Source organism: Nothobranchius furzeri, chromosome 16, assembly GCF_043380555.1.
Source record: "Nothobranchius furzeri strain GRZ-AD chromosome 16, NfurGRZ-RIMD1, whole genome shotgun sequence".
Classification (NCBI taxonomy): domain Eukaryota; kingdom Metazoa; phylum Chordata; class Actinopteri; order Cyprinodontiformes; family Nothobranchiidae; genus Nothobranchius; species Nothobranchius furzeri.
Window position 1 is genome coordinate 57,458,841 of NC_091756.1, and position 117,500 is coordinate 57,576,340.

The window sequence follows — 117,500 nt, forward strand, 5'->3', positions numbered from 1 at the left end:
CACCAACTGCCTATTTTTGAAATGAACAGTTTGCCATTGCAGCAATAAACGAACTCTAGACTGAGAATGCTCACTAACAGACATTTTTCTGACTAAGATGTTTGTTATGCCAGAATTTAATTGCTGCTTCTCGAAGAAAATTCCTCAATTATTTGATCCCTTTCTTTAAAAAATATATCTTTTCTTGGCTAAACCCACAACAGCACTACATCACCTCCTCTTCTTACTATCTTTTGTCTCCTCTCTGTAGCTTCACTCTTCTGTCTGCTCTATTTGTGCCATTCCATCTCTCATTTTTCTTTTCTCCTATCTCGTCCTGTCCTCTGGCCTCTGGCAGCACCTCCTTATCTGCTTCTGCTGAATGAATATGCTACCGCCTCATTTGTGAACAATCAGTGTCGTCAAAACACAAAAGAATGCACAAAGCCGCTCTACTCCTTTGCAGAAAGATTCTGGGTGAGGCAATTACTGGAAAGAAGATTGGAATAAGGCCAACGTGTAAAGCTACAGTAAGAGAAGGCAATCTAGAGGTCATAGTGGAAGGTTGTGTTTAGTGGGTCACAAGATGTCAGAGAAGCTGAGCGTGAGGGGGTGAGATGGCCTTTTGAGGAAGTATTGGAGAAGAAAATCTGTTTTCAAAAAAGTGAAAGAAAACAAACTATATTTTTCTTTGCGTATCAAGTTTTTAACACAACCATAATGCAGCATTAATTGCATCTTTTTGGTTTGTTCTGGCATTATACTCCTCTCCATTAATGACTGCTGACCAAAATCAAAATCCATCCATTATTGTTTGCTTATCCGGAGTCGGGTTGTGGGGGCAGTAGCCTAAGCAGAGAGGCCCAGAATTCCTTCTCCACGTTTACTTGGGCTAGCTCTTCCGGGGAATTCCAAGAAGTTTTGAGGCTAGCCGAGAGACATAGTCCTGGGTCTTCCTTTGAGTCTCCTCCCAGTTGGACATGTACGGAAATCCTCACCAGGGGGGCATCCTAACTGGATGCCACAGCCACCTCAACTGGCTCCTCTTGATGTGGAGGAGCGGCGGGTCTACTCCGAGCCCCTCTCGGATGACCAAGCGTATCGCCCTATCTCTAAGGGAGAGTCCAGCCAGCCTGTGGAGAAAACTCATTTCGGCTGCTTGTATCCATGATCTCATTCCTTCAGTCACTACCCAAAGCTCGTGACCATAGGTGAGGGTAGGAATGTAGATCGACCGGTAAATCGAGAGCTTCGCCTTCCGTCTCAGCTCTCTCTTCACTATGACAGATCGGCACAAGGCCCCATCACTGCAGACGCAGCACCAATCCGCCTGTCGATCTCATGCTCTAATGGAGACGATTGCAGGTTCTTACAAACTCAGGAAAATCACCAATCTGTTTGAGCTCGTGGAGCAGCTCTTCCCGCTGGAGCAGGAGGATGTAAAGTTTATATTCCAGATGTGAGGAAGTTCAACGCACTCAGTCACTCACTTACACACACAAACCATATGTCTCCATATATATATATATATATATATATATATATATATATATATATATATATATATATATATATATATATATATATGGAGACATATAATATATTTTGAAAATGAAAAAATAAAGAATGGAAAAATAATGTTTTGATATCTTCAAATCTCATTTAAAAGTGCAAGAGAACATTAAAGATGGACAAAAATGGTCATTTGTTTTATATTGGTATATATATATCAATATCAACTGACATGAAAAATATTTTGATAAGTATTACTCTTCATGTCTCCAAGCCCCGGTGATAAGCCAAAAATAAGGTACGTGGAACAATAAAGGATTTTCCATTCTACTCTATTCTAATAGATTTTTATATGGTGCCAGTTCCCAACATGTCATCTCAGAGAGCTATACCAAAAAATGAAGTCATTTTACAATTAAGGTTAAGTTTCATGCCAAATGTATGCTTTAAATTCAATTCAGTTATGATAACATTTTATTCCGTAAATCATTAAATACCAAATATTCAGATATGCTCTACATAGGGAAAACAGCAGTTCACATACCTTCACTTCAACTCCTGAGAACAGGGCAAAGTTAGAAGGAAACACACACACACACACACACACACACACACACACACACACTTCTAAGAGAACAGGTAAGAGACATAAGCGATAACAGATTGTTGTTAGTTTTGTATAAATAATTCTCTTACTCCTCTTGTGGCTTTGCTGCCATGTAGTGTTATTTTCTTTGGTGATTCCAGTTGTTCACTGTTTTTCATAACTATTAAAACACTTTTTTAAACTGTCTACTTTTTAAAATTGTGAGCACCAAATTTCCATTGTTCAAACTATATGAAAGCAGTGATTACACTCTACCTCAACAATGGCAAACACGGTGTTCAGGGCAGGGAGTATTGCTCTTGAAGAAATATTTGATTATAGCAAAGTAAAAGCGTTTTTCATGGCCAAGCAAAAGAAAATCAAAACCAACTCAGGGTTCAGCATAAGGAAAATGTAGTGAAAAATAAACAAGATGGAAACAGAAAAGACAACTTTTATGAATGTAAGTTGAAAATATTATGGGAGCGCCATGACGGCTGTATGCCCACAGTTCAGACTTATTCTGTTTATGTGTTTTTTAATGTGCTGTGTGCCAAATATTGGCTGGGTTGTGCTGAAACGGAAATTCAGTTGTACTAGGATGTTGGCTCAAGGACAATAAAGTGATTCTGATTCTGAGTAAGAGTACATTACAGCGATCTTCAGCACATAAACGCAAACTACATCCAAAGAATATCCCAGACGGATTCATTTCTTGTGCTTTAAATGCAGAACACAGGCACTGATCATGGCAAAACCAAAATAGCTCTTCCATAGAGGAGCAACAGAGGCCACCACACCAGACGAGACCCAGCTGGAGGGTCAACAGGCAAAGCTTGAGAAACAGAGCTGATATCTTTGCCTAGGGTCAGCTTTAAGATGCAGCAATGTTTGTTTTACGGTGAATTTCATTAAAGGAATCATGAGTTGGACTGTCTTCCTTCTAGGAAAGAACACTTAGATCATCTAAGCCAGTGGTTCCCAAACTTATTTAGCTGCGCACCCCCTTCTATGTCCCGACCATGTCGACGCACCCCCCAGCCCCACATCAGGGCATGGATATGTATATATATATATATATATATATACTGAACGTGCAGTAGAAAGGGTAAGCTGGGCTTTTTAACCCTCTGGAGGCAGGCGTTGCAGATTTGCAACGTTAAAACATACCCGCCTGGTTACTCCACGTACGTATTTCACGAGCATTTTTTAACTCAGAAGTACCCCTGAAAGACTTAGTTGTTCGTCCTTTTATCAAAACTTATTTTGAGCCTGAGAGGGTTAATATTCAATGAAATTAGATGTTTTGTAACATGTTTGTTGTTAGGTGCAATAATACCAAAAATGTTAACGTGAAAAAGTGGAAGGTCAGAGGATGATGTATTAGGCAGCAGAATCTTGTCTGTATTTTTGGCCCGGACTGATTAGCACATCAAGGTTAAAATCTGCATCTCTCATTCTTTGTTTGCCTTTGTTTGTCTCCTTGTGGTGCAGCGTCAAATCTTCAATGGTCCCCTCCAGGATTACATAATCAATAAGTCATTAGCATCCTCACGTTTCATCTCGTTCACTTACGCACACTCATGCAGAAGCACACATGTATAAAATCATTTTGATGACGGCTATGAGAATGACTCCCATTCAGTTTGTAAATAAGTGGAAACTTTAGTAATTCCTGCTCGTCTATTTAACATATAAAATGTTCAAGGTTGATAACTGAAGAGTCGATAGGCGGAAAATTGTGTTTCGTTAAACGAAGTGACGAGTAAAATGTGATTAAATAAATACAAGTGTAGTTATGATGGAAACATACAGAAGTAGTCCATGCTCTAACTTTTTTCCCATCTGATTATAATAAGGGACACAGTGTGTGTCATGCTGTGGGTAAGAGCTTTCACCCAGGACATGAAGAATCACATGAGAGGGACGGTGAGTAAAAAGTAAAATGGTTTATTTACAATGAGAGAAATAACAGAAGAGGCAAAACTAAACTAAAGGCGCTGCTTCAGATCAGGATCAGGAGGAGGCCGGAATCTACGGGAACATAAGCAGAAGGTGAGCGAGACCAGAACCAGAGAACCAGGAGATAAGAGTCTGTGACTGAGAGAGTTCTTACGGTCAGGAATCGGAACCAGAGCGGAGGCGAACTGAGGAAGGTCGGACCAGATGAGGAGTTCAGAGCGTGAGGCAGGCGGGCAGACGTGGAGAGAGGAATCCAGAGGATCTTTAAGCGACGAGACGTGGGAACAACTCCAGGCAAGGTAGGTGGTGCAGGTAAAGGATACTGGAACGGAGTTCAAAGTTATAAACATGGAATCACGAAACAGAGCAGGCAGGTTCAGAGACTAGGGACTAGAGACTAGGGACTAGGGACTAGAGACTAGAGACTAGGGACTAGAGACTAGAGACTAGGGACTAGAGACTAGAGACTAGAGACTAGGGACTAGAGACTAGAGACTAGAGACTAGGGACTAGGGACTAGAGACTAGGGACTAGAGACTAGAGACTAGGGACTAGAGACTAGAGACTAGGGACTAGAGACTAGAGACTAGAGACTAGGGACTAGAGACTAGAGACTAGGGACTAGAGACTAGAGACTAGAGACTAGAGACTAGGGACTAGGGACTAGAGACTAGAGACTAGGGACTAGGGACTAGAGACTAGAGACTAGGGACTAGAGACTAGAGACTAGAGACTAGGGACTAGAGACTAGAGACTAGAGACTAGAGACTAGGGACTAGAGACTAGGGACTAGAGACTAGGGACTAGAGACTAGAGACTAGAGACTAGGGACTAGAGACTAGAGACTAGAGACTAGGGACTAGGGTCTAGAGACTAGAGACTAGGGACTAGAGACTAGAGACTAGGGACTAGAGACTAGAGACTAGGGACTAGAGACTAGAGACTAGAGACTAGGGACTAGAGACTAGAGACTAGAGACTAGGGACTAGGGACTAGAGACTAGGGACTAGAGACTAGAGACTAGGGACTAGAGACTAGAGACTAGAGACTAGGGACTAGAGACTAGGGACTAGAGACTAGAGACTAGAGACTAGGGACTAGAGACTAGAGACTAGGGACTAGAGACTAGAGACTAGGGACTAGGGACTAGAGACTAGAGACTAGGGACTAGGGACTAGAGACTAGAGACTAGGGACTAGGGACTAGAGACTAGGGACTAGAGACTAGAGACTAGAGACTAGAGACTAGGGACTAGAGACTAGGGACTAGGGACTAGGGACTAGGGACTAGAGACTAGGGACTAGAGACTAGGGACTAGAGACTAGAGACTAGAGACTAGGGACTAGAGACTAGGGACTAGAGACTAGAGACTAGAGACTAGAGACTAGGGACTAGGGACTAGAGACTAGAGACTAGAGACTAGGGACTAGAGACTAGGGACTAGAGACTAGAGACTAGAGACTAGGGACTAGAGACTAGGGACTAGAGACTAGAGACTAGAGACTAGGGACTAGAGACTAGAGACTAGGGACTAGGGTCTAGAGACTAAAGACTAGGGACTAGAGACTAGGGACTAGAGACTAGGGACTAGAGACTAGAGACTAGAGACTAGGGACTAGAGACTAGAGACTAGGGACTAGAGACTAGGGACTAGAGACTAGAGACTAGAGACTAGGGACTAGAGACTAGAGACTAGGGACTAGAGACTAGGGACTAGAGACTAGAGACTAGGGACTAGAGAATAGAGACTAGGGACTAGAGACTAGAGACTAGGGACTAGAGACTAGAGACTATGGACTAGAGACTAGAGACTAGAGACTAGAGACTAGGGACTAGAGACTAGAGACTAGGGACTAGAGACTAGGGACTAGAGACTAGGGACTAGAGACTAGGGACTAGAGACTAGAGACTAGGGACTAGAGACTAGGGACTAGAGACTAGAGACTAGAGACTAGGGACTAGGGACTAGAGACTAGGGACTTGAGACTAGGGACTAGAGACTAGGGACTAAAGACTAGAGACTAGAGACTAGGGACTAGGGACTAGAGACTAGAGACTACCCATGTGAGAGTATCATCCGGCGCTGGAGTTGAGTCACACCGCTCCTTAAATCCTCTGCCCCCTCGATTAGTAAAACTCCAAACAGGTGTGCCGTCTGCCGCGCCTACCTGCTACACAAAACGGAGAAAATCCACCAGTAGGTGGAGGCAAACCGTGACAGTGTGTGGGGTTTTTCTTGTTTTAATTGGGGTTTTTCTTACGCCCATTTCTGTGACATGGCTATTAAAATCTTCCAATCCATTAAAGGATTGAGACTAAGGCCCTGTCCACACGTAGCCGGGGATCTGCCAAAACGTAGGTATTTTTCTACATTTTGGCCTGTCATCCACACGAAAACGGATCTTTTTAAAAACTCCGGCCAAAGTGAAGATCTGCGTTTTCTCCGTTTTGGGTGTCTGCGTGTGGACAGACAAAACCGGAGTTTTAAGGTCCGCAACGTCACTTTCCGCGACAAAAAATGCTGACATCACGTGCACGACCTGTGTTTACACTAGCCGACAGCATGGATGCCTTCAGAGCTGCGCTCGCTTTTTGCTTTTCATGTGAAAAAACTCAGTTTTTGTGTGGATGACAGGCCAAAACGTAGAAAAATATCTACGTTTTGGCAGATCCCCGGCTCCGTGTGGACAGGGCCTCAGTCTTAGCTGTGCAGATTGGCATCAACACCAAAGATTGCTGCAGCTCACCTGCAACCGCATTTAAAGTTCACACATGATAAGATCACAGCAAAATGTGGCGATAATCTTTTGTGACAGAACTCAGTGGAAACCATGAAAAATAATCCAGATGTGTCCACACTGAATATTCCCATTAGTGTCTAATTAAGACCTGGTCTTACATGCCTGTGTTGCTTCATTAGTTCTGCAGCTTCTTAATGTTCATGTGGTAATTCTGACACAAGAGATGAATAAATTCTGACTTTAACCTAAAATCTGTTGCTATGAGAGACGTGTGAATGATTGCATCATCATCATTGTCGCCATCCAAATGTGTCACTGGTGGATTGCGCATATCTATACCATCATTCACTCTGGAGAACCTTATCAAGGGAGAAGAATGCATTACAAAATATCACAGCATCTAATGTGAGGTGAATGACAACACATTCTTAAAAGCCTGTTTTTATGGTTCTTTGAGGCAAACAGTCTGAGAACACAATGAAAGTATCAAGTAGCTAGCTCAAAAAAATTGCTAAGTCCACATCAAACAGAAATTTTGCTTAGATCTTTGCTATTTTCTTACCCTCCTTACAGATCCTATCACTCAGTAGTCTGGAGATGAGATTTATGTGACTTTTCAAAACCTGTAGCACCAGTTTTCAAAGAATGTGAAAAGTCACTGTGAGGTATTTAATCTCTGATGAGATGAACCTTTATAAGAAGTAAGTCAGTTCTCATTATAGGTCAAATTAAGAACTGAACCTATAATCAGACCTCGGCTCTCTGTGTTTATCCATGTTGCAACACATTCTCACTCCCAGCGCGTCAAAAACAAACGCTTGGTCAGCCACCCTCCACGTCAGACCCCAGATGCCAAAAGTGCCCTTTTTCGTTACTTATGTGCGAAAAGGGGTTTTCCCTTTGACTGCAGATCTCAATGCAGCGTTACACTGACGTGATGGGATGTCCGGAGCCAGGGCACCAAACAAGCTCATTGTACCTCACCTTAACCTTATCCTCTTATTTAACCTTCCCCTCACCCCTATCCTAACCTTAACCATCTTGCTAGCAAACACGTTAGTGATGCCGATCGCTCTAAAAGCCGGCTCTATGAAGTGAACGGCGGGAGCCGCCTCGTCATTGGTCGAGTTTGGACCGAGCCAACGCGAGGGGGAGGTTTCAACTACCACGGTGGAGGTTAAAAGTAGAGGGTATGTGTAATCTCCCCCTCGCCAGATGGTATGTTCTAACGTTCCCCTTGGGCGGCAAATACGAAAATTGACATTCAGACTGACTGTCAGAGTCAGAATGCATGGGAAACAAACGCTTGATCACAGTGAGAGTAACGTTTTAGGTAGCAAGAGGGTTAAGGTTAGGATGAGGGTGAGGGGAAGGTTATAAATAGTGAAACGTTAAGGTTTAGGTGCGGTTAAATGAGCTGGTTCGGTGCCGCATCAGCGGATGTCTAATCACGTCAGTTTTACGCTGCATTGGGATCTGCAGTTACAAAAGGGAAAAACCCCTTTTCGCACATAAGTAACGAAAAAGGGCGCTTTTGGCGTCTGGGGTGTGACGTGGAGGGTGGCTGACCAAGCGTTTGTTTCCGACGCTTAGGGTGTGAGAATGTGTTGGTTTGTCATAGTAGAGACATAATGCTGGGATCCTGAGGTTGATCTAATCCACATCATGAGTCAGAAGGTGTGTGTGTGTGCTGGAGGGTGGGGTGTAAGGCCTCCCTCATGTGTGCTGAATGTGTCTCTATGCTGCTAAATTACTTTACCGTAAAACAGAAAAATGCAGCTCAACAACTGCTCTCATTAGGAAGATCAGCTGAGCTAGGAACATTTTAACCCCCAAATAAAAAATAAACTCACGTGGTTAAATTAACTGAAAACACTAAACGTGATTTTATCTGTCAGCAGTACCAAAGGGTTCATCCCAACTTCAATGAAAACAAACACTCCATTCATGAAAAAGTACCCAGTATTCCTAAAAAATGTCATTTAAGTTTCAGTATTGATTTCATAGAACATGTATTTAGTAATTTCTCACTACTCGGTTACTGAGTGCTGCCTGGCAAGTTTGAAACTTTGCTCTAGATCTCTATCATGATGCATGATGATTTTAACCAAAAGGTGTCCTTAATGCAGTACAAATAACTCGTCCCTTGTCTTGTATCTGAGTCCAGGAGGGGCCAGCCCGGCCACTTCTTCCAGCTTCTCCAGTGGGACTCTCAAAAATATAATCAGTCATCCCCAGGACCCCTAATGGAAGTACATATATGAAACATCTTCCCAGTGAGACGACCTGGACACAACATAATGCTGGCCAGCACAACCTCACCTGGTTCTTTTTTATGTAGAAGAGCAGAAGCTCTACTTCAAGTCAAGTGTGTGTCCCTCAGGCAGTATCTGGCCACCCTGCAGAGGAAACTCATTTTCACTGCCTGCAGTTGGGATCTTATTCTTCCAGTCATGACCCAAACCTCGTGACCCCATGAGAGGACTGGAGTATAGATCCACCTGTAAATGTCATGTTGAAAGGATGGTTTGGACCCAAAAATGCAGTAACCCAGGATGACACGAAGGCAGGAGTTGATATAAAGTAAATTACTTTTATTTGTAGGGGTAAAACAAAAAATAAATCCAAGAGGGCAGGGAGCCAAAATCCAAAATCCCAGAAAGCTGAAAAAACAAAACTCACTTGGATATCAAACTGGGGACAGGAACGGAAGCTCACACAGAGCACTAAACAACGCTGACAAACAAACAACAATGAACCGACACCAGACACAGACAAGACAGGGCTTATATACGCAGGGAGAAGTGATTAGGGAAAATGGCGGCAGGTGTGTGAAGTGAGAGCTGGGGGGAAGACAGGTGAATCTAACGATCAACATGGGCAAACAGAAACAGAGGAGGGCCAAATAAACCCAAAAAACTCTAAAACACAAAACTAAACCTAAAGGCTGCGGGAAGGGCTAACACACACACACCATCACACACACAAATGCACTAATATAAACAGGAATGGGGAATGGACAAGCACACACACACACACAGAACCGGAGCAGGACACTATACACACACACACACTAGTGTTGTCAAAAAATCGATACCTAGATATAAATCGATACTAAAAGTGGTATCTAAATTAGATATTCCATCCCTGTGGTATCGATATTATGGACTATTATACACAGCCTTCCTCAAGTACACCGACACGCACGACAGCCAGATCCTGTAAAGCAACCTCCGCCTCCCAGACAAACAGAAGAAGAAGACGCCACATGGCTACATTGCAATTTCCCACGCGAGTTGTCTCCGATCCAAGTTTTGTCTGCCAAATAAATAAACAAAAACATAAACAGCGAATTTGGGAGGCGCTTCACAGTCCAACTTAATCAGCATACCAAGTCCGACACGTAGTTGTATATTCACGCTTATGTGCTTAAAGGAAACTCCCGTTTATTGCAACCCAGACTTAATTTCTAGCATGCAGTACGTTTGTTTACTCACGCTGACAACTTTGGTGCTACTTGGATTCCCCGGGGTATTTAGATCCATCGGCGAATCGCCGTCAGTGTATATCCATATAACGGGTGCGGACGGGCACCCATGGTGCAGCCTCGAAATAAGACATTATCTGCACCAAAACATCTCAATGTCGAAAGGTTTTGTTAGGAATCATTAACGTGATTCCCCTGTTCGTTTGGAGCGGGTCTGGGATTTCTAGGCGTGAACAGACTAGCCGCGGCTAATCTAACCGGCGCTTTTAATGACATCACTGCCGTGCGCCAATCTGTTTTTATTAAGATTACCGGTAGATGTACCTTTGTCCTACTGTGGAGAAATTCGTTTTCTCCCTTTATTGACCAACAGAGTTGTTTAAAAGTACAGAACAAAACATATGGCATTACATCTTATGACAAAAATGCACCTTAAACAGAGTTTAAGCAGCAAAACATCACTCTGCAAATAGTGTATATATAGTGGGACAATTCATGATTTAAAGTGTTAACTTTCGCCAGTTTTTGTATGCACGTTTTAAAAAATGCTGATACTTGAAAGGTTTAAGCACTTGATACACTTAATTCTTAACATTTAATTTTTGCAATATAAATAGAGGAATGTTATTTTTTGAATAAACTTGTTCGATAAATGGGTGTTTTTAAATAGTATCGAAATCGAGTATCAAGTTTTTTTCAAGTATCGAATCGAGTTTGAAATTTTAGTATCGTGACAACCCTAACACACACACACAGGGGACTGACACACACGCACGTCGAGCTGGGGACTACAAGGACACAGAATGTAAATGAGACCTGGAGGGGCTGGGGATGAAAGAGATGACACAAGATCTGGGAGGAATTGACTTAAAGGACTACCAACATAAGACACATAATGGACGCAGACAACGGACACATGAGGGCGCTATGAGACACAAAAGGGGAATCTAAAGAGGGATGGAGGACATAAGGAGACACATGGGGAAGACACAGACGCAGACCATGACAGTGAATCGAAATCTTTGCTTTCCAGCTCAGCTCCCTCGTCACCACAGCACAGTGGTTTGGTGTTTGCATCACTCCAACACCAGTCTGTCTGCCAGTCTCCAGCTGGCTTGTGGACAAAACCCAGAGATACTTGAAGGTTCTCCAGCGGAGGCAAGAGCTCTCCTTGGACTTGGAGTATTCTTACTGAATAGCTAGCAATGCGTGTATAAAGATAAATGGTTAATCTGGTTTAAGTGAGAATATAAATTAACACAATCAATATCCAATAATCATCCTAAAAACCACCTAAAACATCTGGGACTTCACCAACCTGCAGGTGATTAAACTACATGTGTTAAACTAGAAGCTATACCAGAAATGCACAACTGAGATCATTGTTAAAAACATGACTAGACAAAAATATCAGGAACATTTCTGTGGTGCCTGATGCATGTGACTGTTCTCCACAGTCAAACTGTGCATTTCCTGTTTGCCTAACAAGTTGCTGGGTTTTGAGCATCTAGAGCTACAATACTTCGGATGAACAAAGGTCAGAACAAACGTTTTTTTTGGTAATCAATTTAGCCTTTTTTGCGTTAAAGTCAAAAGCAGAACCTGAACAGAAGTTATGTCAGGTTTTGCATTTTCCTCCCAAGCACCAAGCTGATTCTGAGTCTCCTAATAATAATCAAAGCATTCACTTGTTTTACATGGTAAACGATGTAAATACCAAGACCTTCTCTTAGCCTTTCATGTTCTTTGTGGAGAACAAACAGCTCTGCTGCTAAAGCGTTCTAAGAAGTATGACCCGAGCACAGGACACAGATGGCAGGTCGAAGAGCAGAACAAACTTTTCTTGCAGCGAATGCATGTGAAAATAAAAAAAAAATCAATAGAAAAATGGACAGAGCCCTAGGGGAAGAAAACCTTCCCACAAACCCAAACAAAAAGAAAGGAAGTGAAGGGCAAGACCAATGAAATGTGGAGAAATAAAAGTAGAAGACAGTCAAGCTAACCAGCAGCCTTCGCCAGCTGTGCTGACTGGATATGCAGGTGATAAAAAGCAGAGTTGAGAACACAAGATGGCTTTTAGGATTCAGTCATCAGGATCTTGATTCATAGACAATAAACAAAAATATCCATCTGTTTGCTAATGGGGATCCTCGGGAATGCAGCCGTTTAGAGTTGGAGTCGAATTTGTTTATTTATACTTTGCATGAGAAATTTAATTTGTCATAGAAGACTGAACTATCCAAACAGAGCTCTTCAAACAGGCATCTTGTATAAATATCATCTCATGAGTTACAATCAGAATCAAACTCAGTAGGTTTGGAGCATTCCATTTCTTTCCTTATTGGATGTCAGCACCTCAGCCTGATAGAAATTAACAGCAAAGCGACATACGGGTAATAAGATGGATAAAAAGCTACCTGGAGTACCTTGAGCATACAGGAAAACAAACATTTCTCCCTCTCTCACATTTTAAAACACCAGAGATGGATGTTTTTTCTGGATTGTATATTTATAACATCTGAGCAGCATTTGTGACACAGAGGACGGGTGGAGTTTCTACAACAGGCACAAATTTTGTGTTACCCGGTGAAAAATAATCAGAAAAAAAAATGGATTTTTGATTAGAGCTCTGGGGTCTCATTTATCAAACATTGCGTAGAATCCTTATTAAAACCGTACTTAAGCTCAGCAAAAAAAAATTACTTATGCCAAGTAGGTTTGTGACCTATAAAACATGGAGTACACACAGCTTCACGCTATCTCCGCTTTATAAATCAGAAACTTCCTAGAAGGGTTCTCAGCTGTTTTTTTGATCACATCCCGCCCTCACCACGCCCACTTTCTGCCATAAATGGTCAATGCAAAGTGCCTTGTGGATCTCATGCATATACATAAGCCGGCTGTTGTAGCATTTCACCACGGTGTGTAAGGGTTATGCACACTCCATTCACTAAGTGGGTGACTGTTTACCCTCACATTCGAAACTGCTTGATGAAAAAGGTTGATTGAAAAAGCTAGAGGTGTCTGTGCTGTACTGGACCAATGAAACAAGCTGCATTTGAAATTGTGCATGATTTGAATGTTTTCTGTTGTTTTTGAAAGGCTTTAAAATGTCTTTTCATGTTCATCAGCTGAATCAGTCTTCTAGGTCTAATAGATCTAACCTGAGCCACAGCAACCCTCTCATCCATCAAATCACCAGTAAAATTGGATTTGAACAACTTGACATATGGAGTCAACACAATGAATAGACATGTAATGGCCCTAACATTTGTCAATAGCAAAAATACTGTTGTGCTTTCTGGACTCAGGAGGAAACAATCACGTTCACAGGTAATTTCTTTTTCAAGAAAATACATTTCCTGGTAGAAAAAGCAACACTTTAGGCCATGGATTAATAAAAATGTTACTAAACATGAAAGCCTCTCTCAGATCAGACCTCCTTTGCCGGAACAGGTGACACATGACTTTCACAGAAAACCTTCAGATTTTGAACTAATCTCCTATTTATTTAGTTAGTTTGTAATCCATTTATGGGGGAACCATATTTCTGACGTATCCATTGAGCATGAGGCCGAGTCGATTAAAGCATTTAGGTAAATTATGCATTACAGTTGCTCTTACCTGGGCTGAATCTTTTTGGATTGATGATTGTTGCTTGAATTTAGCACCCCTTCATCCTTCTTAAAGCCAGTCTCTCCTTTTGTCCCCACCCCCACCCCCCACCAACACCACCCCCGAACAGAAGCACTTTGAAGTGAAGGCAAAGGCAAATATAAAAAGAGTGTGTCCTCTGTGAAGAGGTCCCTTTTGGTTCTGACTATTCCCCTATCTCTCCTGGCCTCGGGCCTGCAGGGCAGCCTACCTCCAGTGGCTGGCAGCCTGGCACGTCCATATTTCCAAGAGACATAGATTACCTTAATGCTTTGAAGACAAGGCATGTAAAGAGGACAAAGCAGAAATCAACCCCCAATTTGATGGTATAAAATACTAATGTGGTTAAAATAAAGGCCCTTTATTCAGGACACACCTTACCTCGGTGTGAGGCAGCTGGGCCCGTCTAGGGCAGCTAATGTGATTAGAGCGAAGCTAAAGGCATGCAGCAACACTCAACCAGGTGTGTAAACTCAAAACATTTCTTAATTCCAGCTTTTAGTTGCGACTACATTCAGAAAGTCGCTCACTTTTAAGATTCACTGACAGAGGAACGTTGAACCAATGTGAAAAATAATCTGTGATAAAAATCTTAATTATTTTTTGTTGTTTTTTTGATACTGCATCTGTAAAGACCAGAGAAACAATGAAGCAAATCTTTAATTGAACACAAATTCCAGTAAACAGGTTAGCACAGGGTTCGTACACCTTTAAAAAAACGGTTTTCCATAACTTTTGCATAACCTTTCATTGAATTTCCAAGACCAAAAATGAACACATTTCAGTTGGACCATTGCAGTTGGTGCCTGTAAATCAAACCCAGATGCATCATGATACTGGGATTAATAAAGTATCTTTTGATTGATTTGATTTGATACACCGTGTAATGTTTCATTGCCACAATAACATGGTTATCATTAAGGTTTTAGCAGATGAACTGCCTGACTAACATCATATACACGTACAAAGCCACTTTGAATATGGTTACTGGGTTGGACCCCCTTCCTCATCAAAACCACTTTAATTCTTCATGTTATAAAAATGTGCGCAAAATTGTTGGTACCCATCGGTCAATGAATGAAAAACCCGCAATGGTCACAGAAACAACTTGAAATCTGACAAAAGGAATAATAGATAAAAAGTTTTATGAAATTGAATCAATGAAAGTCAGATGTTGCTTTTCAACCATATTTCTATGGAATTATTAAAGAAAAAACTCATGGAGCAGGCCTGATGTTAATTCAAGCTGTGCGCACTAATTCACATCACAGGTGTCTACAATTATGTGATCGGTCAGTGGAGCTATACAGGTCCTTCTCAAAAAATTAGCCAATTGTGATAAAGTACATTGTTTTCTGTAATGTACTGATAAACAGACTTTCATATATATTAGATTCATTACACACAACTGAAGTAGTTCAAGCCTTTTATTGTTTCCAACATTGATTTTGGCATACAGCTCATGAAAACCCAAAAATCCTATCTAAAAAAATTAGCAAATTTCATCCGACCAATAAAAGAAAAGTGTTTTAATACAAAAAAGGTCAACCTTCAAATAATTATGTTCAGTTATGCACTCAATACTTGGTCGGGAATCCTTTTGCAGAAATGACTGCTTCAATGCGGTGTGGCATGGAGGCAATCCACCTGTGGCACTGCTGAGGTGTTATGGAGGCCCAGGATGCTTCGATAGCAGCCTTAAGCTCATCCAGAGTGTTGGGTCTTGCGTCTCTCAACTTTCTCTTCACAATATCCCACAGATTCTCTGCGGGGTTCAGGTCAGGAGAGTTGGCAGGCCAACTGAGCACAGTAATACCATGGTCAGTAAACCATTTACCAGTGGTGTTGGCACTGTGAGCAGGTGCCAGGTCGTGCTGAAAAATGAAATCTTTATCTCCATAAAGCTTTTCAGCAGATGGAAGCATGAAGTGCTCCAAAATCTCCTGATAGCTAGCTGCATTGACCCTGCCCTTGATAAAACACAGTGGACCAACACCAGCAGCTGACATGGCACCCCAGACCATCACTGACTGTGGGTACTTGACACTGGACTTCAGGCATTTTGGCATTCCCCTCTGCCCAGTCTTCCTCCAGACTCTGGCACCTTAATTTCCGAATGACATGCAAAATTTGCTTTCATCCGAAAAAAGTACTTTGGACCACTGAGCAACAGTCCAGTGCTGCTTCTCTGCAGCCCAGGTCAGGTGTTTCTGCTGCTGTTTCTGGTTAAAAAGTGGATTGACCTGGGCAATGCAGCACCTGTAGCCCATTTCCTGCACACGCCTGTACACGGTGGCTCTGGATGTTTCTACTCCAGGCTCAGTCCACTGCTTCCGCAGGTCCCCCAAGGTCTGGAATCGGCCCTTCTCCACAATCTTCCTCAGGGTCCGGTCACCTCTTCTCGTTGTGCAGCGTTTTCTGCCACACTTTTTCCTTCCCACAGACTTCCTACTGAGGTGCCTTGAAACAGCACTCTGGGAACAGCCTATTTGTTCAGAAATTCCTGTGTCTTACCGTCTTGCTTGAGGGTGTCAATGATGGCCTTCTGGACAGCAGTCAGGTCAGCAGTCTTAACCATGATTGCGGTTTTGAGTAATGAACCAAGCTGAGAGCTTTTAAAAGCCTCAGGAATCTTTTGCAGGTGTTCAGAGTTAATTAGTTGATTCAGATGATTAGGTTAATAGCTAATTTAGAGAACATTTTCATGACATGCAAATTTTTTGAGATAAGAATTTTGGGTTTTCGTGAGCTGTATGCCTTAATCATCAATATTGGAAACAATAAAACGCTTGAACTACTTCAGTTGTGTGTAATGAATCTAATATATATGAAAGTCTAATGTTTATCAGTACATTACAGACAATAATTAGCTATCACAATATGCAATTTTTTTTGAAGGACCTGTATATAGGGCTCCTGGTAGTCAGTAGCTACATTTACAAGTGCCAAATTTCCCCAATCAGATTTAATCTTGGTTGATCAGAAATTCCAAATCTCCATTTATATGGACATTATCCGATCATGCTGTGAGTATACAAGCACCAAGAATTCAATCAGGTTAAATATGTTGAGCATGTGCAGAGTTGTCTTTCCTGGAAAAATATAGTAAACAAACACCATGTTGTCAGCACATCTTTCGCCTCACATTTTATTTTCTTATTCTCTAGCTTTGTCTGTGGACTTCCATTTTTTTCCCCATAATGGACCTTCTTAAAATTTTTACCATTATACTTTTGTTTTTATTGATCACTTTTACACACAGAAGAGGGCTGGATAACTTCGGTTCCTCACACCATGTTTCAGACTTGTCCTGAGCATCTGCAAAGGCGGAATGAGCATCGTTTTACTCCTAGAATCCGAATGAGTGTGTATATGGATGTTAATCGGAATGATGACTGGACAAAACCACCTCTCTCAATCAGAATGGAATTTCATTCTGATCGGATCTGAATATTCTGGTTGACATGTTTCCATGTAGAATTTTTGGGACTGTGGACAACCTCCCTGGATGTGGCTGCAGGAGGAAAATTGTTGACATATCAAAGAGATGTATAATCTGAATGCTAACAAAAGATCCCAAAAATACTTCTAAAGTAATCCAAGGTGAGCCACAAGCTCAAGGAACAATGTCCAACTTTCATTGGTAAATTTCATAGAATTTGTATTATTACTTTTGTCAGATTCAAGTATTTCTGTGAGCAGTGTGGGGTTTTCTTTCATTGACCGGAGGGTACCAACAAATTTTTCCTCATCTGTAAATTTATCAAGGTGTTGAAAGTATTCCTCAAAAGGTTCTGGTCCATATTGATATACCATCAAGACATTTTTATCCACACAACTGCTCAATTGATAATTTCTCTAGCAGACATTTATTGTTACCACATAGTTGCGAGTTCAAATCCAAGTAGGTCTGCAGTTTCTGAAATTATTTCTTGTCCAATCTGATGCTCAAATAAAACTTCAGAAAGTCGTCTTCACGATGTCTAGATAGAGCTGCTGCCATATGGTTGGCTGAGTGGACATTGGTAAAGAAGCGGCGTTTGAGGTATTAGGTATACTTACCCAATAGCTTTTTAGCACAAGACACCTGGGAGACCTTCAGGAATCTTAATATCTTTGTTGTTCCAATAAATCCATTATTCTAGAGATATCCAAGGCTTTTCCTAGAATCTGATTGTGCCATTGTCCCTGAAAACTGGTTTGTGGGTGGAATGATTTTGTCACCTGATTGTATGAAATGTTGGTTGGAATCGAAGAACTTAAAAAATGATGCCATGGTGGTTCCCCTCTTATCTTTCTGAGCGCTCCTTTTCTGTGGCCGTCTCCAAGTTTAGGTCCTCCACCACCTCTCTTACCCATGGTGTCCCACAAGGTTCTGTGCGGGGGCCTCTGCTTTTCCTCCTCTATCTGCTTCCTCTTCAACACTTCATGAGCTCCTTCAAGGGAATCTCCTACCATCTTTACGCAGATGACATCCAACTGTTCATCTCCTTTAAGCCCCATGAGATGTCTAAGCTGCAGCTGTTACACATCTGCTTAGACTCTATCAAAGCCTGGATGGCTGGGAGCTTTCTTCAGCTGAATGAAGATAAGACTGAGATCCTCATCTGTGCCCCAGACAAGCTGGTTCCCAAAGTCAGAGACTCTCTTGGTCAGCTTGCTTCCCACACCAAATCTTCCGTCAGGAATCTTGGCGTAACCTTTGACCCAGCTCTCACCCTGGATTCTCATGTCAGTTCTCTTGTTCGCTCTTCCTTCTTCCATCTCAGGGACATTGCTAAGCTGAGTCCCATTCTGTCCCGCTCTGAACTTGAGAGTTCTCCACACCTTCATCTCCTCACGCTTAGACTACTGTAACTCTCTTTTCACGTGTCTGAGCAGAACCTCCCTGAACAGTCTACAGGTGGTTCAGAATGCCTGTGCTCGGCGTCTGACCAAGTCCTCCAAATATACCCACATCGACCCGCTTCTCCTCCAGCTTCACTGGCTGCCTGTCAACTCCAGGGTTCATTTCAAGATCCTGGTTCTGGTCTATAGGGCCCTACATGGACAAGCACCATCTTACATTGGTGATCTTCATTGTCCCTACACCCCCAGCAGGTCCCTGAGGTCCAGTGATCAAAGCCTACTGGTTGTGCAGCACCAGGCTAAAGACCAAAGGTGACAGATCATCTGCTGCTGTGGCCCCGAGACTTTGGAACTCTATTCCCCTGAGCCTGAGATCAGTGGACTCAGTGGTCTCCTTCAAAAAGCAGCTGAAGACTCAATTGTTCAAGCTGGCTTTTGGATGACCTTCTTCACCACTCTCTTTATTCTGCTCTCCCCACCTATTCCACCTTCCTCAGGATCCACTGATTTCCCTCTTTCCTATTCACTCTCTCTCTTTCTTAACATTTTTTATTTTAAATCGCAACAGCTTATTCTTGCGCATTTTAAATATATTTTAAACATTTTCGAAATGCTTTTTATATTTTTACAATTTTTATATTTTTTGTTTTTGTGAAGCGCCTCGTGATTTTGATCTTGAGAGGCGCTATAGAAATGATATTTTCTTCTTCTTCAGATGCTGACAGAATTAACAGGACAATCAGATGAGAAAGTGTTGCTGAGAGAAGATGCCTATGAATGAGGTAAGAGAACTAGAGACTGTTGGGACACTACTTAGACCCAATCCTAGTACTCAAACTGCACCCTGTGGTCTTCAGCAAAGTGCACTTGGAGAATGTGCACAGTAAGGCTTCGAGTGTGCAAATAATTGCCGAACTGAGACAGGGAGCATTGCATAATTGACGGCAATGCATGCCGGGATGCTAGTCACTGTGATATAAAAAAAATTATATATATATATATATATATATATATTAACAACTTTCAAACAACCAAACAATTATTTGAAAGAAATTTATTCATTGCTGTTATGTCTAAAAGTTTCAGAGCATCAATTAATCATCCTCTAATGAACTACTTTCATTAGAAAATACATATTTTCCAGAAAAGGCAGTTTAGCCTTTTCTCCCGCTGCAATGAATTCTGGGTAATACCCTTCGTCTGCATGAATGCGGACTTGGGTGAAGTGCGGATCATGAGTGCAAAAGGGACGTGATCAACTTCCGCACTTGAGAATCGAGACACCCTATGCACTCACACCGCTGGTCGGGATCGCGCAATTGAATGGTGCAAGTGTGGAAGTCTAAAAGCTAATGTAGAGGGGGGATAAACCAGGATAGATCGGAATGACTGCTGAGGAATTGTCACAGCTTTATGTGAAAATCCTCAAGTTTGAACATTATTCAGACTTCCCTGAAGAGGGAATGCTTGAGACTTCCCTTTGCATGGATCAAAAAGTATCTGAGCCATTGCATTTCTTTGCGACATCAGGCTGCATTTTAAACATTTATCAAGATCTTCCCTGCTGGTCTCAGATTTGTCAGGATTTTGCTACTAGACTGACTTCCTTTAAAAGGCTGATTATGCTGGTTAAATAGATGTTTCTTGGAGGGGGACTAGGGTAAGGGGAGTAGGTTTTATTTTTGTTGCCTAAAGGGAATCTAGAAACTTCTGATTAAACTTCAGCATCAACCGAGTAGAAGAGGAGCACTGGGGACCATTCGTGAGCTCCCTTCAAAGCAGTATGTAAATCACAAACGGGGCCTTCAGACTCTAGAAGCTCTAAGAATACTTTGAGAATCTAACATTACGAGCCTTGAAGATTTATTTACTGATTTTAGGATCGAGTGCCTCCAAAACCTTTTAAACCCGAAGTAACTTCTGTTTTAAAAATACCTCAGTAAATTTCCCAAATACAAAGTTTAGATACTAATTTCGAATTTTAACTCAAAGGAAATATTAGATTCCTTCTAATGACAAAAGACAGACATAGTAAATAATGGTTATGATCATTTAATAGAAATAAAATAACCAGTGACAAAAATTTTTAAAGAAATGACAGAAAAGTGGAATCACCATAAATAGCACTAAAAAGCAGGACTTTGTGTATCCATAAAGAATAAATATGAACAGATAGATCCGCCCTCCAAAATAAAAAACAAAAAAAACAAACTGGGACGAGCGCACATGGAGGAAGAGCAAGATGTGCTTTAATTCTTCAGTCCTCAAAATGTTAAAATAGCTTTATAAAAGCTGGAAACCATCAGAGGTTTACCTGAAGATAGCACATAGAATTATAACAGGTGATATCAACCTACTCTACTCAAACAAAGCAGGATCAAATGTCAGCTTGTAAAAAGATTTCACTCAAAGGTAGTAAATGAAAAACAATAAAAAGAGCTCAACAAGAATCAGTTAAATGGAAAAATCTCAACCGCACAAAGATTAGAAAAGGAAACACGATGTTAACTTGTGCTATGGCTAGTGCCAACTCACAAGTCAATCATCCAGCAGAGTCCGAGCTAACAGATGTGACCACAAAACCAAACCGCAGGTTAACAGATGTCAGTTATAACAAAACAAGCCAATAATAGAACGCAACAGAGAATCCTTCACTTATTTTAAATGTAAGGCGACCCATTCAGCAGAGGAACAGCACCATTCCAGTTAGTGTCTGGTAATAAAGGCTTGTTAAACCAGTGCGCGTTAGGAAAGATACACCAGACTACTTTATTAGTTTCAAATCTAACGGAAGGACGTTTATATAGATGCATTGTGACAAACTTCAGCGTTACGCACAATCGTGTATCGTTTCAATTGAAATCTGACTCAACTCAACATTTCTGACACCGCTGATCATCAATTTGCCCATACCAGCCTCTCGTTCTTCTAAATACTGTTCAACGTTTCCTCTGAATAAGGAAACTTTGTTTAGAGCTTCACACACAAGCAGATACAGGTCTGCTATGCGTCACTGACTCAACTATACACAGCACTTTCTGATCAAATCTTTATAATACAAGGTTGATGTTGCTGGCGCCATCATGCACCGATGCTCTAGAAGAGGTGGGTGGTCGACCGACTAAATGTGTGATATTTTTTCTCGAACATAGATGGCAGATGAACCATCGAGGGGGAGTGGTGTGCCTGTAAAACAAAAGAAAAAATAATACTATAAATAGAAATACAAAAAAAGGTATCAACCCTTAAAACATTTAATGTTAATTGCTTGGAAAGATGGCTTGTTAGAAAGTTCTGGCTGCAATCAGACCGAGTGGCAAAGAATGTTAAGTTATTTAAAACAACTTTAAAATATTTTTAATAGAGGTGGAATCTCAGCAGAGTCTTAAATAATATTAGTTCAGTTAGTTGCAGAACGCCTAATAAAGGGATGTAGACTGCTAAGCTAAAGCCGGGTGTACTGTGTGGTTTTTAGCCTACTTTGAGCTGCTTTTCCTCTTGTGCAAGAATCTTTGAGGCGAGTTTGCATTGAGCGTCTTGTAGTATACAGGGTGCCATTAACACCTTACGACCAGTTACAGCAACTGTGCAGTCAAATGAATATCAAACATTTGAGACTTTGCTCGCCCCTCGTAAGAGTGTCGCACTGTTGAAGCAGCGCTACGAACCAAACGTACCAGAACCGCTCACACAGCACACACTTCGACACGGCTGCCCGGTATTTCAGCGTCCACACACGTCACCTCCTTATTTTTACACCTTTCTCCACAGACAACAGAAAGGATCGTTAAGAAAGCATGTGTGCCATGCCTATGTCAACACAGATTCTAAACACTGAGACCCTGTCCACACGTAGCCGGGGATCTGCCAAAACGTAGATATTTTTCTACGTTTTGGCCTGTCATCCACACGAAAACGGAGTTTTTTCCACACGAAAACGAATCTTTTTAAAAACTCCGGCCAAAGTGAAGATCTGCGTTTTCTCCGTTTTGGGTGTCTGCGTGTGGACAGACAAAACCGGAGTTTTAAGGTCCGCAACGTCACTTTCCGCGACAAAAAATGCTGACATCACGTGTGCGACCTGTGTTTACACTAGCCGACAGCAAGGATGCCCTCAGAGCTGTGCTCGCTTTATCAATTGTCCAAGCGCTTTTTGCTTGTTTGTTTTTGCAAGCGGAATTACTGCCCCTTGCGGAAGACCACAGACGAAGGACGAGGTTAAGAATGGGGGAAGTACTGCCACCTACAGGTCTGGCATGTCCTTAACAACGTATTTATCCAGGTACGTGTGGACAGAGTTTGTTTTTTAACGAGGTAGTGTGGATGCAAGTTTTTGGAGGGGCGGATATTCGTTTTTTTAAAAACCCGGCTACGTGTGGACTAGGCCTAAGTTACTTCCTTTCCTTTGTCTTCCTCCTCCAACCCCTCAAACCCCTGTGTCCTCCTAAAACTACGGCAAGCCTGAAGGACAACAGACATCAGCTACAAAGCAACAGTCTCCAGGTTTTCGGACTCAAAGGAATGAGTTTAGGTATATTTTTAGGTCCGATGTTTTGCTACCACACAAATAGATTGAGCAGTCTGACGAGCAGTCCGTGTGAGCACTAAGTCATACAGTGTGAGTTGGAACTAAATGCTAACATTCAAAAAGTCACTGTGTACGCCCAGCTTATGTTATTTACCCAACTTAATGCATGCTGAACTAGAGAAATCCTGCTTTTTCAAGCTTTTACTGCTAAACATCAGTTTAACAAGACATTAAAAGTGGCTTGGCATCTGTTTGACTAGTTTAGTTTAAAAAGGACAGAAAAGCAGAAAGTACAAACACAGGTCAGCCACACCGCTCCACTGGACAAGTCAACATTTAGGAGCATAACATGTAAAGCCGGGCGTACACTGTGCGACCTTTTCACTTTTTTGAGCCGATTTTCCACTCGTGCGAGAATCCACGAGATCGGGGCGAGTTTTGCGCCGAGCGTGGTGTAGTGTACAGGGGGTTACGAGAGGCGATTAACACCACGTGACCAGCTACCGATCAGCAATCGTGAGCTCGCACGGACTTCTGCCGTGTTTAATATTTCGCTCGTCCCTCGTGAGGGTATCGCACTGCTGAAGCGGCACTGCGACCCAAAAAGTATCAGAACCGCTCACGGCGCATGCGCAATCCTGCATCAACACCGCTCGCCCGCTATTTCCCTAATAACACACGTTGTTCGTTTTAATTTCTAAACGTTTTTTTTACTCACAAAGATTGTCAAGAAAGTGTGTTTGTCGTGTTCGTGTCAAATTAAACTGATCACAAAACACAGATTTACTTTCTTTATTTCGTTTTCCTCATCCAACCCCCATAAATCCCTGCGTGTCCTCCTGCAGCACTCCCGAAGGACAACAGGCAAAACAAGACAAAAAAGTCTGACGTGTTGAGTAAAAACTGCTATTTTTAGCATATTTTTAGGGCCGACGTGTTGCTACCAGACGTACAGTGTGAGCAGTCAGGTCGCATCCGAGAACTGGGTCGTGCAGTGTGAGCACATGACTCGTGAGATCTGCCCTGCGAGGAAGTCGTACAGTTTGAGCTGAAGCTGAGTGCTACGAGTGAAAAAGTCACACAGTGTACGTCCAGCTTAAGACTAGTACCATAATCAAGGAATGTGCTTCCTAGGAACGCGTTTCCTCAGAGATATCTCAATAGGTAAATCGAACCAGAGACCCTGCAAAACATCATCTCCAACAACGGCACCCTTCATCATCATCGTTAGTGAATATTATTTGCATATGTGATGTGGCTCTAATGTCAGCTCAGCATTGCACAATATGGGTGATCTGCAGGTGATGATTTCCATAATCGCTCCATAGTGGGACAAATACTTCTAATAACATTCATAGTCTTCTCACTATTTGGTTCAGTAGTACCTGGATATAAAAAGTACTGGCTCCAAAATCTAAATCTCTAAAGGGAAAAACATCATCACTTAACAGAACAAGTTTTCCTTTTAGAAAGCAAAAACTTTCTAGTGTGAGGCCTTCAAATCAAGCCCGTCTTTAACATTTAGCGTCCAAACTGAGGCTATCAGAGGTGAATATTTGTTTTTTCGAGCGGTAATTTCTCTGTACTTTTAATTCGGAACTTGCAGTGAACTCACTGAACGATTAACTTTTAGCACAACTGGAAGCCGTCCTAAATGTTTTCTACGACTCATCCCCTTCTAAAATACTGTACTCCAAACGATTCGACAGTGGCCCCATGACCCATAATTGATTGATTGGCAGAAACTGCTTTTGTAAGATCAATAGCATTTCTTCCTTGGCACAGTTAAACAGTATTCCAGATAAGCATAGTGTCACAGACTTCTGTTTTAATAAGAAACACAAATGGGCCATTCCCATCTGTACCGGGTCGGCCCGGGCCGGGTAGCCCCAGTCGGCCCCAGCCTGGCCCGGTTGATTCCACACATCCTTGCCTTAAGCCCATGTGGGCTGATTCTACCCACCAATCAGAGGCTTGCTCTAATGGAAGGTGTGAGTTTGCTGTCAGCAGTGGGTGTGTTGGCCCTGGTCGGCCTGAAGCAGACCCCCTCGAGAAGAGGGCTGAGAATGAGCCTTGGTTGGCCCGGAAAAATACCAGGCCACCCAGATATGTAAACAACCTACGCTACCCGGCCCGGGCCGACCCGGTACAGATGGGAATGGCCCAAAAATACCTGGTTCCATTTGACCCTGTGATTTATTTTGAAAAGCCAAACAAGTGGAACTCATTTTTTACACTGTGCTTAATTTAAATATCATGACCAAAATTAAAATAGGTTCTCAGAGCAGCCCTGCTTTATCAATATTAGCTTAACTAATAAAGACAAACCACCTTTACCAATACAGAGATTTACCAACTCTCTAGCTTGACTTCAAGAAGGAACATGTGCACTGCATAATCCCTACAGGTGTTTTATTAAAGGTGCGGTTTACCTCGGTCCTTTGTGTTAAAGCGCAAATCATAGAAATGTGCTTTTTTTTTACTGCCAGTGTCACACTGAAGTGGTTTTACAACAAACTGAGAAACCCAAATGTGTTAGGAAGACAAAAGTCATTATTAAAGATTACGGTTGGTCAGATTAAACTTTATTTCTTTAGCACTAGCACTCACCTAGTGAATGTGTCCAGCTGATGGCCTCAACTCCCACCACCAATTAGTAGCCCAGGTACATTAAACTGAACCACTACTCCAAATCAACCCTTAAAATCTCTGCCCTTTCTAGATTGGAGCCAAATGCCAGTAGTCAAAAAGTTATCAGTCCCTTTAAATCCAGCGAAGCTCTAATTTGGAGCTGAGGATATCTTTGTTTGATCCATCTTTGTTGTAGGGTCTTAGCTTCTAAGGAGTTGATTTGGGACTAGAAATGCACCAGTGGTGTTGGGACGTTACAAAACAAACAGCTCAAGGTGAGGTTTACTTTTAGATTAGAAACATCAGTGCACCCTCGACTAGGACAACAAAACAGTTATATTTGCTCACATGAGACTTCAGGACTGAACTCAGCGATGGTTTATATCAAAGTCTCTCTGCGAGGACTGGTTAGGACAGCCTGGCGTGGGTCCAAAGGTACTGTAGGATTCCTGTATGACTCAGAAAATGTTCTGATCTTTACATCAACAGGCTGAAGGCCTGGGGGTCTTGACTGGTGAGCACCAGAGGGCAGAGGTCTGAACACATCATGACTAGACTTTGACTTGGAAATCTGGAGCTGGATGGAACTTTGGACTACACGATCAGATGTGGATGTGGGCCACGTCACAGAGGTGGGTTTCTGAGGACTGGGAGGGTTTACATTAGGCTGGATCGCAATTGGCACGTGAGTGTTGGAATTGGGTGGTTGAACAGTCGAGCAATGATTCAAGTTGAGGAATTTGCTGGATTCTGAGTCAGTCTGGAAGGGGGGGCTGTGGGCGGGGCTTGTGGCTGGTGTACAGGGAGTACATATACACACAGGGACCATGGTTCTGACAGGGGTTTGGTCCAGAGAGTTCGAACGCTGCACCACAGCACTGGATATGGCACAACCGTTCAAAGTGAATGTGGAGGCAGAACGAGACATCTGAAGTACAAGACAGGAGGCAGACACATGGAGCAGATGTGTAAAGATCATTAATAAGACCGGCACAAGGTTGGTAAAAATATCAGTCAGACTTTTGGCTTGCATAGACAAATCACAATTAATTGTACCGTTGACTCTTAATATGTTCATTGTATGTCTAAACACAAGCGTTATAGCTTTCTCAAAACATTTACAGAATATTAAGAAAATAATATTGTGTGTACAATACTATGTACAATATCTAAAATGACACGATCCTGGTAAGCCAGATATTTTTGTGAAGGGAATGAAAAAACTGGTACAAAGTGAGCTGTGGAACTGAAAAACCAGAGCTAACCCAGCACAAACCAGCTGGGCCAGTTGGACGCATGCTGAAAATAATATATATAAATTATCAGTTGCCCGACATTTCTCCGTTTAAAAAAAAAAATCTTTAATTTGATATAATATTCAAATTTTCTGAGATTTTGAAGGTGGGGCCTTCCCAAGTCTAAACGGTCTAAAAGAAGATGCCAAAGCCGTTTCAAATGAGCGGTAGCCATCTTTGTTGTTTCGCCCCGCCACTTCATCCCGCCCACCAGACCAATAGAGAACTGTGATTGGCCCACCACACAAATAGAGCTCTGATATTATTACGCAGAGAACCTCTTACACCAGTGGTGTTGTGTTGTTAAATACATGAGCTTAATTTATGGAGGACCCAGGGAAGTGCGGCAGTTTGTCGAGACGGACAACGGATGGACCAACAGTTGCTTTCAGTCTGAAACGTGTTATTGGTGGAATTTTTAGACAAATGCAGAAAAACCACTTTAATATTTTTTTAAATCTCCACAATATATTTATAGCTATGCTACGTTAGAACGTTGTTAAGATGCATGAAAAATGTTTTAAGCTAACTTGTTTTTCTAATTGTAGCTTTAACGACGGTGTGAATTTTACTCCAGATGTGACGAGACACACACACTCCAAAACGTTCTGCTTTCGTCAGCCCACAGGATGGTTTTAATTTGGTAAACAGCCAACGAGCCTGTGTGTTGCCATTAGTTAGCAGAGATTTGGGCTTTGGAACTCTCCCATGATGCCATTTTTGGACCAAGTCGAGCTGAACTCAGCTGACCAAACCATGTGGTTTATCACAGTTAACAGCGTTGGGCAAGTTACTTCAAAACTGTAATGCATTATTTATTACTTGTTACCTTCATTTTAAAGTAATTCATTACATTACAATAGTACTAATTTTAAAATGTAAGGCATTACACGACTTTTGCATTACTTTAAGTTACTTTCACCAAAACAACTTCAATATGATTCTGGTAATCTGACGCTCAGTGAGCTCATGACATATATGTGGAAGGTGATGTGGTGTCTGAGCTAGGATTGCTGTTAAAAACAGTCAGATATAATAACAGTGCTTTAAAATGATTGTTTATTAAATAAAAGCAACAACAATCTGTACTCTCAGCATGCTGCCATCTTATATTAACTGAGCAGGGAGTGAGGTGGTGGGGGCTCCAAGCATATATTTGCCTTGGTCCCCAAATGCCTTGATACGGCCCTGGATGTGGGACTGACTTCTGGGGTGATCTGATTCTATCACATGTATAAATATTAAATGCTTATATATTATTGCTTTTCACTGGTAAAAATGTGTATTGGGGATAAATCTGCCTACTTTTTTTCTTTTCAAGCACTTTGTTTTGTTTTCTTGATTTTATTTGAATAATTTCCGGCCCTTTCTCTCTCTAACCTTCCTGCATGCTGCATGTTTTCTCCGTCTTCCAGAAAAACTGTTTCCTAGATTTCCTACTTTCTAACTAATCAGCCAAAGGGATCTACCGAACGTAAAAAAATAAATATATTAAAAAAGCTTAACATGCGCTGCGCTCCAGCAGCAATGAGTTGAAATCACCGGGGCACAGATTATGAACTCAGCTGAAAAGTACATGAAGTACCAGAGAATATGGGCTGATATGAACGATCGCAAACTATTTAATTTGTTTTGGTGGAGCGATTTTGTGAATATAACAGCGGCCGCGCGCAGGACGCAGCTGGAGTATTTGAGCCGTTACCGCTGCGTCCTCTCTGCTCATAGAATGCCCGCAAAGCTGAGTCCATAAATGATGTCATATATGTGGATACTGGATCTTTTTTTCCAGGCTTCCCGCAATTTGAATTTTTAGGAAACCCACGTCTTGATTCTGGGTTTAAAAATGCATTGTAATTACCGCGTTACTGACAATTGTACCGAGTAAATATTACCATTTTCTTTCCCTGTAATGCCTTACATTACCACATTACAGCAAAAAGCAGTGCATTACAGTAATTAATTACTTTTGTACCACGTTACTCCCAACATTGACAGTTAATCATAGTATAATAAAGGGACAATTACATTTTTTTATTACATAGGACTTTCTTGTTAGGATAATATTTTCTCTTTAGTAAATAAAACCATCATTTGATAAGTGATTTTAGGATTTACTCGGGTTATCGTTGCCTGACGTTGAGATTTGTTTGCCAATTTGAAACTTCTGTGGCAAGAAGATAAAGCATCAGAAATCTGAAGGGATTATTTTTACAGCTCTGCACAAAAACACAAAAATTCTGCTAAAACCCCGAGAAAAATTATTTAAAAAATTTTCTGCGACAAGCTGATGATTAAGAGCTGGGAAGGATCATTACGTAACTTAAGGTACCAACAAATATAGTTTAATGTGTGTGTGTGTGTGTGGGGGGGGGGGGGGGGGGGTTGTCTCCTAGATGAAAATCCAACCAAAGTAAAATTGGAGCTGAAGATATTTTGTTCTGATTTTTCTATTTTCTCAGGATATGTAAACATCAAACCACAACTGCATCTTTATATGGCCGAGTGACACGATGAGGCACACAAAATTAAAACCAATATGCAGCCATTTAAATAGCAGCACTACATTATACATAACTATTCCACTTAGAGGCTGATTATTTCCTCTAACTTGTAAAAACTTACGGCCAGCGTGGAGCTGCTGCAGGCACGGTTTTCACAGCTCAGCCTTTTGCTTTTCTCATCTGGAGTGCTGTTGGCCAAAAAGGCTCTCTGGATGACCCGTTTGGGGGTTTTGGAAAAAGAAAATGCCCTGGTCACCTAAAACACACAAGGGAAAAATTAAATACTATTACACATTTGAGTCAGACAAAGCAAATTCTCCATGGAAAGAGTTTGACTTTCATTCACTTCATTTTAAGCCACACTCAGAAACGGCCCGTCGTTGCAGCATCCACACAACCTTTAGTTAATTCATTACCGTTCTACATTATTATAACACCGCAAAATTCATGAGCTGCCGAAGTCAAACACGGCAGTCTAATTTAGAAATACAATGAAGTTAATTATGATTACAAAAGACAAAGAAATACAAACAAAAACATCTGATAATTTATGATTTCATCATTCTATAATGATAATCACTACGTTTACATGCAGCCAATATCCGGGTTATGATGGGGTTAAGGTCGATATTCGGGTTTCTGAGTTGATCAGAATAACCCGTTTACAAGCATAAATAGAAAGAGTTACCTCTAACTTGCATAACCCGATTTAAATGCAGACGTTGGGGTAGCGTCAGGACGTGTGGACTACGTCCAGACGCAATATGCCTCATTTCCGGTTCTTGTTCTGGTATCCGTGAAAACAACAACATGTTTCCCAGTTCGGAAGAGATAGCGACCGTGTTTGTTTGTGCTTTAGTTTCCTCGTCACTCCGAAAGTGTGGTGCTGTGCCGCGACTCGCCATGTTGCTCCCAACTTGTTGTTTACTTCCGGTGTTCTGGCGCATACAAGACGTCTCGCTACTCAAAAGACCAAGATTCCTTGCGAACAGAGCATGCGCAGAACACACGCTTTGATGGGGATATCCCGATATGCGTTTACACGACCAAACATTCGGGTTAGAAAAGGGTTACCCCAGGTGTAGTAACCGGGTTTTAAAAAACCCGGTTATGAGCATATCCGGGTTTTTGGCGGTGTTTACAAGGACCTGCGGAACCGGGTTATTGTGAATATTCGGGTTTTAAAAGGGTTACTGGCCGCATGTAAACGCACTCAATGTTTGCAATGTAACGTGAGGAAATATGAGTTTTCTGTCACAATGGTGGTGTTGGACTCAGCTGGGTCATAGCTGGGTCGCTGAGAACTTTCACCCACAGATTAAGACCTGAACGCCAGCGAGTCTGGGAGGAAACCATAACATCAGCCACCTGCAGTCTACCAGAAGATGTGTTTACATGAGTTGTACCCAGACCAAGTCAAAACATAAAGTTTAAACTTCTTTTTCTTGATTTTAATGTTAAAGTAACCATTATCATTTTGCTCATTATAAATGTGTTTAATCAAATGAATGACTAGTATGCTTTGGGGTAATTATAATGGATTAATGAATCCACACTTAAGTAGATAATGTTGAATGTGTGGTACTGACCTTCACACTCAAGCACACACACCCACACACATCTTGCCCACAGTAAACTCCAGACACATTTGATGACGCACATGTTTTGCTTTGAGAAGAGAAAGGTTTTTGGTAAGTTTTCAGTCTTTTGATTCAGTTCGGGTTGGACAACGAGAGAGAACAGACCTGAAAACCAAAGGGGGGGCAGAGCCTGTTGGCTCGTTCTTCCCCCCTTTCACGCTGTTTCTGCCAAGCCAGGCAGAATAGCTGAATCGCGACTTCTAACGAAGACTCATTACCGAGTCTTTTGATTTCTGAGTGAATTAACTTAAGAAAGCGCATCGATAAAACGCTCTACCATCCACGTGTACCGAGGGCAACTCTGGACCGGTTCCGTTCGACACCTATGTCTCCTGTCAGCCGCCGGTGTCATCTGGATGAACCACAACATCCTCCACGGCCCGGATCCGAAAGAGGGTCCACAAGAGTTCGGTGAGACAGAGCACGGTTTTAGCGTTTGATGCAGTTCTCTGATAAGACCTAAGTTTATCCAAACCATCACTTCACTCAGACACCTGTTTCTTCTTGAAGCAAAATCAGACTCACACACGCATTCATGTCACAACATTCTCAATCTTCATAAATTCACCAGAAGGTCTATTTGAGCAAGAACAGCATATAAACTGTTAAAAGATTGTCCCACAAAGTTGCCAATGTGATTGTTATTTCCTGTTTGTCAATTTTCAAAATCATTAGTTTAATTTGAAGAATTAAAACTTTTAATCCTTCAAACTTGTTTCCTCATTGAACTGAAACACAGACACTCAGATATTATCGGCAGTTTATGGATGAAAACAACCTTTGAGTCTTCTGAACAATATAAAATTTGGTTATTGATTTATTAAAATTAATATTCCGAATTAATACGTAGCATGGTTTCTCTTTCATAAAAGAGCATAAATCCATAACGCTACAGCAATCATCAGTGTGCATACATAATCCCATGATTCTGACAGTTTTGTTTAAACATTAACAAGAGCCTCCTAACAAAGAATATAGATGCATGGATTTGTGTCATATCTATGTTACAGTGGGATGCAAACATTTGAGTAGCCTGGTTCATCTTCATGATTTTCCTGTATAAATAGTTGGCTGCTACGATAAAAAATTTTCTGTTAAATATATCAGAGGAGACAAACACAGTAATGTTTGAGAAGTGAAACAACATCTATAGGATTTACAGAATGTGTGCAATTATTGTTTACACAAAATTAGGCAGGCGCATTCATTTAGGCACTGTTGTCGTTTTATTGATTCCAAAAACTTTTGAACTAATTATTGGAACTAAAATTTGGTGTGGTAAGCCGAGTGATCATGACCATACACAGGTGAATCCAATTATGAGAAAGAGTATTTAAATAGCAAGTCACCTCAAATCAACTTTTATTTGCTGATAAACTGTATAAATGAGTGTCTAATCGTGCTGTAGACATGTTTAGTCACTAAATTGGCACTTTAGTGCATCTTAGTTCAAATTTAAATGTTCTGCCCAAAACTGTCAGTGTTGCACCTTTTTTAGGTAAAACCTCTGCACCACATCTGTATTTAAATCTGCCATTTCTATTGGCCTGATGACATTAGCGAATACCATATGATGTCACAATGCTGCTGTCAGACTGCGCGTGTTTTCTATGGAAAATGGAGGACAGTTACTGTGCCAGCCAATCTCACCATCAATGATGATGATGAACAGGAGGACGATGACATTGAGGCAGATATTCAAATATAAAATATTCTAATGATGTAGATTTGATCAGAAATAGTATCTATTGTTCAATAACCTTTTAAAATATTCAACAGTGATCCGTTTTATAAAAATTAACCATTGTTTAATAATTGTGATATATTCTGTATTATTGAACAGTGATATGTTCTAAAATTATCTAGATTATTCTAAAGCGTCTTATAATTATCTATACTATTAAAAAACAATGTTTATTTAACTTGTTCATTTGTTTTATTTTGGGATTTCTTTTACCATATTTGACCACTTAATTTTCTGATTTTCTGCATGAAAATAAATTAATTTAAAACTAGTCTAAAATGCAGCCAAGTTATCACAATAATCCCAGTAAGACCAGTCAAACCTTTTACTGATAACATGTCGTACTATGTTTGAGCAAAGTTTTTGAGCAGTCATTACCTTGTAATAGATGAGTTTAGTGAGCTTCAGCAGTAACCAAATGCAAACTTTAACAAATAAATTATAAGAGATGCTAATTCACCAATCTACTTAATGAATCAAAACAACACAGATCAAAAGAATCCTGAAATCAACCTAATGAAATTAAGGAAACACCAGCAAAAGCTGGAATACATTTGTATTTATTTATTTTTCTACCTCATTGTGGGTCTAAAAGAAAAAAAATTGGAATTGCAGAGGTCTGTGTATCTATTCCCCACTCTCACAGCCTTAAAACAGAAGATTTTATGTAGTTTGTGTGTGTGTGTGTGTGTGTGTGTGTGTGTGTGGGGGGGGGGGGTGCTTTCCAATAGTGCATTTACTGACAGGTTTAAAGAAAATCTCATCTGTTAATTATTAGTTGAGCCAAAAGATGTTTCATCCCAGCCATCTGCAAGGTAAGCGATCCCTAAGGAAAGCTTGTCAACCTAAAACACAACAGAGTATTGCTGCTGACATAGAGCAGGGACACGCTTTCTGGATAAAGGTGAAATGTTTTCACGACCCCAGAAAAAAGGCCTGTGAGCTAGTAAAAGATGTGGGATTTACGTGGTCTGGGGTACCAAGGGTCCACGAGAACAAATAAAACATGCGAGGTGTGCATGTGGCTTTAAAAGTTTGCAATGCCACATATTTAAGGTTCTGTGCAGATTGAAAAAATAAATAAATAAATTAAGGAGTATCTAAAGGTCTTGTGTTGAAGAGTGTGATTTGAGCAGGGGCGGCGTTAGGCCCGGCTACTTGGGCTGAAGCCCCGGATGTTTCCTGGAAAGCCCCGGATCTAAATCGTGGAAGTAACATGCAGTACCAAAGTCCAACAGAGAGGGCGCAGCTGGCAGTAGTTTGTATACAGCCTGCCTGAGCCTCCACCACTGAAGAAGAAGCCCTTCAGCAGCCGGCTTCTTCTACACTCTCTGCCTGAAACGCATGAGTGAAGATGGACATAAGGACGTTTTTTAGACCAAAAGTCCAACGACAGAACCCCAGCTCTGATGAGACTGGTGCTGACTCAGGTTTGTGAGTCTTATTTGAAAATATTTGTTGTGCTGCTGGTTTGCCTAAAGTTAGCTTACTATCAGGTAAAGTTGTTGGAGAAAGAACGGGAATATTTACTATCATCTCACACTAAACACTAACAGGAACAATACTCTGCCCTGAAAATGCTTAATATGTAGCTTCAGATTAAAAATTATGTGGTAATTATGTGGTACAAGACATATATGATATTTGTAATGAAATTGAAAGAGACCTCAGGAAGAATAGCTCCACACTATGGTGTGAGCTAATGAGGTTCTCAATAAATAAATAACAATAAATAAAATATGATGTTGACTAGTGCGTGTCACGTGTGTGTGTGTGCGCGCGTGCGCGTGTTAAGCCCCGGATGTTCTTCAGTCCTTAATCCGCCCCTGGATTTGAGTAATTGCAACTCTAAATGTTGAGGAGATAATTCAGTCTAGTCTGACAACCTAGCGTCAGATCATCTTGTTTAGGATCAAATTTACAATCAAGTTTCAAAAACTGTGGTCCTGGATTTTGTCCCATCTGATGTCCCCTGAATGAGTGGTTGATTGGACAACATTTTCCCTGCAAACACCTCTTAGACCAGGACCCCACTGAACTCTATCTCTTGGGAGTCATTTTCTGACAGCTCTCATTGATTTTTGCCTTCAGTTCCCTCTGAAAAGTTTTCTGTTTGACCTTCAAATATTTTCTCTCTTAGGGAATCCCAAACTCTACGGTACGCTGGATAGCACTCATGGATGCAGGAACTACATCCTCCAAACGTGAGACGAGACGCTGCTCCATTTTGCTGCGATTTGAAGTCATTATCAGGAAACAAACAGCAACATCGTTTCAGACTCAATCATAAATTTGAGCCCAAGCTCAAAGGGTGAAGAGCTGAACATTTCAGGAAATGGTTAGAATGTGTGTGTGCTCTTAAAACAGGAGAGGAGTTTTGGAACTAGCTGGTGTTACATTCGGCCCAGTGTCTGGTCCACCCAATAGATGATGCAATTACATTTGCACAGACCTATTACCTTTTTAGAGGTCTTCTTGATCACTCTGGATGCTTTGCTCAGCGTGCTGTCCATATCCTTCGTGCTGACCTGCAGTGAGTCTGGGTCTGTGCACTGAATGAGATCCTCCTGGTTACAAGGATCACAAAAAGTAACACACTTCCAAAGTTAATACAACACATCTAAAGCTGAAGGGTGGGATTGGTGCAGATAAAGACGAAGCTCTTTTTGAGGAAAAAAAAAATGCTACTATTTGAAGCATGTAAGAAAATTCAGATACAGTTTTAAATTCGTCTCTGCCCCTCGTCTAGTGGAGGGTTTTTAGCAAGCACGGCTCCATCTCGTTGGTATTCACACCGCAGCACCGCCTCGGTGAAAACGAATTAGACATGCAGCTGTGCAGCAGCAGGCAGACTAGAGAACAGCATCGCCCCCTGCTGCTTCTTCTGATAACTACAGCTGCCTTTGCATTACATGTAATGCATGTGATCGACACAGCACCAATGTGTTATCCCCAAGCACATGTGGCTAATATTTACACCTCCTGTTTATCAACAGCAAAAAAAAAACTTGCTATTCTTCATTTTTGTAAACCACAGGGTATCTGCAGGTTTAAAGTAGCCAAATTTAAGACTTTTTAAGACATTTTTTAAGGCCACTTTGACCAAATTTAAGCAATTTTTTTAAATTAAATTTAAGCTATAATTTCCAGCTATTGCCTGAAACCGGTGCTAACCATGTCGCGAACATGGGATTAGCCATCCAGTTACCATTAAACTTGCACTTCCCCATGATGCAAGCTCCCACTAGCTTAACCAGCTAATGTGTTCATCTAAAAATAGCCCCCGTTCACAACCAACTGAATGTATACAGTTCCGCTTACGCAAATATGATACCCATTAAATGCTGAACACTAACCAGAAATTCAAAATGTTTTTATAGAAATAAAGATATCTTGTTTATTGGGTCTTTGGTAATTTAAGACCTTTGGGAACTGTATTTAAGGATTATTTGTCATTTTTAAGGATTTTTAAGGCCTTAAATTTGGAAAAGCAAATTTAAGGCTTTTTAAGGACCCGCGATACCCTGAAACCAAAATTAAGAAAAAGCGTCCATTTAGTGACGACGGAACATCCTGTAAATTAAATAAATAATATTAAGAAAAACTAAATACATTTTAAATTATTATTTAGCCTCATCTATGCCAAAAACATATATTCGTTTATTCTGTTGCTTTTGTGGAGTCCGATTCCAGCGGCTGGGTCACAGCTGAGTCTGCAGGCTGCTCAGTTCAGGTTGTCGTCCTGCAGGGTGGCGAAATGCTGATCATGAGTTTGATGCATTTAGATAAACCAGAACACAAAATAATCTGGTAAATGTTTGCATTCGCACTAAAACGGTGTTGTGCACATACATTCGGAGACGTTTCTTCGAGTAACCGGTTGATCGTCATTTTTGACGCATTTCTTACCCTACAAATCCAGTAGTCTGGACTGATATAGCAAATTTGGTCTTGTCACCTGCCACCTGTTGTGTCTTTACAACATGAACTATGGACAGTGCAAATAATGATGTTAAAAATTAACGATTTCAACGCTGACCATAATAAATACAATCCCCAGTCCAGCAGCCCTATTGGCTCTGAAGCTGACATTTTCCATCTCCACTTGAATGTTTACAAGGATTTATCTAATTTGAGCAATGAGAGAACACAAACTTGTGTCAGACCATTTATGATTACATCTAAAAGGTTTTCTACTCTTCTGATGTAGGAAACAGAAGTGTGGCGCAATTCATCTGTTTTTGGACAGAAAATGATCACATTTTGTAAAAATTCTTGCCGTCAAAGACGGAGTAACGTTATTCCTTTTCATTCGTGTGTCAGACTTTGCACCCCGACCCCCCTCGTGTGTGTGTGTGTGACTTCTCACCGCATCAGCCCTGCAGATGGTGTTGGCAACATGACGACAAAGTGTACGCAGCCAGGCGTTTTTAACCGTTTCCTCTCCAACCAGCTGGAAGCTGAACAACAAGTTCTCCTGTTCAGTCGGAGGGCGAACCACCAAGGCGAATGCGTTCGCACACTCTGAGGAGCAGAAGCAAACGAGAGTGAGAGGAAGACTGGGACAGAAGGCTGTGCAGACTAAGAGTGGCTAAAATAAGCAAAGGAAAGGGAGAGAAGACAAAACATCGTTAAAAAAAAAGAACTGATGCAAAGATCAGGCCTTATAAAAGACATAATTACTGTTAGAAAAAAATCTTCTTATTCCCACGTTTTCTATCCCAAAAGTTCTAATCGGATCCATTTTTGCTTCATTTCAGTGAAAATATTCAATTCTACTTTTAAAGTCTGAGCAAACGAAAATACAAATAAATATGAAGAATAACTTTTAATAAGGTTTTTTTTTTTTCTTCTACCTGGTTTTGGAAAATGTTTCTTCACCCGAGTCGTTTCCTGCTCTTTTGCTTGTTTGGACAAAATCATCGGGGGTTTCCGTATATTACAATACCTGCGAGTAACCTTGGACTCCTAAAGCATTTTATTTCAATAATGTCAAACAAAAATATCTTATTTTTCATTCTAATTGCCATCTTGTATTTCTCTAGTTGAATAAGAACTTCAGTAAATAAGACAACATTTCCAATCCCAATTTTAACTAAATTATTTGACTCTGGAGACTAATGGGCTCGACACACGGGAGGCGACATCGCCTCTCCTCCATTCATTTTCAAAGAGACGTGCGCGACAAAGCGATAATCGCGGGTCTCCCTCCTACCAAGCGAAACGTGAAAAACGTGCGTGTGAAATTTTGCGCTCGTGCACGTGTCGTGCACAGGCGACCCAGCGACGCGATCCCAGAAAGTTGAAACATTTTCAACTTTTCATCGCTGTCGCTCGGACGACGACCAATCAACGGAGGTTTCATTCACTGACCAATGAATGAGCGGACAGGATGCTCCGTACACCTCCGAGCAAACATGGAGGAAAAGTTGATTATTGTTATGTTTTATATAGTAAAATCAGAAGATTTCACATAACTCTAGCAGCACCTTGTGAAACATCATATCTACCGCTTTTTTAACTCTGAACCGCTTAAATAACCTCAATTCCCTCCAACCTGACACAGCCAAACAAACCAACAGAAGTTTCGATTTCGCCATGGAACAGAACGCGTCGACGGCTTTGCAGCTGCCGCGGGTCGCCTCCCGTGTGTCAGGTAATAAAAGCGACAGCGACAAATTTCGCTGATCGCGGTCGTTTGTCGCCTCCCGTGTGTCGAGCCCATAATCCAGCAGTAAATATTCCCAGTCCCCACTGTCATATTCAATTTTCACAAAAATCATTGAAAATATCAACGTTGTAAATAATGACGGCTTGGGAAAATAAGCTAGTTTTAAATTTGTGATGTTATTTCTGGATCAGCTACTTGACGAAAAGCTACAAATGTCACTTTTAGATTTTTGAGTTGTTACCATCCGTGTCCTTCAGGTCCAGTACCCTCCGGATCTGAGACAGAGGCATCAGAGCGATGTGCTTCAGTGGGGGAGGAGGCCTCGTCTGTCCCAGAGGACTCTTAAACGTATTGATCACCTTGTGTCGCTTCCTTGCAATCTGCAGAGATGCACAAATAAACAGAGGCAGTAAATTTAAATCTGGGTGCAAGCAGAGTGAGCTGGCTAAAGTTGGGTGTATGAGGTTGTGTGTGTGGGCAAAGGTGCAATTGGTTACTTGGCAATAAATCAATGATGCTCTCATTGAGGTAAACAGTGCAACTCATTAATGTCACATTAATTAGGAGCCGAGGACAAAAAAGATGGACGACAGAGAGGGAAGGAGACATTGCAAAGGACAAAATAAAACACTGGATTATAGGTTCAAATGTAACGAATGGTTCCTGATGATTGAGGACTACAGCAGAACCTCCCATTCTAAAACAACTATGTACATACAAAACACTGTCAGGGTGTGTGTGTGTGTGCTAAACACACACAAGCTGACTAGAAGAAGGTGTCACTGACACTCCTGAATCAGCACAGCCTCTCATCTAGTCTCCTTCACCACTTGCCACATGCTTCTGCTGACCCCGCTCTAATTAACACACACTTCCTGTGACTAGTGACGAGCCTGACTCAGGGACTCATACCAAGAAGTGTGCATCAAAACGTATAAATAATAATAATAATAAAAGCAAAGCAGCCCAGTCTTTTTCCTGGCGAAACTGTAGCTACAAAACAGGTAAACAAAACTGTTTGTGTTTAAAAAGAACAAAAGCATGGAATTAGAACCACGACACAGCAAGAACACACCTAAGAAGTCCAGTCTTTGTACCCGAGTATTGTCAGATTTAGTTTGGATCTGTGAATCCTTCAGAAAACTGCATCTATGCAGACACATTATCAAAAACACTTCAAGAATTACAGTTTTACAGACTTTATTTCTATCAGCTAGTTGGAAGGATACATTACATTTGGACTTGGTGCCTTTCTTCCTCCACTTGGCCAGTTACTCTAAAGCGTTACGGACATTTCCCTCCATGATGAGGCCGACACAAGTTACAGAGACTTCCTTTACAAAGAAAGGAGGCCGTTCTTTACACTACTACGTCAGGTTTTAGGAAACACAATATAAAAAAAACGAATTAAGACAATTGCATTGAAAAGATGCCTTCCCGTACACCTGATCAAACAGATTAGCGCAGAGACGAAATGTGGCGGTGAGCTGAGGCACAGATGCGCTGTGGGAAAATTACACACTCAACACTAAACCAGGGCAGCAGGAATTGGTCGGTGTAAAACAAACACAAGCATCGGTGCAATGGAAAATGGATGAGTAAGACAAAAGATGTTAGAAAATGAAAACAGACGGTCTGAAAACACTTCAGTGTCCCAAGCAGAGCTTCTTTCTACAGCAGCACCACAGCAATGCACACGCATCTAAAACACAATCACCCTGCTGCTGTGGTCCAGACTCACTAGATATAAGGCTTAGTGAGTGAAGTTAGAGCGACACATTTTAATAATGCTGATATTAGGCCTAGGTCTCATGGTAAGGTAGACATCTTTTGCTATTGTGTTGTGAAGTTATAATAAATAGGAGTCCCTATGCAGTTTGTGTATGTCTGTTATTAGAGTAAATTGATAGTAAACCTTCTCCAACTAGTTTTAAATTGTTTAGTTTCACTGGACATTAAAAGTATATTAATGCAGAGACTCAGGGTGATATTCACAGGTGGATACACGTAGGGATGGGTACCGAATTCTGTACTTTTTAAGGTACCGACCGAATTCCACAGTACTGACCGAGCACCGATTCACTTCATTTGAAACGGTGCCTCGTTTCGGTACCCGTCCTTGATAACGAGAACTTGCCTAGACAGCTGTGCATGCGCAAGAGCGTTATGTCTTCGGTCGCTGCGAGCCAGTTGTAAACAGAGCAGCATGGTAGAAAGAACGCACGCTAAAGCTTGGGTCCACTTCACTAAATGTGATGGGTAACTGGGTGATGATGAAACCAGCGACAACGATCTAAGTGAGACATCCTCATCTTAATCTGCTTCAGTAGGTAAATAAAATGTTTAAGATAACATTAGCTTGATTTGTTAGCTTCCGTTCCGCTAATGGTGCGTTCGCTTTCTCCTCGGAACTCCGAAATTCCGACTAGAAGAACATGAACGCGCTCTAAAGTTTGGCTTCACTTTACTACATGCGACGGGTGAAGATGAAACCAGCGACAACGATCTAAGTGTGAGGCATCATCGTTTTAATCTGCTCCAGCAGTCAAATAAACTGTTTAAGATAAGGTTAGCTTGGTATGTTAGCTTCCATTGCCACCATTGTTATCAGCTAATGGTGCGTTCGCTTTCTCCTCGGAAATTCTAACTTCCCAGTAGGAAAAATCGAATGAAAAAGGACGGTATAAGAAATGAAGATACACAGTAAATTTAGTTCACAGTAAAGATGTTTGCTTCAGTTTAATTATCAGCTTATAAAACTACAAGGACGATGTTAAAATACAAACAGTTGTATGTTATTTATCGTGATATTTATCAATTATGGTTAAATATTAAGGAATATATATATTTAATTAAAAAAGATAATTAAAATATTAAACACTCAAAAGTATCAAAAATTGGTACCGTTAAGTACCGGTATCGATTCCTAGGTACCGGGAATTAGTACCGGATCGATTCAAATGTCAAAGGTACCCATCCCTAGACACACGTGAGCAGGGGATGTAAGACCTGGCCTGGAGCCCACAGCAGGTAGGAGGTAGACTTACAGGAAGCAGGTATTGATTGAAATAATTGATTACTCAGAAATGATCATTGATCGACTATTAAAATAGTCATCAGTTACAGCCCTACTCTAAACACCTATAGCACAGCAACTTTGAAGATTTGGAAAAACTACTTTCAATCAGGGCAGCATCAAGGGGAACCACGTGAAAATACATGTTGACCCAAATAATCGGTAAGCCTCATCAGGACAGGGAGGAGGTGAACTAGCATTAGCTTCACTCTCAGCTGACCCTTCCACATGAAAACACAACATCAGAGAAGAGAGGTGACTTTAGAAAAGACGTTGTGGCAGGAATTGTCCAATTTGAGATATTAACGTATGACCTTGGTCAAAAGTAGCACTGTTTTACTGTGTTGCAGGATGTAGGGTTGTCATGATGCTAAATTTTCAAACTCGATTCGATACTGGTAAAAAAAAAAAAAAAAAAAAAAACTCGATACTCGATTTCGATACTATTTAAAAACACCAATTTATTGAACAAGTTTATTCAAAAAAATAACATTCCTCAATTTATATTGCAAAAATTAAATGTTAAGAATTAAGTGTGTAAAGTGCTTAAACCTTTCAAGTATCGGCATTTTTTAAAACGTGCATACAAAAACTGGTGAAAGTTAACACTTCAAATCATGATTTGTCCCACTATATATACACTATTTGCAGAGTGATGTTTTGCTGCTTAAACTCTGTTTAAGGTGCATTTTTGTCATAAGATGTAATGCCATATGTTTTGTTCTGTACTTTTGAACAACTCTGTTGGTCAATAAAGGGAGAAAACTAATTTCTCCTCAGTAGGACAAAGGTACATCTACCGGTAATCTTAATAAAAACAGACTGGCACACGGCAGTGACGTCATTAAAAGCGCCGGTTAGATTAGCCGCGGCTAGTCTGTTCACGCCTAGAAATCCCAGACTCGCTCCAAACGAACAGCGGAATCACGTTAATGATTCCTAACAAAACCTTTCGACATTGAGATGTTTTGGTGCAGATAATGTCTTATTTCGAGGCTGCACCATGGGTGCCCGTCCGCACCCGTTATATGGATATACACTGACGGCGATTCGCCGATGGATCTAAATAGTCGGGGAATCCAAGTAGCACCAAAGTTGTCAGCGTGAGTAAACAAACGTACTGCATGCTAGAAATTAAGTCCGGGTTGCAATAAACGGGAGTTTCCTTTAAGCACATAAGCGTGAATATACAACTACGTGTCGGACTTGGTACGCTAATTAAGTTGGGCTGTGAAGCGTCTCCCAAATTCGCTGTTTATGTTTTTGTTTATTTATTTGGCAGACAAAACTTGGATCGGAGACAACTCGCGTGGGAAATTGCAATGTAGCCATGCAGCGTCTTCTTCTGTTTGTCTGGGAGGCGGAGGCTGCTTTACGGCATCTGGCTGTCGTGCGTGTCGGTGTACTTGAAGAAGGCTGTGTATAATAGTCCATAATATCGACTCCACAGGGATGGAATATCTAATTTAGATACCACTTTTAGTATCGATTTATATCTAGGTATCGATTTTTTTGACAACACTAGCAGGATGACAATGTTTGATAACGTGTTGTTTTTAAATTTCTACACAAAATACAATTTTTCCATTGAACAGTGATTTTTACACAAGAAATAGACTATACCATCTGCTGTATTATCATACTAACTTTATGGAAAAGATAAATGCTAATATGATGCTGTTTTTTTTTTGTCATTTCATAATTACATTTTTGCATAAAAAGAAAGTGAGAGTGACTAACCAACTCAGCGGTTTGCTTACACAGACAATCACACAATACCAGGATCACTGAGTTACCGAAGGGAAGAAAACCCGAATTGTTCTGCTCATCTCCTCTGTGAAGCAGTCTCTTGAGGTTCATTTGTTGACGTTAGCGACTAAATTAGTCAAGTCATCAGCAAGCGAGCCTTTTGTTGTGCTCTGGTGATTGACACTAATTCTCCGTCTCTGTCCTGCACTTTAAAGACCGAAGACACGGAACAGCAGAGTTTCTGGTGCTGCCAGCTTTCGGACAGCGCTGAAGAGGATTTTAAACCGTTGGAACGGTTAGTGGGTTTAACAGACCTTTCAAAACTGTGGTATACACTGGCCATTGACTTTTAATCGGAGCTCTTATTTTATATAAATAAAATAAATAAACAGATTTTTGTTTATCCTTACATGAAACGCTTTAATAAAGCACTATTAGGGTGTGTGCAGCCTTTAACATTATTTCCTGCGTTTTTGTTGAAATTCTGCAACATTCATGAAATGTTACACTGAACATTGATATTTAAACAAGACCATACAATCCACTGTTTTGTATGATTATACTGATTCTATGGAAAAGATAAATGGTTGAAATTAACATGGGCATGATAAGATTTTAGGTTAGTTAGTGTTGGTGTGTCTAAAGAGGCATCGTGATGAGATCAGCGAACCAAGCATGCTCACTGTGAGCCAACAGGAAAAAGGCACTTGTGTTTTCCCCAAGGATACCCCGCAAGAGGGTATTTTTTATGAAGTACTCAAGAATTCATATAAATTCAGGATTTTTATGTATGTATGTAGCTATTTTTATTGCAACGTCAGCATTGAAGAATAATCGTTTTTTTCTTTGCATTTGATGGTACGGAGTTTACCTTTCAATTTAACAAGACAAAGCAGGTTATGCCCAAGTGTCCAGCATGCAGTCAGAAGTTTATGTGTTTTACCTCGAGGCAGTCATTAAAGAGGAAGAGTGTGACGTGTTCTCCACGGTCACAGGGATCGTCTCCAAGTGCGATCGTTTCAACTCTGTAAACCAGGCTTCGATGGGAGGACAGCAAATTGGCCTGAAAAAAGGGCAAAACTATAAAGCATGGAAAGGATAGAAGCCCCTCATGGTGAGGTCACATTACGGACTCCTTACATCCTAGAAATGATGTGGGTTCTGGAAGAATGTACAGTTAAGGTCAATACATTCTCTGAGGTTTCTTTATCATAATACTAAAACAGTATCTAGCTTTAAGTTTTAAAATAAGATGCAATCTCATGAAAATAAACAGTACCCGCCTCTCATGAGTTTACAGGTGCTGGTCATAAAATTAGAACATCATGCAGGGTATCTGCAGGTTTAAGGGAGCCAAATTTAACCCCCAGAGACCCAAATTTAGAAAACAACTGCAAAATCTTTTTTTAACCTTTCACATGTTGTTCTAGGAGGCCAGATAAACGGGCCTATTTACACATTTTAACAGCCAATAGTGTTGCAGAACTGAACAAAAGGACCTATTATTAGCAATGTAAATGTGGTTTTAAAAATAAAAAAAAGGGGAAGGTTTATTTTTGTAGACTTAAATCTGATGTTGTAATATTACCACCGTGGGTCTCTGGGGGTTAAGACTTTTTAAGACCTTTTTTAAGGCCACTTTGACCAAATTTAAGCTATTTTTTAAAAATTAAATTGAAGCTATAATTTCCAGCTATTGCCCGGAACCGGTGCTAACCACGTCGCGAACGTGGGATTAGCCATCCAGTTACCATTAAACTTGCACTTCCCCATGGCGCAAACTCCCACTAGCATAACCAGCTAATGTGCTCATCTAAAAATAGCCCCCTTTCACAACCAACCGAACGTGTACGGTTCCGCTTACGCCAACATCGTACACACAAAAAATGCTGAACACCAACTAGAAATTCACAAAAATTTGACAAAAATAAAAGAATCTTGTTTATTGGGTCTTTGGTAATTTAAGACCTTTGGAAACTCTAAGGATTATTTGTAATTTTTAAAGGATTTTTAAGGCCTTAAATTTGGAAAAGCAAATTTAAGACTTTTTAAGGACCCGCAGATACCCTGTCATGACAAATTTGATTTATTTCAGTAATTACATTCAAAATGTGAAACTTGTATGTTAGGTTCACTCATTACACACAGATGGGTATATTTGCAATTTTTTTTTAATTTTATTTTAATGATTATAACTGAGAACTAATGAAAATCTCAAATTCAGTATCTCAGAATATCAAAGAAGACCAATAAAAAAAATAAGTAAAAATGTGGGGGAGATTCACAGGAGTGGACTGCAGCTAGAGTCTGCTATAAAAACCACCACACATAGATGTATGCAAGACAGGTTGCAGCTCTCACATTCCTTGTGTCAAGCAACTCTTGAACAAGAGACCGCATCAGAAGCGTCTTGCCTGGGCTAAAGACTGGATTGCTGCTGGGTGATCTAGTTATGTTCTCTGATGAAAGTAAATTTTGCTCTTTTTGTGTGTAAATCAAGGTCCCAAAGTCTGGAGGAAGAGAGGAGAGGAACAGAATTCATGTTGCTGGGGGTCCAGTGTAAAGTTTCTACAGTCAGTGATGGTTTGGGGTGCCATGTCATCTGCTGGTGTTGGTCCATTGTGTTTTCTGAGGTCCAAGGTCAACGGGGCCATCTACCAGACAGCTTTAGAGCACTTCATGCTTCCTGCTACTGACCAACTTCATGGAGATGCAGATTTCATTTTCCAACAGGAAAAGGTTTTTCAAAGCTTCCAGTACCTGGTTGAAGGACCATGGTGTCCCTGTTCTTGATTGGCCAGCAAACCCACCTGACCTTATCCACATAGAAAATCTATGAGGTATTGTGAAGAGGAAGATGCAATACACTAGACCCAACAATTCAGAAGAGCTGAAGGCCACTATCAGAGCAACATGGGGTCTCTTAACGCCTGAGCAGTGCTAGTCTGATGACTCCATGCCATGCTGTATTTCTGCAGTAATCCAGGCCAAAGGAGCCCCAACTAAATATTATTGAGCGCTGTTCATGTTCATACTTTTCAGATGTCCAACATTTCTGAAATCCCCCCCCCCCCCCCCATTGGTCTTATTGATATTCTAATATTCTGAGAAATAAAGAGATTTTCATTTGTTATAATCATCAAAATTAAAGAAATAAACATTTGAAATGAATCAGTCTGTGTGTAATGAACGAACCTTACATACAAGTTTCACTTTTTTAATTAAATTACTGAAATGAATCTACTTTTTCATAATATTCTAATGTCATGACCAGCACCAGTTGTTTTTCATAAATGGAGCCAATGTGGAGAGTCTTTGTGTGAAAAGCTTTTCTATAAATCAAGAATAGAACTGGTAGCCATGTATTGACGAATTAATGAAATAATCAGAAAAAAAAAAACTACGGTTGCTGCATATCAGTCTGGGAGGACACAAAAGAGGTACATGGCTGCAGGTCTCTGTAGTAAAAGTGAAAACTTAAAAGCAGTAGTACAGGGTATCTGCAGGTTTAAGGGAGCCAGATTTAAGACCTTTTAAGACCTTTTTTAAGGCCACTTTGACCAAATTTAAGCTTGTCGTCGTCTTTCTCCGCTTATCCGGGTCCAGGTCGCGGGGGCAGCATCCCAACTAGGGAGCACCAGACCATCCTCTCCCCAGCCGCCTCCACCAGCTCCTCCGGCAGGACCCCAAGGCGTTCCCGGACCAGATTGGAGATGTAACCTCTCCAACGTGTCCTGGGTCGACCCGGGGGCCTCCTGCCGGCAGGACATGCTCTAAACACCTTCCCAGGGAGGCGTCCAGGAGGCATCCTGACCAGATGCCCAAACCACCTCAACTGGCTCCTATCGATCCAGATCAAAATTTAAGCTATTTTTTAAATTAATTTTAAGCTATAATTTCCAGCTGTTGCCTGGAACCGGTGCTAACCACGTCGCGAACGTGGGATTAGCCATCCAGTTACCATTAAACTTGCACTTCTCCATGGCGCAAGCACCCACTAGCTTAACCAGCTAACGTGCTCATCTAAAAATAGCCCCCTTTCACAACCAACTGAATGTGTACGGTTCCGCTTACGCCAACATCATACACAAAAAATGCTGAAATTCACGAAAATGTCATAGAAATAAAATAATCTAGTTTATTGGGTCTTTGGTAATTTAAGACCTTTGGAAACTGTATTTAAGGATTATTTGTCATTTCTAAGGATTTTCAAGGCCTTAAATTTGGAAAAGTAAATTTAAGACTTTTTAAGGACCCACGGATACCCTGTAGTATGACCTGCTTCAGTGGGTTTTCTCTCAAAAACAAGCATGACAGCACAGCCTGGGTTTATAAAGATTTGGCTGAACAATCAGTAAAATTTGTGGTAGAATGTCCACAAATGAAAGATGGCACCAAATGGTGCACAACACCACTTTCAGAGAAACAAACACAGAATTACTAGGGAGGACGAGTGGGCGAGAAATTCCTCCGTGATCCTGAGAGAGACCGATAAGGTCTTACAATGTTTGTCTAAAGGTGGTTCTTCAAGCTGTTCAAACTCAGGATTGAACGTTGTTTTCCCACAAACAGTTTCTATATTCTGGCAATTGTTTTATTAAATGCATAATTAACCGCTGTGATGAAAAAATGATAAGGCCATACACTAAGAAAAGCATAAACATGCACAAGGCAGACATTCTCACACTTACAGGACAACCATCAACTTCATAAACCACATCAAATATCTGCTTTTGGCCTTCAGTCTTCCTTTTGTCTTCGTTGATGTGACTAAAGGGGAAGAACAGTGGATCATCGTTAGTGAAAAAAGGTACCGTCCATTTCAGCTTTATCAAATATTATCCTTTTCGGATTAATGTGGGTTAACAGAATGGACGATATGGCCTAAAATCTGTATCACCATGTATTTTGAAGCATGTGTGGAAACAATATACATCATGAAATATTATTTTTCTTCCGTTTATACCTGTGAAAATAACCTTTGAACATTCTTGCACAGATAAAGTGCAGCAGAACAAATACTACTAATATTATAGATGACCTTTTAAAGAACATTTAACATTCAAAACATATTTTTAAAAATTCTAAACCTTTCATGTCATGTTATGTTTGTTTTTCCAATTAATGGAACACACAAAGATCTCAAATTAATAACAACAAAGACACTTTAGGTAAAATACAAGCCAAATGTGATTAAAACACAAAATTCAAGATAGCTGAACTGAAGTAAAAAAAAAAATATATGAAAACAGAAATAAAATTTCTTCCTGCTTTTCTGGTTAATTTAAAAAATGTTTATGTTATTTTGCTCATAGAATTTAAGTGTTCACTAGTGAATAACTGTGGCTAAAACTGTGCTTTGCTGCATTTCATGTCGACAATATTAACTCATTCACTGCCATTGACGACTCAAGTCGTCATTTGCATTTTTTTACTGTTTGAGCATCGGAACGAGCCCCCGCGCTGAGAGAACAAACATCTCAGCCCTGAAGCCGATCTTCATCCGCATACGTCACAGATCACATGATCAGGAAGCAACACATCCACGTGTTAGGAGATCTTTTGGGCCGTTCCTGTAAAAAAAAATGAGGCGCGAACCGGAAAAGCGTCTGCCGATCACAATTCGACAACAGATTACGAAAGAACGGTTAACGCTCGAAACACGCCGCTTCTTCCTGATGTACGAGGTGAGTCTCCTCTTTGTTTTGGTTATTTTGGCATCGACATCATGCTAGCGCGCAACGTTCTGTGACTCTTAAAAAAAACGGTAAAAACAGTGAGAAACGCTGGCAGCGAAGGCCGTTAGTGATCAGGAAACGGCTGGCAGTGAATGAGTTAAGATAAATAGGATGAAACTCCAACCTTTTCTCTTTTTAGCCGTTCTGTATTAATAAATGGGAGAAACAGCTGAAACCAAGGCAACAGATGGAAAATTGTTCCAACTAAACCAAGGGAGATGTCCAAAACGTTTGGACGCCTGTGTGTTCATCATGTGTTATAAAAACAAACAGCATTTGAAAGGAATTTGTGTTGACGAGCTATTCACGTAGACTGGACTTTACTGTCACGCAGCATATTTAACCGAGGGTGTTTTTCTGCTCGGCATCCAACTCCTTCAACCCAAACCAGATCAGATCATAACCAACGTTGCCTTTTCTTCTTTACGAGGACTCTTCCATCGACCCGCTGCACTCAGCTGCAGGGTCGATGCGGCTCGACGACATTCATGCACAGTGGCGGTTGGCTGATAAGACTCAAAATCTCTACAGGTTGATAAAATTGTATCACATCAACTTTATACCATTTACATCGTGCATTACTAGTTCACATATGAACTTAGATTTAGATTTAAATATAAATAATGAACACTCTAAATGTGAAACTACAACAAAAAACTAAAACTGTTGGGTTGAAGTGAACTTACGTCATCACTTCTTTCAAAGCCTCTATTGCTTCCTCCAGTGTTATCTTGTCTGGGTTGTCATCTGGCGTGTGTTTCTTTATATCTGGACTCCAGATAAGAGGAAGAGGACATTTGGTTGGACAGTCGCCGATGAAAACCACAATGGCAAAAGAATAGAAAGGAAGGGACTTCAGACAGGAACGACTCATCAAGAGATAACAGAGATAGCTAGCAGGTGTGGAGGGAAAGGGAAGGAAAAAAATACAAGACAAGACAAACAAGAAGGGTGTCTAAACATATGCCTGAGTGTCTCTGTGTGTGTATTACCGCTGAGGAGGAGGGCCACACTTGGCAGTCTCTGCACTGGTCTGATGAGTAACTCCACGAGCGTCTGCCGGCCACACTCAGGTTTGGCCTGGTTGATCTGTTTGTGTAAACATAAGTCACAAAGTAAATCAGGAAACAAGAAGTATCTGAACGGTGTGTGTACTAGGGGTTGTATGAACTAGTCGACTAGTCGACTTCACGGCTCTGTAGTGACTTTTTATGCCTGTCATCGACTAGTCGCCGTCACGTGATAATGACCGACACGATAAAGTCCTCGAAAAAGACAGCAGGTGACGAGCCCCTGCGCGTCGGGAGGCGGAGGCGACATGCTGCGCCAGAGCGTCGGTACTGACACCGGCGGTAAAAACGGACATTTAACTAAACTGTGACCTTTTACCTCTTGCAATTTAACCTTCCCCTCACCCCCATCCTAACCTTAACCAGCTTGCGCATGCAAAGCTCTGATTGTTGACGCGCTCCAGACATCTGCGTCCTGAGCACGGCCACAGTAACATTATCAAATCAGGTGTCGCCACCTCAAAAACAAATTCAACATGCGATCGTTCATGTCGGCTCATTTCCTTTTATGTTTTATGTCTTTTATTCGTGCCTGATGCGTTTCGCTGCTGCGGAGCGAGGCGCATCACCTGCTTTGTCCTGTGGTGACGCACCTCACTGATGCGGCCGGCGAGCACTCCGCTGTTTTTGCGGTCGGTAGATCTTTTAGAACTGCAGTTCAAAGGTAACTCATAAGGTGAATATATATGAACCCAGGTGGCAGTTTTTCTTAAGGATTGAGAGGAGATGCAGGAAGATAATAAACAGGCAGGACAGAAAAATAGTCAAATAAAAACAAGTTAGTTTTTGTACCTGCTGGTTGCAACAAACAGACACCATTGAAGGTAATCAGAAGTGAGGAACAGAAAATGAAATAATTATTTTAGTCTTTAGAGCAGCAGGAACTCCGAGAGACTGCAGGCGCATCAGTGAGTTTGCGGCCGCCGCGCAGGGGGAGGGGGAGGGGGGAGAGGGCTGAAGCAGAAACTACCGTTGTTAAAAGAAATGTGTTTAACTTAGAAAATGTGGACGCAATTTTAATTGTCAAAAACTCCAGCGAACCTACCGACCCCCGCACCTCCGCAGTCAATGGACAGAAACCACAACCGCCCAACAGGAAAGGGAGCAAGCACAGCTTCCATTATTTCAAAATAAATCGATAAACAAAAAGCGTTTTTTGTTTCAAATGCACAGGTTTAACAACTTTTAACAACTACAATGGCGGTTGAACTTTAAATGCACAAAAGTAAGCCATAAATACAGTTTCCACTATCAAGGTAGTCACCCTTTGTTGATCCAAACACTGCTGATCTCTCAACACAAATGATGGGCAGATTAAACAGTTCATTTCGATGCTTCTCCCACACAACGGGTGTTTGGATCTAACTTCCGCGTTTATTGCTCAGACTGTATCGCAAGATCTCGAAAATCCCGCGGATGCTTGTTTGCGCACCTCAGGTCTCCGCACCGGAGCAGAGCCGTTGCATAATTTGAGTTCGGAAGCGAGCGGCTGCGGAAGGCGGGGGCGGAGCGGAGGTAGTGGAATTTTGGGGTAAGTGCTACATAACGCTTTTGCTGCTACTGCTGATGATATCCAGGACTTCACTTATTGTGATTATATATTATTATTTTGTATTAAGCAACTGGATATAAGCAGCTATAAAGTGTAACCTTTTACATTATATTATAAAACAAAGCCTGAGGTGGTCCAGAGTGGGGTTATTAGACTTAACAGCTCATCAGCACAGATCTGAAAACAAAACCCAGGTGAGGAAACAGGTGAGTTGAGCTGCATCTTCACAGAGTGAACAAATAATTTGACAAATTCACATTGAAAAGACAGTTTAAAAAAGCTTAATTTCTATGAAAAAAATATGTTGTTGTATGCAAGAAGGTCACTTCTTACATAAAAACTAAATAATTTTTTAAAATGTAGGAGGAAGCTTGTTCAAATGTGTCAACACAGTGAACTTAAAACAAGTTTTAAACAACAATCTTTGGACGGTGCAAGGTGAGTTTTTAAGTTTCTCTTTTGACTAAAGGTTGGTTTATGCTTGACGCGTCCGCGAGGTCCGCATGGCGAAATTGCGCCATTTTAACAACCACGCCCCTCCACCGCGCCTCCGCACGGCCCAAAATTTCCGCAACGCGCACCTAGGAAAATTTCTAACCACGCAGACAGTCGGACGCGGAAAAACATGGCGGACTGGCAGTAACTAGTATGGCAGAGGTTCGTAAATACAGACATTTGTATGATTCAGCTCTCAGAGATCACCGTGATCAACATGTTAATAATTCTTGGAGAGAAATAGCTCGCACTGTCGGAAAAGACGAGGACGCTGTTAAAAAATGCTGGAATGCCATGTTGTAAACAGTAATTTCTACTTCTACTATGGTGTAGTGTTGGACGCATGCCGTAGAGCTCCATGCTGCCCCCTACAATATTGGCTCACCGCAGAGACAAGCCGCAGTAACCATAAACGCAGCAAGTTGTGAAGCACGTTCCATCCGCGAGCGGCATCACCAAGCGGAAAGTGAATGCGTCAAGCATAAAGCAAGCTTTAATCGTTGCTGCAGCACGTTGGTGTAGATTCTCAGTCATCCTGGACATGATCATCCTGAGAGTTTCAGCTGAAAACAGCTGAACTTTTTGGTTTTGTTGAAGACATCCTAGAGGCTTCTTCAGTTCCCATACTTTGGTTGTGGTCAGAAACAGTTTTTTTTTATCTTTCTTTCTTGAAAACATATTATGGCATCTTAATGCCATGATCATCAGCTTAGCCGAGATGAAAATGAATCGTTTTCAAGTGGAAGATAAGTACGCTCTATCCAGGTTGGGAATGAGTCTCCTTTTAGAGTTGTCCTGGTTTTAGTGGAGGGGCTTCCTCTGTGGTGGCTGGGCTCAGCCTTAGGGATTTAAAGATGAGGAACCCTGTTGTTGAGGGTCTGACCTCATGAGGAAATTACTATGCAGTGATTTTCTCCAAAATGACTGTGCTTAAATTGCTCTGAAAAGCAAATAATCACATCAGCGCCAAGAAACTTCATTTCCCATGATGCTTTGCACACGGAAGCATTGTGATGACGTCACCGCCTAGTACCAGAAACACGTTCTGCGCATGTGCGGGAAGCCGTGGAGCTTTTCCCGCGAACTAAGACCATAAATCTTCAGCAGAGACAAAGAATCCTCGTTCTTTTGCCCAGGATACCTGGCGGTAAGGACACGCTTGTCAACGCTCCGACTCCCTTGAGCACGCGGAAGCTCTAAGTGCCAAGTTGAGCCCACGGAACTGCTGGAAACTAAACTGCAAGCCCATCAGATCTGCTCGTTTCTGCTCCCCTCCAGCTGATGTTTGAGGACACAGAACTGCGGAGGAAAGCAACAACTCCATCAAGCACGCTGTAAGTTATAACTCAGCACAGAAAGAAACTTTGCTGTCTCTGTCCAGCCCGTGGAGAAACACTCGTGAACGCCAAACAACGGAGAAAGCATCAAACCGACGGACGACGCCGAAAGCTGCGGAGAAACACGGAGAACCGTCAAATCAAAACAGTGAGGGACGCTTCACTGTTCTGGTGATCAGAAACTCATCTCTTTCTCTCATTCTTTCCTTCTCCCGTTTCCTCAATAGTCTCGAATAAGCAATAAACCGCGTCTATTGCTTAAAAGTAGCTTCGTTCTTTCCTCTTTCGTCCCAAACACGTCAGTCGGGTCATTTTGAAAGAATAAACTGCTTATTGATCATTGTTTGGTATCTTTAAATGTTTTCTGCTTGGCCACGTGGTTAAACTAAAAGATATTATTCGTGATTAATCTTTTGTGTTGTTTCATGATCTTTTGAAATGTTTTGAGTGATTTAAGGTTAAGTTACTACTGATTCTAAGTGCTTTGGAAGTTAAAGTGCAAGTTGCCACCCACACTTTAGCCAGACAAAGGGGTCAGCCATCTTGTATTCAAGACTCCATTTTGAATCCATACACACACACACACACACACACACACACACACACACACACACACACTACTCCTTTGTGAGAACAAAGGACCCCATTCATACATCCTCCATCACATGCAAACACATCCATCTTCAATCATATCACATGGTTATTATTCATCTATTCCACTGTTTATTCATTTGACAAATTGTTAATTAAATGTTATAAAATTCAGATTTTTGTGTCCAGTAGCTTTGTTGTGTCGAAGAGAAGTCTCTGCTCCAAGGATTCTACGAACTTCAAGAAAGACTGATAAGAGTTTTGGATTCAATTTTTCCCCGGAAAAAGGGGAATGGTGCCCCGTATATCTAAGAATATCTTAATTAATTAATAAATCAGTAAATATTCCCATATTTACAGAATTTATTGAAGAATCCAAAAGTAAGTTGAAGCTTACTAATTGTTCGCTCCTAATAACCCCAACATTTTATTGGTGCCCCGTGTGAGGCTTGGATACACAGAGATTTCTATCCGGCACAAACAAACAAATAAATCCAAAGAGCTTGAATTAAAAATAATCCGTTGTTCAGCCTTGAACCAGCAACAGAGTGGTGCTGATTTCGCTGAGCAGGAAGCTGCATCGAACTCTCACCAGTAACTCAGTGCTTCTTTAAAGGTGCAACGTGTAAATTAATTCTGGTTGACCTTTTAGGTTAAAAATTCAGTTTTTCCTTAAAGGTGCAACGTGTAATTAATTCTGGCTAACCTTTTAGGTTAAAATTCAGCTTTTCCTTAAATGTGCAACGTGTAATTAATTCTGGCTAACCTTTTGGGTTAAAATTCAGTTTTTCCTTAAAGGTGCAACGTGTAATTAATTCTGGCTAACCTTTTAGGTTAAAATTCAGTTCCTCATTAAAGGTGCAGCGTGTAAGTAATTCTGACTAACCCTTTTAGGCTAAAATTAACTGCTAATTTAGCGACTTTAACTCACAGTGGCTATTGTAACTAACTGAAACCTTCACTCAAAGACTGATAACACCCTGTTTGCTAATATTCTGAAGGAATAACTAGCATATTTAACACTGCAAGTGTTGTAAGACGTTGCTACGGCAACGCACCAGCTTTTGCTAAAATACTGAAAGGAATAGTATTTTAAGCGTCAGTCACGGCATTCCGTGCAATCTTAAAACGCTAAAACCTGTGCGCACAAAGGTTAATTTAGTGTTTTTCTGCTACAAAGCTAGCAGTTGCTGCCCAAAAGGTGCAGTTTGAGCTATCTGCAGAAGCTCTACTAGGCTATTTTTGGTTCGGTTGTTAAAATGGAGGGACAGAGTAGTGAACTGACCAACTCCCAGCAACCAGGTGACGCTGCGGCCCACGACTATGAACCTGGCCTACTTTCTGGACAAATATTGTCCAAACTGGTCGCGGTTGCTCGAGAACCCGACTACCCTTCTAGGGATTTCACTGAAGAACAGCGTAGCGACGAGCTGGAAGCTGTAATTGAGCAAATAGAAAACCCGGATGGTACAAAACCAATCCAGGTTCACTTAGCTAAGTTAGCCCTGATCCTCTATCAGAGAGAACTCCAACATGATCGAGAGATCATGAAGCTCCAGAGCATGCTAGCTGAAAGGCAGCAAAATGGAAGGCAGAAGGATGACGAGGAGGAAGCCAGCACCGATTCTGGGGAAGATGGGGAGAAGACCCCGCCCCCTTCTGCTGATGACAACAGACAGTGGGAAGGGGGGGAACACCGTGACTCTGAGGCTGAGCCAGAGTGCTCTCCCACACCGGTACGAAAGCAAGCCGGCAAAGCCAACCAGGGTCCGCCCAGGACGATCGCCAAAGACCAATTGGTTTCCTCCACCCAAGGTAGCGAGGGACCGCCGTCCCGCCGTAAAGGTAGGCTACCTCCTGATACGGCTCCATACGATAATCAACAGTATGTGGTGTGGGACTCTCTGGACGGACGCACGCCGCAGGGGAGAGATGAAGCTTATCTGTCCCAACCTTCGGCCCCGTTCCCTACACACACTATAGGGCATTCAGGACCATCTAGGGGCCGAGGGCAGTTCGCCCTCGAACCCCAGGTTGGACCACCACCCTCATCTTCACGGCCTTCTCAATCTGTGAGAAGTCGACCAGCTGAGCGGCACCTCTATTTAGACCGCTCCCCCAGTCCACGAAGGGTGCAAGGTGCCGGCTGGGGTTATGCACAAGCCCAAGCTGCACCTCAACCATCCACCCATCCTAGCTACTCCGGTATTCGGCATGCCGATAACCAGCTGCATGACCAAGCATCATACGCCAGTCCGTACCCGGACAGAGCGTATTACGCAGAAGCCCCAGTTGAAAGACGCAGGCTGCACTTCGCAGACGTGCCCCGGGAGGAGGACCTCCCAAGACACCCACGTGACGTGCCAGCAGCCCGCCACAACATGCCGGACCCCGATTTGGGCCCCAGGAGTCAACATTGGGAGCCCAGAGCACACCAGCGATATCCAGCGCCCTCTGAGACAGACCGTGGGTCAGAGTCAGAGGATGACGCGCCGTACCGTGAGTCAGGGCTCCGTGTACGTCAAATTGAATCGCTAGCTAAAGACATAGAACGCTTTGATCCTAACACCAATGAATCCAATGTCGACGATTATCTCAGGGAGATAGAACGTTGTCTGCTTGATCTTCCAGCACCCTCTTCAAGGGAAAAGCTCAAGCTAATTTGGAAAACCACATCTAGAACGGTGCACGGTTTCATGGAAACTCTACCACCTGACATTCGTGATCGGTACTCCTCGCTCTGCCGAGCGTTGAGAGATGAATACGCCACGTATGCAGACTCTGCGTCAGCTACAATGGGGGCCTTCTCCATCAAACACGGGAGGAACGAACCCCCCAGAGAGTATTATCGCCGACTCAAAAGTGCTTATTTCCAAGGTCGAAACGGCCCTGGGCTCGAGGAAGACCCTGCCTTCAGATCCCTGTTCATTCACAACCTGCACGAGTGTGTTCGATCCGAAGTCTCAATGTATTGTCGGATGAAAAAACTGACAACTCAGGAGATTAGGAGATACGCTCAACAGGCTTGGGAAGCCGGCGGAAAGCCCCAAAAGCCTGACGCACATCACCGCGTCATGCACCTAGCTCCCGACGCCGAGCCGCGTTTGGAGCTTGAAGGCACAGAAGCTCCACCCACTAAGCCAAAATCTGCTAAACCTAGACCTGTTAAACCGCGAGAGCAGTCCCAATCTCCTCAACAGGGGAAGGGGGGTGCTGATTGGCCGCCTAGGTCTGGACAATCAGACAGGAAGTGGCCCAACCAAAACCAACGGCAGGCAGGTCGGAACAGTGGAAGGTTTAAGGAGCGCCGCCCACAGGTAGGTCCCGAACACAAGTCCGCAGGTGAGTACTTGACCAAAGCCGACCTCCAGGAGATGTTTCAGCAGTTCCTAGCTAAACAGAAGGAACAGCTGAGATCTGCAGGAGAGACCCCTGCACCAAAGTCTTCTTCTAAGAAGCCAGACCCAGAGCCAACGTCCGCATGACTAGGCGTGGCTCAACCTCCCAGCGTGGCCAGGACCTACCTGATCAGCTGGGGGAACACTACTGGTAGATCACAGGAGTCTCCTGAAATCTACCCCCCAGAGAAACCTGATACTAAATTTCTGAAGTTCCTTGGTGACTTAACAAACCATGATCATGCTCGCCGTTTGTACTGTAGCACCAACGTAGGTGGGTGCATACAGGTTGATGCTCTGCTGGATACCGGCTCAGAAATCACCCTGATGTGCTCCACATTGTTCCATCGCGTGTCTGACACCATGCGGTCGCTCGGGAAACCAGTCCAGGTTGAACCTTGTGACCTGAAAATCACCAGCTACACCCAGACCCGGGAGTGTATCACTCACCGGGCGTGGCTGGATATCACCTTCCAAGACATGACTCTGGTTCACCCGTTTTATGTCTGCCAGCTAGACACTGAACCACTTCTCATTGGTCAGGACCTGCTTGAACGTCTAGCTCCCCTCATCGACTGCCAGAAGGGTCAACTGTGGGCCCAGGTGGACACACCTAAGCCCTGGAACCCAGATAGCAGCCGACCATCCTCCATTCTTGAGGTCAGCATAAGTGAGCCGCAAAACCCTTGTTCCAAGGTCATGCCCCTCCCTACGGCTCCCACAGACGATGTCCGCCTGCAAAGGCATGAAACCGCTCCTGGAACTCCGTTCCGCACACATTCATCTTTTCTCTGCTCGCTGAAGAACGTCAGCCTGCAGCCATATGCACCACACATAGTTGGTGGTCTTACCATCAACTGCACCCACATCTCAGATGCTCGCCTTGCTCTTTGGTCTGAAAAGTCAGCCATCAGCCAGCAGACGTTTGAACACCTGCGTCAGAAGGACCCCCTTCTGGTCAGTGTGACACGTAGCCATCGGCTCTTGTCACCTACTTGGCCGCAGAGGCTCCTGAAAGCGCCAGAGGTCTGCTCTCTGACTATCCAACTTGGAGCAAGACAGCTCACACATACATTCAGCATCATACCACAGCTTGATCCACCTGCACTCATTGGAGCAGATCTGCTGGTTCGACTCGGTGCCCAGCTGGACACTTGCAATCAAGTCCTTTGGGCCCGGGCCACACCATCCTCTGAGCCTGGCTCAGAAGGCCCTGAACACTTGCTGTCCGGTCAGACCATTCCACAGGCCTGCCGTGCAGTGGTTGAGGCCAGCACGGTTCTGCCCCCACAGGTCAAAGGAGTGCCTGTTCGTCTGACTCTGATGAAGCATCAGAAGCTGCCAGGCACACAGGCCTTCTTCCAGCCATCACCACACTTCTTGGAGCTCAACTTAGCCGTCTGTGGCACGCCACTCTTGGAGCTGAACAATCGTTCTGCCTACTTGTTGGTCGAAAATCCGACCCGGAGTCCTATCCACATGCCGGCAGGAAAGCCCTTGGGCATGCTGATAGATAGCTCATTCCATGACTTCGAACTTTCAGTCCCCGTGATCGGACAACTTCCGTTGTTCTTGAATGACAGACAGGTTGGTGTAGACACATTCAGTACTTTCCCTTCACAAATGATTACCATCAAGCGGCATGAAGCCCTTCCTGAGGAACCCATTTGCAGTGCAACCTTAGATACTGACGGTGGTCAGTGTCTAACGGTTTTTGCAATAAATACTCAACCCTCTGAGTCACCGGCTGAAAGCCCGGAACACCAGAGACCCTCCTCCTCTGAACCTTATGACGGCTTCGAGGCCGAAGTCAGCCAGCAGCTTGACAAAGCGGATGCGCTGGAGTCAGAGGAGCAGAGAGCAGAGCTTAGAAGCCTGTTCTATGAGTTTCAGTCCATCTTATCCAGGGACTCCCTGGACTGTGGACTCACAAACCTGCATACGGTTCGCATTCCAACGAACCCGAATGCCCCTCCTACTTTTGTACGTCAGTACAAGATTCCCCTCGCTGCTTATGAGTCGATCCAGGAGATCCTCGATCAGCTGAAGGAGAAAAACATCATCAGAGAGTGTAACTCCACTTACAACTCTCCCATCTGGCCGGTTCTGAAACCGACTGGGAAATGGCGTCTCACCATAGACTATCGTGCACTGAACAAACAAGTACCTCTCTCCAGGTGGCCTATGATCCATTTAGATCAGGAGCTAGCCAGAGTCAGAGATGCTCGTTTCTTCTCTACGGTTGACGTAGCCAACGGCTTCTGGACCATGAAGGTTGAGCCGGCGGACCAGTATAAACTGGCTTTCTCCTTTGGAAATCGCCAATATACTTGGAACCGCTGCCCCTTTGGCTACTCTAACTCACCTGCCGAGTTCAACATCTTCCTCCACAAAGCCATGTCAGATGCTGCTTCCAGAGGGAACCTCATATATGTCGATGACATCTTGATGAGGAGTCGAACCTTCGAGGAGCACCTGGCCGAACTCCGTCACGTGCTGCAACAGCTCGCTGACGCCGGAGCTAAATTGGCGATTCTCAAGGGACAGTGGTGTCGAACCAAAGTGGAGTATGTTGGACTGCTGGTTGGCCCTAATGGAGTCGAGCCCCAAGCGGGACGCATTAGAGCCATTCAGGACATCAAAGCCCCAGCTAATCTGACCGAACTCAGGAGCTTCCTCGGAGTCTGCAACTACTCCAGGCAGTTCATTGAGGAGTACGCTGAAATAGCGAGGCCCCTCACTGAGCTGCTTCAGAACGACACACCTTTCGTGTGGGACAGACCCCAAGAACACTCCTTCCAGTTCCTAAAACAGAAGTTGGCGTCCGCACCCTGTCTGGCTTACCCAGACAAGGATAAAGAGTTCTACATAGAGGCTACTTTCTCCTCTCACTGCCTGAGCGCTGCTTTGAAGCAGAAACACGATCAGGACATGAGAGTTGTGGCATACGCCAGCAAGCCTCTGAGCAAGGTGGAACTCCAGTTCTCAGACTGCGAGAGAGCTCTCCTCTCTACAGTCTGGGCCGTCGAACACTTTCGTAGTTACATCGGTGGACAGAAAGTGATCATTGAAACGTGTCATCAGCCTGTTACCTTCCTAAACAGCCAGCGTCTGCGCGAAGGAAGAGTGTCAAACAGCCGCATTGCGACGTGGATGATGGTGCTCCAAGGATATAACATTGAGGTCAAGTATGGTCAGAACACCAAGCTAGCGCTAGGACAAGGGCTAGCAGGCTGCCAGCACTGTGACTCTGACTCCGTCATGGGCCCCCTGGACACACCTGCCGCAGTCTACCCAACCGCATCCAATCATCGCTACTTTGATGAGAATGTTTGCCAAGGGCTTCCGAAAGTTTACACTGACGGATGCGCCTACCTTCACGAAGGCCAGCTCCGTGCCGGGGTTGGAGTCGTTTGGGTGGACTGTGACACCAAGCAACCAAATCACTACCGGTTGGGCCAAAAGTCTAGTCAGTACGCCGAAATTGCTGCAGTGTTGATAACCCTCCAGCAGGCGGCAGCCTTGGACATCACTCAAATCGTCCTTTGCTCTGATTCAAACTACGCTAGACACAGCTTCATCTCTCACTTCCCCATGTGGAAGGAGAACCACATGAAAAACGCCAGGAACAGAGACGTGAAACACTCGGAGTTATTCCTAGCGTGTGATCTGCTCACCACTGAGAAAGGCATAATGGTCTACTGGAAAAAGGTCAAAGGTCACTCCAGGACCCTAGGTCCAGAGAAAGATGGTAATGACGAAGCTGACCGCCTTGCTAAGCTCGGTGCTGACCAGGGAACCTGCTGGGAATTCAAAGACGAGTGGCTTCCACCCAAGGCCGTTCACGAGGTCTGCGCGATTACTCGTCGCCATGCTAAACAGGCAGACGAACCTCAGAACGTTGGGGTACCCGTGTTTCTAGGCAGACAACCACATCAGGGGTGGACCGTTAAAGCGCCCGAGCGCCAATGGCGCTAAATTTTCTCGTCGGGCGGTAAATACTTGACGACTTACCGCCCGGGTGGCGCCCAAGCCTTATTTGTCATTTACACACCGGCTTTCACCTACATCATGGCCCCGCCCTGTAGGAAGCCGCCGTTTTCGTTTCGCGCGCGTGAACCTGCGCGCCTCTAGCCACGTTCTGCACTTGTACGATTCGTGCACGTACTGCACATTCTAGTTATAGTCACGTGAACTATAAGTTCACTATTAAAGACGAAGTGGAACCACGCTAGAAACACACAAGCACGCAGGAAGATCGCGCCACCACAGGGATGGGATTTCTTGATGAAATCTCCAGCAAAACGCTTTAAAACTGGTGAGGAGAAGCGAGACAGTTCGAAACGGTATGAAGCAGAGAAGCGTGTGCGTAGGTGGAATGATTCTTGGCGGTTTAAAGAAGAAGGGAGGCGCAGAGAATGGCCGTGTTCGAGTTGAGCAGCGCATCGCCTGGAAAACAGGCGAGATTAGACGGAAGCAGCGGGGGGAGTGGCTGAAAGCCGGCGTTTCGCCGGGGACACACCGGCCGCGGAAGCGCCCGAAGCGCCGAGAAGCGAATTGCTCACGAAATTCGGCCGCTGCTCGCCGCTCCTCAGTTCAGATCAGACGCGCCCCATTTGAGGCGCGCCTCGGCTCAGCTGTAGTTTTTCTTTTAACTACTTGTCCTCCATTTCCTCTCTCTTTTCCTCTACGTGTGTGTGTGTGAGAGAGAGAGAGAGAGAGAGAGAGAGAGAGAGAGAGAGAGAGAGAGAGAGAGAGAGAGAGAGAGAGAGAGAGAGAGAGAGAGAGAGAGAGAGAGAGAGAGAGAGAGAGAGAGAGAGAGAGAGAGAGAGAGAGAGAGAGAGAGAGAGAGAGAGAGAGAGAGAGAGAGAGAGAGAGAGAGAGAGAGAGAGAGAGAGAGAGAGAGAGAGAGAGAGAGAGAGAGACTATGCTGTGAACCAGTTGTTTCTGCCAGTTGAATCTCTTGGATTTTCCTGCATGTGTAGCTCGGGGGTGACGATGGCTGAAGATATCGCGTCAGCGTTCACATTTGTTTAATTTTCAATTTTAATTCTGGTGCCTGTTAGCAGCTGAAACATCCTCACGTGCTTGTGGATATCATATATTGTATATGAAGACCTGACTGTAATAATTAAAGGTTATCAGCTGTAGGTTTAGTGTGCTCATAGGAAACGTTGACAAAAGAAAACAAAACACATTTCTCTTTATGGCCTATATGTGATTTATAGAATACATGTGAACAACTAACATTTCATGTTCTACCACCGAATGTTTGGATCAAAATATGAACCAATCAGATCTTAGATCAGGTGAGAGCCAGGCGTTTCCCATCATCATCTAGGTTTTGCAGCCGAGGGAGAGCAACTGCAGCGCCTTGCTCCAAAATCTGCGGCCGCCTTGATCTCACAAGTTTATCGTTGTCTACGTATGCATGACGTCAGAGCAAGTCGGCATCAATTCGGACACGAATCTAACCGGCATGCACTGCTCGCCGATCACCGCTGGTCTAGTCTGCGCAGAACTGGCTCATCTCGAACACAGCCGATGGCTCGAATACAGCAAAGCGGAGTTGGTGATGTACTGCGTTGTATGCCGGAAGTATGCGACGACAAAATCGTGTTTTGTTGAGGGAACAAACAAATTCAAACTTGAATACGTTATTATGTTTGTGAATGTGTACAAAATAAAGGTTTATTACATTTAAAACAGTTCTGTTATTATTTTGACTCGTTTTGGCAGCTGACCAGTGGGGCCGGTAGATTCTTGGTGGGGCCGGTAAATATTCAGAGTTACCGGCCCGGCTGGCCGGTTGGTTTTGAAGTTAATGTCCACCCCTGCACATGATGCGGACCTAGTCACCATGCAGGAACAAGATCCTGACCTGAAGCTCATCCGCGAGCTTCTCCAAAAGGGCCCGATGCCTGAACAACCGTCACCACCTACTGGCGCAAGCCGAGATTTGGTAACCCTGCATCGTCAACTCGCGCACCTGAAACTACAAAACGATTTGTTAGTTTACATGCGTGACGATCACAGCCCGCCGCGCTGGGTTGTTCCACTTGACCACAGAGGAGTCATGCTTGCCTACGCCCACGACACTCCGGTTGGAGGTCACCGCGGAGCAAAAGCTACCCTCGCGTCACTGACAGAAGTAGCATATTGGCCGTCGATGTCCAAGGACGTACACAGCTATGTCCAAGGCTGCCTCGTCTGTGCCCAGTTTCAACCCTCCCAGCCGCTTGCTAGAGCACCACTGCAACGCAGGGGAATAACCTTCCCTTGGTCCCACCTGCAGATCGACTGGGTTGGACCGGTTCCCAAATCGGCAAGAGGAAACAAATATATGCTAACTGTAACTTGCAGTTTCACAAAGTGGGTTGAGTGCCTTCCAGCGCCACACGATACAGCCGTCACAACCGCTGTACTGCTGATTAACCACGTTTTCAGTCGATGGGGACTTCCACTCTGCATTGACTCTGACCGAGGAACTCATTTCACATCCAGTGTAATGACGTCCCTGTTTGAACTTCTGGGAGTGGAAGTGAGATTCCACCTTCCCTATCACCCACAGTCATCCGGACAGGTCGAACGGATGAACCGCACGGTCGTCTCTATGCTCAAAAAGTACGTCTGCTCCACTGGGAAGGACTGGGACGTCAAGCTCCCTCTGGTCCTGATGGCCATACGGTCTACTCCCCAGCGATCCACGGGAGTTACGCCCTTTGAGATGATGACCGGCAGACTGATGACTCTACCACTGCACCTCCTGTATCACCCAGAGGATGTCAGTGTTGCCACTGCCTATACCGCTCATCAGTATGTGGCAGACTTGAAAACACACCTCAGAGCTACGTTCGCGCATGCTCAGAAGAAACTGGAGACAAACGTAGAAGGCGCTAAAGCCTACTACGACCAAAAGACAACCAGCCGCGAATACGAGGTGGGTGACAAAGTATTCTACTTTCGGTTCGCCCAACTGGCACGCAAAGCTAAGAAGTTCCTGCCCTGCTGGTCAGGACCATTTGAGATCGTGGCAAAACTCTCTCCAGTTGCATACAGGTTACGCATCACCAAAGCAAGACAGGAGCCTGTCTACAAATGGGTGCATGCGAACCAAATCAAACCCTACGTCAAACCATCCCCGCGGGTACAGAGACCAGACTCCCCGCAGGAGGTAGACGTAGTCTCTACATAGTTCTATGTATGGAAATGGAAAAGGGGGGAAGTGCACGTTTAACCCACTAACATGTACTAACCGACAAAGAACCAGGCTCCCCCCCCGCCGTCACTTTCACTAGCCAAGAGAAACTCCTCCTAGACCTCTAACAGGATTTACCTACTAAAACCTTACAGGGTACTCTTGTAACTGTCAACCTACATTCTGCTCTGATTAATGAATCTCTACGTGCAATCAAGACTTTGTCTGAAACCATACATCAGGATATTGTGTACACATGAGTGGTGAGAGATTTGATGCAGGACCTGCTCAGGGAAGTAAGTTCCACGCTGGACAGCTTGGTTGAAAGTCGTATTTCCCCGTACTTGGTACCACTGGACCTGCTCAAAGTTAGCTTGACAGCTGCTACCCCTCTACTGTGCACCTTTCATAAATCCACCTAGCGTACAGCCTAGGCAGTGCAATTCCCATTCATGGTGATGCAGAAAAATTAGAACTCGGTTTCCTGTTATGTTCCCATGATTGTGACACCTCACATCTATAGGTTTAAGTCGATGCTAACATGGGTATTTGAAAGGACGGTAGGCATTTCCACCTTGAACTAGAAACCTGGCACTCCATCACCTCAACCTCGAACAGCATGACTCAGAGATTGAGATCATGGACGCTTTCCAGGGTTATAACTTTACCATCGATTTAGAAATTGACCAACAATTACTGATTGAAGGAACCAAATTTGCTAAGTTCACACAAAACCCGCGTGAACTTACTTTGACGCCCAAGACGCTACATTGACACAGATTATACGACTTTAATCTGCACATTGGTCGCCCTGGGAATGGAATGGCTCATCACGGCCGTGATTGCTTATTCCGCCTACAAGCGTGTTAAGAAACTCCAAGATAAGATGCACTTGCTCACCTACGGTGTGCCTCGTAACTGCGTTCTGGGAGACTCCAAGCGTGAATGTACCACACCTGTCTAAAGGGGGTGAGCAACATTTTCTTTGTTATTCTGTAAACCTAAGAGTAGTTCTCATTTTAGTCTACCTCACATATTTATCTGAGTGTTGCAGTATGTCACATTCTTTATAAGCTACACACTGAATGTATGACCTAAGAATGTATTTTATGAGACCTCAAGGTTGCTATGAATTTTCTTGGATGTTATATGTTACATGTTTTTTTTTTTTGGGGTTTTCTGTATTTTTGTTTCTTACTTGGTCACATATTAACTAGTGGTTATGTGCCGGCCCAGCTCAGTCTGTCAATGACTCTGTCTGACGCACCAGCACATTGTAGTACCTCTTAGTTTTATGGTCCTTGTTTTAGCCCAAAGACTGTCCTGATCCACCCTTTGGACCAAAAAGGGGGGAATCTTGGGACCACATAGGTCAATGCGCGTTTGCGAACTATGGACCTCGTACATCACCGCGTGCTCCATAAACTGAACTGTATGGCCGGCGGTGAGATGCCTTTGTGTCCACTCGTGGAGTTAACCGCCCACCGACCTTCCTCCTTCTACACTACTACCTCTCGCATGGACGACATCATCATTGCGTACCACCTGCGTGAGTGGCTTCTTCTCGTTATGCGCGTTGGGGACTATCCCGTTTCCTATCCTCTTTGTGCCTGACAAAGACAAAGACCAAAGGCGCCAGGATCCAAGACAAAGACCAAAGACAAAGGCGTCCAAGGAGACCAACGTCCTAAGGGACAAACCCACCTGTGCTTCCGACAATCAAGTCGACCTACGTTCATGAGGAACAAACCCATCTGTGCTTCCGACGATCGAGCTTTGGGCGCGATCCCCGAAACCAAAAGGGGGAATGTTGAGGGTCTGACCTCATGAGGAAATTACTATGCAGTGATTTTCTCCAAAATGACTGTGCTTAAATTGCTCTGAAAAGCAAATAATCACATCAGCGCCAAGAAACTTCATTTCCCATGATGCTTTGCACACGGAAGCATTGTGATGACGTCACCGCCTAGTACCAGAAACACGTTCTGCGCATGTGCGGGAAGCCGTGGAGCTTTTCCCGCGAACTAAGACCATAAATCTTCAGCAGAGACAAAGAATCCTCGTTCTTTTGCCCAGGATACCTGGCGGTAAGGACACGCTTGTCAACGCTCCGACTCCCTTGAGCACGCGGAAGCTCTAAGTGCCAAGTTGAGCCCACGGAACTGCTGGAAACTAAACTGCAAGCCCATCAGATCTGCTCGTTTCTGCTCCCCTCCAGCTGATGTTTGAGGACACAGAACTGCGGAGGAAAGCAACAACTCCATCAAGCACGCTGTAAGTTATAACTCAGCACAGAAAGAAACTTTGCTGTCTCTGTCCAGCCCGTGGAGAAACACTCGTGAACGCCAAACAACGGAGAAAGCATCAAACCGACGGACGACGCCGAAAGCTGCGGAGAAACACGGAGAACCGTCAAATCAAAACAGTGAGGGACGCTTCACTGTTCTGGTGATCAGAAACTCATCTCTTTCTCTCATTCTTTCCTTCTCCCGTTTCCTCTATAGTCTCGAATAAGCAATAAACCGCGTCTATTGCTTAAAAGTAGCTTCGTGCTTTCCTCTTTCGTCCCAAACACGTCAGTCGGGTCATTTTGAAAGAATAAACTGCTTATTGATCATTGTTTGGTATCTTTAAATGTTTTCTGCTTGGCCACGTGGTTAAACTAAAAGATATTATTCGTGATTAATCTTTTGTGTTGTTTCATGATCTTTTGAAATGTTTTGAGTGATTTAAGGTTAAGTTACTACTGATTCTAAGTGCTTTGGAAGTTAAAGTGCAAGTTGCCACCCACACTTTAGCCAGACAAAGGGGTCAGCCATCTTGTATTCAAGACTCCATTTTGAATCCATACACACACACACACACACACACACACACACACACACACACACACTACTCCTTTGTGAGAACAAAGGACCCCATTCATACATCCTCCATCACATGCAAACACATCCATCTTCAATCATATCACATGGTTATTATTCATCTATTCCACTGTTTATTCATTTGACAAATTGTTAATTAAATGTTATAAAATTCAGATTTTTGTGTCCAGTAGCTTTGTTGTGTCGAAGAGAAGTCTCTGCTCCAAGGATTCTACGAACTTCAAGAAAGACTGATAAGAGTTTTGGATTCAATTTTTCCCCGGAAAAAGGGGAATGGTGCCCCGTATATCTAAGAATATCTTAATTAATTAATAAATCAGTAAATATTCCCATATTTACAGAATTTATTGAAGAATCCAAAAGTAAGTTGAAGCTTACTAATTGTTCGCTCCTAATAACCCCAACACTGTCATCTATTGGGAACTCAGAAGAGCAACTGCTCCTTCACATTAAATGGAGTCAGCTGAGTTTTTGTTGCCTGGATATTTTCATCCCGCTGGGAGAAGACCCCAAGGCAAAAACAGAACTCTCTGGGGAACTGGAGGCCTGGGTAGAGAGGGAAGGCTGGGTCTCTCTGCTTAGGCTGCTGCCCCCGTGACCTGACCCCGCATAAGCGGAGGAAAATGGATGGATGGAAGTAACTTTTTTTTTTTTTTTTTACTGAAAATCCTCAATGGATAAAGTATATTTTTACAGAAGATGAAAAACAAGTCAAGATGCCAAAACAAGCATGATAGTTTATTATGAAATCTCGTACCTTAAGGAATGCGTGGAAGCGCGGCTTTTGCTTCTCACAGCGAACAATGGTCTCCTTGCTCATTTCAAAGAAGTTGACAAATGGGGGGTAGGCCTTCAGCAACTCTTTGGACTGAGGAAGGAGAGAAGACATGAAGTCATCACAACAATCAGACACCAGTGGTACAGTCCACCAAGAAAGCATTTGGTCTCCCAGAGGCTGTTTAAAACATTCACCACACCATAATAAAGAGAACACAATTATTTGGCGGACGTAGCAGGCAGCGAGGCATCAGCTCCTGGTCCAGTTCCTAAACTATCTCGACTAAAACCAGAGGTGTATAGGACGACAGATGGCAAGGTGATTGTGGAGGATGAACTTCTTAATTTCCTTGCTGTTAAAATTAAAACCTTGAGCCAGGATGAAATTGTGTTGTTGGCCACGAACACATTTGAATCTGAGGGGATTGAAGCTTCAAAAAAAGTTCTGTTTGAGCTCTGCCCGAGTACTTCACAGCGGTGCGTCGGATATAAAGGGCAGCACAAAGACGCCAATAATATCAAGCTCTGCCTTAAAGTGCTGAATGAGTGTGGGGAAAATATCCCTAGATTTGTATCCCATCACTTGGAGGATTTACCACCTGTTACATTCTCCAGCCTGGATGTATGCTGTTTGCTGCGGCGAATGGAGCAATTGTGTACGGAGGTTAGTGCTTTGAAACACGTAGCCAAACTTCAGGCAGATGTCTGTGAGCAAGTTCGGGCTGAAGCTGGAGAAATTAACCAGCGAGTGGCCGCACTGGAGCGTCAGTCAGGCGACCTGGCTGGTTCTGCTATTCTAAAAGGGCAGGGACCAAGGACGGGTCCTTTTCTGCATCCGAGTAATAACTCAGAGGAGTGGCTGGAGAGTAATGGCGGCCTGGCCGAGAGGCAGGGAGTTGGCGTTTTGGCTGACCAGAGGATTGGGATGGGCCCTGTGGAGGCATGCGCCTCTGTGACTTCACGGAGTGGTGAAGATCGGACTTTGTTAGCGGCCTCTGGTTCTGCGTTTACAATGAATATGGTGGAACCGGAGCCTCTCACACGCTCCCCACAGTGGAGTACAGTCGTGAAGAAGGGCAGGCCTCGTCAGAAGCCGGAGAAGGTTGCTGCAGGGATGCATGTTCCTTCCGCGACTAGACATAACAAGAGGCGTGGAGCCAGATCTATTATTGGCACTGGAACTGTGAGTACTATAAAAACTGTAAAGACAAAAGTAGTGACTGTGTTCGCCACTAAATTTGCCCCAGAAGTTGATGCAGAAATGCTTTCATTGTATCTTAAAGAGAAACTTAACAGAGACGTCACCTGTCTGAAAATTGTTAATTTACGGAGCAGATTTGGCTCCTTTAAGGTTACGGCTGAGTGTGATGACATTGGTGAAATGTATAACCCTGAGCTTTGGCCTGAAGGGGCTCTGGTCAGACGGTATTATGAACCACGGAACCCCCGCTCTCTCCGCTCTGCTAATGTGTCTCCAGCAGGGGATGTTCCCCCTGGCCCAAGCACCTCAGCATAAGCATGTCTCTTCGGGTGCTGTCCTATAATTGTCGTGGCCTGCGTCTGGGCCATGATGCAGGGGATAGAGCTCGACGTATTGTTGTGGACAGCTTGCTTGAAGAATGTGAAATATTGTGTTTGCAAGAGACTTTTTTACCTAAACAAGATCTGGACAAACTTAACTGCCTTAACTCTAAATTTTTCGGAGTGGGGGAATCAACTACTGATCTCAGCACAGCTATAGTCAGGGGTAGAATATCAGGAGGAGTGGCTGTGCTTTGGAACAAAAGAATTGATGCTGTAATTAAGCCACTTAGACTGGATGTAGATTGGTGTATTGGCATACAATATATCCAGAATAACATTAGTTTTGTTATCCTTAATATTTATACTCCATACGAAATTGCTGGAAATGAAGGGGAATATATTAGTAGGTTGGCTTTTATTAATGCATTTATTCAAAGTCACAGTACTTATAGTATATATGTTGTGGGCGACTTTAATGCTGATCTTTCAGATAAAAAATCTCAGTTTGCTAAACACTTAATACAGTTGTGTGAAGACAATGATCTTGTTCTATCTAGCAAAGTGCTGTTGCCAAAAGACAGTTACACATATATTAGTGAGAGTTGGCATACTACATCATGGCTGGATCATTGTATTAGTACAGCTGATGGTCATGCAGCTTTGGATAGCATGTCTATAAAATATGGGGTAACTGTGTCAGACCATATACCTCTTGCTTTCTCTATAAATGTGGAACAACTGCCTAGTACAATGGGAGTTAATTATGTCAATAATTATGATAATATAAAATTAGAATGGGCAGCATTAAGTGACAAAGACATATCGGGTTATAGTTATAATACAGATCAATAACTGAACAATATCTCTGTGGCTAAAGAGGCTATCCTGTGTGAAGATGTCAACTGTAAGATTCTTAAACACAAAAGCGATCTATGCTCTATGTATGAGGATATAGTGGACGCTTTGTATGAAAGTGGTAGACCTTTTCATGTCAAAGGTAAGAATAAGCAGAAACCTCATATCAGGCCTGGCTGGAAAGAACATGTTGCCATGTATCAGGATGAAGCACGGGTAGCTTTTAAATGTTGGGATATGGTTGGGAGACCTAGGCAGGGTGTGGAATTTGAACAGAAAAAACGTGCTAATGCCAGATATAAGTATGCTGTTCGTTTTATATCAAAAAATGAGCAGATCATGAGGGCAGATTCAATGGCCAGGAAATTTATGAGTCATGATGTCAAAGGTTTTTGGAAAGATGTGAAAACAGTTAATAATTGCAAATCATCTCTACCAGGTGCTGTTGAAGGTGTTTCTGGGGAAGATAATATTGCAGCATTATGGAGACATCATTATTATGCATTGTTTAATTGTTTAAAAAGTGATCAGCATGAGGATGGCTCTGTAATTAATGATGAATCTATATGTGTAACGACCCATGAGGTGCATGATGCTATTCACAAACTAGCTGATAATAAGGCTTCTGGTCTGGATCACATTAGTGCAGAACATTTGAAATATGCTAGCCAAAGACTAGCTCCCCTTTTAGCTCTTTGTTTTACAGGGTTCATGATTCATGGCATACTACCAGACTCAATGATGGCAATTCTGCTTGTTCCAGTCATTAAGAACAAATCTGGGAAGGTGACCAGTATGGATAATTATAGGCCGATTGCACTAGCCAGTGTTTTATCTAAAGTTCTTGAAAGAATCATATTTGATAGAGTCACTGTGTACCTCAGTTCCTTGGATAATCAGTTTGGCTTTAAGCCAAAACATGGTACTGACATGTGTATATACGCACTTAAAGAAATGGTCAATTGGTACAGAAATAGAAATTCTTCTGTCGTTATGTGTTTTATTGATGCTTCTAAGGCTTTTGATCGTGTAAACCACAGAAAACTTTTTATTAAGTTAAAGCTACGGGGGGTCCCTGGGTTTATTGTGAGAATCCTGTCTTACTGGTATGCTCATCAGAAGATACAGGTTAAATGGGGTGCCAGCATCTCTGCACCATTTGGCGTTAGTAATGGTGTTAGGCAGGGTGGAATTCTGTCTCCTATCTTATTTAATCTGTACGTTGACGATCTGTCTGTGCAGCTCAGAGCCTGTAACACAGGATGTTTGATGGGTACAACTTTGATCAACCATCTGATGTATGCTGATGATCTGGTGGTCTTTAGTCCAAGTAGTGCTGGTTTACAGCAGCTCCTGAATATCTGCTCTGAATATGGTGTGCAGTACGATATTCAGTATAATGCTGTTAAAAGTGCCATCTTGATATGTAGAACCAAGCAGGATAAAAAGCTAAACTTTCCTGTGTTCAAACTGTCTAATAGTGATCTTAATGTGTGTGAGAAGGTGAAATACCTTGGCCACTTTATAACTGATCAAATGCGTGATGATGCTGACATCCACAGACAGTGCTGTAAGCTGTATGCACAAGCTAACACTATAGCTCGTAAGTTTGGTTTTTGTTCACCTCCAGTTAAGGTGGCTTTATTTAAAGCATATTGTACTCCGCTTTACACAGCCCATCTGTGGTCATCCTACAATCAAAGCAGCATGAACAAGCTGCAAGTTGCATACAACGATGCCTTAAGGATCATACTTAAAATACCCAGAGGGGGCAGTGCCAGTCAGATGTTTGTAACAGCAGGTGTTTGTACTTTTAAAGCTCTTTTAAGAAAACTCATATTCACTTTTATAGGCCGACTGGATAGCTCTGCCAACAGTATAATTTTAGCAATCACTGATCCTACTGTGAGCAGTTGTCGCTATTTCTCCAGTATAAGGAAATACTGGTTGAAGTGTTTGTGTGGTTAACCTTGTGTGGAACAGTTTATAGTAAAGCTTTTAATTACATTTAGATTTTTATTCAATTTTATGCTGTTATCTTTTTATTCTATTTATCTATTTTGTTTAATTGATCTGTTGTTTTATATGTATTTTATCTGGACCTAAGAGTCTGTCAATAAAGATTATCTATCTATCTATTTATGTTTATTTACTATGGCCGTTTCTCAATATACCACAAAACTAAAATATTAGGTGAACAGAAACGACAAGTTACAGTGAAGCCATTTTCAAGCAACTGCATTGGTATCGGTTCCTGGTATCGGTTAACTTTTACCGATACCGATACTGTTATTGGTATCGTATCGTGCCGGTACCGATACCAGTATCAGTATCGGCACATCCCTACGTACAATACTTCCGTTGTATCACAGGATGGATTTCTGGGGCATTGTAAAGTTTATAAAACACCACAACATGGCAACCCCATTTAAATAGAGCCACATAGCTCTGAATGAGGGGACAGTCTGAAAATAACCTCGGATACGTCCCACGGCAACATCCTGCTCTGATGTATAAACATCTGACTTACATATTTGAGAATGACGTTTCCCACGCTCTGGCTTTCTGACCAGTCTGTGAGGAGTTCTTCTAGGTCATTCTGGGGAGAAGGAAAAAAAAAAAAAAAAAAAGAGTCAAGAACAATTTTTGAAAACTATGTTTACTCTCTAGTGATGTGTTGGTCACAAACAAAACGGCTCTCAGAGCTGGCTCGTTCATGTGACTAATGGGAGCCAGCTCCTTCCTGGTGAAGTCAAGTGAGTGACAGACCATACTCACAGGCCCTGGAGCTGCAAAAAATAAAATAAAAAGTACGGTAAAATGTGCACGTGTGGTGCAGCGCACATGCGCAGAAGACCTCTGCCTGCCTTGAGATCGGGGGAGAGGGGGTGGGGTGCAGTGCACATCCGATGCTGTGAAAGCAGTGAAAGGGATGGTACAGTGATCCCTCGCTACTTCGTGGTTCGTTTATCGCGAAATCACGAATTCGCAGATTTTTCTTTGCAGCCTTATTCAAGGGAAATTTGCCGATTCGCGTTATTTTTCTATGCGAAATATCAAGAAATTCCTGTTTTTTTTTCATCAATTTCATCATAAAATGCACTTTTTGTAATAAAACTATAAAAAAAAGGGTTTTAAAAGTCTGAATACTGAATACGTACCTGTTAAATAAATACTGTAAATATGGCGTCCCTACTTCGCAGATTTTCACCTATCGCGGCCAGGTCTGGAACGCATCTACCGCGATAAACGAGGGATCACTGTACGCAAAAATAACCTGGGAGACAATTATTATATTAACTGATGGGACCTGTAAATAGGTGGGGACAGATCTGTAAAAGAGGAGAAAAGAAAAACAAACAGCGCTACAGAAAGATGAGGCAATGAGTAAAACATGACAGGCACAAGATTTGGACACATTTTAACTACAGAGACAATTCAAAAGCAGAGCGGGGAAAATGTAACAAGTAAATATATCCAACATGTTCTAATGGTTCAAAGTTCATAAATATTTTACATGCAGACTTTGATTTTGTTATTTAAAATGTGTTTTTGTAGCCCTCTGCTTCATGTTGACTAAAATTGTCATTTAAATAACAAACATTTGCTATAATGAAAATTGTAAATAAGTAATTCAGTTTACACCATTTTGTATAATCTCAGGTGATAAATTCATTTAAGGAACAAAAACTGTGAGGAGCCAGTTCTGATGAAAGAGCCAGAGTTCCCATCACTATTACCCTCATTTAAAACACTACCTTTATTCTGGTGTGAACTTCGTAGATTTCTGGAATGCTGCCAAAAATGGTTTTCATTTCCTCCTGAGCCAAGATGGGTCCTCCTACTTGGCCTTCTTTCTCCAGTGGATGCTTGAAAAGCTGGAAATAAAATGCACCGTGACTTCTGAAGTAATCCACTGATGAAACGGACATTTATCGTCACCATCAGCTTCATTTTTTTTTATAAAGACTTGAAACGTAAAACCCTAACCCAGTTTCAACAGATTTTTCTTCACTTCAGTAAAAGTATAGAGATAAAAATTCAAGAGAAGACACAAAAAACAAAGAAATTTGACAGGAAGGTCAAAAAATAACCAGCCTGGTTGCTTCGCCGCTGGACTGTCTGACTCCAGCTGACGGCTGAGTCAAGTTACAGCAAATACACACACTCACACACACACATGCACACTCACACTCACTCACACACACACATGCACACTCACACACACTCACAAACACACATGCACACTCACACACACATGCACTCACACACACACATGCACACTCACACATGTACACTCACTCACACACACACATGCACACTCACACACACTCACAAACACACATGCACACTCACACACACTCACAAACACACATGCACACTCACACACACTCACAAACACACATGCACACTCACAAACACACATGCACACTCACACACACATGCACTCACTCACACACACACGCACACACACATGCACACTCACACACACATGCACTCACACACACACATGCACACTCACACATGCACACTCACTCACACACACACGCACACACATACACACACTCACAAACACACATGCACTCATGCACACTCACAAACACACACGCATGCACACACACACACTCATGCACACTCACAAACACACACGCACGCACACACACATATACACACTCATGCACACTCACAAACACACACGCATACACACACACACACACACGCATGCACACACACACACACACCTTTAGTTGATCGCTGGCTAACTGAAAACTGTTGTCAGGGGCAACACGCTGAGGTGTTAGAGCAGTGCATGCAGTGAGCGCATGCACACCCACGCCTACCTGTAGAATGGTGTTTAAAATGTCTACATAGTTGCTTTCAGTCTGGTAGAGCTCCTTGGAGACCTGCCACCTGGCCGACTGCTTGGACAGAGCCGGAGTTGAGCTCTTGGATGGCTTGGAACTCTCTGAAGGAAGACAAAGTTTGTAGATGAAGTAAAGGAGAGCAGCGGGATGTCGGGTCAACCTATCACGTGTTTTATTCAAGATGCAACACAAACATTACTCTGTTAAAGATGATGCCGAGGAAGAAAAAAAAACGCACACCTTGTTTTAAATGCATTTACATGAAGCCGTCAGTGTTTCCACTGGATCACACTGAAGTTTCACAGATTTATACCAACCCATATCCACCTTTGAAACTGGCCAGCCAATGGAGATTTAGCTTTAATGTTCCAGTTTCAGCAATTCTTTATTACCCTCGCATCATCATTTGTCCTTGTTTTTACAAACATGACAAGTACTCTGGTTTCAAAGGAGGAAGCCCACTAAGATAAAACAAAAGTCAGATCTTGGCTATTCAATGTTCTCAAAACATACGACTAACGAGTTATAGACCCTTTTACTACCTACGTCATCAAAAGTTGCGCGCGCAGCCTGGCAACGAGAGTGAAGGCTTCCTCATTCACACTCGATACTAAAACAGTGTTTTAAACCCTTTGTTTTGAAGTTCTGAGCACATAAAAATGTCGGGTTGTTGCGTGTATGGATGCCAGAATCGCTTCTCTTCAAGCAGTGGACTGAAACTTTACAGAATTCCGAAGGGAGCACATCCATTTCAACAAAATCGGAGGCGTCTGTGGCTGCAGGCCATCAAAAGGGTTGATGAAAACTCGACTGAAAACACGATCCGAAATGCTCGAGTTTGTAGCGCCCATTTTATATCAGGTAAGGTAATTATGTACTAAGATTACACCAGAAAGCTGGTTAACGTGTGTTCTATTAATTAAAGTAAGTTCCGTTTGCTGGTTTGCAAATGAAATTAACATTTCATTCTAATTCATCTGTATTTTCCCACTGCATATTAGTATAAACTGTATTTCTCTAAAAATTAACACGATTGTACTCTGAGCACACTAAAAAAAGAAACCTATGCTATACTCACCCTGCCATGCAGGTACACAGTTCTCTGGTTTGTTTACTCTGACCCAAGCCTCGTATATAGCAGTCTTGTGTCCTTGTCTTTGGCTAGGAAGGACTTCTGCCTTCAAGACGCAAAACTCAGAGTCTATGTCGTGATATTTTACTTTCTGTATGTGGCCACAGACAACATATTTGTATGCATCTAACGATTTGTATGCCTGTAGCTTCTCACATGTGTACTTACTGGGCCTCTCCACTAGAAACGTATGTATATCGGGCCACGCACCTACGTCTTCCACCCATTCCGTAATGCCACAGGGATCCGGGAGTCTGTTGCCATTCGTTAAAGTGAGTTTAATAATATAACATTCAAGATTTGCCGGTGATAACCCCGCAGCGTAGCTTGATAAAGCCTGACACAACGCCATTCTCTGTTGCCGAGCTGCGCGCGCATTCTCGCTGACGTCATATTGTTTACAAACAGTAAAAGGGTCTACGATAGCTTCCACTGTTATTCTTAGTCTTTTATCATTCTTCAAATCCAACACCTGAGAAACATGTCTGCTGTGTTGCTTCTAGCATTACAAGTTCATCCTTCTAGAAGCGGACTCTCCCTTTAATTCCGCCTTTTTCTGGTCGGCTTTAATCTTATTGGTTCATCTTACTTTCAGGGTAACTGGCAACATTTTGAACGATACAACGGTATACATGTTTGTATGACGAGTGGCAAGAGTAGGGCAACCCAAAATCTAAGCTAAAGAGAATGAGGAATGCTGCACTCTGTTAGCAACAGAACACTGAACCTGGAATGCATGAAGGACTTTATAATTAAATCTACTAAGAGTAAGCCGGTTTTGTTTCCTGGGTAGGTTAGATTGTGAGCTAAACTTGGTTTAACGAGTTTATCCAACCTTGGGAAACCTTGTTGTTGCCATTTCCTGACATAGTAGGCTTGAAAATCCTACTTCTGAATTCAGAGGTAACAGCAATGTGTGATTTATAATGCTAAAGGGATCTCTACATGTAGGAAATGACATTACATTTGTGACAAGACACGCTAGTGTGGGTACTATTACTGAAAGGTGACATTAAACTTTAGTCATGTAGAGACGACTGTTTAGTGAAGCATCGACAGGTGTAGGAGTTAAAGAGCAAGTCACCCCCAAATCAACTATTTTTTTCTGATAAACTATATAAATGCGTGTCTAATCGTGCTGCAGACACGTGTAGTCAATAGTTTAGCACTTTAGTGCATTTTAGCTAAAATTAAAAATTTCTGCCTAAAACTGGCAGTGTTGTGCCGTTGTCAGGTAAAAACTCTTCACTGCATTTGAATTTAAATCTGCCACCGCTATTGGCTAAGGGGTATGCTATGATGTAAACTGGTACATTATGATGTCACAATGTCATGAGTGTGTGTATTTGTTAGTGGCTCCACCCTCTCGGTCTGCTAGGCAACAGCATTTGTTGCATTATTCAAACATGAAGTGGGAGTGAAGTACGCTTCTTGTAAGGGGTGACTTGCTCTTTAAATGTTTGTTTACGATGAGTGCGTTTACATGCAGCCAGTAACCCTTTTAAAACCCGAATATTCACAATAACCCGGTTCCGCAGGTCCATGTAAACACCGCCAAAAACCCGGATATGCTCATAACCGGGTTTTTAAAAACCCGGTTACTACACCTGGGGTAACCCTTTTCTAACCCGAATGTTTGGTCGTGTAAACGCATATCGGGATATCCCCATCAAAGCGTGTGTTCTGCGCATGCTCTGGTCACAAGGAATTTTGGTCTTTTGAGTAGCGAGACTTCTTGTATGCGCCAGAACACTGGAAGTAAACAACAAGTTGGGAGCAACATGGCGAGTCGCGGCACAGCACCACACTTTCGGAGTGACGAGGAAACTAAAGCGCAAACAAACGCGGTCGCTATCTCTTCCGAACTGGGAAACATGTTGTTGTTTTCACGGATACCGGAACAAGAAGAACCGGAAATGACGCATATTGTGTCTGGACGTAGTCCACACGTCCTGACGCTACCCCAACGTCCGCATTTAAAGAGCAAGTCACCCCCTACCAGAGTCTAACTCCACTCCCACTTCATGTTTGAAAAATGCAACAAATGCTGTTGCCTGGCAGACCGAGAGGGCAGAGCCGCTAACAAATACACACACACTCAGGCTCACGACAGCATTGTGACATCATAATGTACCAGTTTACATCATAGCATACCTCTTAGCCAATAGCGGTGGCAGATTTAAATTCTAATGCAGTGCAGAGTTTTTACCTGACAACGGCACAACACTGACAGTTTTAGGCAGAATATTTAAATTTTAACTAAGATGCACTGAAGTACCAAATTATTGACGACACATGTCTGCAGCACGATTAGACACTTGTTTATTTAGTTTATCAGCAAAAAAAAGTTGATTTGGGGGTGACTTGCTCTTTAAATCGGGTTATGCAAGTTAGGGATAACTCTTTCTATTTATGCTTGTAAACGGGTTATTCTGATCAACTCAGAAACCCGAATACCGACCTTAACCCGATCATAACCTGGGTATTGGCTGCATGTAAACGTACTCACTGTTGACCAAGACATGAAGGAAATGGCATCGCTGCTGATAAGATTGTGTCAACAAACAAATCGAGAGATTAGGGTGGATTACATCTCCATACTGTCACATAGCTCATGGTTGTGTTAATCCACAGGGACTGAACCCTTCAATTCAACCTAACCTGGAGAAGCATTTTCATGTTGCTCTTCGGTTGATCGCCGACAGGATTTTTTTCTCAGGTGGGACCTTTTCTTCCTTTCCTCCCTATCAGTCCTAGATCTCCTTTCTTTGGCTTTCCTTCTCATCCTATTCCTGGTCACAGCACTGTCCCTGGCAGCAGTACCGTCTCCTACTCTGTCTTCTGGAATGAAAGGTTGTGAGTACGATTCTCTTATGATGAAGAAACAATCAGCCATCACACAAACACTCGGGCGTCAGAAGAACTGCATTTTTCTGTCTTGCGTAGCAACCAAAAACCCGCAAGACTGATGAGTCGACGAGGACCTATCCTGACATTACCCGATAACGCTTTGCATGTCTCGGGGGTGTTGGAGATGTCGAGCAGCGAGCCAGCGGATAAGGAGTGCTCTGCTGACGGTCTTTTGCGCGGTGGAGGGAAAGGGGAGATGTCCGTCTCCTTGGCGAGCTGAGCCAGCGTGTCCCGCCAACGCCGGCGCTTCCGGTTGCTGTTTGGGGTGGTGAGGGAGAGGAGGGACACGGCCTTCTTCATGGCTGGGCTGTCATTCTGGGGTGCATAGATACAAACGTATAATACATTACACATGACCAACAGTTTATTGGTGCAGTTTAGGGATGAGTACCGAATTCGGTACTTTTTAAGGTACCGACCGAATTCCATAGTACCCACCGAGCACCGATTCACGTCATTTCAAACGGTGCCTCGGTACCCGTCCTACATAACGAGAACTTGCCTAGACAGCTGCGCATGCGCAGGAGCGTTTTGTCGTCGCTCGCTGCGAGCCAGTTGTAAACAGAGCAGCATGGTAGAAAGAACGCACGCTAAAGCTTGGGTCCACTTCACTAAATGTGATGGGTAACTGGGTGATGATGAAACCAGCAACAACGATCTAAGTGAGACATCCTCATCTTAATCTGCTCCGGTAGGTAAATATAATTAGCTTGATATATTAGCTTCCGTTTCGCTAATGGTGCGTTCGCTTTCTCCTCGGAACTCCGAATTTCCGACTAGAAGAACATGAACGCGCTCTAAAGTTTGGCTTCACTTTACTAAATGCGACGGGTGATTGGGTGAAGATGAAACCAGCGACAACGATCTAAGTGTGAGGCATCATCGTTTTAATCTGCTCCAGCAGCTAAATAAACTGTTTAAGATAACGTTAGCTTGATATGTTGTTAGCTTCCATTGCCACCATTGTTATCAGCTAATGGTGCGTTCACTTTCTCCTCGGAAATTCTAACTTCCCAATAGGAAAAATCAAATGAAAAAAGACGGCAAAAGGAATGAAGATACACAGTAAATTTAGTTCACAGTAAAGATGTTTGCTTCAGTTTAATTATCAGCTTATAAAACTACAAGGACGATGTTAAAATACAAACAGTTGTATGTTATTTATCGTGATATTTATCAAATATTGTTATATATTGAGAAAAATATATATTTAATTATAAAAGAGAATTAAAATAATAAACACTCAAAAGTATCGAAAATTGGTACCGTTAAGTACCGGTGATTCGTAGGTACCGGGAATTAGTACCGGATCGATTCAAATGTCAAAGGTACCCATCCCTAGTGCAGTTAGACAATCACTGTATGAATCCTTAAACAGGCATCTCTGTTTATGCACACTTCTAATACCACTGCATCTGTGGTAACTCAGCCCTTTAAAAGGCACAGATAATCGTGAATTATGCGCTCACCTTTTCATAAAGGTACATGGACTCTCCGGCCCGAGCATCCATCTGAATGCTTCCCCAGAACCACTGCCACACAACAGAGACACATATTTCTGCTAACTACAACAAGCAGGCAGAGTAAAAACAGCAACCAGCAGATCCAGGCTGCTTTATTCTAAATAACACACAAGAGTTATGAATGGGTCACATGTTCATTAGCTTAGAGACACCACTTTAAACGCTGATATGTAAATCTTTTGAAATTTTACTGAACTGTGCAGTGTTTGATATTAGGACATGAATAAAGGGCTGACCTCCTGTTTGACCACAAACAGTTTCTTTGAAGGCGATACTGGCAGCTCCTTCACCGAGTTTTCTTCCACCACCAGGTGAGTGCACCTCTCGTCTCCAACCTCCAGGTACCAGCCGCCTTTCACGCAAAGATAAAACCGATGAAGCAGCTGTTGAAACTCAGCCAAATGTAGAAATAAACAACAACACACTGACATTTTTTTCTTAGCATAACTTCTAAGTAAATATTTCTGACCATTACTAACATTTCATTTATAATGAACAAAGAGGCTTGTTGAAGATTAACGATGTTAACTTTATTCAGTAGGATTCTTAACCAAAACCTGCAGCTGAACCACAAACCATGTTTAAGAGTCCTCTCCTCCATGTTGGCCTTTTCTTCCTCCGAGAACCCCAGGAAACTAAGAATGCAGTCTTGGAACGGAGGAACTTTGAACTCCAGCCGGAACTCCTCATCGTTTGCATGAAATTCCCTTTAAAACAGTTGGACGAAAGAAACATGAACACACCATTGTCTTACTGCCAATGGCCAATAAGTACTGCCGATTTTTATGGGCCAATATCCACACATTCTACACCTTACAGAGGGGCAAAAAAAAGTATTTATTCAGCCACCGATTGTGCAAGTTCTCCCACTTAAAATGATGACAGAGGTCAGTAATTTACATCATAGGTACACTTCAACTGTGAGAGACAGAATGTGAAAAGAAATCCATGAATTCACATGGCAGGATTTTTAAAGAATTTATTTGTAAATCAGGGTGGAAAATAAGTATTTGGTCAATAACAAAAATTCAACTCAATACTTTGTAACATAACCTTTGTTGGCAATAACAGAGGTCAAACGATTACTATAGGTCTTTACCAGGTTTGCACACACAGTAGCTGGTATTTTGGCCCATTCCTCCATGCAGATCTTCTCGAGAGCAGTGATGTTTTGGGGCTGTCGCCGAGCAACACGGACTTTCAACTCCCTCCACAGATTTTCTATGGGGTTGAGGTCTGGAGACTGGCTAGGCCACTCCAGGACTTTCAAATGCTTCTTACGGAGCCACTCCTTTGTTGCCCGGGCGGTGTGTTTGGGATCATTGTCATGTTGGAAGACCCAGCCACGTTTCATCTTCAAAGCTCTCAATGATGGAAGGAGGTTTTGGCTCAGAATCTCACGATACATGGCCCCATTCATTCTGTCCTTAACAAAGATCAGTCGTCCAGTCCCCTTAGCAGAAAAACAGGCCCAAAGCATGATGTTCCCACCCCCATGCTTCACAGTAGGTATGGTGTTCTTGGGATGCAACTCAGTATTCTTCTTCCTCTAAACACGACGAGTTGAGTTTATACCAAAAAGTTCTACTTTGGTTTCATCTGACCACATGACATTCTCGCAATCCTCTGCTGTATCATCCATGTGCTCTCTGGCAAACTTCAGACGGGCCTGGACATGCACAGGCTTCAGCAGCAGAACACGTCTGGCACTGCAGGATTTGATTCCCTGCCGTTGTAGTGTGTTACTGATGGTGACCTTTGTTACTGTGGTCCCAGCTCTCTGCAGGTCATTCGCCAGGTCCCCCCGTGTGGTTCTGGGATTATTGCTCACCGTTCTCATGATCATTTTGACCCCACGGGATGAGATCTTGCGTGGAGCCCCAGATCGAGGGAGATTATCAGTGGTCTTGTATGTCTTCCATTTTCTGATAATTGCTCCCACAGTTGATTTTTTCACACCAAACTGCTTGCCTATTGTAGATTCACTCTTTCCAGTCTGCTGCAGGTCTACAATTCTTTTCCTGGTGTCCTTCGAAAGCTCTTTGGTCTTGGCCATAGTGGAGTTTGGAGTCTGACTGTTTGAGGCTGTGGACAGGTGTCTTTTATTCAGATAATGAGTTCAAACAGGTGCCATTAATACACGTAACGAGTGGAGGACAGAAAAGCTTCTTAAAGAAGACGTTACAGGTCTGTGAGAGCCAGAGATTTTCCTTGTTTGAAGTGACCAAATACTTATTTTCCACCCTGATTTACAAATAAATTCTTTAAAAATCCTGCCATGTGAATTCATGGATTTTTTTTTCATATTCTGTCTCTCACAGTTGAAGTGTACCTATGATGTAAATTACTGACCTCTGTCATCATTTTAAGTGAGAGAACTTGCACAATCGGTGGCATCTCTAAATCTGACCCACAGCATTTGATCGTTGACAATCCTCAGTGCAGCCAGGCAAAGTGGAGTCGATTGTGCAGAACTACTCTTGTAACAGGACAGAAGCAGATGATCTTACACTACTGACATGTATGCATTGTTGTTTCTATGCTGGAAAATACCTGCCTATTTAAATCAATTTGCTTCAGCTGTTTTGTCTCATCTGATTTAATTTAGGTGAAGAAATCCTACCGAGAGTTTACAAACTGAAACATTTTAGCTGCACGAGTTTATAAACTTACACATCATCCCTTCTCTCCCACGCCTTCTGAATCCAAGATGAACTCAGGATGGGAGTCCCCATACACGCCGCTACCTGGGAGGTGAAGGAAAGGACGAAGTTGACTTTAGTACATGTTAAACCCAACCACCTTTAGGTTGTGCTTCCATTAGACCCAACCGTACCACCACAATCAAAGCCTGATGTGTGTTTTTGGAGGATTAAATTACCTTTTTTCTCTTTTATTAATAACCCAGCCTCACACTTTTAAATGTAAAACAGCCTTCACTGTATCACACTAAATGCTACCTCCTTACTGCAAGACATAAACAAAACAAAACAAAGGAGCCAGCAGGAGAAACAAACAGAACAAATAATACAAAAATTAATAAAAACAAAGAAAGAGGGATAATAGTGGAAGAGAAAGAAAGAGAGAGATAGAGGGAAAAGTGACCAATACAGCATGAAGAACTTGTTCAGAGGTAAGCTGAAGGAATGACTTTGTCTAGTCATCCATCCATCTATAATGATGATATTTCAAACTTCTCAACCCTACTGAGACATAAACAGTCACACTCAGACAGCAGCACAGACTTTAGGCGAAAGGCAACATGTTTATTAAAACATGGAAGTCACTAGGGATGGGTACCTTTGACATTTGAATCGATTCGGTACTAATTCCCGGTACCTAGGAATCGACACCGATACTTAAAAGTATCGAAAATTGGTACCGTTGAGTGTTTATTATTTTAACTCTCTTTTATAATTAAATATATATTTTTCTCAATATATAACCATATTTGATAAATATCACGAAAAATAACATTCAACTGTTTGTATTTTAACATCGTCCTTGTAGTTTTATAAGCTGATAATTAAACTGAAGCAAACATCTTTACTGTGAACTAAATTTACTGTGTATCTTCATTCCGTTTGCCGTCCTTTTTCATTTGATTTTTCCTACTGGGAAGTTAGAATTTCCGAGGAGAAAGCGAACGCACCATTAGCTGATAACAATGGTGGCAATAGAAGCTAAGATATCAAGCTAACGTTATCTTAAACAGTTTATTTAGCTGCTGGAGCAGATTAAAACGATGATGCCTCACACTTAGATCGTTGTCGCTGGTTTCGTCTTCACCCAATCACCCGTCACATTTAGTAAAGTGAAGCCAAACTTTAGAGCGCGTTCATGTTCTTCTAGTCGGAAATTCGGAGTTCCGAGGAGAAAGCGAACGCACCATTAGTGAAACGGAAGCTAACATATCAAGCTAACGTTATCTTAAACATTTTATTTACCTACCGGAGCAGATTAAGATGAGGATGTCTCACTTAGATCGTTGTCGCTGGTTTCATCATCACCCAGTTACCCATCACATTTAGTGAAGTGGACCCAAGCTTTAGCGTGCGTTCTTTCTACCATGCTGCTCTGTTTACAACTCGCTCGCAGCGAGCGACGACGTAACGCTCTTGCGCATGCGCAGCTGTCTTGGCAAATTCTCGTTATGAAGGGCGGGTACCGAAATGAGGCACCGTTTGAAATTACATGAATCGGTGCTCGGTTGGTACTATGGAATCCGGTCGGTACCTTAAAAAGTACCGAATTCGGTACCCATCCCTAGAAGTCACTGAGGTCAAACAAAAACTCTGGGAAGATAAAAACTAAGATTGCGGCTGTACCTAAAACGATTGTGTTTCCTGCCTGCTTTTTTGTTTGTCGAGTTTGTAACCCCCCCTCCCCCCTTAGTTTCCTAACTTTTAATCAATCTCAGTTTTAGTTTCTAGCACTCTAGTCTTGATGGCTTACTGAGATTTTACAAAGTCCAACCTTATTATTAAGACTCACCTCCAAATGCACCTGAAACGCTACAGCAAACCTGAATGATCTAAAAAATAAATCAGGCTGTCTGGCTGATAAAATAGGAGAAACATTGCTGTTTGGGGTATTTTCAAGTTTACATTAGATATACCTGCCTAATGGAAATCAGAAGTGATGTCACAATCTGTCAAAATGTAAATAAATACATAGAAATCATCCCTTTAATAGTAAAGATGTACCAACCCTGTATTTCTCCCCGTTAGTTGAGTTAGCAATGAGATGAGTAACCTTGGAGCTAAAATCTTTCCGGATGGTTCCGCCCATGTGATGAACCAGATTCACCAAAGTTTTCTGGCAAAACAAGCACATAACAAACATCAAGATCAGCCTCCAAATGTAGAGGTCATTTATCACCTTCCATAACGGAGAATGGTGTGGCTGCTGATTGGATGGCAGCATGACTACCACATACCATGTACTCCCACAAAGAATGGCCAGAGTGTGGCGTTTGCCATGCTAACGTAAATGACCAAATGAGCAGGTGTAAAATGTCCCATCAGCCTCACCATCATTTCCTTGTTCCTGAAGCCCGTGAAACACAGAGACAGACTGAGCATGGTCGTGCAGTACAGGGGACGGCAGGAAAAATGTAGAGGCTGCAACAAAATCAGGGCGTTAAAAACATAACTTTAGGTCTGAAATTATACACAGGGTATCTGCAGGTTTAAGGGAGCCAAATTTAAGACTTTTTAAGACCTTTTTTAAGGCCACTTTGACCAAATTTAAGCTATTTTTAAAATTAAATTTAAGCTATAATTTCCAGCTATTGCCTGGAACCGGTGCTAACCATGTTGCGAACGTGGGATTAGCCATCCAGTTACCATTAAACTTGCACTTCCCCATGGCGCAAGCTCCCACTAGCTTAACCAGCTAATGTGCTCATCTAAAAATAGCCCCCTTTCACAACCAACTGAACGTGTACGGTTCCGCTTACGGCAACATCGTACACACAAAAATGCTGAGCACTAACTAGAAATTCACAAAAATTTGACAAAAATAAAAGAATCTTGTTTATTGGGTCTTTGGTAATTTAAGACCTTTGGAAACTGTATATTTGTCATTTTTAAGGATTTTTAAGGCCTTAAATTTGGAAAAGCAAATTTAAGACTTTTTAAGGACCCGCGGATACCCTGAATACAAATGAACATGCAAGTTATGTCAGATGAAAATGCTGTGTGAAAACATCATTTGAAATGTTACAATAAACATGCAAAACAGAAAGAACCTGCAAGAATGAAATGTTTTATTTAAAAAAGGCCCGACCTCATCTTTGGCTGCACAGTGCAGAACAACGGGGGGGCCGATGATTCGGTTATCGCGTTTGTAGAGGTAGCTGTAGTCGGGGGAGTTAAAGTCTGTGAGGACAAACACGGTCTCAAACTCCGTGTTATCGCCATCTCCAAACTCCTGGACGTTCTCAGTCACTAAGAATGGGCTGTTGATGTCCTGGAGAGGAGGAAACGTAACAAGCGGAGATGAATAAGCACAACGACGACAAGTAAATGTGACATTTGTACGTAAGCAAATAACTAGTAGCAGGAAGCTTGTTAGCTTTGTGATTGTTGGCCTTCTGAGAGTTAATTAATTAGCAGAAATAATTAGCTTTGCATACTTAATTTATTGTAAGCTTGTTTCCTCTGCATAGGGAAAACAAACAAAAAGAAGAACAAATCTAAACAATATTGTTCTGTTTTTCTGTTAAAATCTTGTTTTACGTCAACAAGTCTCAAAAATTCAAAGGCTGAAAGATTTTCAGCTCTGAATATTAGGAGTTCAGAAGCAATTTCATCTATTTTTTAAGAGTTTGACATAAGAGGAAAGTCTCTTTTCTCCTTTGGGCGGACAATTAAAATTGTCAAATGCCAAAAAAATACATTTTCTTTAAATGGTTTAAATTGAACCCAGACTAACATGACTTATATGGTTTAATAAATTATATCACATGTGTGCGTTTGTGTGATATGACAACTCAGGGTTTCAGAGTTTTCTATTAAAATACCAAATCTTTCCACTTAGATTTGACCATATTGTTTGTATGCATTTTGGACAATCGTAAAGTTAAATTGAACTAAATTACTTGATAGCAGCAATCAAGAAGTTTCCTGTTTTTCAGGAATTACATAGGATTTCTTTTAGAAATCCTTAAAAGTTATAGTCTTACCCCGTTCTGTGATATAATACATCTGAATGTTTTATTAAGCCCACACCCAGTCCCAGAGAGTCTCAAGCAAACAGTTCAGCATTAGCCAATAGCGTTGGGCATCTGCTTACATAGAGGTGACTTGCTAGTACGAACAAATACTAATAGGACTGTTGGTCCTAATTAAATGTAATTTTGTACTGACGTGTCATTTGTGATGCAGAAGCAGTTCAGTCTAGGGCTGGGCGATATGACGATTTTAGACCGTTTTACGATCTACACATCTGACCGTCTGTCATTTTTGAGAGACCGTTTTATCACGATTCACAGCTCTGCTGTTGAATTTCTGCCTCTGAATGAAAAGGGAACTTACCTCAGGCGAATGACACGCCTTTGTTTGACCCTTAACCAATCAGAGTGAGTCATAGTAATATATTAGTGCCCCGCTTGTTTTCACCTGTGTGTGAACAAACATGGCTTCGGCCGCGGCTGCAGCGACAGCGAGGTTTTCGTTCCGAAGAGGAACGCCTCGTCCATTATACGGAACTGGTTTGGTTTTTCACCAGATGACAAAGAGCAGCGAAACGTCATTTACAAGGAGAGCGTCAAGGCAAGTGATGGCAACACCACAAACTCGTTTAATCACTTGAAAAGAAGCCATCCCAAACAATACAATGAGAGCCAGCTGGCAGCTAAAGCTAACAGAAACACAAAACTCACTCCCTACGACAGAGACAGCAGACGATGGAACAGCGGGACAGATGCAGTGACGTACCACTTGGTTAAAGATTTGTGTCCCGTGCGAACAGTAGGAGCGGGATTTAAGAACATGATAAAAACATTGGATCCGCGCTACGAGTTTTCCAGCCGCAAGTATTTTTCGAACACCGCCATTCCATGCATGTACGCTGAATGCAAAGTGAGAGTTGCAGAAAATATTCAGAATGCGCAGTTTTTTGCTACCACAAGCGATCTCTGGTCCAGCCACACATCAGAGCCGTATTTGAGCTTAACTATCCACTACATGAGCAACTGGGAGCTACATAGTATTTTGAACAAGTTAATGTTTGCACAATACGTTTGCAATTGACATGTTTGCACTTTAAATATGTTTACGATTTTAATTTATGTTAAGTTACTTGAAAAACGAGAAAAACTGATTTTTGTAATTGTTTCTCTCGGGGCTTTTATCATCTCTGGTGTGAGTTTAAAATATAAGTGTGTTAGCACTGTGCTGATTATCCCTAATATGAATAAATGTTTATTTATTCAATGTTTCTCTTCTTTAATGCGCAATTGAAGTTATGCTATTCATGGATAAAAAATCGTGATAAAATCGAAATCGTGATAAAATATTGGAAAAATCGTGATATTCTATTTTTGCCATATCGCCCAGCCCTAGTTCAGTCTGGTCGAGTTAGACACGTTATTTTGACTTGAGTTTATTGGCAGGACCAAGCATTCAGACCTGTCAGTCATGTTAGTCAGGGTTTCGCTCTACTCCAAGAGTCTAAAAACTCCCTTTGATGTTCAAGTGCAAAACCCTCAGTCCACAACCCAGACACCAGCCACCGCAAAACGTCTGTCAAGATATTCACCCAGAAATCTGTTCAGCATCAGTGAATTAATCATGCAGAGATTGAATGAGCACTTGGTGAGAATTAAGGTTCATGCAGAACTTCCAAGTCCCCATCAGGTGTCAGACAGTCACACTGAGAGGCAGACACTTTACTGTACCATATTGACTATAGATTTTATCATCATTTTCTCCTCGGCACCAGCCTCGCCTTCTCTTATCTTTACCACGGGTACCTCCATTACTCTGACGGCCTGTAAAAACCAACCAGCAGGGAATGGACATCAAACACTGGCATTTGGGGAAAAAAATGGAGACTATGAGAAAAGAGGAGAAGATCTGAAGGTTAAAAGGGAAAAAAATAAATAAATAAAATTGAAATAAATAAGTGAAAGAAAGCAATGGACAAAGATGTTCACATTACTGTCGTGTGAGTGGAGATGTGAGGGCTCAAATGAAGGAAAGAGCAAACAAGTATGGAGATGATGGTGTGGGGTTTGGTCCTGATAATGTCTAAAGACAGAGGCTTCTAGCAAATATCACACTCCTGAGGGGGTGGAGTGAAAAGCAGAACTTCTAGTTAAAAATTAATATGAAGCTCAAAGCCCTGAACAGGAAAAGGACAAACGCTGGAAAAAAATGCACTGTCCTCTAAAAAGAAACTATTTTAGCTGGTCCTCCTGGTGTAGCAGCTAACTCCAACTGTAAAGCAAAGAGAAAATGAATTGATTTAAAGGCGTGGAACACTCGTTTTAACAATACATCTGTGGTGGTCTCTAGTAGGAATGCATGGCTTGAGTGTGTGCGACCCCAGAAATGCCTGGAGAAGTCAGCTGGAGCAGAGAGCGGTCGAACACAGCAGGGTTTGGAGTCTTATTTCCTGATATTTGGACATCTTGCTACAGATTGGATAACAGCATCGTGGATGTTTTATGTCCAAAATATCACAAGTCTGGTGGAGCTTCTGCCTGCCATGTGGTGGAGTTGCAATTGCTAATGGTTAGCTTCTAATAGCCGAGATGTTCTCTGCGGTTTCCTGGACGCTAAAGCCTGATTCATGCTTCTCCGTCTGCGTCAGTGCGGAGACACGCAACGTCCTCGCGGGCCTGCCGTAGAGCTCCGCAAGGACGGGCGGAGTCGAGCTCTCTTTTCTAAACATCCGTCAGTCGAGACGGAGAACGCAAGCTTGTGATTGGTCAGGACGCCGCTGTTGTCTACACCGCGGCCATTGCGCCCTCAAAAACACAAAGACAGCCGAGGATAACTAGCGGCAGACACGGAGCAGCTTGAAGAATACCTCGCAAAAAAACTCTAAAAACATGAACGTTTAATTCCCCCGTAACTGGAGGAGTGAAAAGATGCTTAGCAAGCGTTTTATTTGTGGACGGAAATGACAGGAAACGTGGGTTTAGAGGCGGCGAGCGCATGAAGAGGTGGAGGAGGATGAGAGACAAATTTGTCCGTGTTAAAAAGTCTCTTATATACACAGAAAACACAATATAAACACACTATCTTGGACCGGATACATGACAGGATACCACAGAACAGCGCTACGCCCTCTGTTGTCCTGGCGGGGAATTGCTTTGCAACACTCCCCAGGAGACGGAGAAGTATGAGAGCGTGTGTGTGTGTGTGTGTGTGTGTGTGTGTGTGCCTGCTCTGTCTTCTCGATCCCCAGTGAGTCGTGGAGGATGGCTGCTTATACTGAGCCAGGATTCTCTGGAGGTTTCTTCCTGTTAAAAGGGAGTTTTCCTCTCCACTGTCGTTTTATGCTTGCTTAGTATGAGGATTGCTATTAAGTCACTGACACTAGTCAGTGACTTGATGCAGTTTGCTGGGTTCTTTATATAGGAAACATTATTTCTGATTGGCTTAATGAACTGACCTGAATTAGAATTTTTATTATGTGAAGTGCCTTGAGACGACTCTTGTCGTGATTTGGCGCTATATAAATAAACTTGAATTGAATTGAAAACGCTTCCGTCAATCCGTGCGTGTCTGTCCCTTGCGGAGCTGACGGAGAAGCATGAATCAGGCTTAAACCAACAACAGCCTTCCCCGTCATGAGTCAAGATGGGTGGGTCCATGGAATGCTAATTCAGTGCGACACAGATCTATCAGGATTTTCATATCCTAGAGTTTCACCATCTATTTTCTATCAGAAGCTGATGCAGGTAGGTGTAGAAGACTATTTCCGTGTTCAGCCTGCATGAAAAACTCAGAGTGACAGATTATAATCGGAAATAAAATATATTATATATATTACTGTTCCACACCTCTAAACAGTAAATAATGAAACATGTTCAAATTAAAAGTTTCTAGGTTTGTGCATAAAGGGTACAAACAAGCTCCAAAAGGTTTGGAATAACACGAGATGTTATTTAACCGCTGGCTCAACGAACCAGCCATGAAACTACGGTGGAAATGAATCTCGCTTAGTGACATGGGCTAAACGCCTTAAACTCTTTAAATCCCTCCTTAAGAGAAGTAAAACAACTATGATTGGTCAAATGGTGGGAGCATGTTTAATCAGGGTATCTGCAGGTTTAAAGGAGCCAAATTTAAGACTTTTTAAGACCTTTTTAAGGCCACTTTGACCAAATTTAAGCTATTTTTAAAAATTAAATTGAAGCTACAATTTCCAGCTGTTGCCTGGAACCGGTGCTAACCACGTCACGAACTTGGGATTAGCCATCCAGTTACCATTAAACTTGCACTTCCCCATGGCGCAAACTCCCACTAGCTTAACCAGCTAATGTGCTCATGTAAAAATATCCCCCTTTCACAACCAACTGAACGTGTACGGTTCCGCTTACGCCAACATCGTACACAAAAAATGCTGAACGCCAACTAGAAATTCACAAAAATTTTATAGAAATAAAATAATCTTGTTTATTGGGTCTTTGGTATTTTAAGACCTTTGGAAACTGTATATTTGTCATTTTTAAGGATTTTTAAGGCCTTAAATTTGGAAAAGCAAATTTAAGACTTTTTAAGACTTTTTAAGGACCCGCGATGTTAATCCAGACGTCAGAACTCCTGGAACATTACAAAAGATGCTGAAAGACTTTAGTATTAGAATAATATTAGACTATTATTAATACTCGACCGACTGGAAATCTGAACAAACAAGAAATAAGGGAAGGTGTGAGCTACGTGAACTATTGAGTTGTGGTAGCAAGCAGCAAAGAAAACACTAAACACAAAACAAGAAGTATAAAAAGTACAGTTTGTCTGTCCTAAATATTTGTATGTAAACAACATTTATTCTTACTCCTGAAGACGTTTTTCTTCTATGTGTTTTTGTCACACAAGATTCAAAAGTTATTTCCTTTTATCCAGTCAGGAAAAAGACTAATCACATAAACTTCAGTTAAGTTTAATTTTCCTCACGTCATCACGCATTTATTTCATGTAACTTTTAATGTAACCTGCAGTTACTTTAAGTTAGTTGTATTTTTTACCTGCAGAGCTTTGACCAGTGCTCCATTTCTGCCTGCTTCTCCAACCAGAACAACACGAGTCTCCACTTTTGGCAGCATATCTGAAAAAAGTAAACAAGAGCAGAGGAAGTGTAAACAAAACCAAAACTGGAACAGAAGAAACATTTTCATATCTCGGATTTCTAAAAAAGCCAAAAGGTCAATCAAAAGGACATCCACTGCCTGATTTCTACTGATTAGCAGTTTAAACTAAGGGTGCCCAAGACATCTGTGCATGTGGTTAAAGGTTTCAAGAGCCTTTCAATATAGTTTATACACACAGGGTATCTGCAGGTTTAAGGGAGCCAAATTTAAGACTTTTTAAGACCTTTTTAAGGCCACTTTGACCAAATTTAAGCTATTTTTATAATAAAATTTAAGCTATAATTTCCAGCTATTGCCTGGAACCGGTGCTAACCACGTCGTGAACGTGGGATTAGCCATCCAGTTACCATTAATGTTGCACTTCCCCATGGCGCAAACTCCCACTAGCATGCTCATCTAAAAATAGCCCCCTTTCACAACCAGCTGAATGTGTACGGTTCCGCTTACGCCAACATCGTACACAAAAAATGCTGAACACTAACTAGAAATTCACGAAAAAGTCATAGAAATAAACTAATCTAGTTTATTGGGTCTTTGGTAATTTAAGACCTTTGGAAACTATTTAAGGATTATTTGTCATTTTTAAGGATTTTTAAGGCCTTAAATTTGGAAAAGCAAATTTAAGACTTTTTAAGGACCCGCGGATACCCTGTACACACCCATCAGCCACTGTGTTAGGTTACATTGCTTGTCAACACAAACAGCTAACCATCTAATCCCATGGCAACATTCAGTCATCTAGATTTGATGAAGATGAATTGCTGAGCATCAAAGCGAGCATCAGAATGGAGAAAAAAGATTTAAGGGACTTTGGAAATGGCGTGGTTGTTGGTAACAGATGGGCTGGTCTGAGTATTTCAGAAACTGTTGATCTACTTGGATTTCCGCCCACTGTCATGTTTAGGGTTCGCAGACAATGGTCCAAAAGGAGAAAATATTCAGTGAGAAGCAGTTGTGAGCATGAAAATGACTTGTTGAGGTCAAATGTCCGTAGAGAATAGGAAGAGAGGTTGGAGTTGATACAGAAAGTATCAGTAGCTCAACAAAACCACTGGTTTCTACCAAGGTCAGTTCAGTTAATTCATTTATAAAGCACCTTCCACAACCTTATCAGCAGGCCAAGACGCTCAACACAACCACAAAACACATGAGATGAACAAGTGTAGTGTCGTGGATTTTCAATTCAATTCAATTCAAGTTTATTTATAAAGCGCCAAATCACGACAAGAGTCGTCTCAAGGCACCTCACATAATAAACATTCCAATTCACAGTTCATTAAGCCAATCAGAAATAATGTGTCCTATATAAGGAACCCAGCAAATTGCATCAAGCCACTGACAAGTGCCAGTGACCACACAGCAATCCTCATACTAAGCAAGCATGCAGCGACAGTGGAGAGGAAAACTCCCATTTAACAGGAAGAAACCTCCAGAGATTTTAAAAGGAAGATAAATAAAAATCAGAAAACATTAAGAGAAAGTTGAATGAACAATCATTAATAACAGGTTAAATGAGATGAAAAACAATTTAAAAAAAACAATAAAAGATAGAGGCAAAGTTGTGATTCCTACTTCTGAAACACCATCACGTCAAAATGAGTCTTCAAGTAAGACTTAAAAACCAGAAGCGATGGCACCTGCCTAACACTCAAAGGTCATTTGTTCCAGAGCGTTTGATCCCCCTGGATCTGTATTTGGAGCGGGGGGACCACCTGCAGCTCCTGCTCAGCTGAGGAAAGAGACCAAGATGGGACAAGTCTGTGCAGTAATGCTCAGATAGGAAGAGCTGCACCTTGAAGAACCGTGTACACAATTAGGAGGATCTCAAATGTGGCTCTGTTCTGCACCGGGAGCCAGTGTGAGGCCCGCCAGTGAGATGTTCCTAGTGTGCCTGTCAGAAATTTTGCAGCCGAGTTCTGGACAAGCTGCAGCCTTCCAACCGCGCCCTGAATCAGACTGGCATACAAGGCATCGAGTAGTCCAGTTGGGATAGGACGAATGCATGAACAACAGACTCCAGGTGTGCCCTAGACAAGTGTCTCAGATTAAAAGACAGGGCCGCACAACCATATTATTTGTGTCTCGAACTTGTGGGCAGAGTTGATTTTTATCTCCAGATTGCTGACAACTTTCTTTTCAAATGGTGCACAGGGCCAAAGTCCACATCAGAGCCAGAGCCATCTAATCTACTGGGGCTGAAAATCATGACTTGAGTTTTTGTGTCATTCAGGACAGGAGTAAAAAGTGAGAAGCCACCCAGGATCTAACATCTTTTAAACAGTCCAGAAGTGGAGAGACAGCTCCACCAGCCCCCTGCCGGATTAAAAGATGGATCTGGCAACAGTTTGGCATAAAGATGGAATTTCCCACCATGCCGACAAAGGAGAAGCCCCAGGGGTACAAGATATACCACAAACAGAAGGGGACCAAGGACAGAGCCCTGTGGCACACTCAAGCGGAATCTCAGCCAAGGACATGAGAGGCTTCAGCCATCCTTAAACAGAAGCTCCTGCCCCGAAGGTAGGAGCGAGTCATTGGAGGGTCAGCCCAGAGATCAACACCCAGTGCTGCAGTAAGACCAGACGTATGTCACAATTGACCATGTCAAAAGCTGCAGATAGATCCAATAACAGCAAAACTACAGCATCACCCATGTCACCAGCCAAGTATCATTGAGGACCATTAAAAGCATGGTCTCAGTGCTGTGACCAGTCCTGAACCCTAACTAGAACGTCTTCTATAACTCATGTGTGTTCAGAAAAGCTACCAGCTGTTAGGGGTGCAACAGATCATCATTGATCTGTGATCCGCACTGAGCCCTTCCTACGGTTTGGCACGCATGCGGTCCGTGGATCGGTCACATGAAGGGCCGAGGCATCACCTGTTCTATCCAAAGGAGAAAAGCACAACGGTGGTGGTGGCTAGCGGAGGACTTGAAAAACCGTTTAAGTCGCATGTATGGGAGAATTTTGGCTTCCCTGTAAAATACAGCGATGATACAAACGGCAGAAATGAAGACACACACCAAACACACACCTCCAATTGCTGTGAAAGCAGGGGGTTGGTGCATGCAAAATGCCTGGGACAATTATTCCATAAACTTAATGGAACTGTAAATATTGGTGGACAAATATGTAAAAAAAGGAGACAATAATAATGAACAGCGCTTCAGAAAGCAGAACATGCAGAGAGTGAGCTTACATCTGCCAAGCTGTTTGAACATTTAATCGACAATTGGACCTCTCTGTAATTGATATTTTGTATAGCAAAAATGTTATTTATCCTAATCCTAATTGTATTCTTATTAGCCAAATTTGTAAATGAAGACATCAACGGCTATGTTGTTACCATAGCAATACTAATTAAAGATATCCACATTAAAAACTGCACTAGTAGGACTTAAAGTTTGAGAAATCTCTAAATCACTAAAAACATGACCGTGTTAAATGAGTCTTGAGCTAAATGCTGTTTGTATATAAAGAGCGTTGAGCAAAAAAATGTTGCACTAAGTGTTCTACAAAATAAAGAGAGCAAAGCTATTTGTCTTTTTATTTTATTTTCTTTCTGCTGATCTGAAAAAATGATCCAATGAGTGACTCACAACTGTGATACGATCCGAACCCTGAGCTTTTTGATCCGTTGCACCACTACCAGCTGTGAATACACAACCGTCTCCAGGAGCTTTGAGAGAAAATGGAGGGTCGACAGAACAGCACCTCTGAACCACAACATGTTGAAGCTTGAAGCAGATGGACTCCAGCAGCAGAAGACCACGCCAGGGGGTCTCTCCTGTCAGCTAAGAACAGGAAGCTGAGGCTACAACTCACACAGGATCACCAGAACTGGACCAGAAGAGACTGGAAAATGTTTCCTGGTCTGATGAGTCTGGATTTCAGCTACAACATTCAGGTGGTCGGGTCAGAATCTGGTGTCACCAACATGAAAGCATGTTGGCAAATTGTGTTAAAGTGGTTGATGGGTGTATATTGAAATTTACATACACAAATGTAATTGTACTACAGACATTTCTCATCATTCCTCTGAACAAAGATGGGTATCCAGTGCGATGATTTTGTCTCTTTCCTGAGATGAAAGCCTTTCTGTTTCTTTGTTTACATTTGGTTCTAACAGGCACCTCAGGTTGGCACTAGCCTGGCCTGCCAGACTCACCCTCTGTCTATTCTACACAGAGGATGAGTCTGGATACTCAAAGGCAGAAAGCACCATGAGAGGCGGGACTAGCCAACTCAAAATAATCAGAAAAAAAAGGCAGAAATGACAACTGTTCTGCACGATGCTGTGAATTTTTAGCTAGAGTCAAAGATGGCGTCTAGCAACGGTGCAAACAGGCAAATTTCAGCAGCTGCTTTGTTAGTGGCTCATTATAATGTAGAAAACAGGGAGATCTGAATACGTAACAGCTGAATGGCACTCCGACAAATGTGGATGCAATCTAATGGCGTTTTGGGGGATTTCCATTTGTGGTTTTGTTACTCATGACTCCTAATAATACATGCTGATTACAGAACCTGAAATACACACTTGATTGTTACACATCAAGTGTAAAACACCACACTGGTACAGATGTTTAACCGAGTTTGTTTTAGATTATCCGTCAACAAGGGAAGATCAAAAACTATCTACACTGCAGACTCACCTTCCCCATCCTCACAAGTCGTATTTAATAATGCATGATGGTCTTTAGTCGTTTCAGTAATCCTGGAATCATAGACTGAAGAATCCACAAGCAAACTTCGAGCCGTCCCCAAAGTCACTATACTGCTGTCGGCCATGGCAGCAACCCCAGGAAGCTCCAACTGACTGCTTTCAAACATCAAACAGGAGAAAATCAACACAGGAACAAAAAATACCTCAAACGACGTTTGGTTTATAGAAGCTGTGGCCATCCAGTCTCCCTTCGTGACTAATAAAGAATATTTGGATGTCAAGTGCACCACAGTCTAGGTTTGGCTGAAGATGAAGCAGTGTGATCATTAAACCAAATATATCTTGAGGAAAATAAAGCTACGTTACATATCAGCTTCTACATGGCCACAAGAAAGTGACTATTTAAGATCGAGCTTGATGACCTGCGCAGGTGAAACGACTATTCTTTAGCTAAATTATTTCATAAAACTATATTAACTGTTATCCTTCTAGCGCCAGAGATCTATTACAAAATAACACAAAACTACTGTAATTTTCGGATAAACTAAATGGGACACACTAACAATGATTAACATCCAGTTGACGTTAGCTCCTTTCAAAAAAACTCTTTTTGAACGCCATTTAGGCATCGCTGTGAAATGTCGTTGCTTAGAAAAGTGCTACACTTACCAATTCAATTGTTGTGTCGATTCCCTAAATAAAACAGGAAATAAAAACCTAGTTGTGGCTAACTGGCTGCAAAACCAGTTAACTTTAAAGAACTTGCTAGCTAGCTTAGCTAGCTGTAGGGCTACAAAGTTTTAAAAGGTTCTAAAAAAAACTTCTTTCGTCCAGAAACTGTCATGAGGCCGCGACATTACTCCGATAAAATGAAATATGTCACGTATCAATTCATTGTGCGAATTACAACCGCAATCCTTAGATTGTTGACGGCGAACCACTTCGGAGTAGGACTGGGTGGATGTCAGTCTGCTGTTAGAGCTCAATTCAAAAAGGAGAGCAAACAACAGAGCTGTGCATTGATTGGATAAAAATGACGGAATGACTGTAACTTCCGACTAGCAAGTCCGCTCATTGGTCCGTTCATTCAAATAGCGATGCGCGCTTCACGTAAGGGTGAGGGCAGTCATGTGACGTTCATGTACCGTGGGAAACTGAAAATTTCAATTACTTTCGTCTTGATTGTTCCCATCGAACCAAACTATTAGCAGTAGTAAACCCAAGCCCCCACAATGCGGCACTCCAACGCGGAAATGAAATAAATTGCAATCCCACCCTCATCCGCTGGGGGCTGGTGTCAGAAGCGAGCAAATCCTCATTGACTCCCATGTTAAAAGGTAACATTTCTGTAGTACACCCCCTGGCATATGTTTCATCTTCTTTGTTCAATTTTGTATGCAATTTGATTGTATACTTTCACCTTGTTCAATAAAGTTTTGAAAAAAAAGACTCCCATGTTAAAAATACCAATTTCACAGCAGAAATAAATATGTTTACAGCCTGGTAACAAAACATGTTTTTGGTTTAAATGATCTAGTTTACACTCATGACAACTCTGAGGGGGGTGAATTTTTTTCTCACTCTTCTGTTTAAGTGTATTAAAAGCCTAAAATTCTGTATAATTAATGAGCATCAGACCCACGTGACTGCAGAGCTAGCTCCGGGGAAAGGCCTCAGTCTGAGCCTCGGCCTCGCCTGAAAACTGTTCTGTCATTTTCAGTCTCTCAACTTAGACCATATGTTGTGCCGTTTGTGCGTTCTTTTTTGGATATTATTTGTGCAATTGTTGGACAAAATGACTTGCTGTGGCATTAATTGCACTAATAGAGCGTCCAAGGAGTCTCCACTTCATTTTTTTCTGTAAGTAAAATTATATTTATGTATTTTAGGTCACTGCCGAGCTGAGCTTAGATTTTAACATGTACTGTTTAACCATGAAATTTAAATGTAATAGGGTAAAACCCAGTGCGTTTAACATAATGCTGCACTTTAGAAAATGGGTTGAAATATAACATGTTGGTGGAGCTGGATTCCGATTATCGGCTTGTGGAGCTCTCAGGAGACCTGTTTTCCACCCGGTTCTCCCCTCCCCGCAGCTCGGCTCATCTCTGTCTGATCGCGGCTCCTGGCTGCTTGCGCGGGCTGATGGCTTGTGGAGCTCTGGGATGGAAACCTTTCCACCCAGTTCTCACCAGCTCAGCTCATCTCAGATCGCAGCGGCACTTGTCTGCTGTGCGGCTGCCGGCTTGTGGAGCTCTCTGGAGACCTCTGTGTTCCACCAGGTTTTACCCAGCGGTCAGCCCGGGGTATCTCTGACTCAGAAGCTCTGGTGTTGTGCACAGTTAACTCCGGTTGTAGCTAGGTTGCTACCTCCATTAGCTTAGCCCCCACCTCCGCGTTAGCTTTGGGTTAGCTTCAGGTTAGCTTGTAGCTAATTCGACCGGGTGTCGTCAGTTGATCTCAGCCTTACAGCCCCACCCTCAGCTCCACCTCTCTTCCCTTTTGTGGAATTGTCTGGGCTTGACGGAACCTGTGACACGGTCAAAATGGCGGTGGTGGCCACCTCCCATTTATCTTCAAAAATGTGTTATTGGAGTCTGTGGAAACTCATTGTCCATATATGTATATGTCGATGAGTAAACCAAATAAAGTTAATATCTTCTCTATTATTATTATTATTATTATTATTATTATCATTATTATTATTATATATTTTTAATTATTTTACTTATTATTATTATTATTATTATTATTATTATTATATATATTTTTAATTATTTTACTTTTTACTCCCAAAACATCAACAGCATTCACGATCATGACAATATAAATATAGTAAATGACCTGCAATTGTATAGTGCTTCTATATGTCAGATGACATCAGAATGTTTTACACTACAGTTTGTTATTCACACACACACACACACACACACACACACACACACACACACACACACACACACACACACACACACACACACACACACACACACACACACACACACTAGTCTAGTATTCGTTGTGAGGACCGTCATTGACTTCTGTTCATTTTAGTGATTGGAGTGTGCATAGCCCTAACTCTAACCATAACCAATCTGCTCCTAACCCTAACCTTAACTAAAACTTCATTCACATCCTACCTCTAAAATTAAAATACCAGCAAAATGTCCTCACTTTGGTACTAAAATCTAGCCTTAGTGAACTAGACCAAATTCTTCCCTTGCACATATATAGGATGGCTTGCCAGGCTAACTAATGTCCTCAGTTTGCAGGTGAAAAACTTGTTTTAGTCCTCACTTTGATGTGTAGACCAGTACACACTCACACACACTGACTTGACGAATTGATTGAATGATAGTTGATTGATTAATCGATTGCCTAACCAACTGCTTGATTTACTGGTCCTCACACATTGTAAAAAAAAAATATATATATATATATATATATATGTTTTCTTCACTGTTGAGAGAGAAAAATGCTTATTTTTCTTCATTTTCTTTGTTTATCTTTCTAGATGAATCTCTCTGAAGTGAACTTACACTGGATGACTTTTCCTTTGTGTTTTATTTCCACTCTGAATTCTATGAGATTAGTAAGCTTTACACATTCCCCTGCTGTCTGATGCCTGTCCAGTCCCTTTTCTGACACTCAACATCTTTCTCTCTCTCTTTGTATTTTCTGCCCTCGAGGGCTTCACACTGTGGAACAAAGCTTTGCTAGGACTTCCTCTAACCTTACATTTTCAAGCTCAGTTCTCGGCTCTTTGTGTTTTGCCATCAAGGGCCCACAAATAAATACTAACTAAGGACTTTAGAAGCACTCCCATACCTGCTCAGACAGAATTGCCAGGGGGTGTACTACAAAGTAAATTTAACACATCAAGGACTTTTTTTATTTTGATAGTTGAAAGCTCAATAAAACCTCCAACTTAAATCAGTAAAAAAAAAAGGTGTAACAATGCTGGTCATGGACAGTCTTTCACGCATGATTTACTCTTCTGGTTTTCTCGCTTTCACATTATGAGACATTTTATTCTTTTGTCAATTTTATTAATTACTGCTGGATTATAAAACCATAAGAACTTAGAACCCTGAGGTTCATCACAAAGATGAAGTAAAATCTGCAAAGTATATGAGATTCTTTCTTCATAAACTCACATCTCCTATAGTTTCTGCTCCTGTTTTAAGATTGTTTTTTTTTAAGTCAGAAACCATCTTTCTGTTTGACAACTTCTTTCTCCATCAAATGTTGTTCCTAACATTGGCTCTTTGGTGACTAAATTTCAGTCCAATCCTAGAGCCTGTATGTAATTTTTTTCAGCCTCTAAACTATTCTTTGAATTATTTAGATGTAAAAAGTTGTCTTTTAACTCAAGGGATGGACCATTTTACCAGACATTTTGGTTCACACTAAAAGACATTGGGATGTTTTCTCAACCCAAACACAGGGTTGAAGCTGTTGGGTACTGTCATTGGGTTATTTTAACTTTTGTTGGGTAGTTTAATTCCACCCAGCTACTGGGTTACTATGCTGGGTCACTAGATCAGATTACAGTAACCAAACCCCTGGGCAATTGTAACTCAACTGCTGGGTTATTTATACTATAAAAAGTTTAATTTTTCTTTGAGAGACTTTTTTCACAAGTGACAAAGGAGCAGGACTCAGAGCAAAATGATAATAAAGAACATTTAAATAATATCTTAGGGCATTAGCTAGTAGAAATTTGTAAAAAAAAAAAAATATTGTTTTTTCTATTCATTTGGCTAAGTCAACAAAAAATATTCGGGATAAACAGTTTAGCAGATTTACCATTAAAAGGGTAATTTTAATAAAGTTTTTAAATTTTTTTTAACTTTTCAATGAAAATTGTGGGACATTTTTGCAGTGGTCTCTAGTAGAAATGAATGCCTAGAAATCTCCACAAGCCAGGAAAAAAAGTTCGGATGCCCTTGTTTTAGGAATTAGCAGAATATTAGATCAGAGGAGGGCTGAACACAGCAGGATTTGGAGTCTTATTTCCTGAAATTTGGACATCTCGCGTCAGATTGATTGTGACTCATTAGCTACGTTTACATACACCTAAATAGGTTGAGCATGCGCAGAGTTGTCTTTCCCAGAAAAAAATTGTAAACAAACACCATTTTGTCTGCACGTCTTTTTGCTCGCATTTTATTTTCTTACTCTCTAGCTTTGTCAGTGGGCTTACATTTTTGTCCTCGTTATGGACCTTCTTTGCATTTTTACCTGTAAGCTTTTGTTTTTACTGATCACATTTACTAAGGTCCAGGCTCAGCAGTATGTAACACCACTGCTCCTCCACCACAGGAGAGGAGAGCAGAATAACTTCTGTTTACCTCACACCATGTTTTCGACTTGTCCTGAGCATCAGCAAAGGCGGAAAGACGTCACGCCAAAGTTGCACACATGCGCAGTGGGCATTATTTCACTCCAAGAATCTGAATGAGTGTGTACATGGACGTCAGTCGAAATGATGATTGGACCACCTCTCTCAATCGGAATGGAATTTCATTATGCTCGGGTCGTATTGGATCAAAATTGATCTGAGGCGAGTTGAGGTAGTCAGCTGAAGTTGTTTTCCAATAGTCTTGAAAGACTACCTCTTGAAGCTCATCAAGAGAATGCCAAGAGTGTGAAAAGCAGAAGTCAAAGCAAAGGGTGTCTTTTTAGAAAAATATAGAATATAAAACATGTTTTCAGTAATTTTACCTTTTTTGGTTAAGTACACAACTCCACGTATGTTCATTCATAGTTTTGATGCCTTCAGTGAGAGTCTCCCGATGTAAATGGTCATGAAAATAAAGAATACATATTTGAAGAGACAGGTGTGTCCAAACTTTTGGTCTGTACTGTGTGTGTGTGTGTGTGTGTGTATGTGTATGTGTGTGTGCGTGTGTGTGTGTGTGTGTATATATATATATATATATATATATATATATATATATACATATATATATATATATATATATATATGTATATATATATATATATATATATATATCCATCCCTCCATCCATCCATCCATTTTCACCCGCATATCCGGAGTCAGGTCGCGGGGGCAGTAGTCGAGAGGCCAGGACTTCCCTCTCCCCAGCTACTTGGGCCAGCTCCTCCGGAGAAATCCCATGGCGTTCCCTGGCCAGGTGACAGACATAGTCGCTCCAACGTGTCCTCGGTCTACCTTTAGGCCTCCTCCCGGTTGGACGTGCCAGGAAAACCTCAACAGGGAGGCATCCAAGAGGCATCCTGACCAGATGCCCGAGCCACCTCAACTGGCTTCTCTCGATGTGGAGGAGCAGTGGGTCTACTCCGAGCCCCTCCCGGATGACAGAGCTTCTCACCCTATCTCTAAGGGAGAGCTCAGCCACTCTGCAGAGAAAACTCATTTCGGCTACTTGTATCCACGATCTCGTTCTTTCTCGGCCACTACCCAAAGCTCATGACCATAGGTGAGGGTAGGAACGTAGATCAACTGGTAAATTGAGAGCTTTGCCTTCTGACTCAGCTCTCTCTTCACCACGACAGACCGGTACAACGCCCGCATCACTGCAGATGCAGCACCAATCCGCCTATCGATCTCATGCTCCAGTTTCCCCTCACTCGTGAACAAGACCCCGAGATACTTAAACTCCTCCACTTGGGGCAGGACCTCATCCCTGACCCGAAGAAGGCATTCTACCCTTTTTCGAATCAAGACCTTGGTCTCAGATTTAGAGGTGAAAGGTGAAGATCACGTTCTGATGAAGTCAACAGGACCACATCATCTGCAAAAAGCAGAGACCTGATCCTCAGGCCACCAAAACAGATGCCCTCCACACCTTGGCTGCGCCTAGAAATCCTGCCCAGAAAGGTTATGAACAGAATCGGTGACAAAGGGCAGCATTGGCAAAGTCCAACTCTCACTGGGAACGAGCCCGACTTACTGCCGGCAATGTGGACCAAGCTCTGACACCGGTCATACAGGGACCTAACAGCCCATATCAGAGGGCCTGGTACCCCATACTCCCGGAGTACCCCCAACAGGGTGCCCCGAGGGACGCGGTCAAACACCTTCTCCAAATCCACAAAACACATGTAGACTGGTTGGGCAAATTCCCACGCACCCTCCAGGATCCCCCTAAGGGTATAGAGCTGGTCCAGTGTTCCACGGCCAGGACGAAAACCACATTGCTCCTCCTGATTGAATCTGAGGTTCAACAATCCGACTGACCCTCCTCTCCAGAACCCCTGAATAGACCTTAACAGGAAGGCTCAGGAGTGTGATCCCCCTGTAGTTGGAACACACCCTGCGGTCCCCCTTTTTAAATAAGGGAACTACCACCCCGGTCTGCCAGTCCACTGGGACTGCCCCCAATGTCCACGCGATATTGCAGAGCCGCGTCAGCCAACACAGCCCCACAACATCCAGAACCTTAAGGAACTCCGGGCAGATCTCATCCACCCCTGGGGCCTTGCCACAGAGGAGCTTTTTAACCACCTCAGTGACCTCAGCACCAGAGATTTGAGAGCCCAACTCAAAGTCCCCAGACTCTACTTCCTCACTGGAAGACGTGTCCGTGGAATTGAGGAGGTTTTCGAAGTATTCTGTCCACCGATCCACAACATCCTGAGTAGAGGTCAGCAGCACACCGTCCCCACTATAAATAGTGTTGGTAGCGTACTGCTCCCCCCCCCCACCCCCCACCCCACCACCACCACCCCCACCCCCCGAGGCGCCAGATGGTGTACCAGAATCTCCTCGAAGCCATATGCAAGTCTTGCTCCATGGTCTCACCAAACTCCTCCCACACCCGGGTTTTTGCCAGGAGCTCCCAGGTTGGAGGTAGAAGTCTATGGTCAGTGATGGAGAAGTGCATCAGGGAGATGCTCAGTGAATGTTTCAAAGTGGTTAAAACCCAAAAGGAGGAGCAGGAGGAACCATCATGGAAATATCATGCCTTGCACAGGCAGATTGAGGAAGTGGCTGATGTCTACAAAACGTAACATTTTTTTAGAAAATGCAAGACTAGAAGTTTATTAATCATGGCAGCACAAGAATATGTCTTTAGCATGAGAGCATTACGGGGCCAGGGTCAACCACACCAGACAGGACCTAAGGTGCAGACTGTGCAAAGATCCCTCTGAGACAAGCCAGCACATGATGGCAGGATGTATTTTGAAGGCTTACAAATATTACATGGACCACCATAACTAAGTGGCTAGAAAAGAGTGCATGAACATCTGTGTGGAGTATGGACAAGACGTTTGAAAAAGAAACTGGGGCTCCACCAATGGTGGGAACTATTGATACTGTTGGACCTCCAGATTTGCATTAACAAACAGGTGATGGATTACCAACCGGTCATTATGGTGGTTGACATAAAACAGAGTCAGGAAGAGGTTGCAGATCACTATACAGTAACATTAGGAAGAAAAACATGAGAAACTTGAAAGGGCTGCAAATGGAAGAGACGTTTTAGATGCTCAAGGCCTCAGTGGTGTTGGTCTTCAGAGTAGAGCCCAGCATTGGGACTGGGGTCCCATCCTGCAGGACCCAACATCAATTTTGAGGAAGCAGGCGATAGTAGGGCTGCTGCAGGTGGGAGAAGGGCACTAAAAATAGGTCCCAAGTTTTAATATTGTCAGTAGGATGAGAATACAACTGAGGTTAGTGACAGCCTTGCATAGGGACTTTGGTGTCACAAGATCTACAGAATCCTAAACAAATCTCATGGGTGTCAGCAGGTGTATGACTGCTGTGGGTGGGAGCAGGTGGCTTAAAAGTCATGCGAGTCATAAGACTGTCCATGAAATGGAGAGTACAAGTGAGACTGGTAATAAAGTTAAAACTGGGTATGATAAATCTAAAGAATTTTTTGGGAAATCCAACAAATGGAAAAGCATATTCTTCTGAAATAAAACACTCGGCAAACATCTTGTTTTATCAGTAGGGTCAGTGGGTGAAGGTGGGTTTTGGCGGGGACCCTGTAGATGTCATGATCCGCCCCGGCCTCCCTGACTGTGTCTCTCCTGCCCTTGATTAACCTTATTGTTCTCACCTGTCCCTCATTACTCTGCCCATGTGTTCCTGATTCCCTTGTGTATTTATACCGCCCTCCTTGTTGCTGTCTTTGTCGGATCATTGTCGTTTTGTGCATGTTCGTTTGTCCTGTCGCTCCCGTTCTACAATTAAACATATTTTTATTTTTTCATCCGTTTGCCTGCTCTTCTGCCTCCTGAAACCCACCACCACACATGGTCTGCCATCTCCACCCGCAGAACATGACAGTAGAACCAACAGAAATGGACTGTGGGAGCGGGCAGTAATGGTCCGAAAGTTAGTGAGAGTGGGCAGGAGCTGAATTAAACAAATAATCATGATAATGTCCTGCGCTACATGCGCCCACTCAAGAGCCGTGATCCTCAAACGACGACGGGCGACGGTGGCACAGGACTTACATGCTCGCCCCGTAATCAGAAGATTGCAAGTTCAAGCCCCGCTCAGTCTGTCACTGTCATTGTGTCTTTGGGCAAGTCACTTAATCCACCTTTCCTGCTGGTGGGGGTCAGATGGACTGGTGGCGTTAGTGCTCGGCAGCCTCGCCTCTGTCAGTGCGCCTCAGGGCAGCTGTGGCTACATCGTAGCTCATCCTCATCAGCGTGTGAATGGGTGAATGACTGATTCTGTTGTTAAGCGCCTTGGGGAGGTTCCAGGACTCTAGAAGGTGCTATGTCTAATACAGGCCATTTACTATTTACCATTCCAAACCAGAAGAACGGCTCCAACAGATCCCAGTAACAGCCTCAGAGATCCCTTCCCAGGAGAGCGCTTTTCTGGGAACTACCAGAACACAGAGAAGAACCCAGAAGCTCTCAGGCGTCTGGTAGAGGATCTGAGCTTCAAGTGAGACTGCCCAATAGAGTTTTATTTACCCATCATCCCGTCCAACCCTCCCATGTGGGCCTTAGCCCTTCACGCTCTGGCCCAACAGATAAGCCAACAGAGTGTAAAGTAAGGGACTGAGCTTCCCAACGCCAATAAAAGCTATCAATATTTTTTATTACCATGTCTCTGTCTGACACCAATCAAGCAATTTCAGTTATTTGGAACTTCACTATAATAAAAAGCTCTTCTTCTTAAACCATGATTTTATCCAGAGGCAGTTGGAAGCCGGTAAAAAGTTAGCACTGACAAGAAAAAAATTACATTATGCATTAAGTGGAACATTAAAAGCTTGCTTCCTTTCTCCTGGGATGGATAAGAGGCCTGGCTGGAATGGTAATGATGCGTTTGTCCCCCTTCATGATACCCGAGCACTCATTGATCACTGACAGCAGAACAGGAATACACCAGGGCTTTTAATGATGCCTAGATTTCATCACTTATAGGTTTTTAGAAAAGCTATTGATGTGACAGTTTTACCTTTTTAATTTTTTTAAAATACAATCTATTATGATTGTGTTTTACTTTGTGCAGTCTTAAATAATCATAGTACAGCTTTAATGAAAATGAAGCAAGCTATACAAGAGCATGCAGAGGTGCATTTTCAGAAGAGACATTAATTCCCTCCTGGCAGCTCAGACTTTAATAACATCTTCTATGAACATTCATCTTTTTAACTTTAGTTTGGTGGAGGAGACAGGGAACACTTTGAGGTGTTGGAAAATATTACATCTCTTTCATTTTCGCTGCTGGAAAATTCTCTGGTCATGAGATGTTTGAACTTAACACTTTATATTATTACGTTAATGTCATCAAGACCACAACTGTGACAACACCTACTCAAAGACTCAAGTACAGATAGAAACCATGATTTTTTTTTTCAGATATAGAGTTGATATGAAAAGATATGAAGACAACATCCTATTTAATGCTTGCTTAGTATGAGGATTGCTGTATAGTCACTGACACTAGTCAGTGACTTGATGCAATTTGCTGGGTTCCTTATATAGGAAACATTATTTCTAATTGGCTTAATGAACTGTGAATTGGAATGTTTATTATGTGAAGTGCCTTGAGACGACTCTTGTCGTGATTTGGCGCTATATAAATAAACTTGAATTGAATTGAATTGAATTGAATTTAAAATAGCTACAGGAACTACATGGACATCACATAAAGGCCCTTAAACTACATGATCTGCATCACAACACTGGCAGTAATTAGAAAATACGTGTATCTCACTCACACTTTTAATGTTAGACTTTTAAACTAAGATTCTTTTATGTTGAGAAACGATGTTGTTGTACATGTGAAACTCAAATTCTTAGGGTATTGTGCAAAATTCCATTTATTCCAGTAATGAAATTTAGACTGAGAGACCATCTAAAGGCTCAGGAACCCTTCGCAGGTGTAGTGGGTTCATCAGCTGATAAGAGTGTGACACCTGAAACTTTTCACAATACAGTGATCCCTCGCTACTTCGCGGTTCGTTTATCGCAGATTCACGACTTCGCGGATTTTTTCTTTGGAGCCTTATTCAAGGGAAATTTGCCGATTCGCGGCATTTTTCTATGCAAAATATCAAGAAATTCCTGTTTTTTTTTAATCAATTTCACCATAAAATGCACTTTTTGTAATAACACTATAAAAAAACCAAGTAAAATTTTTTTTTTCTTGAGTTTTACCCACAAAAAGAGAATGTGATCATACGATAATTCAAGATAGTACTGTACTGTAAATATGGTGTCCCTACTTCGCGGATTTTCACCTATCGCGGCCAGGTCTGGAACACATCCACCGCGATAAACGAGGGCTCACTGTATTCTAATTGTCTGAGATTTTGCCTGTGGGGTTTTCAGAAGCTGTAAGCCATAATCATCACAAACAAATAAATGCTTTAAATATCTGGCTTTGCATGTGATGAGTCTATCCCATGTATTAGTTTCACTTTGAATTAATGAAATCAACAACAGTATATTTTGCACGGTAATTTTTTGAGTTTCACCTGTACCTGTCAAAATCCTAATACACCTGTATTTGTTTTGGTCAAACGTTATGTTAATCTAATAATAAAAGATCTTAGGTGTGTGACGTTAATGTGACTACTTCATCCAATTTTTCCCAGTATCTGTAAAACTGATAGAAACAGCTCAAACTGTTCAATAGTCAGCTAAGAAGAGATGTTGCCTGATCAGCTCAGAACACACAACCTTAGTCCTTTATTTAATTCTGATCCATCTCCAGATATATCTGACCAATAAGCAAATAGTAATGCCTGTATTTGTGTAGCGTCTTCTTAGGGTACTAAGAAGTACAAACAATCAGTCATTGGTGGTGATGAGCTACAATGTAGCCACAGCTGTGCTGGGGCGCACTGACTGAGGCGAGGCCTGCAGAACACTGGTACCACCGGTCCCTCCGACCAAGCGGACCGAATGTTCTCACCTGGATTTTGAGCTGATTGGAGGACGTGCAAGGTAGTGCCCAGCTGGCACTGGCTACCATATTTTGTCTTTAGCCAATCACAGTAGCATTGACGTATACCATGTGCACCTGGAAAGCAACAACGACTCGCTCAAGCTTCATTCATTCACTCAAGTGGCAAATATCATGTCTTCAGGTGATTTTTTGCTGGTTTAGCGAGAATGTGCACATAAAGGGTGTTTTAGTCACACAGTTATGTTATTCGAACCTGCTAAAGAGAGCGTCAACCGTGCGTTTGTTTAGCTCAGCCGGGTACAAGCGGTACAAGATGGATTCTCCTGAGTTTGGAAAACTCCAAATCTCCTGAGAATTCATCTTGCAGCGCAAGGTTAATTAGAATAAACAAGTGCCCTAAGATTTTACAGGCTGGTGGGAATACACTTTTTTTTCAGCGTATTGTGACATCTGTATGTTTAAGTTCAAAATTAATGATTATGATTAAAATATGAAAGAAGCAGTCACAGTGTTTGTTTTATCCCAAGGTTTGTCATTAACAGATGCACAGCAGTACATAGTAAAACATTTTCATCAGAATTTGTTGTTTAACATGAACAAGAGTTTATTTATCACCTGAATGTAAATAGAAGAGACCTCTGAGGTTCTTCTTCTCTTACAAATGCCTGAAGTTTCAAAAAATGCAGCTCTGAATCTGCTAACCAGCCTGAAACGCACTCACCTCATCATCAGACACTACCGTCCACCCATCCATTTGTTATCAGATGAGCTCTTCTGCTTCTGTCTTTTCCTCGTATTTCCGTGACAGATTGAAATCAATATAAATTCTCATTCTTGTAATGAACCACCATGTAGATGTGATTCTGTTATCTGGGACTCGTCTTTTGTAGTGTTTGAGGTTCACTTTTGTCTATTTTCTTTTGTTTAAGCTGTTTATGAGTGATATTTCAAATATTTACACTCCAACAAGTAACTGCGTTGTCAGAGTTAATCCTCGTGTCACGTTATAGCAAACGTTTACTTTCTCAATTGTCTTTAATTGCATATTTTATAGTAAAACCGAATGATTGCTCAAACTGACATTTAAATTTATATGAACTTGATGCTCAGATCCTTCAGAGTATAATGGTGGGGCAGCATTGAGCTGAAACCTTTATGTTTAAAAATAAACATATTTTTTTAGCTGAGGAGAGCAGTTGCTTTTGACATCATTTAAAGAGCAAGTCAAGCCCTACCAGAGGCTATATCTACTCCCACTTCATGTTTGAAAAATGCAACAAATGCTGTTGCCTGGCAGACCGAGAAGGCGGAGCTGCTTACAAATACACAACCACACAGGCTCACAACAGCATTGTGACATCATAATGTACCAGTTTACATCATAGCATACCTCTTAGCCAATAGCGGTGGCAGATTTAAATTAAAATACAGTGCAGAGTTTTTACCTGACAACGGCACAACACTGCCAGTTTAAAGAGCAAGTCACCCCCAAATCTACTTTTTTTGCTGATAAACTAAATAAACGAGTGTCTAATTGTGCTACAGACACGTGTCGTCAATAATTTGGCACTTCAGTGGATCTTAGTTAAAATTTAAATATTCTGCCTAAAACTGGCAGTGTTGTGCCGTTGTCAGGTAAACACTATGCACTGTATTTGAATTTAAATCTGCCACCGCTGTTGGCTAAGAGGTATGCTATGATGTAACCTGGTACATTATGATGTCACAATGCCGTTGTGAGCCTGTGTGTGTGTGTATTTGTTAGCGGCTCCGCCCTCTCTGTCTGCTAGGCAACAGCATTTGTTGCATTTTTCAAACAGGAAGTGAGAGTTGATTAAGAATCTGGTAGGGGTGACTTGCTCTTTAATTACTGTCCAAAACAAGTTTTCCTGTAATACTACATCTGCTGGGTTCCTTATGTAGGAACCTTTTTATTGACTGGCTTAATGAGATGAACTGTATTGGAATGTTTACTGTGTAAAGTGCCTTGAGACGACTTTGTCATGATTTGGCGCTATGTAAATAAACTGAATTGAATTGAATTACGTTCTAAAAACAAATTCAAAACAACCCATTGAGTTTATTTTGGTAACCAGTTTTTAGTGAAATTTGCACCAACCACACCCGGGGTTCTTTTAAAACCAAGTGGGTCGTGTTTTTGATTTGATGCACTATTCTGCCCAAGAATTACCCCAGAAATGGTGTAATACAGGGGTGTCAAACTCATTTTAGCTCAGGGGCCACATTGAGGGAAATCTAGTCCCAAGTGGGCCGGACCGGTAAATAAAAAAAAAAAAACTTCAGATTGTTTTCTTTGTTTTAATACAATCAATATAAAACAAGGCTGGAGCCTGAGGACAGTATAGTACAAGTACAACACCTGAAGTGTACTTGAAAATTTGAAAAAAAAAAAAAAAAAATCAATCAATAAAAAAACATTCCTTAGTGATTCAAAGAGCTTACAGATCACATGGCTAGATCAGTTTCATGCAGCACTTAAAGTATATTTGACTCATTTTACTTTACATATTTTAGCTTTCACCAGCACATCAATATCAGAAGTCACGTCCTGAGTGGCGGCCAACTTCAGGATGTGATTCAAGTTCTTGTGTGAGCCTTGAGCGCAGCTTTGTTTTATTTATACTCATTACAGAGGAAATTGCTCACAAAGATAATTTTATTTTCACTCTACATTGTAAAGAATGAAAATAAAGTTTAAACAACCGTCTCGCGGGCCGGATTAAACCCGCTTGCGGGCCGAATCCGGCCCGCGGGCCACATCTTTGACACCCCTGGTGTAATAGGACCAACGTTTATCGTACAACTGACTTGAAGAGAATAACCCATAATGTGGGTGATTACGCCAAAAATATCAGGGATATTGGACATTTTCGGTTAAAATAATGAGGTTTTATTATAATTATACATGTGCAAAAATAAATAAAAACCTATCAGGAATTTCATTTGTAAAATGTAGACACAATGATAAAAGTATGAAAAAAGGCACACAGTCTCACAGAATGAACCCAGCAGCTTTTAGAATGTAAATGAGCTCAACAGGTACATGACTCATTTTAGGGTATTTAATATTTTATTGAACAGTGCATATTTACACATTTGAAAAAGGCAATGCTCAAACATATCTTGTCTGTTGATGAAATACATCATATCAAAATGTCAGCTGTTTGCCATGAAGGTCATTATGCACAAATGAGTCTCAGTAACAGGAAGCAGAACATGTCACAGAGACAAATCTGCTTCCAAAAGACTGACAAGATCATTTCCTTCTACCCATCTGGCCTTCCTGTGTGCCTTTCACTGTGGATGGATGAAAACCAATTGCACTTGATTTATTTCTGACAATCATTTTCTACTTGGAATTGATTTAGCAATCATTAGCTCATCAACAAATGCGTTTCAAATACATTTTCTCAAATGATGAACCTTGATTTTATTAAATTTGAAAATATTGAGTCAATAAATGTATTTAATAAAAAGAAAGAGCAATTTACAGCTTTGGTAATGCAAAGAGGGTAACTTGTAATATCTCTGAATACTGTGTTTCTGCTTTTATGACCTTTCTTCACTCACCATTTCTATTCCAAGGTGGAGCAAAGTGCTGCCTCAGGCATTATACAACTACACAAGCTGCATCGTTTTTGTTCTGTACACACATGAACAGCATTTGCGAGTAGCTGTGCAAACAGGGGGAAATATTCAGACATTTCTCTTGCAAATTGTCAGAAACATGGTGAGAAGAATTAGAATAAGTTTGCCTTCAGCACAAACCTGAAAGAATCTTAACTCTCTGTACAAAACTTGGACATTATGCCAAATAGAAAACATTTAGTCACATTCTGATGTCACTAATGTGTTTGCATTTCATTAGATTTTGCTGTAAATACATGTAGCAAACCAAGCCTGACCAACCACAGAGCTGTTAGAACGGTTTAGACTCTGTTCAGTCCACTGAAGTACTTGGACACTCTGACACAAGAACAGCCATGCTTAGAACAATATTTACTTCTGGAGAAATTCAGGCCTTTTCAATGGCTGCACGCATTATTTGGTGAAAAATGTTTTATTTTAAATAAATAAAAATGTCTCGTCATTTTCTGCTTATTCTAGTCTGGGTTGTAGGGGAAGCAGCACTCACAAGGGTTCACCGACTGTCCTCTCCACACCACTTCCACTGGCTCCTTCAGTGGGATCTCAACATACGCCCAGTAGTTCTCATTTTGGCTGCCTTCAATTGCAATCTTCTTTCCATCATTTCCAAAAGCTTGTGACACTGAAATAGGTGAGAGCTGGAATGAAAATTGACTGGTAAATCAAAATCTTCCCCTATCAGCTGAGCTCTCTCCTCACATTAGACCCATTTTGGGTTCTCCTCCTTGCAGACGCCGCCTTAATCTGCCCATCGACCTCATGTTTCCTCCTTGCCTAACTGGTTAACAAGATCCCAAGATACTTGGGAAACTTGCTCTGCTTGAGGTAGGATGTCTCCACCAACCTTTTCAGATTGAGAACCATGTTCTCAGATTTGGAGGTGCTGATGCTCACCCCACTTTGTTCCTTAAGCCTGGTTTATGCTTCTCCGTCAGCTCCGCAAGGGACAGACACGCACGGATTGACGGAAGCGTTTTGCTCTCATACGTCTCCGTCTCCTGGGGAGTGTTGCAAAGCAATTCCCCGGCAGGACAACAGAGGGTGTAGCGTTGTTCTGTGGTATCCTGTCGTATCCGGTGCAAGATAGTGTGTTCATATTGTTTTTTTGTATATAAGAGACTTTTTAACGCTGACAAATTTGTCTCTCATCCTCCTCCACCTCTTCATGCGCTCCCCACCTCTAAACCCACGTTTCCTGTCATTTCCTTCCACAAATAAAATGCTTGCTGCGCATCTTTTCACTCCTTCAGTTACGGGGGAATTAAACGTTCATGTTTTTAGAGTTTTTTTCGCGAGGTGTTCTTCAAGCTTCTCCGTGTCTGCCGCTAGTTATCCTCGGCTCTCTTTATGTTTTTGAGGGTGCAATGCCGGCGGTGTAGACGACAGCGGCGTACTGACCAATCGCAAGCTTGCGTGATCTGTCTCGACTGACGGATGTTTAGAAAAGAGAGCTCGACTCCGTCCGTCCTTGCGGAGCTCTCCGGCAGGCCCGCAAGGGCGTTGCGTGTCTCCGCACTGATGCAGACGGAGAAGCTTGAATCAGGCTTAACAAGCAAAAGCTGGAGGTTTTAGTTAGATAAGAGGACCACAGCATCCCAAAGAAATCAAGTAAATGTTTTCCAACAAAGTAAAATTCCCATTAGTCATAATCACACTCTTATGGACACTGACACCACCATGTCACTGAGGCCTAGTCCACATGTAGCTGTTTTTTTTAAAAACAAATATCCGCCCCTCCAAAAATTTGCATCCACACCACCTCGTTAAAAAAAAAAACACTGTCCACACGTACCCGGATAAATACGTTGTTAAGGACATGCCAGACCTGTAGGCGGCAGTACTTCCCCCGTTCTTAACCTCGTCCTTCGTCTGTGGTCTTCCGCAAGGGGCAGTAATTCCGCTTGCAAAAACAAACAAGCAAAAAGCGCTTGGACAGTAGATAAAGCGAGCACAGCTCTGAGGGCATCCATGCTGTCGGCTAGTGTAAACACAGGTCGCACACGTGATGTCAGCATTTTTTTTTTTTGTCGCGGAAAGTGACGTTGCGGACCTTAAAACTCCGGTTTTGTCTGTCCACACGCAGACACCCAAAATGGAGAAAACACAGATCTTCACTTTGGCCGGAGTTTTTAAAAAGATCCGTTTTCGTGTGAAAAAACTCAGTTTTCGCATGGATGACAGGCCAAAACGTAGAAAAATATCTACGTTTTGGCAGATCCCCGGCTACGTGTGGACAGGGCCTGAGTCTACAAAGGAAAACAAGCAGATCCTAATCTTTCTCTAAAGAGAAACCAGCCTCAATATTTTGTGACTACAGTAAAAACACAAAACTGTGTTAAAGACTCAACCGTTATGCTCCAGTGGATCTGTGGTCCTTTTTCTCACTACAAGCTCAGCTTTTGTCTTAGTAACATCTAAGCTTTGTTAATGAGATTTTTTTTAAATCCTCCCAAAAGTTTTTTTAAAACATTTTGCCTTTTGATTGTGGCAAAACCTGTCGGATAGAATCATCATCGTCATCATCATCATCTTTATTTGTATAGCGCTTTAAAAAAAACACAGCCATACGGCTGACCAAAGTGCCGAACAGTCACACAATAATAAAAATATAACACATGAAACAATAAAATGCAACCAAGAATACAATAACACAAGCCAAAAATAAAATAAGAGTTACCAGTAAAACCAATGGAAACATGTCTTCCAAGTATAGTAAAGTAAAGTAATAAAGCCCATCCAGCAGCTAACTGTTAAATGCAAGGGTAAAATAGAACGTCTTTAATCTAGACTTAAAAACCTCTAAGGAGGATGCCTGTCGAACTGTGACTGGGAGTTCATTCCATAGTTTAGGACCACCAACGGAAAAAAGTTCTTTCTCCACGATTTGTAATGCACTTTCGGGACCTCGAGGAGCAACAAACTAGAGGACCTAAGTGTGCGGCCGGGGGATTAAATTGAGAGAAGGTGTTATAAATACGCAGGGGCAAGACCGTGGAGGGATTTGAAAACAAAAAGTAGGAGTTTGTATTGAACCCTGAAAGTGATGGGCAAACAGTGAAGGGATCTGAGAACTGGTGTTATATGCTGGCGCCTGTTAGTACGTGTCAGGAATCTAGCAGCTGTGTTTTGAGGAAGTTGAAGTCGAGCGAGAGTTGATTTTGTAACACCCAGTAAAACAGCATTTGACTAGTCAAGCCTAGATGTGATAAAGGCATGAAAGACTGATTCCAGATTCTTTCTAGATAAGGCAGCTCTCAATTTGACCAGATGGCGGAGTTGGAAAAAGCAAGATGTTACAGTGGCATTAACCTGGGCGTCCATCCTTAGAGATGAATCCATCTTCACACCTAGATTTGTTACAACGGTTTTTAGATTTGGAGAAATGGAAGAAAGATCTGGGGTTTGAAATGCGCTAGGTCTGGCCGGATTAAACAGGATCAGTTCAGTCTTGGAGTTGTTAAGATGTAGAAAATTTGTGGTCAGCCAACATTTCACATCAC

At 42.3% G+C, this 117,500-nt stretch overlaps 1 protein-coding gene and 1 long non-coding RNA gene across 7 annotated transcripts; one reads left to right on the forward strand and one right to left on the reverse strand.

Moving 5' to 3' along the window:
- Nucleotides 1–21,130: 21,130 nt before the first annotated feature.
- On the reverse strand, nucleotides 21,131–98,816 carry ect2 (epithelial cell transforming 2). 6 transcript variants are annotated; one of them, XM_054749614.2, is made up of 27 exons: nucleotides 98,622–98,816; nucleotides 97,942–98,105; nucleotides 93,162–93,241; nucleotides 89,859–89,951; nucleotides 87,245–87,427; nucleotides 86,488–86,577; nucleotides 86,165–86,272; nucleotides 84,128–84,201; nucleotides 82,031–82,161; nucleotides 81,691–81,806; nucleotides 81,401–81,463; nucleotides 80,021–80,246; nucleotides 79,683–79,862; nucleotides 75,866–75,990; nucleotides 74,783–74,902; nucleotides 73,555–73,623; nucleotides 68,626–68,736; nucleotides 50,335–50,431; nucleotides 50,029–50,110; nucleotides 48,296–48,374; nucleotides 44,548–44,667; nucleotides 39,021–39,159; nucleotides 37,478–37,632; nucleotides 35,568–35,675; nucleotides 29,846–29,980; nucleotides 26,277–26,856; nucleotides 21,820–21,955 (listed from the first exon to the last, which is right to left on the reverse strand). In XM_054749614.2, exons 2-26 carry the CDS (start codon nucleotides 98,075–98,077, stop codon nucleotides 26,308–26,310), a joined length of 3,369 nt encoding a protein of 1,122 aa, XP_054605589.1. In that variant the 5' UTR covers nucleotides 98,078–98,105; nucleotides 98,622–98,816; the 3' UTR covers nucleotides 21,820–21,955; nucleotides 26,277–26,307. The 6 variants fall into 6 exon arrangements, with proteins under 6 accessions (XP_054605592.1, XP_054605593.1, XP_054605589.1 ...); XM_054749613.2 differs by having other exon boundaries at nucleotides 97,942–98,108; nucleotides 98,622–98,760; XM_054749617.2 differs by lacking the exon at nucleotides 26,277–26,856 and having other exon boundaries at nucleotides 21,131–21,955; nucleotides 97,942–98,108; nucleotides 98,622–98,760.
- LOC129166607 (uncharacterized) lies at nucleotides 26,814–46,226 on the forward strand. The gene is made up of 3 exons (XR_008565597.2): nucleotides 26,814–26,925; nucleotides 43,820–43,899; nucleotides 46,105–46,226. It is a non-coding gene; the product is annotated as an uncharacterized lncRNA (long non-coding RNA).
- Nucleotides 98,817–117,500: the final 18,684 nt, after the last annotated feature.

What these genes read in the sequence shown, in the direction of transcription:
- ect2 (XM_054749614.2), bottom strand. Translation starts at nt 98,077, where the DNA reads ATGGCCGACAGCAGTATAGTGACTTTGGGGACGGCTCGAAGTTTGCTT. An exon ending in GACATGCAAAGCGTTATCGG is followed by an intron (nt 79,863 to 80,020) that starts GTAATGTCAGGA and finishes CTTTCATTCCAG; the next exon opens with AAGACAGAGTAGGAGACGGT. An exon ending in CCATCTGCAGGGCTGATGCG is followed by an intron (nt 35,676 to 37,477) that starts GTGAGAAGTCAC and finishes CCTTGTAACCAG; the next exon opens with GAGGATCTCATTCAGTGCAC.